Source organism: Meriones unguiculatus, chromosome X (assembly GCF_030254825.1).
Source record: "Meriones unguiculatus strain TT.TT164.6M chromosome X, Bangor_MerUng_6.1, whole genome shotgun sequence".
NCBI lineage: Eukaryota > Metazoa > Chordata > Mammalia > Rodentia > Muridae > Meriones > Meriones unguiculatus.
The window spans coordinates 148,929,935-149,074,113 of record NC_083369.1 but is presented as its reverse complement, the minus strand read 5'-3'; the positions used below and the strand labels follow the sequence as shown (position 1 = coordinate 149,074,113).

The 144,179-nt window shown below is 39.7% G+C and overlaps 2 protein-coding genes and 1 non-coding gene across 3 annotated transcripts; 2 read left to right on the top strand and 1 right to left on the bottom strand.

The window, feature by feature from the left end:
- Positions 1 to 5,977: 5,977 nt before the first annotated feature.
- On the bottom strand, positions 5,978 to 15,080 carry LOC132649970 (mortality factor 4-like protein 2). The gene is made up of 3 exons (XM_060374744.1): positions 15,005 to 15,080; positions 6,793 to 6,881; positions 5,978 to 6,691 (listed from the first exon to the last, which is right to left on the bottom strand). The coding sequence occupies exons 1-3, from the start codon at positions 15,078 to 15,080 to the stop codon at positions 5,978 to 5,980; spliced, it is 879 nt and encodes a 292-aa protein (XP_060230727.1).
- A 16,869-nt stretch (positions 15,081 to 31,949) lies between these two features.
- On the top strand, positions 31,950 to 143,790 carry LOC110543819 (ran-binding protein 9-like). The gene is given in 17 exon segments (XM_060374743.1): positions 31,950 to 31,995; positions 32,086 to 32,200; positions 68,560 to 68,815; positions 68,867 to 69,076; positions 69,112 to 69,188; positions 69,190 to 69,332; positions 85,901 to 86,012; positions 89,116 to 89,168; positions 90,310 to 90,477; positions 94,034 to 94,056; positions 99,222 to 99,406; positions 101,592 to 101,704; positions 103,356 to 103,464; positions 105,902 to 106,092; positions 116,857 to 117,008; positions 124,418 to 124,529; positions 143,660 to 143,790. Coding segments are annotated over 17 exon segments (2,196 nt in total).
- Positions 98,569 to 98,677, top strand: LOC132650182 (U6 spliceosomal RNA). Its single transcript, XR_009588574.1, has one exon. It is a non-coding gene; the product is annotated as a U6 spliceosomal RNA (small nuclear RNA).
- Positions 143,791 to 144,179: the final 389 nt, after the last annotated feature.

The following is a 144,179-nucleotide window of genomic DNA, read 5'->3' as shown; positions in this document are numbered from 1 at the left end:
CAGCATTGTCTACAGAGGGATTTCAAGGACAGCCAGATAACTCTGGGAGAATGAGAGAGAGAGAGAGAGAGAGAGAGAGAGAGAGAGAGAGAGAGAGAGAGAGAGAGAAACAGAGACAGAGTCAGAGACAGAGAGACAGCGAAAGAGACTTCGAAAGAAATGGCATGGGGAGCCATTTGAACACATAAATCCAAGCAGTCTGAGGAGACAAAAACTCTTGAGCCTGGGATGCAGAAGGAATGCCATCTCAATAATACCTAGAGTGCTGAATAGGTGCTGAGGCTTACAAATGAATTATGCAAAGACAAAGACAAAAGACCTACTACTATAGTAATGTTCTTTATGTGGTAGCAGTTAAAATGCCCAGCACAATAATGATATTCTGGTATTCGGGAAATATTGAATCAAGCATCATATTCTATTCATAATTATTCATGAGTTAGCAAAAGCATGAAACATGGATAATGAAATTCTCTTGCTTTGAGATTTTCCTGGCTCACCTGTCCTAACACAGGTTAGATCAAGGAGAGACTCCCTAAGATTGTGTGCATTAGTCAATGCTGACAATTTGAGTCATCTACAGCACTAAGAGATTCAATACTCCAAAGAGGGTAAGAGTCTAATTTCCTTTAGCAGTTACAGCAAATATTTAAGCCAGTAGATGACTAAATTTCCAAACAAGAAAAAGAAAATAAAGAAATGACAAGAAAAGAAGAGAAGAGAAAAGAAAAGAAAATAAAAGAAAAGAAAAGAAGAAAAGAAAAGAAAAGAAAAGAAAACAAAAGAAAAGAAAATTAAAGAAAAGCAATGATTCCTTTGACCTGGAACAATTTGGGACACTGATATTTTATTACCTACTCCTTGAATAAGGACACCTACAATGATTTCATCAAGGCTAAAACTGTATTCGTCATTTTAAAAAATGGCCCAGTGGAAGGGCAATGAAAAAAGGAACACTACTACTCAGTTTCCCTCTCCTCACCAGTGTAGCACTGGTAAAGAGCAACAACGTGCTGCCCCATCGGACTGCATTCAGCCCCAGCCTCTAAAAGGTATCTATCTCCAGAGCAGGGTGCGGGTTTCCCTCAAAATTAAACATTCACAGGCAACATGATTCTAACGGAAATGAAGAGTGCTGCCTTGCTCGACCTCCTTAATCTCTCTTGTAGGTTTCAGATGGCAACAGAAAACGAGACACCTGTGGGGAGAAGCTAAGGGCCCGTGGGAAAAACTATGGTTTAGAGCAACCAGGACCCTTTCTGGAGCAGCATCCTGTCTGGGGGATTGCCAGCCCCATCTGCAACATGAGAAACAGTGCTGACAGACTGTTTCCTCCAAGCATCAATGGCTATTAGCATTGCTTGCTTTCAAGACACAGTCTAGCTATGTAGCTCTGGCTGGACTGGCAACCCATGGCAGTCCTCCTGCCTCGGTAGAGTGCATGAGATCCCATACCCAGGTGCAGTACTATTAAAAGTTAATGGGATAGGTCAAGACTATTCACAATAAAAACCTTTTTTAATAGTCCTAACACACTCCTACGTCAATCTCTTAACAGACTGTCGCCATAGGGTATGAAAGAAATCGTCACCACCCTTATCCTCCAAAAGCAAACACTCCAGAAATGGTGGTCGAACATGGCAGAACTCACACCTCAAAATAAATAAATAAATAAATAAATAGATAGATAGATAGATAGATAAATAAATAAATATATACATACATAATAAAGAGACAAATAAAGCAATAACGATATACATAAACTGTAGCCATGGTGGACATTTGGCTAGGTTTTTCGAGAAGCAGTAAACAGTGAGTCCAGAAGAGCACAGAAGGCTCAGAGAGGGGTCTCGATGGAAAGAGACAGGAGGAGGATTATCGCCCTACCAATAACACAGGGCCCTGAATACCACCTTGCTTGGCTCAGAAAGCTTTGTAGGCCTGTTTCCTCAAACCTTAGTCTCAGGCTTCCAGCAAAAATGACTCACAACGCTGTGGTGTGTGAGAACGAATTAGGCCTATGACTGATTTGGAGGAAGGTTTAGGCTGGGAGAACAAGCAGGTGGTGAGCACATCTCAGCACTCCGCTTCTGAGGCACCCAGGGCTCCGGACTGAAAGGCAGGTTCACTGCTACCCCCACTGGCCAGGCCTAGGGCACAGGGCTCTCCAACCACCCCCCGGGCTGCCCTCCCAGCCTCCCTGCCAGCATCAAAAGACTCTGCTCACGGCCAACCAGGCAGCTGGCATGTTCTTCCAGGGATGCTCCGCCAGAGTCCTGACCCTGCCCTATGCAGCCCCCCCCCCCTCCTCCACCAAAACATGACTCCTGTCATTCACTGGCCCGCCCGGGGCAGCGGGTGACCAAGGCACCCAACGGGAACTTTGGCCCCCGGCACCTCCAGATTTTGGCCCGCCGCCCTGGCGGGCTGCCCAGGTGGCTGAGCCCCACAGCAGAAGCAGCCCTACACTGACCAGTTGGTGCAGCTCCTTGCGCTGCCCACTGGGTACGGATCAGCACCGAGAGGGCAGCCAGCAGAAGGGGTAGGGGTCTGGCATCCTAGTAACCAAGGACAGCAAAGAGCCCGCCCCTGACTGAGGTCTTGTCCAATCAGCAGCCTCTCCTCCAGAAGAACAAAAGAATTCTTCCCGCCGATTCGTCAGCTTTCCAGTCAGGCAGCGCGTGCTCTTCCAGCACCTGTCCAGAATGCTTGGTGCAGGTGACTGTGACGAAACACTTGGCACATGCGAACCATTCCCAGCTTTGCCCCATGCTGAAGCTTTTGCTCCTAGCATCATGGCAAACTTGAGCATCCCACCTTGGGATTCTCACCCGAGCAACCCTTTCTGTTTTGAGCTGGCAGCACTTGTCCTCTCGCTCACACTTTGGAAATGTCAACGGTATGGTATTTGATTTCTTGCCAGCCTCTGTGCTTGGGGTCGACACAAGTTCTCTGGTGAGGACACTGAGCCGCAGAAGTGTGGCTGAACCAAGGTCACACAGACTTAGGACTTGGTGCTGATAAGGTCCTCACCTCTTCTTGCTCCAGGATTAAGGAGGGTTTTCTAAGCACCGCCCAACAGTGCCTCTCCCCAGTCCAGAGGCACAGCCTTCTGGCCTATGTCTTAACTTTTTCCTTCCTATTCCCCACGTTGATTTTGCATAGATTTAAATCTGCCTGCGGCCCAAATCTCAGCACATAGTGGCCCCATTTTGCACCAAGCACCAGAGCATCCCTTAAATTCCGAAGATACTTATCTTTTGCCCTAGGATATCAGGACTTGACTCCAAGGAAAACTAGAGTTCCCTGAATATGGCTATCCCTTCTTCTCCCTAGTAGGCCCCTAACCCTGGGCTTGGCCTCACGATTAGGATACCAAGGGCATCACAGCACCTGGCCCAACACCAAAATATCCGGACAAACGCTGAGAACATTGAGCTTAAGCTTCTCGGAGGCTTGCTTGCTCTCTCTATCTCTATAAGATGAGGATGAACAAGAGGCAGATTTAAGAAGCTCGTGGAGTAAGCCAAGCTACTCAAGAGAAATCATCCAAAAGCTACTCTCAGGCCGCTGAGCCTGAAGCTTCTAACACTCTTGTCTTGAATGGAAATCCCATCAGGAGGTGATTCAGTGGAAATGAGCACTTGCTGTCCTTGCAGACAACTTGGGGCCGGTTCTCAACTCCCACAGCTGAGCAGCTCTCAGCAACCTGAAATTCCAGTTTCATGGGATTCAACACCCTTTTCTGGCCATCATATATACCAACACACACGAGGCATATATGCCCACAGGCACACATGTACATATAAACATATTTTTTTATTTATTTTTTTACCGTGTTCTTCCTGGGCAGAGCTTAGTAGTACACACCTCCAATCTCTTGAGGGGAAGAGGAAAGCCAATCTCTAAGTCTGAGGTCTAAACAGTGAATTACATGCCAACAAGGACTGCATAATCAGACCTCATCTCTAAAATAATAAAGACCAGAGGGGTGTTTGTTGTTGTTGTTGTTGTTGTTGATATTGGTTTTGGTTTGTTTGTTTGTTTGTTTCCATAGAGGATATTTATAATTCTTCCTATTCCCGGGTCTTGTTACTAACTCCACAATGGAGATTGTCCAATTCTCTGATTGGGTTCCTGCTCACCAATTTGACAAAAGGGGGATGATTAAATTAACTTGGAGATCCCAAGCATGGTGGTGCATGCCTCTAATCCCAGCACTCTGGCAGGAAGTGACAGTTGGATCTCTGTGCGTTCAGGTCCAGCCTGGTCTACAAACCGAGCACAGCAGGTCAGTGCTACATGGAGAAAAGCAAAGAAACAAAGAAACAAAGAAGCCAATATTGGTCTAGAGAGTGCTCTGTGCTTAATACCCTTCCAGAGGCCCAAGGAGGAAGTCCCAGCATTCACTGGCTTGCAACTGTATCTAAAGTTCCATTGAAGTTAACACCCTATTCCTACCTCTGTGGTTGCCAGGCTTGCATGTGGTGGACAGACATACATTCAGGAAAACATCCATATATATTACAGTGAATAAATAAACATACAAATAAGGCAAATACCAAACTGATTGTGGTTGTCAACATTTAAAATCCTAACAGGTAAGTGAATGAAGAAAACAAGATCAAGAGTTTGATGTCTACCTGGATTACAAAACAAGTTGGTGAGCTTCCTAGGCTGCCCAGTAACAGTGTCAAAAACAAAACAGGGCAGGGAAAATGGCTCATGGAATAAGCATGCTTGCCACACTAACATAACTACAAAGGTGGATCCCTATAACCAATGCAGACAGGACTCAGAGGTTAAGTTCCTTAGTTCAAACCCCAGCAACCACATGGGGGCTCATGACCCTCGAGAATGAGATCTTCTGGTGTGCAGCTGCCCTCTACGGGTGTACAGGTGTACATGTATTCAGAATATTGAATACATAATAGAGAAATAAATCTTTCAAAAATAAAAAAAATACAAGGAGGAGGGAGGAAGTTGTTCCCTGACTCCAGCACACTCTGTGACATGGGTTTATATGTGCATGTACAGAATGCACACACACACACACACACACACACACACACACACACAACCGGAAAAAAACAAAACAAACCAAAACAAAAACGCAGAAAAAAAAAAGCTGTTTGGTTGCTTATGGGCTATAATACTTTTGCGGTGCAAAGAGACTGGAGTATTCACCAGAAAACTAAATGTTTGCAAGATGTTTTGAAAAGCTGGGGAAAATTTGGACTGGACTGTGGAGATAAGTAATGGAGGTAGAGGGAATGATTCTTCATTCATGTTTATTAATTTATTCATTTATTGCCTTGAAACTTAGAAACAATTTCATTTAAGGCCTAAAGTACATTTCTAATATATCAACTTTTGAGAAAACTGTGTCTACAGAATAACGCACTGCTTCTGTCAAGTTAGAAAATACATTAGATTCAAATACAGAAACCTGATAAAAAATCTCCATCTTTCAAAACTTTGAGCAATGATAGAATTAATGCCGAAGGATCAATAAATGTGGATTTGAAGTGGATGGTCGGTTTCAGTCTAAAAGTATAAACAAAAAAAAAAAAAAAGAGGAGCACAAATTCATGGGTTTTGACATATATACATTTAAGTTGAACCTTTGGCACTAGGAACCAGGGCATCTCACCATGTAGCATTAACACATGTTCGAAAAAGGTGTAGTGTGAAATGGGATAGAACCGCCAGTATTAAAGCAATATTGTCAACTAGGCAATAAAATGTTCTTCTAAATTTCTTCTTTCTCTTATTACTGCATACACTGGTAGCAAGTTTAAAATGAGGAAAGCAGTCAGGAGGTAGTCTTTTTATTTCTTCTTACAAGAGAACAGGAAACAAACTTAACATTGGCCCTGTTTTCCATTGACAGTTTTAAAGAACGTCAATTCTACACTGAAAGGACTAAACAAAAGAGTTTACAGGCATCAGACACTAACGATTTGTCAGTAGACCTTCACAGGGCTTTGAGGTGATACTCAGCAGAAGCCACTTTGTAATCACTGGCAGTAAACAGCGAAGCAGAATTCTTTGCCAGATACTTAAGGAAATCATGCAAATAGCCCAGCAGTAATGGAAGGCTATGCTCATCGAAGGGTGTATTGGCCAACACTGCCCTCTTCTCACCAAGGGGCTTATAGGCCAACATTGCGCCGATTCTCACATATAATCTCAGTAGGTGTGGTGCCCCATAGATGTGTGACACTGGCACATCAGGGTGAGCCAGCAGGATCTCAGCATACTGGGGCCTTTCAAACTCGTAGAGCAGCTGAGTGCCCAGCATCACATTGAAATACTTTTTTATCCCCCCCACAACTTCATCAACTGCATACTCCTTATTATCAGCCCTTCCGTGTGACTTCGTACAATTGGCATACTCCTCAAGAATGGCATCTACATTCTCTTTAGCAGGGAGTTGGAACAACAGGTTCTGCCTAGTGACCAAGTCCCAGTCCTCCACCAGCCATGGTTTTAATTCTTCAGGAATCTTCACTTCCACTTCCACATCCACTCTCTTCTTCAACGCCTCCTCACTCTCCACAGTGGCAACAGCTCGTGCCCTTTTCTTCCGTGGGGGCTGGGGCATTTTGCTGCTGCTGCCACCATCTCCATTGCCAGGAGTCTTCTGCTTGCTCTTGCTTGTCTTCCGCACAGAACCAGAAGGGGCCTTCTCAGCAGAGCGACCCCCCCATCTTCCTGGAAGGGCTGGTTCAAGACTCTTTGGCAGGGAAACAGCAGACTCCTTTCCTGAGGCAGCTCTTCTCATCTGACTTCTCTGCATGTTGCTTCGAATTGCTTTCTTAGAGTTGTCTTCTTCAGCAGATTGTTGTCCACAAGTGTGAGAAGCCTGCTTTCCGGAACTCATTCAACCCTGTTTTTAGTGCCAACTACACTCTTCTTTCTTTCCCTTCCAAGGATTCCTAGCAATTTCCAAGGCAGAGTCTTACAGTTCTCCTAGGATGGTCTGGAAAGACGAAGTGGGAATACAACCCCCTATTCTGCAGGCAGGAATGCTAACAGGTTCTGCAACCGGGTTCAGATCTCCAGATCCTTTACTGTACAGCAAAGTTAGCTTTTCTGATGATGACCTGAAAGGAGAATGCAGTTCTTTGCCGCACTGGACGTGTGATCACTGCTGCTCCTCCAACCTTAAACAAGGGAAACGTCATGTGATTCAGCTAGTGAGAAAAACCAGGGAGCAAAATGCATACGGAATGCTGAGCAAGCTATTCTGTTGCTGAGTTTGAAGGATAAAACCTGAAGAGTTGGGCTGAGGCTAGCAACAACCTTTTGGATGCCACGTTAGGACATCAGATCTAATTCTACAATCCCGTGGGCTGTTTTCTTTTACCTTGAGGCATGCTTTCTCTTTGAATGTACTGGAGACCTGGCTGTCCTGGACTTTGCTTTGTACACCAGGGTGGCCTCAAACTCACAGAGATCTGCCTGCCTCTGTCTGTGTAAATTTTTGACCAGTGTCAATTCCTTACCATTTATGATCCCAACTTTTTATTAAGAGTTGAAAGGTTCAAAGGCAGACCATGACTTGAATCCCAGCACTTGAGAGGCAAAGACAGGTAGATCTCTGATTTTGAAGCCAGCATTGTCTACAGAGGGATTTCAAGGACAGCCAGATAACTCTGGAGAATCTCAGAGACAGACAGAAAGAGTGAGACAGACAGACAGACACACACACACACACACACACAGAGGGAGAGAGAGAGAGAGAGAGAGAGAGAGAGAGAGAGAGAGAGAGAGAGAGAGAGAAAGGGCAAGTTGATCCACTTGAACACATAAATCCAAGTATTCTGAGGAGACAGAAACTCTTGAGCCTTGGATGCAGAAGTAATGCCATCTCAATAATACCTAGAGTGCTGAATAAGTGCTGAAGCTTACAAATGAATTATACAAAGACAAGGACAATAGACCTACTACTATAGTAATGCTCTTCATGTTGTAGCAGTTAAAATACCCAGCACAAAAATGATGTTATGGTATTAGGCTAAGTACTGAATAAAGCATCATACCTTATTCATAAATATGCATGAGCTTGCAAAAGCATTAAACATGGATAATGAAATTCTCCTGCTTTCAGATTTTCCTGGATCTCCTGTCCTAACATGGGTTAGATCAAGGAGAGACTCCCTAAGATTGTATGTATTAGTCAGTGAGGACAACTTCTGTCATCTGCATCACTAAAAGATTCAACACCCAAAAAGAGGGTAAGAGTCTAACTTACTTTAGCAGATACAGCAAAAATTTAGGCCAGTGGATGAATTAATTTATAAGCAAGAAAAAGAAAAGAAAAGCAATGGAAACTTGACCTGGAACTCTTTTGTTTCACTAATATTTTATTACCTCTTCCTTTAATAACTACCCCAAAAAGCTTTATTTCATCAAGGCTAAAACTGTATTCATCATTTCAAAAATGTCCCCACGGAAGGGCAATGAAAAAAGGAACACTACTGTTCAGTTTCCCTCTCCTCACCAGTGTAGCACTGGCAAAGAGCAACAACCTGCTGCCCCCTCAGACTTCATTCAGCCATAGCCTCTCAAATGTATCTATCTCCAGAGCAGTGTGTGGGTTTCCCTCAAAATTAAACATTCACAGGCGACTGGATCCTAATGGAAATGAAGAGTACTGCCTTCCTCATTAATCTCTCTTATAGGTTTCTTATGGCGACAGAAAACAAGACACCTGTGGGGAGAAGCTATCGGCCCGTGGGAAAAACTATGGTTTAGAGCAACCAGGACCCTTTCTGGAGCAGCATCCTCTTTGCCAGCTCCATCTCCAAATACCCTAACTTTGACATTCCCTATGTTTGCGTGTGAGGGTAAGTGCTGCCAGCTCAAAAGAGAAAGGGTTGCTTTGGTGAGAAAAGTGAGGACTACAGTAAGTTAGACTCTTACCTCATTTGGGTTATTGAATCTCTTAGTGAAATAGTTTTATCAAGTTGTCAGTGTTTCCTAATGCATACAATCTTAGGGAGTCTCTCCTTTATCTAACCCTATGTTAGGACAGCTGTCCCAGGGAAATCTGAGTACAGGAGGTTTTTATTATATATGTTTAATGCTTTTACTTGCTCAAGAATATTTATGAATAGGAAATGATGTTTGATTCAGTAGATACCTGAATATAATGACATCATTTTTGTGCTGGGTATTTTAATTGTCACACCATAAAGAGCATTATTATAGTAGTAGTCCTTCTCTGTTTGTCTTTGCATAATTCATTTGTAAGCTTCGGCACTCTTTCAGCAGTCTAGGGTTTTTGAGATACCATTCTTTGTATATCCCAGACTCTAGAGTTGCCTTTCACTCTTAATGACCTTTTCTAGTTTATACATTTGCCTGCAAATTTTATGATTTCCCTGTTTTTAATAGCTGACTAATATTCCGCTGTGCAAATATACCACAATTTCTGTATCCATTTTTCAGTTCTGGGACATTTAGGTTTTTTTCCAGATTCTGCATACTATGAATAAAGCTGCTATAAACATAGTTGACCAAATTTCTTTATTGTATGTTTGAGCATCTATCAGGTGTATTCCTAGGAGAGGTATAGCTGTATCTTGAGGAAGCACTATTCCTATTGTCTGTGAAAGGGCCATATTGATTTCCAAAGTGGTTGTACAACTTACACTCACAGCAGCAATGTAGGTGGGTTCCCCTTTCTCCACATCCTCTCCTGCATGTATTGTCACTTGAGTTTTTGGTCTTAGCCATTCTGATGGAATCTCAGAGTTGTATTGATTTGCATTTCTCTGATGAATAAGGATGCTGAGCATTTCTTTCAGTGTTTCTCTGCCATTCTATACTCCTTTTTGAGAATTCTCTGTTTAGCTCTGTACTGCATTTTTAAGTGGGTTATTTGGTTTGTTGGTGCTTAATTTCTTGAGTTCTTTATATATTCAGGATATTAGCCCTATGTCAGCTGTAAGGTTAGTGAAGATGTTTTCCCAGTCTGGAGGTTGTCATTCTGTTTTGTTGACCATGCCCTTTGCTTTACAGAAGGCAAGGTATATACTCACTTATAAGTGAATATTAGCCATATAAAATAGGACAACTATACTAAAATCTACAGACCTAAAGAAGTTAAACAGCAAGGAGGAACCTAGGGAAGATGCTTAATTCTCATTCAGAAGTGAAAAGAGGGTAGGTGCTGGAAGAAGTGATAGAAGAGAGGGAACAGGACTGGAGCCTAAAAGACTCCAACCAGTAGGTGATCAGAGCAGATACAGAGACTCACAGCCAAACTTTGGAAAGAGCACAGGGAGTCTTATGTAAGCATGGGGGATATTAAAGGATCCAGAGGTGGCAGGAGCCACACAAGGAGACCAACAAAGCCAAAAATGAAAACAAAATAAAGGGCCCAGGTGGAACTGCAGAGACTTATGCATCAAGGAAAGACTATAAAAAGGACCCTCTGCTCATATGTAGCCCATAGGCAGCTCAGACTCCATGTGGGTTCCCTAGTGAGAGAAGAAGAGACAGTCTTTGCCATGAACTCAGCTGCCTTTTCCTTGATCACTTCTCTCTGGTGGGGTAACCTAGCTAGCCCACAGAGGAAGAGGATCCAAGCAGTCCTAATGGAACCTGATATGCTTGGGTCAGACTGTAGGGGAGAAGGACTTCCTTTATTATTGGACTAGCGAAAGGGATAGGGGAGGTAAATGGAGGGGGGGTGGAACTGGGAGGAGATGAGAGAGCTGGCTACAACTGGGATACAAAGTGTGTAAATTGTAAATAATAATAATAATAAAAACAAATTTGACATAGAAAAAGAGTTGTCTGTCTCCTCAGAGTGCTTGAATTTAAGTGTTTACCTGGTTCAGCTTTCTCTCTCTCTCTCTCTCTCTCTCTCTCTCTCTCTCTCTCTCTCTCTCTCTCTCTCCATACTCCCCTCACTGTCATGGAACTTATTCTGTAGACGAGGCCAGCCTCAAATCAGAGATCTACCTGATCTCCGGGTCATTTTAGGAAATCTGTTATCTAAAACATGGTTGGCTGAGACTGAGGCAGTTCATTCGGTAGAGGCTTTTGCCACCAAGCTTCTTGACTCTGCTTCCATCCCCAGGACCGACATGGTGCAAGATCTGACTCTTGCAAGTGTAAGACCTGGAGTCTCATTGCTCAGGAGCTCAGGATCGCACCCTTCCCAGGAACTCTCACAGACCACAACGCGATATAAAAGCAAGAAGTTTTATTGCTATTGCGATAGGGTCGCCCCTCCAAGGATAGGAGACGACACCGAACATGCAAAGCAGAGGGTTTTTATACCTGAAAATCAGATCACTTTTGCTCTATAGTTTACAGCTGGTTGTAGATAGTTTACAGCTGGTTGTTTCTCAGAACAGTTCACCCCTTCAAGAGCTCTCTGCACCCGGTTTCAATTCAAATAATCACAGTTGTTTTTCTCATTCCCAGGTGGTCCCTCATTCCCCCCTTTTCTTTTTGTCTCTAGTTTAAACCCTTAAATTGTGGATTGTCCATGATGAGTTTCAGTTGTAGTGGGTTGCTGGAGGCTTGGACTTTACAGGTGTCTGCAGGTTGATGAAGAGCAGGCTTGACATGTGACGCGTGGATCCAATCTATGATGCCCTCTACTTTGACGGCAGTTGGGGTGGTGAGCAGGATGTAATAAGGACCCTTCCACCAAGGTTCCAGATTCTGGCTGTAGTGTCATAGCACATATAACAGATCTCCAACCTGGAACTGATGGGGAACCTCCAAGGACCCATGTGCATAGGCACTGCCAACCTTGCTCCATATTTCTTTCTGAATAAGCTGCAGTCCTTTCAGCCTGACAACAATTCAGAGTTACCACTAGTTATGTCAAGGGGGTCCCCAAGAAGAGTCATGGGAGCAGGAACACCATAGAGTAGTTTGAAGGGACCCAGGCCCAGTAAGGAGGGAGTATTTCTGACTCTAAAAAGGGCCAAGGTAAAGAGCACCACCCAGTCACCGCCAGTCTCCATGGTCAATTTGGTGAGAGTCACTTTTAGAGTTCTATTTATTCTTTCTACCTGTCTTGAACTTTGGGGTCTATAAGCACAGTGTAATTTCCAATTGATCCCCAGAAACCTGGCCACCTCCTGACTTACCTGAGCATCGAAGGCTGGCCCATTGTCTGACACAATTAATTTTGGAATAGGGAACCCAGGAAAAATGTCTTCCAGAATGTTTTTGGTTACAACCAGAGCGGTTTCTTTCTTTGTGGGAAAAGCTTCCACCCATCCGTCTGACAGGGTTCACACTCCCAAGTAACTCTCTCAGCCAGGGTGGTGAGATTCTTTTCTGTGGTAGAATGATCTTACCTTTGGAGTTAATCCATGCCCCCATATCGGTGTCAAATATCCCCTGTTTTTGCCATATTCACTTTAAATCACTTTCTGAGTAGTTCAGTCGTTCTTCTCTGGGCAGCTCAGCGGTCAGTACCACTGGGACAGAGTTTCCTCTAGCAGCTGCTTTAGCCTCCTGATCGGCCATGTTATTCCCCTTTGCTGCCCTGGAAGTTCCCTTCTGATGTCCCAGGCAATGAATAATGCTTACCTTGGCAGGCAGCAACAAGGCATTGAGCAAAGCCAGAATCTCAAGTCCTTTCACCATCACTTTTCCTCTGTTAGAACCTGCAAACCAATCATGCTCTAGGAGCTGGATTTCTGGATCTGGCAATAAGGTGGCAGGGTTTAGCCCTGTCACCAGGGCAAAGGTGACTCTATCATCATTCAAGAGTAAAGCCTGGCAATGTGTCATGCGGGCATTCGTGAGCCAGTGATCAGGTGGCTGCCTTATGACACTCTCAAGGGCATGAGGAGCATAGATGCTGAGGTCCTGTCCCAGAGTCAGTTTGTCTGCATCTTTTACTAGTGCTGCCACTGCTGCTACTATCCGTAGGCAGATTGGCCATCCTGCCACTGAATCAAGCTTTTTGGATAGATAGGCTACTGGTCTCTTCCAGGATCCAATTTTCTGTGTTAGCAACCCTTTGGCCATTCCTCGATTCTCAGCCACACAGAGATGGAAGGGTTTGGTCACATCAGGGAATCCCAATGCTGGGGCCGACATTAAGGCTTGTTATCAAATGCAGCTTGTTCATCCTTTCCCCAGATGAAATAGTTAGGGCATACAGAGGGGCTGGCATCTCGGCAAATCCCAGAATCCACAGCCGGGAAAACCCCACTGTCCTAAAAATTCCCTCAGTTGTTTAGTAGTCCAAAGAGGGGGAATATGAAATAACGTCTCTTTTCTAGCCTTCTATAGCCATCTCTTTTCCTATCAATATATATCCCAGATAACTGACCTATTTCCTGCAGAGATGGGCCTTTTTCACCTATGCTCTGTAGCCAAGCTCACCCAGCTCTTGTAACAGCCGGTCGGTGGCTTCAAGGTAGGTTTCTTTACAATCTGCAGCTAATAGAATGTCATCCACATATTGGAGAAGAGTTACCTGGGGATTGGTGGCCCGGAAGTGCGCCAGGTCCAGGTGTAGGGCTTCATCAAATATGGTAGGGGAATTTTTAAACCCTTGAGGAAGTCGAGTCCATGTAAGCTGGCCCAAGACCACTGAGTCCGGGTCTTTCCATTCAAAAGCGAAAATGTCTTGGGTAGTAGGGCTGAGTTGGAGACAACCAAAAAATGTGTCCCTAAGGTCCAGGACCACATACCAAACCCTGTCAAGGGGAAGGGAACTCATCAGGTTATACAGGTTGGGCATGGTAGGGTGTAAGTCTATGACCTGTTTGTAAACTTCTCTCAAGTCCTGTACGGGTTGATAGTCATTGCTCCCAGGCTTCCAACCTGGCAGCAATGGAGTATTCCAGGTGGATTGGCACCTTCTGAGAACCCCTAGGTCAAGGAGCTGCTGTATGTGAGGGCAGATCCTGTCACGGGCTTCCTTAGACATTGGATATTGTCGCACTGCAAATGGGGTAGCCTGAGGTTTCAGCTCTATCTGAACTGGGGGCTGTTTCTCTGCTTTTCCTAGGCCAGCTGTTTCAGCCCATGCCCTGGGATGTCTCTCTTGCCACCAGTCAATGTCTTTTTCTGGACTTACCACCTTTTCAAACAGGCAGTATTCATCTTCCAGTTGAATTGTCAGCATGTGAATGGGATCCCCTTTATTGTCTGTCACCTGTAGGCCATCTGGTCTAAAATGAATAGTTAGGATATCTCGCCCTAACAGTGGGTACAGGCACAGGCACTCGGGGACATCAAAGAATTAGTGGGATACCCGGCCCACTCCAAGGTCCCCCATTCTTCGGGTAGTCCATGAATATTGTTTAGATCCAATGGCTCCTTGTACCCAAGATTTTTTCTCTTTTTTAGCTCCAAAATCTTGTAACAGAACAGAATGCTGGGTGCCAGTGTCTACCAAGAAGTGGACTGGCTTCCCCTCTACTTTAAGGATTACCCTGGGCTTGGGGAGGGGAGCCCAACTCTGTTCCCCCTAGTTGCTCTCATTGCCCAGGGTTAGGACCCGGGTCTCCAGGGCATGAGCGTTCTGTTTTTCTGCCTTTTTCTTCCTTTTGGGACAATCCTTGACCCAGTGTCCTTTCTCCTTGCAACAGGCACACTGATCTTTAGACAGAGGGCCCCTCCAATTGCTAGGAACTCTCTCCCTATCATTATGACTCTCCTGTACTATGGTGGCGAGGATCTTAGTCAACTTTCTGTCTTGCCTCTTATCCCTTTCTCTTTCTCTCACTTCCTGCTCTTTCTGCTTTCTTTCTTCTTTCTCTTCTTCCATCTCCTGGCTATAGAAAACTTTTTCTGCTACCTGCACTAAATCCTTCAACCACTTGTCCTGTAAAGCTTCTGTTTTCTGGAATATCTCTGGTGACTGGTCTATAAAGGTTATAGTCACCATTGCCCTATGCTCATCTGAGGTAGGGTCATAGGGCATAAACCGATGGTATGCCTCCATCAGCCATTCAAGAAAGGCTGCGGGAGATTCATCCAGCCCCTGAAATGTCTCTCTTACCTTCATCAAATTGGTGGGCTTTCGAGCGGCCCCATGGAGACCCGCCATTAGAATCTGGCGGTAGACCCTCAGGCATTCCCTACCTCTGGGTATGTTGTAATCTCAGTTGGGGCAGGTGAGGGGAAAGCCATCATCAATTTCATTAGGGAGGTTGGAAAGCCTCCTGTCCATTCTCGGCACATTGTTTCTGACCTCAAGGAGAACCCACCCCCATTCCTCGGTAGTCAGGAGGGCCTGCAAAAGTTGCTGGCAATCATCCCAAGTGGGCTGGTGTGGGAATAGGACAGATAAAACAAATCAGTTAGAGCTTGAGGATTTTCAGAAAAGGGGGGAGTTATGGGCCTTCCCGTTATAGAGATCAGCTGATGAGAAAGGCCAGTACTGAAGGGGTTGATTTCCATCGTCATCAGGGGGCTCATAGGTTCGCAAAGGAAGGGCCGTGGAGCCTGGCTGAGCTGCTCGGCTACTCCACATTCCTGCCCATGGGCCAATTTTCCTTCTGGAATCTGGTGGCGACTGTAGTGTTGCCAAGGGACTGCTGGCGGCACTTTTGCTTTCAAAATCTGGTGGTGATTGCACTGGTGCTGAGGGACTGGAGGCACCCTCCTGCAGACCTGCTGGGGGATTAGTGGGGAAAAGAGCTGGTGGGTATGGAGGCAGAAGTTCAAAAAGAAGGAGATCTGTATCTAGAGTGGCAAGTATCTTCTCCTTGACTGCACAGATGGCTGTCAGGGAAGTCTCTGTGGGAAGAATAAAGGGGCACAACCAAGGATGTGGGTGACGAACTGGATCCTCCCAAGTCAGAATATAGGTAACCTGATCAGGGTGGCCTTCTAGAGTCTGGAGGGTCTTAATCTTGACAGCAAGGATCTTGCCAAGGTGAAAGGTGCCCTCCGGTGGCCATCCAACCTGAAAAATAGGCCATTTTGAGGAGCAGAGAGTTTGCCATTTCCCCCTTTTAGCTTCAACTGAAAGGTTATGTGCCCTATATCTCACCTCCGAGAAATGATCAAGGGTGAGGGATAAGGGTGTAGTCACAGTCTGTCCCATAATAAAGTCGTCCATCAAGAAAATCAAAGAAGCAACAATGATAGAGACAAAGAAAAGAAGACAGGCAATTAGACAAGGATGCCCCTGCAGCTGGTACCACAGAATTCAGTTGGAGAGGCTGCCTCACGGTGGCCATCTCCTACATATGGGAGGAGGACCATCATGGACCTAGCCTCCCCAGATGGAATCTGGTGCCTCCTCCAGTTCCCAGTCAAGCGATATTCTGACACGTCTGTCTATCACAAAGACTGATCAGACGACCAAAAATGTCCAGATAGGCGCCTAAACAGATACAACCAGAAATCAGACTAACCTGTTCCGAGCTCGATCTCGGAGCCCAGTCTGATGAGGGTTGGGGAAGGGGCATGCTGTTTCCTGGCCAAAGGCCCCAAAATGTAAGACCTGTAGTTTCACTGCTCAGGAGCTCAGGATGGCACTCTTCCCAGGAACTCTCACAGACCACAACTCGATACAAAACCAAGAGGTTTTATTGCTATTGCGATAGGGTCGCCCCTCCAAAGATAGGAGACGACCTCGAACATGCAAAGCACAGGGCTTTTATACCTGAAAATCAGATCACTTTTGCTCTATAGTTTACAGCTGGTTGTTTCTCAGAACAGTTCACCCCTTCAAGAGTTCTCTGCACCTGGCTTCAATTCAAATAATCACAGTTGTTTTTCTCATTCCCAGGTGGCCCCTCATTCCCAGGTGGTCCCTCACAAGTTGTCCTCTAATGTCCACCACAGTGCTGTAGCATATGTGCTCACACACATGTGTACACACACAAAAACATAATTTCAAAATTGTTCAAAACTTAATATGATTTCAGTAAAATGTTTAAATATGTATTTAACGCTAAATGAGAAAAAAATAAATTGTGATGTCACTTTTAGTATTTTTTTACATAAACAGAATATTTTGTTTGTTTTTTGAGACAGGTTCTCACCCTGTAACCCAGTTAACTTAAAACTCACTATGTAGCCCAGACTAGCCTTCAAGTCATGGCAGTCCTTTCTGCAGAACGGAGACAAGTGGGGGAATGGGATAAAGAGCATGCGAGTCTAATTCATGTTGAATATGAACAAAGTCCATGATACATACATATGAAAATGTCACAGTGAAACCCACCATTTTGTACGATGCTAAAAAAGTACCCAAAGATACCACCCTTGCAAGAACTAGCTATGATGTGAGAATTTCTAGGGTGCCATTGTTCCTTTAGATGAAATGGTGAATTATAGATATTTTTTAGGGAGTGGAGACTTTGTAGTTGTTGTCTTCAGTTCTCATTTGTGTTTATTTTTTGTTTTAAAATAAAGTTTCACATACTGAGATTGTCTTTGAACTTGTGCAGCCTCCACATGTTCTGGAAGTGTTAGAATGCAAAAGTCCCAAGGGCCACTTTTAACCACTGGCAAACACTCTACAAAAGTGTTTTCCCCACAACTAAACATTAGATTTCATCTTCTAGAAGCTGTTACTTGGCTCTGATTCCCCAGTCTCCTGTATAAAGACAGAGAGAGAAGTGAAGCTCTTTGGAGACACAGTTTCTGTACACAAGTTTAGGACACCCTCAGAATGTCCAACAGCTTTTCTATTCTATAAAAGATAAATATTGTACTGAGAAACATTTGAATAATATAAGGCTTTAATCAAGCATTGTGCAAACGTCTGGCATTGCTTCTTTCTGTTCTGAAGAACATGTGTCCCCACTTGTCATTATTTTCTGATATTTACTGGCGTCTGATGGCCTTTCTTTGTTTCTTAAGGATTATCTGCTTTCTAACTCTTTTTTGAGAGTTTCTTAAAAGTTAAAATAAATAAGTATATGTTGTATTTCCTTTGTCTTAGTGTTTGAAAAAATGCTAGCTTGATCTGAGTTCAGAGAGCACCTGCCTCTTGGGTCCCATGGATAAGAAACTGCACAAGGACACACAGTTAGAAATAGAGTTTTTTTATTAAGAAAGAAATGGCAATCCTGAGAGTAAATGGGTTAGTGGGCTGAGGGAAAATTCCCCCAAAGCACTAGGCCACAAGGCACATGACCAATCAAAGGACATTTACATAGCAACTGTTGGCCTCTTATACCTTTGAATATAATGTACTTTCCTGTTTCGTGCTCTGTGAGCTAAGAGGAAGAAGGGGGTACAGGCTTTCCTTGCTTACTGGTCCCCTCTCTATGTTAATCTTGATGTTGATTTTCCCAGTCTCTTGCTGCAAACCTCTCTACAGGTTAAAGTGGCTGATCTCATGGGCTACCTCCTGTTTAGGCCTCTGTTGATTTGTATATGTAGTTCTGGGGATTGAACCCAGGACTATGTGCATGCCAGGCAAGCACTTTACCATCTGAGCTATAACCCCAACCATTTCTTACAGTTTTTTTTTAATTGCAGAAGAATTGGACAAATATTCCCAGAGGTATTCAATTTAGAAAATAATAGAGAAAGGGTGTAGCTGATATTTAGAATTATTTAGGAAACATATGGAGAGAAAGAGGAATTCCTGCCTCTTAGGTAAGAATATAATAGTGGGCAGTTAATTGGGGGTTAATGCACATTCTCATCTTTTTCCCCTTAGTGATGATATTAGGAAAGTTGAATGGATATATTTAAGAATGTATCATGAGGTGAGCATGGTGGCACCTGCCAATAATCCCAGCACCCAGGAAAACTAGGCAGGAGGATTGTGAGTTCTAGGTCAGCCTGGGCTATGAAGGGAGACCTCGTCTCAAAAAAGAAAAAAAAAATAATACTCCTAAAGTTAAGATCCAGTGTTTTAGCATTTGTCAAGCACGATGTGCATTTATTTCCCAGCACATGAGAATAATAATCACAAAGTTTAATAAACAAAAAACATTAGCAGTGAATTTCCTTACTTTTACATCATAGGATTGAAAATTTTACTTACTTGCATCTATTTTCAGAAAGCATTTAAACAGTGAGCATTGGGATAGAAATGTTTCACAAATGGCCTTTCTTTGTAGCATAGCCTAGCCACACTGAGCTGGTAACACATAAAAACTACTCTAGCGTTTTCCTGGAGCTGAGCTATCATTTGCTCCACTAGAACCAAGATACTACTTCATGATTCTTGCAAAGGAATTTGCTTTTAATGTGTCTTGGAAGACTTAATTATCAGAAAAAAGTTATTCTAACAAAATTAGTGTAGGCTCTGTACACAGGTGTATCTTTTAAGCCTGGATTCTACTTTGCACTTTCAAGCCAGAGTTAAATGTATTTTCAAGCACTGGTGTAGTATGTCATAAATTTGGTACCTATTATAGGTCTCTTATTAGGCTGCTAGAAATTCAAGAGGTTATTAGCGTATCAGGTACTTAAAAGTGTTCAATCCTTTCTTAGAGAACTGAAAAAAATTGAATTAAAAGTAAACACTTCACAAGAGGTTAAGGAAATCAACAACTGAACGACTGAAATTAAACAGTTTATATATATATGTATATATATTATATATATATATGTACACACATACATACATATACTTACGTATAAATATATATATATATATGAGTTAAGAATAGCTGGATATACACTATTTTGTTGTTATAAGACAATTACATTACATTTGAGTATTTGTGTTTCGTAAAATGAACAACATACCTGAAAACAATACAGAGCCAAGTATTGTGGTTCCAATGATTTCCATATCCAACCCCATGTCCAGTGTCTCATTTTAAATGCAGTCTCAGTTTCCATGGATTATTACATTTGAAGAAATTAAATAGATGGGGAAATCTGCTAGAGAAAACCAGAAATATTGGTTTTGAGAAGGGAATTTTGGAATTTAAAAATATTGCCCACTTTACCGATAAGAATGTTTTACCTACAATCAAAGGTAGGTTTCCTCTATTCTGTTGGGAGAACAAGCAGCAAGTGCCAAGGATTAGAATTTGCAGAGAAGCTTCTCTTCTTCTGTTGCAGGTTCTTCTAGTGTGAGAATGCTTGGCTGTGGCCCAGGAGGGAGGAGCAGCAGAATTAATGTTTTCTTCTCCATCATTTCTTTCCCAGCATAGCCCTGAGGTTCTCTTTTTTTCTCTTCCCATCCTTCCCTTCTAACCATTGCTTGTCTGTCTAGTTCCTGTTATAGAAGCTGTGTCCTCTGCCCCTCCATTGCTGCTGCAGAGCATTAATGCAAACACGGGCTCCACAGTGCATGGCTGCATTGTGACAGTAATGCTTGCCCTGCATGTCACTGTTTGCCTTCTTTTCCCAGAGGAACAGTGGAACCAGCACAGATGGGCAGGATCCTGAAGCAAAGGGTACTTCTGTGTACTGAGCATTCCAAACCCACCAGAGCCGCGCCCCCCCATGGGAAGTGCAGTAAGTGGTAATCTGCAGCAGTGCAGTTGTTTCTTCTTAGTATATTCACAGACAGCCTTCAGCGGGAGTCCAGGAGTGGGGCAGTGTTTGTGAGTTACAGGCTCTGAGGCCAACAAAAGTTTCCCTGTGTTCAAAAGTGGTGGCAGCTTCTCATATTTTGGGTTTCTTTTTCTCTGCTCTTCTAGAATCCTACGATCCCTAGTCAGAAGCTCCAAAACAGCCAGCGAACAATGGAACTGCTGTCTGCATGCCAAGGCCCACCCAGGAACGTTGACGATGGCAAAGTGCAGATACCAGTTCTGGGACACACAGCCAGTACCCAAACTGAGTAAGCTAATACACTCAAAATTAGCACAAAATCTATTATCTGCCTTTTAAAGTATATATACTAATCAGGGACATTGCTTTTCTTTAACACTGATTGTAACCTAATTGTTATTTGTTACTACAGTATCCAATTTTCCTTTATTTGAAATGTGTATTATATATTATACTTTCCGGTCAAACTTTTCATATGTGTATGTGTGTAATATAACAAATTGTATAGTAGAAAGTATGATATACATGATATGTAACTATGCACTATATTTTACTGTCTGATTAATATAGATAGAATATATGTCATATATATCAGACATATATTTTACCAAAGAGAAATGAGTTTTTCTTCTCTTTACTCTTCACTTCTGAGCTTCATGAAGTCGTTTTCCCTGTATATTGTATTTTTAAAACCTTTTTATTCTTAATGGATGCAAATGATTGTTTTGCTTACATGAATATATGTGATCCATATGCATGTTTGCTGTCCGCAGAGGCCAGATGAAGTTAATGGATTTCCTGAAAATGTAATTAAAATAAGGATTGAGGGGCCTGGAGAGATGGCTCAGCAGTTTAGAGCACCGGCTGCTCTTCCAAAGATCCTGAGTTCAGTTCGCAACAACCACATGGTGGCTCACAACCATCAATAATGCACTCTGATGCCCTCTTCTGGCATGCAGGTGCACATGCAGATAGAGCACTTATACATTAAAAAAATAATTTTGAGGTACCATGTGGGTTCTAAGAACCAAACTTGTGTCCTCTGCAAGAATAGCAAGTGCTCTTAACCACTGAGCCATTACCCTAGCAACCCCCTCCACTTCCACTACATTATTTTTTTAGCATCTCTCATGCCTCAGGCATTCTAAAGTAACTAGAAAAACTCTTCTATACTATCTCACTAAGTGGATAATTGTATACTTCTTATCAGGATTCTGAACACACTATACTGTTGTATCAATTTCATATCATTCAGGAGTTAAGGAGCCCTTTAGAATTAAAGGCCTTTGTGGGCTCTGTTCATGTAAAGAAATATAACAGGGTGGGGGGGCCCAAGATGGCGGCGCCGGGAGAACAACACTCTCCTTGAAGCAACCAGGAGACTGAACTCTGGGCCCTAAAACTACAGCTATTGTGTTTCCCAGGAGAGAGGAGGCTCCCACAGCGTGGGAATAGGCCGGGTCCACTCTCTGGCCACACATCCAGAACCCAGAAGAGATCCCAGGTAACATGGGCATTGGGTCTCCAGGCAGGAGCTACACGCCTGCATGTCCCTATCACTTTGCCAGGCTGATTGGTGGGCACAAGGATGCCAGAGACTGGGAGTCCCAGTAGCAAGAAAACCCCACAGGGAAGGAAAATTGCGAGACTGGTTACTGGTCACCCAGTCTTTCCCTAGAAGGTCTCGCTGACCATGGGTACCCACTGCCATCACAATTGAGCTTCAGCTGCACTTGGAGAGCAACTGCGCGCCCAGCTCAAGATCCCTACTCCCTCTTCAGAGGAGTCAAGAGGTGTCCAGCAGAATCTGCCACAGACCACATTGTCTGTACCCCAACCCGAGATTGGGGCTGAGAAAACCCAATCCTTTCGGGCACTGCCCCAAACACCACCATAACCCTGCCATGGCGGAGCAGAAGGATAAAGAGGCTCACAGTGGCTTCACAGTGCAGGGACCACAGTGCTGCTGGCTGCTCCTAGCAAACAAACTTCATCTTGGGATCTGGGACTGTGGTCATTCAACAGGTCCTGAGATTCTACTGGGTCCAGCGCAATAAGGTCTAGCACCAAGTCCTATCACTGGCGCCCCCCCCCGACCCCTGGCAGAGAAACCCCGGTGCAGGATCAGACTGAGGAGTCTGGCACTCCCCTGAGAGCACCGACATAAGCTTGCCCTAGCGGAGGGGAAGGTCAGAGGGGAAGGACAGAGAGGCAGCCTGCCACAGGACACAGCACCCCTCTCCAGCTCACCCAGCGGCCCCTAGCAGAGAAGCCCAAGCTCTGGATCTGAGGACAATCAACCCTACCTGGTACTCTCTTGGGATCAGCAAACATAGGTTCTTCTGCTAGGCTGCTTCTGGCAGAGAGATCTGGGCCCAGGATCTGGGATTGAGAACACTCAACCTAACTCTGTCCCGCGCTACCCCGGGACCAGTCAACATAACCCCTCCTGGCAGAGGGAAAGAACAGAGAGGCACCACACAGGAAAGGTGGCACCGAGTCCTGCGGCCACAGGGTCACAGAGCTGACTGTTAGCCTACCCAAGCATTTTTTCACAGCAGGACCAAATCAGAGAGTAGAGATCAAGGGGAACCCCTGTGCATTCCAAGTGGTCCTGCGAGAGGGTGAGTGAGCCTTCTAGGGAGAGTTCGCCCCAGACCCAGAGCCTCTCCACAGAAGCAACCAGATGAGATCCCTGCCACCCACACCCCTAGTGTGGGCATCATAGGTTTCTTGGGATAGCGACCCCAACGTTGAAGCCTCTACCTTGTGGGTCCACCAGTGCAATCCAGGCAAACAATTCCTGGATCTCAGACAGAACTGCCTGCAGGCCTGCAGGCCCTGCAATAGTAAAAGAATCCACGCATGCACAATGCACCTGCTAAAAGCTCATGTGAATAGCAAATAGCGCCAGCATCACATTCCTTACTTAGGCAAAACTGAAACCACAACGCATACCCCCAAATCACTGAACCTCTCTCATCTTTCTTAAAAAACAGTCCAGAAAACAGAAAGAGATGATCATAGCCCGAACTACAAACTCGAGGAACAAACAGTGAGGGTTATAAATAACCAGATGGCTAGAGGTAGACATAAGAACACTCCCAACAAAAATCAGGACATAATGACCTCACCAGCAATACCACAAAACAATGGACACTTCAATTCACTCGATATACAAGAAAACATCCTGAAAACTATGTTTCTCCAGCTATTAGAGGCCCATAAAGATGAAATGAACAAAGCCCTCAGAGAAATAGCCAAAGAAATCGAGATGAACCAAGAGGAAACAAATCGAGCTCTCAGAGAAATGACAACAAAAACTGAGGCAAACAAAGAAGAAATGCACAAAGCTCTCAAAGAAATGTCCACACAAATGAAGGCAAATAAAAAAGAAATAAACAAAGCTCTCATAGAAATACAGGCAATTATATCCAAAGAAGTAGAGGCACAATTAGTGATACATAGAGAGGAAATGGACAAAAAAATAAAAGCTGTCATTGAAAAGCAGGACTCCACATTCAAACAGATGAAAGAAATGGTGCAAAACATGAAAACAGAATTAGAATCAATAAAGAAAACACAAATAGAGAAAAAACAGGAGCTGGAGAACATAGAGAAAAAATCGGGAACTACAAAGGTAAGCACCACCAACAGAATACAAGAGATGGAAGAAAGAATCTCAGGAGCCAAAGATACACTTGCAGAAATTGACACCTCTCTCAAAGAAAAAAACAAAATCAGAAAAGTTCCAAACACAAAACATCCAAGAAAACAACGACACCATGAAAAGACAAAATCTAAGAATAATAGGAGTAGGAGAAAAAGAAGACAACAGTCTTAAAGGTCTGGAAAATATTTTCAAGAAAATTATAGAAGAAATCTTTCCCAACTTAAAGAAGGAGATGGCCATAAGCATAGAAGAGGCTTACAGAACACCAAGTAGACTAGACCAGAAAAAAAATTCTTCATGTCACATCATAGTTAAAACACTGAACCTACAGATCAAAGAAAAAATTCTAAAAGCAACAAGGGAAAAAGGCCAAGTAACATGTGAAGGTAGACCTATCAGAATCACACCAGATTTCTCAACAGAAACTATGAAAGCCAGAAGGGCCTGGACAGAAATCATACAGTCCTTAAGGGACCACAGATTCCAACCCAGACTACTATACCCAGGAAAACTTTCAATCAACATAGACAGAGAATTAAAATATACAATGGCAAAACCAAATTTAAACAATATCTACATAGTAACCCAGCTCTACAGAAGTTACTAGAAGGGAAACTCCAAAACAAAGAAAACAACTACATCTAAAGAAATAGAGGAAATAGATAACTACACAACAAAAAAAAATCAAAAGAATACAAGCAATGAAACTCAGTGATACCACCAACCCCACATCAAAAGTACATAACAATTGTTGGTCACTAGTATCTATCAACATCAACGAACTCAGCTCCTCAATAAAAAGACACAGACTAACAGAATGGTTGCGGAAACAGGATCCAACATTCTGTTTCATCCAAGAGACACACCTATGCAACAAAGATAAACATTACCTCAGAGTAAAGGGCTGGAAAAATGTTTTTCAAGTAAATGGTTCCAGAAAACAAGCTGGATTAGCCATCCTAATATCTAATAAAATAGACTTTCAACCCAAGTTAATAAAAAAAGATAAGGAGGGCCACTATATTCTCATCAAAGGAAAAATCCACCAAGGGGACATCACAATTTTGAATATCTATGCCCCAAATACACGAGCACCTACAATCGTAAATGAAACAATATTAAAGCTTAAATCACACATTGATCCTAATACCTTCAAAGTGGGAGACTTCAACACTCCACTCTCACCAAGGGCCAGATCAACTAGACAGAAAACAAATAGGGAAATAAAAATATTACAGAGTCCCTAAATAAAATGGACCTAATAGACTAGACATCTACAGATCTTTTCATCCAAAATCAAGAGTATACCTTATTTTTAGCACCGCATGGAACCTTCTCCAAAATAGACCATATAGTTGGTCATAAAGCAAGCCTCAACATATACAAAAAGATTGAAATAATCCCTTGTATACTATCTGACCACCATGGACTAAAGCTGGACCTCAACAACAACAGTAATCACAAAAAGCCGACAGACACATGGAAACTGAACAACTTGTTCCTCAATGACAGCTGGGTTAAGGAAGAAATAAAGAAATAAATTAAAGACGTCCTAGAATTCAATGAAAAGGAAGGAACAACATACCCAAATTTATGGGACACATTGAAAGCAATGCTCAGAGGAATATTTATAGCACTAAGTGCCTGCAAGAAGAAAGTCGTAACATCACATACAAACAACTTAATGGCCCAACTGAAAACCCTAGGAAAAAAAAAAAAAGAAGAAGAAGAAGCAGATACACCCAAGAGGAGCAGACGGCTGAAAATAATCAAACTCAGGGCTGAAATCAATCAATTAGAAACAAATAAAACTATTCAAAGAATCAATGAAACAAAAACCTGGTTCTTGGAGAAAATCAACAAGATAGACAAACCCTTAGCTAAACTAACTAAAAAGCAGAGAGAATCTATCCAAATCAGCAAAATCAGAAATGAAAAGGGTGACATAACTACAGACACTGAGGAAATTCAAACAATCATCAGGTCATACTACAAAAGCCTATATGCCACAAAATTTGAAAACCTAACTGAAATGGACAATTTTCTTGACAGATTACATCTTCCAACATTAAGTCAAGATCAGGTAGAAAGACTGAATAGCCCTATATTCCCTAAGGAAATTGAAGCAGTCATTAAAAGTCTCCGCTCCAAAAAAAAGCCCTGGGCCAGATGGTTTCACCACATAATTCTATCAGACCTTCAAAGAAGTGCTAACACCAATTCTCCTCAAATATTCCACAAAATAGAAACAGAAGGGACATTACCAAACTCATTCTATGAAGCGACAGTCACCCTGATACCTAAACCACACAAAGACCCAACAAAAAAAAGAGAACTTCAGACCTATCTCTCTTAAGAACAGTAACATAAAAATACTCAATAAAAAGCTTGCAAACTGAATCAAAGAACACATCAAAAATATCATCCGCCATGACCAATTAGGCTTCATCCCAGGCATGCAAGGGTGGTTCAACATATGGAAATCCATCAATGTAATCCACCACATAAACAAACTGAAGGAGAAAAACCACATGATTATCTCCTTAGATGCTGAAAAAGCATTTGACAAAGTCCAACACCCATTCATGTTTAAAGTCTTGGAGAGATCAGGGATACAAGGCACATATCTAAACATAGTAAAGGCAATATACAGCAAGCCTATAGCCAACATCAAACTCAATGGAGAGAAATTTAAATCAATTCCACTGAAATCAGGGACAAGACAAGGCTGCCCACTCTCTCCATACCTCTTCAACATAGTACTTGAAGTCCTAGCCAGAGCAATAAGACAACTAAAGGAGATCAAGGGGATACAAATCAGAAAGGAAGAGGCCAAAGTGTCACTATTTGCTGATGATATGATAGTATACTAGAGCGACCCCAAAAATTCAAACAGAGAACTCCTACAGCTGATAAACACCTTCATCAAAGTGGCAGGATACAAAATCAAGTAAAAAAATTCAGAAGCCCTGCTGTATGCCAAAGATAAAAGGGCTGAGATAGAAATTAGGGAAACAACACCCTTCACAATAGCCACAAATAACATAAAGTACCTTGGGGTGACACTAACCAAGCAAGTGAAAGACCTGTTTGAGAAAAACTTCAAGTCTCCAAAGAAACTGAAGAAGATATCAGAAGATGGAAAGATCTCCCATGCTCATGATTTGGTAGGATTAATATTGTGAAAATGGCCATCCTTCCAAAAGCAATCTACAGATTCAATGACATTCCTATCAAAATACCAACTCAATTCTTTACAGACCTTGAAAAAAAGATTCTCAGCTTCATATGGAGAAACAAAAACAAAAACAAAAACAAAAAAAAAACCCGAATCTCCAAAACAATCTTGTAGAACAACAGATAATCTGGAGGTATCTTCATCCTTGATCTCAAGTTGTACTACAGAGCAATAGTAATAAATCTACATGGTATTGGCATAAAAATAGAAAGGAGGATCAATGGAACCGAATAGAAGACCCAGAAATAAACTCACACACCTATGAATACTCGATTTTTGACAAAGAAGCCAAAACCATTCAATGGAAAAAAGACAGCACCTTCAACAAACGGTGCTGGTCCAACTAGATGTCTACATGCAGAAAAATGAAAATAGATCCATATTTATCACCCTGCACATAACTAAAGTCCAAGTGGATCAATGACCTCAACATAAAACCAGATACTCTAAATCTGTTAGAAGAAAAATTGGGGAACAGCCTAGAACTCATTGGCACAGGAGACAACTTCCTGAACAGAACACCAACAGCAAAGGCTTTAAGAGCAACAATCAATCAATGGGACATCAACAAACTGAAAAGCTTCTGTAAAGCAAAGGTCACCATCATCAAAACAAAATGCCTGCCTACAGATTGGGAAAGAATCTTCACTAACCCTTTATCTGACAGAGGACTAATATCCAGTATATACAAAGAACTAAAGAAGCTGAAAAGCAGCAAACCAAGCAATCCAATTAAAAATTGGGAAACAGAGCTAAACAGAGAATTCTCGACAGAGGAATATTGAATGGCAGAGAAACACTTAAAGAAATGCTCAACCTCATTAGCCATCAGGGAAATGCAAATCAAAACCACCCTGAGATTTCACCTTACACCCATCAGAATGGCCAAGATGAAAAACTCAAGTGACAATACATGCTGGAGAGGTTGTGGAGAAAGGGGAACCCTCCTCCACTGCTGGTGGGAATGTAAACTGGTACAACCACTCTGGAAATCTATCTGGCACTTTCTACGACAATTAGGAATAGTGCTTCCTCAAGACCCAGTTATACCACTGCCCAAACTTTGCTCAAGTACACAAAAGGGATACTTGCTCAACCATGTTTATAGCAGCTTTATTTGTAATAGCCAGAACCTGGAAACAACCCATATGTCCATCAACGGAGGAATGGGTACAGAAATTGTGGTATTTTTACACAATGGAATACTACTCAGCAATCAAAAAGGAGAAATCATGAAATTTGCAGGCAAATGGTGGGATCTAGAAAAGATCATTCTGAGTGAAATATCCCAGAAGGAGAAAGACAAACACGGTATATACTCACTTATATAGACCTATAACATATGATAAGCATAATGAAATCTATACACCTAAAAAAGATAATCAAGAGAGTGGACATGGAGATGATCAATCCTCTTTTAGAAAGATAGATGGGATGTGCATTGCACGTATGACAGGAGTCTACTGAGCGCATCTGAAAGACTCTAACTAGCAGTGTTTTCAAAGTAGATACAAACACTCATGACCAAACCTTTGGCAGAGTACAGGGACTCATATGTAAAAGGGGAGTTAGTATGATGAGGAAATGATAGGAGCTCCACAAGGACCAAATATATCTTGGCGCAGGGTCTTTTCTGAGACTGACATTCAACCAAGGACCATGTATGGATATAATCTCGAACCTCTGCTCAGACGTAGCATGTGGTAGCTCAGTAACCAATTGGTTTCCCATAGTGAGGGAACAAAGACTATTTCTAACAGGAACTCAATGCCTGGCTCTTTAACCTCCTCACTCCCCAAGGGAAGAGCAGTCCTGTTAGTCCACAGAGGAGGGCTTTGCAGCCATTCCTGAAGATACCTGATAAAACAGGATCAGATGAATGGGGAGGAGGTCCCCCCCCATCAGTGGACTTTGAAAGGGGCACGGTGGAGATGAGGGAGAGAGGGAGGGACTGGGAGGGAATGAGGGATCGGGACACGGCTGGGATACAGAGTTAATAAAATGTAACTGATAAGAAAAAAATAAAATAAAATAAAAAAGAAATATAACAGGGCCTTGTTCCTAGAACCAGGCTTGCTCCATCAAATCTCATTTAAGACTTTCCCAAGTTAACTTGCTATAAACATGGGTATTTCTTTTTTTCCAATAGATGATTTACTTTTCATGAAAGTGTTCAAATTACATGACAATATAAATGCCTCACTTTCACTTCGAACTTGTGTCTACTTACATTTTGATAATTTGTTTCCAACAGCATAGAAGGGGTCATTTGCCACATAAGAATCTAAGCAACCCAGGTACATACAGATTATGCATTTTGTCATTATAACTCCAAGATTAATGTTTTCTTAGTGTTGAAGTATCAGTCATATATTTTCCTTTTTTTTTTTTCTCTTCCTACACATGTTCACCCAAACAACTTGATAAGAGTAAGAATCTAAATATGGGAGAAAGGAAGAATAGCGGGAGTTAGTTAGAAAGGAAGAATAGAGGTCAGGAGAATATGTCAGTGGTAAAGCTTTCTTAGAACTTGTGAAACCCTGGATTCATCCCTTGTGTGGGGGGTGGGGAATGTGCTCTTTGTCTTTCAAATTCTATGAATGTGTCTGGTAATGGAGGAATATTTCTTAGAATGAGTTTACAAAGGCTTTAATGACACTGGGTTAAAAGTACTCATTTAACTCAAAGAATATAGATTTGCTGATTTTGAAGAACTAGGTTTAGCTGAATGTGCTTCAACAAGATACTTTCTTGCCCTCCAGAGAAGAAACCAAACCTCAGGGCTCCTTTTGGAAAAGATTCTTGGGGCTCATCCTGCTTTTCCCTTTGCCCTAAATCTTCACAAGGTTCTCAGAATGCTAGAACTTAGTGAACGTCAGTTCATTCAGAGACCGTATCTGGTGATGAGAGCATGTTGTTGGGGAAAGGTTAGCCTGGCAGAATACATATAGAAAGCTTCCCTAGTTCCATCTATTAGGGAGGTTGCACATTCCCAGCCAAACATACTCAGCTGTTTCACATTGCCTCATGAGCTCATAAGTGCCAAGTGTTAAACAGGCTTCATGGGGACACTGTAATGGAATGCCATGTGGGATTCCTGGAGGAAATGTGAGGAGTTGATGCAAGTTGTCCACTTTGTATAGAAGGAGTCTGTGACCAGACTTACTGGACGCTAAGGATCCTTACTCAGCAGATAATAAAGGGCAGACAAAGCACAGGGCACAGGTCAACAAATGATAGAATGTGATATAGAGGTAGAAGGGATATATGAGGTAGCCACACAGAGTAGAAAGCTCATATCTTTTTCACAGGAAAAAGCATTAGTTGTTGAAAGATTCTGTAAAAAAAAGTGGCTCATGACTCCTGAGAAATTCCAAGGGTCTGATATGTTGATGACCAGAGGACAACCATCAGCAAAATAGAATGTCCTGAACTAGAAAAACCCTAAATTGAAATGCTAGAACACTGGGAATAAGGAATGTGACAGGTGTGAGGAGTTGGAGGGCAGGCTAGAGCCACAGGGAAACCTCTGCATTTTATTCCACTTACAAGATATCTAATGTGGAGAATAAATTGGAAAAGAGGACTTGAGGGCTGGACCAATTCCTCAGTTTATAGAGTTCTTGCCTTTACAAACAAAGCCTTAGGTTTTATTTTCAGCACCTCATCTGTCAGACATGGTACATGTCCATAATCCTAGCACTCAAGAAATACAGATAGGATCAGAAGTTGAATGTCATAATGGGCTACATAACAAGTTCAAGGACATCCTGCCATACACAAGATACTAGTCCCCCAAAAAGAGTGGTGAAACTCAGAAGTTACTAGAGTTGGACTATAGTACAGACTGCATGGCAAAGTTAAGATGGGGAGAAATAATCAGTTTAGAAATTTGTTTTAGGTTTTGGTGGTAGGCGGAGTCAATGGTCGCTATGGCCTCCATACCCTCAGTTTGTGGAAGTGAAATAAAAAAGGGAGAGACCCCCATTTCTAAAGCTGTTCTATCAAGGCTGCATCACTTACAGTGGTGGTGGTAGTGTACTGTAACCCAGGGCAGAGGCTGAGAAATATTTGTCATTTTATGTCATTAGTGACATACAGTTCTGCCTGTGCTTTAACTGGTATGATAACAGTCCAAAGGAATCCACAATAATAACGTGTTAATTATTAGTATATATAATTCTTAATCATCCTATTTAGGTAATGCTATTGTTGTATAGTAAAGCATGTATTATTATAGTTGCTATTACATTTACTATTATTAATATTGAATGTATCCTTTCATGTCTGTTGCTGAGCTTTTTGGATTGTCAGACTACTGGAAACTGTAAGATCCTCTCTTTTTCTTTCTCTTTTTCTTTAGATGAAATCATAACACTTCATGGTGCAATTGAACCAGACAAAGACATTTTCCACCAGGAACCGTATTCTACACCACAAGGTTTTATGTGGGACACTTTAGATAGACTTCAGTCCTGCTGAAGTGGTAAGACTTTAATTCAATATCTGCATTCACACAGATTGTACTAGCACCTTACACATGACACTTATTTTGGCTTTAGCTGAAGGAGTTGTACACATTGCTGAATGAGAATTACGTGGAAGACGATGACAATATGTTCTGCCTTGACTATTCGCCTGAGTTTCTCTTGTGGTATGTCTGTCTGAATTGTTGACTCAGAAGGTATTGTTTTGTTCCTGTGTTCTTGGATACTAACTGATGTGTTTTTCCCTTCTACCTCAGGGCTCTGCGTCCCCGAGGCTGGCTTCAGCACTGGCACTGTGGAGTCCGGTTGTCTTCAAATAAAAATTAGTAGGTTTCATAAGGCCATCCCAGAAAATATCCAAATTTATGACAGGTATGGATTAAAGCCTGTGTGTGTGTGTGTGTGTGTGTGTGTGTGTGTGTGTGTGTGCACGCGCGCGCGCCTGTGTGTGTGCGCGCGCGCGCCTGTGTGTGTGCGCACACACACCCTCAAAATTATAATTAAACCAGGTTTTTAAAAAAATTTCTACAGTGCACAGCTGGGGTGACAGAGCTTGGTGAAAGTGCTTGCTGTGTAAACATAAGAAGCCATATCAAAAGCCAGGTACTATGATACATACCCATAGTCCTTGAATTAGGGGAGCAGAGACAGGAGGGTCGGGAATGCCAAGGGCTTCCCGATTGGTCAGATTACTTACCCAAATCAGCAAGCTGCAGGTTCTGCACTCAATACTATCCTAAAAAAATGCCACCAGCCACTGAGGAAGATACTAGATGTTAACTTTTGGTATTGCTGGGTTGTGATATGTAGTAAAATTCTGACTCCAAATACCAAAGTCAGGACATGTTGTAGCTCAGTTGCAGAGTCCCTGCTTAGCATGTGTGAGACTTTGGGTTCCCCAGCACCAACACAAGTAAGTAAATTAATGATTAGTAAGATTGTTGGAAAGCACTTTTTAGGACTGCTTTGTACACTGGTGCTGTAAACTTGAAAACTCCTAACAGTTAGATTTATTTAGTTTTTTTTTTTTTTTTTTTTTTTTTTTTTTTTTTTTTTTTTTTTAGTAACAAATAGTGTTGGACCAGAGATCAGAGGACAGTGCTCTTTGTCTATACCCCCATCTGTCCTACTATACTTCACTACACTTTCCCTTCCATGTGGTGGACAGACTTACATTCAGGAAAAACATCCATGTATATTAGAGTGAATAAAGAAATAAATAGATAGATTAATTAGGCAAACACAAAACTGATTGCAGTTGTCAGCATTTAAAATCCTAGCACTAAAGTGACTGAAGGAAACAAGACCAAGAGTTTGATGTCTACCTGGATTACAAAACAAGTTGGTGACTTTCCTAGGCTACACAGTAATAGTGTCAAAAACAAAACAAGACAGGCCAAATGATAAAAGTGCTTGCCGCACCAACATGACTACAAAGGTGTATCCCTCAAACCGATGCAGACAGGACTCAGAGGTTAAGTTCCTGATTTCAAATCCCAGCACCCACATGGGGGCTCATGACCATCTAGAATGAGATCTTCTGGTGTGCAGGTGCCCTCTACCGGTATACACATGTATATACAGACAGAATAATGTATACATAATGAATAAATAAATCTTTTCTTTTTTTAATTTATTTGACATTTTATTCTTTTTATTAATTACACTTTATTCACTTTGTACTCCCTCATAAATCCCTCCTTCCTCCCCTCCTCATCTCACCTTTTCTTCCTTTTCTTCCTGCATGCCCATCCCCAAGTCCACTGATAGGGGAGATCCCCCTCTCCTTCCTTCTGATCCTAGTCTATCAGATCACATCAAGAGTGGCTGCATTGTCATCTTCTGTGGCCTGGTAAGGCTTCTCCCCCTTAGGGGGAGATGATCAAATAAATCTTTAAAAAGGAAAAAAAATTACATGGAGGGAGACACAGTTTCTGACATGGGTTTACATGTGCATATACACAAGTGTATGTACACACAGAAAGAGAAAAAAACTAACAAACAAATAAAAGACAAAAAAATTATGACCAGTGTAAATTGCCTAACATCTGTGATCTCATGATGTTATTAACAGTTTAAAAGTGCTAAGGTAACTCTTGACTTGAATCCCAACACATGGTAGGCAAAGACAGGTAGATCTCTGATTTTGAAACCAGCATCGTCTAAGAAGGAGTTCCAGGATAGCCAGGGGCCTGGAGAGAGAGAGAGAGAGAGAGAGAGAGAGAGAGAGAGAGAGAGAAGAGAGAGGACTTAGAAAGAAAGGGCAAGCTGAGCCATGTGAACACATAAATCCAAGCATTTTGAGGAGACAAAACTCTTGAGCCTGGGATGCAGAAGAAATGCCATCTCAATAATACCTACAGTGCTGAATAGGTGCTGAAGCTTACAAATGAGTTATGCAAAGACAAAGACAAAAGACCTACTACTATAATAATGCTCTTTATGTTGTAGCAGTTAAAATATCCATCACAAAAATGATGTTCTGGTATTCAGGTAAGTATTGAATCAAGCATCATACTCTATTCATAAATATTCATGAGCTAGCAAAAGCATGAAACATGGATAATGAAATTTTCTTGCTTTCTGATTTTCCTTCTACTCCTGTCCTAACATGGGTTAGATCAAGGAGAGAATCCCTAAGATTGTATGCATTAGTCAATGCTGACCACTTCAGTCATCTACATCACTAAGAGATTCAATACCCCAAAGAGGGTAAGAGTCTAACTTGCTTTAGCAGAAACAGCAAAAATTTAAGCCAGTGGATGACTTAATTTCCACACAAACAAAAAGAAAAGCAATGGGAGCTTGACCTGGAACAGTTTTGAGACACTAATATTTTATTATCTCCACCTTTAATAACTGCCCAAAAAACTTTATTTCATCAAGGCCAAAACTGTATTCATCATTTCAAAAATGGCCCCGTGGAAGGGCAATGTAAAAAGGAACACTACTATTCAGTTTCCCTCTCCTCACAAGTGTAGCACTGGCAAAGAGCAACAATCTGCTGCCCCCTAGGACTGCATTCAGCCCCAGCCCCTCAAAGGTATCTATCTCCAGAGCACGGTGCGGGTTTCCCTCAAAATTAAACATTCACAGGCAACATGATTCTAATGGAAATGAAGTGTACTGCCTTGCTTGACCTCCTTCATCTCTCTTGTAGGTTTAATATTAAGGCAAAATACAAGACAACTGTACCAAGAAGCTAAGTGCCTATTGGGAAAAAATATAGTTTAGAGCAGCCAGGATCCTTTCTGGAGCTGCATCCTCTTTGAGAGATTGCCAGCCCCAACTCCAATGTAAGAAACAGGATGGACAGGGTGTTTTCACCAAGCATCAACAGCATTTACAACTGTTTTTGTTTCAAGACATGATATTGTTATGTAGTTCTGGCTAGACTGGCAACCAATGGCAATCTCCCTGCCTCAATAGAGTGCATGAGCTCCCACTACCGGTTTCAGTTCTGTTAAAACGTAATGGAATAGTTCAAGACTCTTCACAATATTTTTTTTCAAACATCTTAACATACTCCTATATCTCTCTCTTAACCAACTGTCAAAATTATTCATCACCACTCTTATCCTCCTAAATCACATGTTCCAGAAGGGGTGGTTGAACACCATAGATCTTACACCTAAAAAAAATTTAAAATTTAAATAAAACCGGCAGCCATTGTGGACATTTAACTAGGTTTCTAAAGAAGCAGTAAAAAGTGTGTCCAGAAAAGCATGGAAGTCTCAGAGTGTTCTCCATGGAAACAGACAGATGGATTATCCCCCCCCAACAAAACAAAACAAAAAATACAGCGCATAAGATCCCTACCTGCTTTGCTCAGAAGGTATTTTTGGCTTGTTTGGTCAAATCTTATTCTCAAGAGTCCTGAAAAAATTAATCACAAGGGTGTGGAATTTAAGATCAACTTATGCCTCTGATTTGGAGTAAGGTTTTGGCTGGGAGAACAAGCAGGCAGAAACCACATCTTAGCCCTCTGACTGTGAGGGACCTAGGGATTCAGACTAAAAGGAAGGTTCACCGCTCCCCCACTGGCCAGTTGTCCCTACAGGGCTCTTTGACCTCCACCTGGGCTGCCCTCCCAACCCACTTGACAGCATCTGGAAGACTCTGTTCTAGGCCAAATGGGAAGCTGGAATGGTGTTCCAGTGATGCTCTGAGGAAGTCTTTACCTGCCCTATGCAAGCTTGCTACAACCCTGCTCCTACAGCCCTCCTTGCCATGGGTGTTAGGTAGGTCTGACATGACCCTTGGGCTAGTCAAACAGGGTCTACCTGAAAGAGAGAGTGGGAATGATAGGGGCAGAGACGTGAAGAATGGAGTAGATACAGGTGTCTGATCAATGCTGTTTACTAAACATTCAAGCAGATTTTAAAACAAAAGACCACAGGCAATTTTCTCAAGGTAACATATCTGCTTCACTTGGTTAAGCATCCTAGGATTCACTCAAGGTTACATAAAGTTTGCTCTCTGGTTCCCAGGGTTATATGGAGTTTGTTATCTAGGTCTCAGGAGCAGAGCAACCAAGGTCAGCTTCTTGGAAGCTGCCAAGATCAGTCTCTGAAACTGAACGTTAGATTAGACCCATGTCTGCCAAGGCCAGGAGGCAAAACTCCATTTACCAGACTTCTTCAGTTTCCTCTTCTTTGTATTATGGGAAGTCTGTCTTAGGTCAGTGAAATGTGCTTTTTTCTTACCTGTCATCAAGGTGTTGGATGTAATTTTCACAAGTCTCTGTCTTAGGTTGGAAAAAAAAAAAGTTTCACTCTTATCCATTCTTAAATTACCACTATATCAAAGGAGGTTGGGGTTGTTAGAGATCTTCAATTTAAATGTATGCAACTGCACTTGCATACATTGAAGTTGATGAAGAAGAGCTATAACACCCAAGGAAGGCAGGCACAGGTCAACGAACTCATACCCGCTATGCCCGCAAGTGTCAGTCCCCACTTAAGCACAGAATCAATGGATGGAAAGCGCCTCCTGAGGCTAGTAAATATATCCAAAGCTATATTGGCCAATTCCAATCTAGGTCCCTTGGCAGATTCTATATCATGGATCTTATTTCTTATAGTTATCATGTCCAATGAGACAATTTTGTTAGACCAGAGACCAGCAAGTTGATTCTGAACCCCGAATCCAATTAAATTCTGTCTCATCATATTCAAAAGGCTTAACACAAACCCATTTAAACACTACATGGCATCTTAACTTATTTAATTCTTTTAAGCTATATACCTCTTCTCCTAGTGAATTAATTGCAGAGGCTAAAGCATCTAGCTTCTGATTTATCTTATCATCAATATCTACTTGAGCATGTAAAACTTCTGAAACATTCTGTGCCGAATTTTCCACATAAGAAGTAGTTTGTATTGATTGTGACAAGGCAGCCACAGATGCTGGAGCAGAGGCAATGAGTATAATGAAGGCAATTACTCCTGCCACAATCAATCTTGTTTCAAACCTTTTAACTATCATCAGTTTTTCTAACTCCTCAAAAGTAACATCACTCCTCTCATTATAACAAGAATCAGAAACCCTAACAGGAATCATAACAAAAATAGGTTCCTTAACAACTAATACTGAAAGAGCTTCATTATCAGTACTAACACAATTAGTAAGACTGCAATTTACACATTTGATTGACTAGGTATTATTGTTCTTAAAGTGTTTTACTACAATATCTCCAATTAGCAGTAAACAAGGAGGATTAACACATGCCGAAACATAAGTATGCTTGATTAATTTAGCAAAGCTACTTGCATTCCCAAGAAGAATGCATATATTTTCCAAGGCAGCCCCCAGTTTTCACACATAGGTTTGCCAATTTTTATTTGATGTCCTCCAAAGTCCAGCAATAACAGCGTTTTCTAAAACAAGGGAATTTTGACTGCCCTTTTCAGAAGCCAAGTTCGTCATATCAAGTTCATGATAGACCAGTTCATAAATGTAAATGCAGGATCATTGTTCCAAGAGTAGACAGTGGGTGTTTCTCTGATGCATCTTGTCCAGGGAACCATAGGTAGAGGACAAGTGCATTGATCCCCTTTCTCACAGAGTGGGTAATTCATTGGAGATGTAAGACTGTCATTCTTAACTCCAGCAGGGAGGGACAATATTATCCCTTGAATGTTCCACTTTGCCTGATTGGAAAGGGAGGCTTGAGCTGCCACCTCAACTTTAGAGTATTGGGTGTGCTGACCTGTGACCTGGACAGGGAAGTATGGTAAGAAGTCCTCTCACAGGTAAAGCAAAGAGGATGACCTCTTCCTATTTCTGAAAAGTTAAGAGTCTGTTTTACTTGCGTTCCTTCAAAAGCAGGAAAACCCAGCAGCCAAGTGTTGTTGACATAAACAACGACTTCTGGATCATCCCAGGAAACTGGATGTAAGAAAGGTGGATCAGGAACGTATGTCCAATAAACACTCACCTTACCAGAGGGGTCTTCCTTAATATCATTATCATTTTCAGGAGAAAGTTCCTCATCCACTTATTGCACCAGGTGTTCCGGTAGACTTCAAGCCACATTATTTTCCTGTGACAAAACACAGACAGATCCTTGTCCCCATATGAGCACAGGGTTCGGTCCATGTCATTGATTTGGTAAAGGATCCCTCCAGTTTACTTTAGCAAAAGTTATCTTTGTTTCTCTATGCTAAAATCTATCTGCTGCGGATTTACCATGCTTTTCCAAATTAAAAAAAAAAATTCAGAATGAAAAGAACATGATTGAGATGGTTCTTAGGTGTGTAGGGGAGTACCTGCCTCCCCCTCCCCATTTTTTGCAAATAAATCTAATTGTTTGGTGGGCACGCTCTACCATGCCTTGTCCTTGAGGATTGTAAGGTATTCTAGATATATGAGAAAGTTAAAATTCCTGACAAAATCTTTTAAAAGATTTGCTAGTATATCTTGTTCTATTATCTGTTTTAAATTGCTTAGGAGCTCACAGAACATTAAAAGCTTGCAGACAATGAGCAATAACTTTTTTTTGCCACATCTCCTGGTTAAGGAGTGGCAAAAATAAATCTAGAATAGGTATCTATGCAAACATGTAGATATTTAAATTTTCCAAATTCAGGAACACGAGTAATATGCATTTGCCAAAGTTGATTTGGAAACAATCCTTTAGGATTGACTTCTAAATGAGGAAGAGGCTGAAACTGAGGACAAGTACTGCAAGCCTTGACTATACTATGATCCTGTTCCTTAGTCAACCCATATTTAAGTCTCAAGGTTTGACTATTGAGATGATGCATATTATGGGCCTCCTGGGCTCTTTCCAATTGTGAATAATAAACTTTGGTGGCTTTATCTGCCAATGCATTTCCTTGAGACAGGGGTCCTGAAAAATCAGAATGAGCCCTCTTATAAGAAAGGGAAATGTTCTTTCTTGTACCAAGTTTCAAATTTGTAAAAATAAAGCTTCAGTAGGAAAAGATGTCTGAATTTGACCTGCAGTCTCTAACCTAGGGAAAAACCAAGCAATATATGCACTGTCTGTAAAACCATTTTAAAGACTGCTTATTAAAACTTTGAAAATCAGCCAGTACTGCAAACAGCTTTGTTATTTGCACAAATGTGCTAGATACTGTAAAAGGTATTGTTTTCCCTTCATAAGTATAGGCAACAATACCAGATGATTAACCATGGGTAAACACTGTTAAGTCATCAACAATTCGATTAACTTTTGTTTTGAATGGAAAAACTATCGGTTGCACCTTTAAAAATTAAATTAACTTGTTTCCTGGGTAATTTTTTTTTTTTAATTTTCCCAAATAATTGCCACAAGCAAGGGGCCAGTCATCTTTATGAGCCTACAGACATTCCTATTTTATCTTATAATGAGGCTGATAAATAATATCAGGCTCTTTTTAAAAATAGTTTTTACCTTTCAATCTTCTTAAATATATCAATTTAGCCACAGCAGAATAATATGGATAAATAATCTTAAAAGAAGAAGGCAAATATACCCCCGTAAGGTGCCTCTTGCCAAAACAATGATGTAGGAGTGAATTAGGTACAACAAATTAAATATTCAAGGGTTTTCATAGACTAAATAAGTAACAAATTGATCATCTATGGCCTGTTGAACAATATCTAAAGCACACATCAGGTGTTATAGCTCTGGGAGTTGTTGGAGAGGTATCTCCTTTTAAAACATCAAATATAGTTTTAATCACTCCAGTAGTAAGTCTTAAATAGAGCCTAAGCCAATTGATATCACCTAACAGTTTTTGAAAATCATTTAATGTACTTAAATTGTCTATCCTAATCTGAAATTTTTGATGTGGAATTTGAGTTGGACATAATTTAAATCCCAAATAAGAATATGAGTCAATTTTTTTGCACTTTCTCAGAAGCTATTTGCAAACCATGATTTTGTAAACTTTCTTGCATATGGGCATAACCAAATAATACTTGAGATCCATCTGTATCAGCAATCAAATTATCATCCATATAATGGATAATATACATTTGTGGCCATTTTTCTCTAACCGTTTTTTAAATCTTGGGCCACAAAGTTTTGACACAAGGTGGGGCTACTGGTCATCCCCCGAGGCAAGACAGGCCAGTGATATCTTTGCATGGGTTTTTTAAAGTTTACTGAAGGCACACTAAAAGCAAATCTATGACAATCCTTAGGATGAAGAGGAATAGTAAAGAAACAGTCTTTAAGATCTATTATTATTTTAAATATCCCTTTCGGAATAACTACAGGTGAAGGCAACCCTGGTTGCAAAGCTCCGATAAGCTCCATAGTTTCATTAACTTTTCTTAAATCTTGGAACAATCTCCATTTTCCCAATTTCTTTTTGATGAAAAAAATAAGAGTATTCCAGGAGGAAGTTGACTCAACTATATGTCCATCAACCAGTTGCTCCTGCACAAGCAAGTGAACAGCTTGTATTTTTTCAGAGGTTAAAAGTCACTGATCCACCCATAGAGGATCATCAGATTTCCAGTTAATTCCATCCGCATGGGGTGCAGGTTGTTCAGTGACCCACATTAAAAATACCTTAGCCCTTTAGTTCTATTTTTCCCTTGTGCCAGGTTGGACTCTACTCTGAGATTTAACTGAGGTCTATCTCTAGTAATAGGTTGCACCCGAAAAGCACCTGAAAAGCCAAAACTTTCGATGCATCTGGCAGGAGCAAAAGCTTTATTTTGCAAATTAGGCATATGAATTAGAACTATTTGTGCTATTCTTTGATCATTCTGGATCACAGTGATTCCTCTAGGTGAACTTACCATAACTTTAAATTCTCTAGGATAATCATTATAATTCCAGGAAAAACTTGCAAATCTTTCATGGTGCTACTACTCCTCCCTATAACTAATCCCATCATTCATTTAGGCAAGGGGCCAAACAATCTGGTAGGTAGGTCTTGAACTCCCATATCAGGGCTTAGCACTGTGTAGGTGGAGAACTGAGGTCCAATACTGCTCTACCTGGGGTTGCTCTGACAAATTGTAAAATGGGTTTGTGGGGGGTTGAGGAACAAACTTCATGGCCTCATAAATATTTTTTTGCTGGGTCTGGGCGCTTGGGATTGGTCCCTTATCCCATTTCCCTGCTTTTCAGGCAAGGGCTGTCCCTTAACATCTGTCCGAGATTAACATTATTTGCCCAATGCTTCCCTCTCTTACATCTAGGACATAGGCCAGGAGTTGGTGCATTTTTTAAAAATTTGGTCCCTTGACCCTTATTATGGCAATCTCTTTTAAAATGTCCCATCTTTCCACAAGAAAAAAACATCTTTTTTCTCTCTTTTGCTGAGCAAGCATAGAAGTCACAGTAGTTTCCTGGCATGGCTGCTGCCATTGCAAGGCCTTGGGTATAAGATGGCCCAATATCAGCACAAAGTTTAATATAACCAGTTACATCTGCCTTAGCTTGATAGAGTCTGATAGCTGCATTGTAGGCTGGATTAGCATTCTCAAAAGCTAACTGCTACACAAAAGGACGTCCACTCCAAGGATCTCCAAAAATTCTTCCTGCAGCTCTCAATCGTCTGTCCACAAATTCTTGAAAAGGCTCATCTGGTCCCTGTCTAATGTTGGAAAGACTAGTACTGAGATCTCCCTTAGCAGGTAATTTATTCCAGGCCATTTTTTTTTTGCTGCACAACCTTTGCATATACAGATGGAGGATAGTCAAGCTGACTACCATTTCCTTCATAGGGTCCTTCCCCAGCTATCATATTACAATCCCATTCATGGTTTCCTGCTTGCACATTTAGCAAGGCTGTGTGTTTTATCACATCAGTAAAATCTGACTTCCATAATAAACAATAACCTCCACTGAGGCACGCCCTACAGAGCATTTTCCAGTCTGCTGCAGTAAGATCTGTCTCCATAATGGAGTCTACCATGGCTGTAGTAAATGGAGCATTAGGACCATATTGAGCACATGTAAATTTAACTCCTTTATTTGTTTAAATTCAATTGGAGAATATTGACAAACCCTGTTTCCCTGAGCATCTATCACCTCTACCACAGGAAAAGCCAACTCAAAATCTTCTCCAGAATCTCTAGCTTTAGAAATGGCCTTCTCCAAGAGTGAAAACCCTTCTTGGGCTACATTAAAATCAGCATTATTTCTTTTTTGTAATTTTAACTTCTCCAATTTCTTCAATGGCTGAACTTGTTCCCTTTCTAATTGGACCTTCTCTAGGAGAACAGTAATATCTTGCTGCAGTGATCCCGTACCACCTGCACATGTAGCAGGAAAAGCCATGGGAGCAGAGGGCGCAGGAGGCCAGTCTGAATTATGAGACTTGGCAGCTTCTTCCTCTGACTCTGTCTCATCCTCAGGATCGAATTCATCTCCTAAATCATTTTTTTCCTCTCAAATTACATAAACTTGTTTGTGTTTCTGCATGAACATTTTAAATAACCTTATAAGTACATTTTTTTCTGCCTGTTTGGCAGCTCTAATTTCCCTGAGTAACTCTTCAGCCTGTGAGATTAAATTCTTCATTTTTTTCACTCTCATGCCAGGGACGCTGAGCATCTCTAAGTAAAGTCCATGAAGAAAAGGACAATTATTAGTATAATAATCCTTCAATCTTCTCCCTACGTTCGCCCAAGTTTCCAGATGAATGGTACATTCATCTGGAAACCAGGGCAAACTTCATTTACAAAGTGTAGTAATTTTCAACAGATTCAGATGTTATCCCATTTCCTCAACATTTTAGCATTTACTTTAAAGTCCTCATAAACAACTCCCTGCTATTTCTCTGCCCCATGAGATGAATGGTTGTCATGAAACACTTTTACTTTGGCATCCGGAGCTCCAAAATCCAGCGTTCCTCATATTGTCCCTCGTTTTCAAGGTCCTCTCAGGGCACTACCTGACCCATCCCTCGGGCTAGTTGAGCAGGGTCTACCTGAAAGAGAGAGTAGGAACAATAGGGGCAAAGACATGAAGAATGGAGCCAAGACAAGATTCTGATCAAGACTTCATTTACTAAACATTCAAGCAGCTCTTTTAAAGCAGAAGACCACAAACAATTTTCTAAAGGAACAGCTCATCTGCTTCACCTGGCAAAGTATCCACGGATTCAGTCAAAGTTACATAAAGTTTGCTATCTGGTTCCCAGGGTTGTACATAGTTTGTTGTCTAGTTTTCAGGAGCAGAGTAACCCGCTGGAAAGGCTGCCAAGGTCAGCTTCTCAGAAGTCGCCAATGTCAGTCTCTGAGAAACTGAACTTAGACCAATGTTGGCCAAAGTCAGGAGGCAAAACACTATTTCCCAGACTCCTTCATGGGTCTTTTTGCCTGAATCCTGTCACTCACTGGCTTGTCCTGAGCAGCAGGTGCCCAACGCTCCCCATAGGAACTACGGCCCTCACCCCTCCAGATTTCAACATGCCTCCCCAACAGGCAGCAGAATTGGCTGGGCCCCACCGCAGTAGCAACCTTGCACTGGCTGATTTGTTCATCTCCTTGCACTGCCCCGAGGGCACAGATTAACAACAAGAAAGGAGCCTGCAGAGGGGTCAGGGGCCAGGCATGATTGTAAACAAGGACAGCAAAGAACCTGCCACTGACTGAGGTCATGTCCAGTCCACAGCCTGTCCTCCCAAATCCTGAAGGAATTCTTCCCACTGATTCATCAGCCGTCCTGTCAGTGAGAGCATGTTGTCCTAACCTGTGCAGAATGCCTGGGGCAAGTGACTGTGATGAAAGAATTGACACATGTACACCATTCTGAGATTTGACTGTTGTGGAGCTTTTGCTCCTAACAACTGGCAGGGTAGAGCGCCCTCCCTCAGTTTTCTCACCTGAGCAACACTTTCTATTTTGAGCTGGCAGCACTCGTCCTCTTGCACACACTTCAGGAATGTCAACAGTACAGTATTTGTTTTTTGTCTACCTCTGTGCTTGGGGTTGAAACTGAGGCTCAGAAGAGAGACCTAACCAACTTCACACAGACTTATGATTCGGCACTGATAAGGTCATCACCTCTTCTCGCTCCAGGATTAAAGAGGGATTTCTAACCGCCTCCCAACAGTGCCTCTCAGCAGTCCAGAGGCACAGCATTCTGGCCTACCTCTTAAATTTTGCCTCCCATTTCCCAATGTTTATTTTGCATAGACTTCAATCTGTATGTGGCCCAATTTTCACAGAGTGGCCCCTTTTTGCCCTAGACCGCCAGAGTATCCCTTAAATTCCTAAGACAGTATCTTTTGCCCTATACTATCATGACTTGACTCCAAGGAAAACTAGAGTTCCCTGAATATGGCTATCCCTTCCTCTTCCTAGTAGGCCCCTACCCCTGGGCTTGGCCTCATGATTAGGATACCAAGGGCATCACAGCACCTGGCCCAACACCAAAATAACCCGACTAGCTCTGAGAACTTTGAGCTCTAGATTCTCAGAGACTTGGTTGCTCTCTCTATAAGATGAGGATGGGCAGAGGCTTTCAGAGGCCCTCTGTAGTAGGTTCCTAGGTTGTTTCCTGTTTTCTTCTTCTTCTGATGTCCATCCTCATTGCCTTTCCGGATGGGGATTGGACATTTTAGTTAGGGTCCTCTCTCTTGCTTAGTTTCTTTAGATGCACAGGTTTTAGTGGGTTTGTCCTATGTTGTATGTCTATATGAGTGAGTATATACCATGTGTGTCTTTTTGCTTCTGGGACAACTCACTCAGGATGATCCTTTCCAGATCCCACCATTTACCTGCGAATTTCATGATTTCCTTATTTTTCATTGCTGAGTAATATTCCATTGTGTAGATGTACCACAATTTCTGCATCCATTCTTCAGTTGAGGGGCATCTAGGGTTGTTTCCAGCTTCTGGCTATTAGAAATAAAGCTGCTACAAACATGGTTGAGCAAATGTCCTTTTTGTGTACTTGAGCCTCTTTTGGATATATGCCCAGTAGTGGTATGGTATCAAAGCAGATGCTGAGCCTGATGGGCAACTGTTGGGCAGAGTGAATGGAATTTTAGGTAAGAACTGGGAAATAGTAAGAGCTGGAGAGGACAGGGTCTCCACAAGGAGAGCAACAGAACAAGAAAATTTGAACACAGGGAACTTCCCAGAGACTCATACTCCAACCAAGGACTATTCATGGAGATAACCCAGAACCCCTGCACAGATGTAGCCCAGGGCAGTTCAGAGTCCAATTGGGTTACATAGTAATGTGAAGAGGGACTGCCTCTGACATAATCTGATTGGCCTGCTCTTTGATCACCTCCCTCTGGGGGGGAGCAGCCTTACCAGGCCATAGTAGAGGACAATGCAGCCACTTTTGATGTGAACTGACAGAATAAGATCAGAAAGGAGAGGAGAACCTCCCCTATTAGTGGACTTGGGGAGTGGCATGCAAGCAGAGGGAGGAGGGAGGGTGGGATTGGGAGGGGAGGAGGGAGGGGCTTATGGGGGGATGCAGAATGAATAAAGTGTAATTGATGAAAATTTTAAAAAAAGGGAAAAAAACAATCACTGAGGCTTGAGTGAAGAAACTCCAAGGATTCTAATAAATACAGAAGAAATGAGAAAAAAAAAAAAGATGAGGATGAACAAGAGGCAGATTTAAGAAGCTCGTGGAGTAAGCCAAGTTACTCAAGAAAAATCATCCATAAGCTACTCTCAGGCTGCTGAGCCTGAAGCTTCTAACACTCTTGTCTTGAATGGAAATCCCCTTAGGAGGTGATGGGGTGATTAAGAGCACTTGCTGAAGGCACTTAGCGCTATGAACTTTCATCTTAGCACTGCTTTCATTGTGTCCCACAAGTTTGGGTATGTTGTGTCTTCATTTTCATTGAGTTCTAGGAAGATTTTAATTTCTTTCTTTATTTCTTCCCTGACACAGCTGTCATTTAGTAGCAAGTTGTTCAGTTTCCATGTATGTGTAGGCTTTTTGCTATTTCTGTTGTTACTGAGGTCCAGCTTTATTCCATGGTGATCTGACAGGATACAAGGGATTATTTCAATCTTCCTGTATTTGTTGAGGCTTTCTTTGTGACCAACTATGTGGTCTATTTTGGAGAAGGTTCCATGAGGTGCTGAGAAGAAGGTAAATTCTTTTGTGTTTGGGTGTAAGGTTCTGTAAATGTCTGTTAGGTCCATTTGATTCATGACCTCTGTTAGAGATATTTTTTAAATCTTGTGAGTGTAGTATGTATGTGTATATGTATTGCTATAGTTGGTTTTAATGTCAACTTGTCACAAATTAGAAGTGTCCTGATTGTCCTGTTTGATGTGAGAAGACCCAGCCGGATGTGAGCATGGCAGAAGGGAGAACATCTTGCCTTTTCCTCCCATGGCCTTCCCTCTTGCTACTGAGCAAATCTGACCTCTTGCTGTTGCTGTTGTTCCCTTTGCTGATACCAGAACCAGCATTCCCAAGCTTCCTTTGTGGACTAGGCACCAACAGGCTTCCAGGAAAGCTCCTGGCTCCTGGCACCAAATTGAAACTGTTAAAGCATCCCCAGCCTTATAGAGTATGTAACTACCAGCAAAAAAAAAAAAAAAAATAGCACTTGCTGTCCTTGCAGACAACTTGAGGTCTGTTCTCAGCACCCCCAGCTGAGCAGCTCACAGCAACCTGAAACTCCAGTTTCAGGGGATTCAACACCCTTTTCTGGCCACCATATACACCAGTAAACACTCGGCATTTATGCACACAGACACACACGTACATGTAAACATACTTTTTTTAACGTGTTCTTCCTGGGCAGAGCATAGTAGTACACACCTCCAATCTCTTGAGGGGAAGAGGAAAGCCAGTCTCTAAGTCTGAGGTCTAAACAGTGAATTCCAAGCCAGCGAGGACTGCATAATCATCCCTCATCTCTAAAATAATAAAGACCAGAGGAGTCTTTTATTTTTCCATAGAGGACATTCATATTCTTCCTAGTCCTGGGTCCTATTACTGGCTTCATAATGTAGATTGTCCAATTCTCTCATAGGGTTCTGGCTCACCAATTTGACAAAAAGGGGAAGATTAAAATAACTTGAAGATGCCAAGCAGGGTGGTACATGCCTCTAATCCCAACACTCTGGGAGGCAGTGACAGTTCGATCTCTGTGAGTTCAAGACCAGCCTGTTCTAAAATTCAAGGCCAGGACTTCCAGGGCTACATATAGAAACACTCTATCTAAACACAAACAAAGAAATAAGGAAGCCAATATTGTTCTGGAGAGTGTTCCATGCTTACTGCTCTTCCAGAGGAACCTGGTTTGATTTCCCGCACACAATGGTTTTCAACTGTATCTACAGTTCCAGAAAAGCTAACACCCTCTTCCTACCTATGTGGTTGCCAAACTTGCATGTGGTGGACAGACATACATTCAGCTAAAACAGCCATATGGGTTACAGTGAAGAAATAAATATATAAATAAAGCAAATGCCAAACTGATTGTGGTTGTCATCATTTAGAACCAGAACACTGAAGTAAATTAAGAAAAAAAAATTAAGAATTTGATGTCAACCTGAATTACAAAACAAGTTCCTGGCTTTCCCCGGGGTCCGAGGATTGTTCAATGTTCCTGAATAAACTGCATTGAAAAAAAAAATAAAAAATAAAATAAAAAAAAAACAGCTTATTTAAGGATAAAAGAGCCCGTGGACAGAAATGAAATGTAAATCTTGCACAAATGAGCAAACAATTACATGTGGTCGCTCTGGTTAGAGTATTAGTCATATGTAATGGAAAAAAGAAATCCCATTGTTTGTAAATAAATTCTCATGTAATCTTAAAAAAAAAAAAAACAAGTTCCTGACTTTCCTAGGCTTTCCTGACTTTCCTAGTAATAGTGTCAAACAAAACAGGGTAGGAAAAAAATGGCTCATGGGATAAGAGTGCTTGTCTCACTACTATGACTACAATGGTGGACCCCTAAAACCGATGGTGCAGGGGCTGCAGAGATGGTGCAGAGGTTCAATTCCTGAGTTCAATTGCCAGCAACCCCAGGGGACTCGTGACAATCTAAAATGAGATCTTCTGGTGTGCAGGTGCCTTCTACTGGTGCATCGTTTTACATGAAGTCAGAACAATATGTACATCTTAAATAAATCTTTAAAATTAAATAAAAAAAAAAAAAACATGGCAGGAGAGGAAGTTGTGCCCTGACTCTGGCATACTCTCTAACATGTGTTTATATGTTCATGTATGCAAGTATTTGTAAACACACACCTGAAAAAAAAAAACATAGAGCTAATCCTATTCTGTTGCTTGAGGGCTATAATACATTTGCAGATCAAAAAGAGTGTAATATTCTCCAAGAAACTAAATGTTTGAAAAGATCTCTTAAAGAGCTGTGGAGAACTTAGCTTAGACTCAGGAGATAATCAATGAAGGTAAAGGAACAGGATCTTTAACTGGGACAAAGATCATTGCATTCAGCTAACAAGACTAACTAGGGAACAAAATGCATATGAAATGCTGAGCAAGCTATTCTGTTACTGAGTTCTAAGGATAAAACCTGAAGAGGTGAGCTGAGGCTAGAAAATACCTTCTGGATGCCATAGTAGGACATCATATCTCATTCTATAATTTTAATGGGTATTATTTGTTTTCCTTGAGACAGGGTTTCTCTTTGAATGTATTGTAGCTCTCACTGTCCTGGAATTTTCTTTGTAGACCAGGGTGGCATCAAACTCACAGAGATCTGCCTTACTCTGTCTGTTTAAATTTCTGACCAGTGTAAATTACCCACCATCTGTGCTGTCCAGTTTTTATTAAAAGTTTAAAAGTACTAAGGGCGATCACAAATTTAATCCTAGCAATTAGGAAGCAAAGACCAATATATCTCTGATTTTGAAGCCAGCATGGTGTATAGAGGGAAATCGAGGACAACCAGGGAGCTGTGGAGAGTCTCTGAGAGAGAAAGAGAGGGAGCAGCTTAGAAAGAAAGGGCAAGCTGGACTAGATGAACACATGAATTCCGAGGACTCTGAGGAGAGGGGCAACTTTTGAGCCTGGGATACACAAGGAATGACATCTCAAAAAAACCTAGAGTGCTGAATAAGTGCTGAAGTTTAAAAATGAACTATGCAAAGATAAAGACAGAAGGCCTACTACTATAATAATGCTCTTTATGTTGTAGCAATTAAAATACCCAGCACAAAAATGATGTTATGGTATTTGCGTAACTGTCGAATATATATTCACAAGCTAGTAAAAGCATTAAAAAATAGATAATGAAGTTCTCCTGCTTTCAGATTTTCCTGGGACTCCTATCCTAACATAAGGTAAAACAAGGAGAGACTTCCTAAGATTGTATGCATTACTCAATGCTGACAACTCGATTTATCTATATCACTAAAAGATTTAACACCCAAAATGAGGTGAGAGTCTAAATTATATCAGCAGAGACAGCAAAATCTGATGATCCCTGTGGATGATTTAATTTCCAAACAATAAAAAAAGAAAAGCAATGGGAGCTTGACCTGGAACAATTTTGAGACAGTAATATATTATTATCTCCCCCAAAACTTTATTTCATCAAGGTGAAAATTAAATTTATCCTTTCCAAAAAAAAAAAAGGCCCCGTGGAAAGGCAATGAAAAATAGGAACACTACTACTCAAGTTCCCTCTCCTCACAAGTGTAGCACTGACAAAGAGCAACATCCTGCTGCCCCCTCGGACTGAATTCAGCCCCAGCCTCTCAAAGGTATCTATCTCCAGAGCAGGTTGCGGGTTTCCCTCAAAATTAAACATTCACAGGCAACATGATTCTAATGGAAATGAAGTGTACTGCCTTGCTTGACCTCCTTAATCTGTCTTGTAGGTTTCAGATGGTGACAGAACAAAAGACACCTGTGTGGAGAAGCTAAGGGTCTGTGGGGAAAAATATGGTTTAAAGCAGCCAGGACCCTTTCTAGAACTGCTCTGTGAGATTGCCAGACCCACCTCCAAAGTAAGAAACTGGGCAGAGAAGCTGTTTTCACCAAGCATCAATAGCTTTAACACTGGTTTTATTTCAAGACATAGTCTTGCTTTGTAGCTCTGGACAGTCTGGGAACCCATGGCTATTCTCCTGCCTCAGTAAAGTGCATGAGCTCCCATGCCCAGTTACAGTTCTGTTAAAAGTTAATGGGATGGTTCAAGACTATTCACAATAAAACTATTTTTAATAATTTTTACATACTCTTACATCTATCTCTTAACAGACGGTCGCCTTAGGGGATCAGATATATCATCACCACCCCTATCCTCCTAAAGCACATGCTCCAGAAATGGTGGTCGAACACCACAGAACTTACACATCAAAAACAAAACAAAACGTAACAAAAAAATGGAAAAACAAAATAAAAGAAATGACAATAAAAACCCCTGTCATTTTGGATATTTAACTAGGTTTTCCAAGAAGCAGTGAACAGTGTGTCCTAAAGAGCATGGAAGGCTCCTAGGGGTCTTCTTAGAAAAGGGCAGGTGGAGGCGCATAGCCTTACCAATAATATGGGACACTGATACCACCTTGCTTGGCTCATAAGATATTTGGGGACTGTTTCATCTAATTTTAGTCTCAAGCAGCCTGGAAAAATTAATCACAAGAGTGTGGTATCTAAGAGTGACCCACATCTATGATTTAGAAGAACTTTATGGCCAGGAGAACAGGAAAGCAGGGACCACACCTCAGCACTCCAGGTCTGAGGCACCCAGGGATTCTGGCTGAAAGGCAGGTTCATTGCTACCCAGCCTGCATCATCATATGCCATGGCAGAGAAAGAATGGCAACTCCATGGCAGTGGGATCATGGGTTAGTTACATGTTTACCTCTCAGTAGACAAAGAAACACAGACTATACACCTCATCTGCACCCCATGCTAAAAATTCATCTGCTCCAGCAAGGGCCTACTCTCCAAATGTTTCACAACTTCCCATTATAGTGACACTGACTGTAGACTAAGTGTTCAAACATGAGCCTGTGAGGGACACTTTACCTCTAAATATTCACTCTCCTCCCATAAATCCTCTCAGGCAGATGTTGTGGCCCTGTGTCTGGATCCCTTATTGTTTCAAGAGCTCACATAGTGATAAGTAAATGTTGGCTAAGAATATATTTGGGCCTCCCACAGCTACCTAGTACCAACCTCACATCCCATTAAATGTACCAAGATACATGCATGTTCCAATATAAACATCATTTAGTGGTGGAAATAGTTCCGAATGGGCTTCCTGATGTTGTTTGGAAATGAAATATGATGCCTATCTCCATCTACAATTACTAAGTCCTCAGGCCTTGTATATACCTCAGGGCTATGAGGGAAAGTTCCTTAAAAATTGTTTTCAAATGTGACAACTGTTACAATGTCACTTCAATTAGTATATGGTTGACAGTGCATTCTTTTCTGCTTATACTTAAACATTTACTTGATTTTGTAATTATTTTTAATATTTTGGGCATAATTCTCTCTGGAATAGAAAAGGTTGTGGGTCTTCAGTTCTTTCCTATGGTGACTAAAAATTTATTCACACACATACACACACACCTACATTCACATACAAATATGCATACAAAAATTACACATATACACACATACATATACATATTTACATACATATATGCACATTCACACATACATACATGCATATATATATATATATATATATATATATATATATATACATTTACATACACTCATACATGAACACACAGTCAAAAATACACAGAAGCACCTTGAGTTTTTCTGGATTTGGTTTTGTTCTATTTTGTGTCTGGGAGTGACCTTGATCTAGTTTGTTTTCCATTGCTGTAATAAAATACCATAACCAAATGCAATATGGGGAGGAAAAGTTTTCTTTCATGTTAAAGCTTACAGTTTGCTGTGAAAGGAAGTCAGGGCAGGAATCCAAGGAGGAACTTGGCAACAGAAACTGAAGTGAGGCCACGGAGGAAATGCTGCATCCTTGCTTACTCAACCTGCTTTCTTATATACCCCATGTCCACCTGACCAGGGTTGGCATCTCCAACAATGGGCTGGACCTTTCCACATCAATCATTAATCAAGAGAATGACCCCAACAGACATGTTCACAGGCCAATCTTATGGAGACATTTTTCAACTAAGGTTCTCTTTTGACCCAGCTTGTGCCAAGTTGACAACAAGTGAACCATCACAGACCCCCAAATGTAAGCATGCTAGAAAAGCATGGTCCTCTTGGCGTACAACCAAAACCTTTATCTGTGTTATCAGACTTATCACCTTCCATGTAAACATGTTAGTCTTTGCAGTACATATGATCATAATATGTGAGAGAACAACATACAAGAATACATATCTACTTAGCTCATGGCTTCAGAGAGTTTTGTCCCTGGCCTGGGCTCTTGATACTAGGCTATGGCCACAAAAACATGTGCAAGAGTCTGTTCACCTTCTGGAGTCATAAAGCAGAGAGACAGAGGGAAAATCTGAGGCCAATTCCAAGACTCACCTTAGTGATTGACTCCCCACAACAGTCCACCACCTAAATCTTGGCCCCTCTATCCAGATCTTATTTTAACCTTTATATTTTTCAAAGCTTAAGATGACGTATAGTGTGTGTGTGTGTGGGGGGGGGGGGGTGGGTGGGTGGTGTGTGAGGGTGGGATGTGTGTTGGGGGTGTGAGTAGGTATGATTTTGTTTTGGAAGTCAGAGGACCACTGACAGGTATCAGTTCTCTCCTTCCACCATGTGAAATCTGAGGATTGAACTCAGGTTGTCAGGCTGGGTAACAAGTACATCCACCAGATGTGTTATCTCACAGGACCACGCATTGCAAATTTTAAACAGTCCCCCAAAATAGCATTTCCATCTAGGAACCTCACAATCAAGACCCAAGCTAAAGGGGAACAGTTGCCACTGAAATTTAACTCCATATTTTCTGTATTTCTCTGACAATCATGGATCTTGAAGATCCATTATGACCTTACTCCTGTTTTTCCACCCAATCTGAAGTGTGTCAGTAGAATCCCTTCATGAAACAAACAATAAAAGACAACTATGTGCAGATGTGACCTGAAAAAAAAAAAATACCAAGTATGGTAACAATTTATGTCTAGACAGACTTTAAAGTTTCAATGCTAAGCGAAACATGAAGCAAAGAAAACTCCAGGATGCATGTTTTTAATGTACCTGAGAACATTTATGTTATGGCACTGTATAGTAGAAGCATATAATAAGAAACAGATTTGCTAGTTTTGCTCCTCCCAAGAGACAGGAACAAATGCTAATAACTAAGAATTGTAATGATTACAAAATGACCAGTTTCCTGGGTTCTCATCTCCCTTGGCCTTTCCTCTAGCCCTTGTCTCAGGGAGGCAAGTCTCAGAATAGGCCAAGTTAAGGATTTAGAATAAATAGTGTGAATTAAGTCCATGGCAGTGATAACACTGACAGACACCATGGCAATTGGGAGAGGGTCATCCAGAAGAAGCAGGTGTACAGGGAAGGGGAGAGGGAGAGGGAGAGCAGTGTGTGGTTTTCTGTGTGGTGAAACAGTGGTAATAGGATAAAGAGGCAGCAGCCATCTTGTGAGCAGAACTAAACAGTGTCAGCAGTGAGGCTTGAGCTTTGTGAACCTTACCTACTTCTGCCCTCACTACAGCTGGGTGTTGTCATCATACAGGTAAACTTCTGCAGCCAGAGCCTACTCTTGACTCACTGCCCTGCCTGTCAAGGGAGTCAAATTCCTGTGTGTAGCATTAAGCTAGATTACCACTGTCTTTGTACTGGTTCCCTTTGTAGCTTTCCAAAGGAAGAATGTGATTATAATCATTATTTACCAAATCCTTTTATTCTCATGGGAAATGGGGCACTTCTATCATACTCTTCAAATTAATTTCCTTGTTTTCTTGGAGTCCTGCTATGGAGTGGGGGATCTTTTTGAATTTGCAATCCTCCTGTCTTAGTCTTCTACATGCTGGGACTACAAGTAAACACCACCATGCTAGGCTCAATTTCATTCATCTTGTCATTTATTGAAATATTTATGTGAGGGCAGTACTCCCTCAGGTCAAGACCTTATCCATTAATGTTATTAAACACATCAACAGTGCTTCTTCTGTGCCAGGCGTGGGCTTGCCTGACCTGTGTAGGACAGGTCATTTAATTAATTAATCCTCTTCTCCATTCAGAAATGGAACCTACAGACACTCAGTTGGGGATGGTGTCCTCAAATGCACAGAGTTCTTTTGTTTGGGTGTGGTTGTGGGAGGTATGTGTGTGTGTGTAAGCACATATGCCACAATACACAAAGTTTTGAGGTCGGAGTTGATCCTCACCATTATTGAAGCTTACCCAGGCTGGGACCTTCCAGGCAGGAGCCCAAAGTTTATAGATGAGTGAGTTGAAACTAAACTCAGGTCCTCATACTTGACACAGCAAGTATGAGCCATCTCCCCAGTTCTAGATGTGTAAGATTTTCAGACATAAGTGTTGATGCTGCCTGTACCTTCTTAACATACCCGTTATACAGATGGAGAGACTGAGGCAGAAAAGGCGTCAGAGAAACTCTCTTAATTAAGGGTTTTAATTAATAACATTTTAACAACTATATAGTAGGTTATAAAGTTTGATTTTAAAAGATGAAACCTAATTAGTTGAGCTCATCTGCAAGGGTGGGTGTTTCAGGAGTGGGATAGAATGTATAACACTTTGAAAAGTGTATGAATTATAGAATTGTTTCTGGGAAATTCATTCCAGCACACTAAACTAGATTCCAATTAGTTAAATACTTCCAGATTGACTCTGAAAAGGCACTGTCATGTTCTTAATAAATGTTGAGGTCTCACTTAGAATAGAGAACAATCATGTATTAAAATCCTTAAAATTAAAAAGAGCTGGTTTTGTTTAGGTTGTCAAGTGTCTGACTATTTATTTAACAAGTTGTCTTAGTCAGGGTTTCTATTGCTGTGGAGGGACACCGTGACCACTGCAACTCTCATAAAGGAGAGTATTTAATTGGGGCTGGTTTACAGTTCAGAGGTTTAGTCCATTGTCATCATGGTGGGAAGCAGGAGAGCATCCATGCAAACATGGTGTTGGAGAAGGAGCTGAGAGTCCTACATCTGAATCCAAACATAGCATGAAGAAAAAAAAAAAAAAAGAAAGGCACTGGGCATAGCTTGAGCTTCTGAGACCTCAAAACTCACCCCCAGTGACATGCTCCCTCCAACAAGGCCACACCTCCTAATAATGCCACTCCCTAGGCATTCAAATACATGAATCTCTGGGGACCACCAATGAAGCTGTGGACTATGGGTTAGCTTGGAAATTTGTTTGCTAAACAGTTTCTTCAGAGATGCCAGCACATTCCGAATGAGTATAAGACAATTTAGAGTTGAATTCAACTCACCAAGGTTTGATTGTCCTATAAAAGGTAATATCATGAAAGTTTTTGGCAGAAGCTACAAAATTAAAATTTTTGGTAGAATTCAAGTTCAGGATAACACAGACTATAAACTTAATTTTGGCCTAATATGCCTGGCCTCTAGGGCCTATTCTTAAATATCACAAAAATAAATGATAAGGTTAATAGGCAAATCTAGTCTATATCTAATTTAATACAGATGCTCTTGGGTCTTATTTCTATAATTTACTGTTTATTTTTCATCTAATTGTATTCTGGCCTCCATGCATGCAAATGTAGCAAGTGCATGTCCACATACACAGAGACATTTATTTCTTACTTATTTTGCAGAAAAAGAAACTTTTAACAGCATGTGTATTTGACAGCTCCTGCCTGTTGTTGTCCAGTCTCTTTTTCTGCAGTGCTGGGGATTGAACCCTAGGTCTTACAAAAAATATGCATCTGTGAAAGTGAACCACCAGCCTGAGCTATTGCCCCAACACTCCAGTCTTGTTTACAATGGTGGGCCACCTTCATCCCTGGGTTTGATAGCTTTCATGGGGTGTTGGAAAGCAAACAATAGACCAGGAAAACCCGCACAAACTGTTCTCTCTAGAGGTCAACCCTGTGCCTGGCACCAGAATACATTGCTATAAGTACTTCAAGGGAACAAAAGAACTCAGGACCAAGCACAGCAAAGCCTCAACCCAGAGAATAAAAGTAAGTATAGAAGTTTGCTATTCCCTGGGAACCTAACTAGACAAATGCTTGGATGTGTACACACCTGTGTCCAATTTTTTTATAGAACAAGGCTCAGATGATCTATTTAACAAACAATGACAACTACCTTTACATTTGATAGGGTAAAATTCCCTAAAAATGGCTTCAAAGATAGGATTTAAAAATTCCCTTCCCCTCTTCTCTATATGAGGTATCTTTTGTCTCCTCTGGTTTTTGCCAGAAGGAAAGAGCACTGTGTACATTTTCTCATCACCCCACTGTGCATGCTAGAGCTCAGGATCATGTTCACAGCTCGCATGTTGTGCTGGCGTCCTGCATGCGTTCCTCCTTGCTTCCATCCTTATAGGAACAGAGCTCAGCAGAGTGGAGCCACAACTGTTATGCTGGCAGCAGGTGATGGATGCAATGAGGTTGGGGATTGACTGTGTGATGTGACAAGTCTGGCATATCTGGCACTTTGTTTTACCCAATGTAGTTAGAGACAAGCAACAACAGCACTGGGCTCCTTGGTGACTCAGGCAAACAGGACACAGATCCAGGACATCTATAATTGGTTGGCATTTTCAGCTCTGGGAATTCAGAACCTTAAGACCACCTACTGGTGACCCAATGGCAAGCCCTGCCTCACACAGGTGTTTTAGTTATCCTGTGAGGTATTTATAAGCACTCTGATTTGCGATTTCATGCCCATCCGTTTGTTATTATTCTCTACCTGGCATTGTTCACTCTCTTACAGTGCTTGTCTGGGGTATTTGCTTTTGCAATTTCTGTTCAAGAAGATGCCTTAGCCACATTGGTAGAGCTTCAGCACTTATTAAACAGGAGAGCACTTCCTCCCCCAAAGCAAAGAGTCATTTGTTTGCACCACAACAAAAAGAAGCTGAATGCTTGTTCAGCATACTCAGGAAACATTAAGTCCATTTGATTTGTACATATTGAGTCAGTACAGAGTGAGACAAGCCACGGAAGCACAGACAGACTGATACTTGGCCGACAGAGTTGAGTTGAACAAGGCATACAAACCTCAAAACCAAACATGGTAGGGTTAGGTTGAAGAGTACAGGCATAGGCTGGCTGTCTGAGTTTGCTTTCTGTTGCTGTGAATAAAAAAAAAAAAAAAAAAAAAAAAAAAAATGACCAAAATCTGTTTGGTGGAGGAAAGGGTTATCTGGCTTACACTTCTGTGTTATAGTCCAGCCTTGAGGGAAGTCAATGGAGGATGCAGAAGGCAGGAACTGAAGCAGAGACCACAGAAGAATACTGCTTACTGGTCCACAAGTCAGCTGAGGTTCAATCACCTTTCTTATACAGATCCAACTTCTCTAGCCTGAGGAACATGGTAAAGGCCCACAGTGGACTATGCCATCCTACATCAACTAGAAATCAAGAAAAATGCCCCACAGATATGCCCACAGGCCAACCTGATGGCAATTCCTCGGTTGAAAATTCCTCTTGTTAGGTGTGTGAATTGAGAGCCAAGATGAGCCATCACACACAGTTATGGACTTGGGGTCCTTTTTAAATATGGATTTTAAAAGCTCCTTCCAGATGAAAATGTGAACATTATTTGCTGGGTGTATCTCCCTCATATGAGTTGGAAGAATCATGAAATTCCAAGTATGTTCAGTAAACTTTGTGTCTCTTTTCATTTCTCTCTCAGATATTTCTCTAGCAATTGTACTCTTTGAGATGAAATTAGTTATTAGCCACAGATTTAAAAAAAAATATTTTCAGTAGGAGGCAGGTATCCCTTTGAAGTTCCCGTTGCTCTGAGCAGTGCCCACCTGAGGGCTTCTGGGAATACTGGTTGCCAGTGATTCCTTAGCCACCCATGCAGAATGTTGTTCCACCATGGGAGTGATACGGCTTGCAGCTAATAAGTAAGTAGTACAGGTTATAAGGGTTTGGGCTCTTACTCAGGGGGAGGAGACAATTATGTGATGTGTATGTGCTCATGATCTCCCTAGGGGAGGCTGGAGGCAGACTTCCTGAGTGTTTATCAAGGCCTAGCGACACTCCTCCCCACACCTCACTCTCCTGCTTCCTTTCCCTTCAGATGAATTTGGGAGATCTCCCTCAACCTCTTCTATCAGACACCCTGTGGCAGACTCTGGTGTTCTAGAAAGCTGGCCTGGAACACCTGGCAGCACAAGACAAGATCATGATGACGTTGGGTTTGTAAGTGGGTAGGTGTAGTGTGAGGCTTCTAATGGTTCAGATGTAACAAAGATCTTCAGCAGCCACCGTGACCTTCTAATGGTATCCTGAAAGATCCTTTACAGCTTTTGAGCTTCTGTTGGTAGGGCATCCCAGCTCACATCTCAACCCGAAAATTAATTTTGTCACTAGCCCAGATAATCATTATACCTGTCTCTTTAGTGAAATGTGGAGGAGTTGAGAGGAAGCAAAGGACGGAGGAAAGGAGGGAGGGAAAGAGGGAGGGAGAGAGAGAGAAAGAGAGAGAGAGAATATTATGAAAACAAGTAAGAAAACTTGAGATTTGCTTTATCAAGCTATATAATTTATGTGGCTCATTGTGCTCTGTGTCTTAAAGAAAAGTACATTGAAATTAAAACCATTACATTACACATCTTTTCTTTTTTTTTTTAAAGTTAAGGTTTCTCTGTGTAACCCTGGCTTTCCCAAAACTCACTCTGTAGACTCGATTCACTGTCCTCTTTCTCCTGAATACTGGGATTAGAGATGAGTGCCACCATTTCCTGGCTAAAAGCATTACAATTCTGATGGGGGAAATGTGCCTATTATTTCACTTTGCCTTCTACAACACATAGAATACTTAAAGTTCTCACAATTTTGTGCACCCCCTCCTGAACCTACACAACATGTGGTGTACCTGTTGAGTACACAACAAGTTTTCATAGCGGTTTTCTATTCCCAAATTTATAGATTACTGTAATGGAAGCCTTCACTACTATAGTAAAAAAGGCTGGACTTTCCAAATCAAGATGTCACAGAGTTGTACTCACTCCAGCTCCAAAGACAGAAACTATTCTTTGCCTCCTCTGGGTTGGGTGGCTAGAGCATTTATTAGCTATGGTCAGGTCTCTGTCTGCATCACCTTGCTATGACCTTTCTTTCTCTGTGTAAGTGGTGGCTTAAATGGGAGTGGCTGCCACAGGCCTATGTGTTTGAATGCTTGTTCTGAAATTAGTGGAACTGTTTTAGGTAGGATTAGGAGTAGCCTTGCTGGAGTAGGTGTTTCACTGGCAGGGGGCAGGGAGTTGGAGGGGTGATTTGGGACTTTAAATGCTAATGTCATTCCCAGTTATCTCTCTGTGCTTCCTGATCATGGATTAGATGTAAACCCTCAGCTACTGCTCCAGGATCATATGTGCCTGCTTTCTTCCATGCTCCATACCATAATGGTCTAATCCTCTGGATCTGTGAGCTGACGTTAAATGCTTTCTTTTTTACAGGTTGCCTGGTCATGTAGTTTTACTGCAGTAATAAAAAAGTGACTAGGACAATGTATATCTTCTATTTTCTGTCTCAGATTTCCTTCTGACTCAGTTACAACAACATCTGCCATGGGATTTAGAGTCCACAGGACAATCCAGTGTTATCCTTGTCCTTTCTTCCTTGCTTCCACCTTCCTTCCTTCCTTCCTTCCTTCCTTCCTTCCTTCCTTCCTCCCTCCCTCCCTCCCTCCCTCCTTCCCTCCCTCCCTCCCTCCCTCCCTCCTTCCCTCCCTCCCCCCTCCCTCCCTCCCTCCCTCCCTCCCTCCCTCCCTCCCTCCTTCCTTCCTTCCTTCCTTCCTTCCTTCCTTCCTTTCTTCCATTTCCTTCTTTTTTTTCCTGGAGACAAGGTTTCTCTGTGTATCCGTGGTTGTCCTGGACTCTATTTGCAGACCAGGCTGGCCTCAATCTCCACCTGCCTCTGACTCCCCCAATGATTGTCCTCTTTCAAGAGGACATCCACCAAGACAAGCACATCCACCAGGCTCCTTGACATAGGTTCTCAGCCTTGGCTATGGATATTTTTTGGGGGACACTTCAAAGGGTGTCACCAAATGCCAGTGTGACTTTGTACCAGACTGCACCCTTCACATTGAGTGAATGTTGTATGGTGGCATAGGACTCACTGAAACTTTGGTTTCTCATGAACCTCAAAGCTCTGTGTGGAGCAAATTTACCTATAGTTACTATCACCTATAATTTTACCTATAGGTAAAATGTATTACCTATAGTGAGCTTCCATGTGCACTATGGTAAAGGGTGTATGTGAGGGACTATTGGCAGCCAGTACCAGCAAGTGCTGCAGACCTTTAAATAGTTGATGTGTATTTCTAAGTTAGATACTTGTAGCTGAAGCAGGAAAATGACTGAAGTTCTCTAAAATGTTTTATCATTTTAAAGATACAGATATTTTAGCATCTTTGAAATACAAAGGTTCAGAAAGTCGCACAGATTGGTGTACATACTTCTCCTTGTGGATCTTTGAAGGTGCTTAAAGGAATCAAACAAAAAATGTTAAAAGCTTACCAAGCATAATTAGGCATAATTAAAGAAATGATTTCTAAAGTGGTTTCACTAAATCATTTCAAATAGTTCTATTTCAAGCACAGATTATCCCCCTAGGGTCTATGATTGTAGCCCAGTGGTAGAACATGTACCAGGCCTTGAGTTCAATTTTTAGTGGACTCCAATCTGTGTGCAACCTAGCATTGCGTGTTTCATCCAATTGTTTCTGAAGAGTTGATGAAAAACATGCAGTCCACTTTTACGGCCAACCCACAGTGTGTAGGCAAGTTACAGCCCCATGATATTTGACACTTTGGAGAGCTATTTATCATTAACCAAAAGGACTATCATTTTCTACTCTGTTTCCAATACATTGCCTACTTTTGGCTCCTAAGGTCCCTTTCCTGTGTCATTATTCCTACTCTATGCCTTTGGCTGCTTGCACAAGGGAGCATCCACTTAACTATAGCACCTTCAGGTATGGTAGATGCCTTTCCCCGGGGCTCAGAGATTTTTCTGGTTCAACCCTCCTCATCTAGAATTTCACCATGAACTCAACCATTGATTCAGAAGCACTACTGGACAAGATGAAATTTTTCTGAACCTTTTCTGTTGCTGTTCCCATAGAATGCATTCGGCATGTCAGCAGCTATCAACAAGAAGGACATAGACATCAGTGTGGAAAATAGGATATTCCTTTTCCCAATTAAGAGAAAACCACAGGAATTTGGAAAGAAAAAAAAAAGTTAAGAGGGAACTCAAAAGAAGGTTGAGACTGTATTAACTTGTCAAATAATTATTAATGAAGATCATCCCATCCAAAATTGCGATTTTTTTTTTGTCCCAGATCACCAAGAAAAGATGAATGAAACATGCAGTTTCCTTTCAAATAACTGGTTTTCCACGTGGATTTTGTTTCATGAATGCTGCATTGTGTAATCATTTCTTTAAAAAATCCTGATATATGGGGGCTGGAGAGATGGCTCAGAGGTTAAGAGCACTGTCTGCTCTTCCAGAGGTCCTGAGTTCAATTCCCAGCAACCACATGGTGGCTCACAACCATCTATAATAAGATCTGGTGTCCTCTACTGTCATGCAGATGTACATGCAAATAGAGTACTCATATGTAAAATAAAGAAATAAATCTAAAAAAGAAAATCCTGATATGAAGCAGCACATTTGTATTGTCCCATGTGACTCAGCAGGCCCTTTTTGCCCTGAACATTGGACTTCAAATCATTGTACTTTTGTGTGTGGCAATCACCAGCAGTGCCACCTCTGTGTTCTGTCCAAGATAACATGTTTATTCAGAGTCAGAACCCTTCCTTTTCAGACCTTGGTCTATCTGCCCCTGTACTAGAATCATGTGTTTCTAAGGAGCAGCAGTTGGCTCTCAGTCCTTGTTTCTAAGAACCTGGTGCCCTGACCAACATCAATATTGCCTGTAATTCCTATTTCTTCTCTTCCTTACTCCCATAGCCAACAAAGCATTCTATATGTATAAAGGTTGATTAATAAACACAAACTAAAAACTAACCCCAGCTTGGACCTCTTCTTTCTGGAGTTCACTACCCTGGGATAACTATGGGCATTTATTTTTATTTGTCACAGGCTAGCTGCAGAAGTATCCAAAACCTGTTTAGGTGTCGCAAGAGGTCATCCAGTATAGGGATGCCATATATGTTGTGGGTAACAAACTGAACTTCTTGGCATCTGGAAATGTACTCCCAGTGACCTGGTCTTATATAGAGCAGGTACCACTAACCATATCTTGTATTGTCCACCTTGTTGTATATTTTTGGAAAAAAAAAAGTATTATTGTCACACAATCACGTCCATTTGTTTATATGTTGTCAATGACTAACTTCATTGACAATGGTGAAGTTGAGACGTTTCAATGGATACATATGGCCCACATGACTGAACATGCCAAGTACATAGTTTATTGCAAAAGAGCTTTGTCAGCCTCTGGTTTAGAATCTTTATGTGATAATGTTGGAACAAGTGCAATCTCCTGGAGTCAAAGGAACCTGAACTTGTCACAAATGTCAAATTCTGTTGTAAATGGCCATGTCACATTCTCTCTGTATGAATGTGAGCTGGCTTAGAAGTTTGCTTTTAATAGACATTATGGCAAATTGACAATGTGTCATCTCACCCTAGGTTTTGTCTTAGTGCTGTTGTCTTCTGGATTTGCACACTTTTTTTTTCTTTTCTTTTATTTTATTTTTTTTATCAGTTACATTTTATTAACTCTGTATCCCAGCCGTGTCCTGATCCCTCATTCCCTCCCAGTCCCTCCCTCCCTCCCTCCCTCATCTCCACCGTGCCCCTTTCCAAGTCCACTGATGGAGGGGACCTCCTCCCCATTCATCTGATCCTGTTTTATCAGGTATCTTCAGGACTGGCTACACTTTGATAAAATCTGCTGCCATTTTGAAGAGGCCCACTCTGACAGCCACCTCTGGCCAATAGCTAATAATGATGTGGGGTCCTTATCATTCCTGTGGAAAGAAATCCTGCGAGTGACGACATCTGTAATCTTAGCAGCAGATCCTTTCCTAAGTCAAGTCTTAAGATGACAAACAGCCACAGTGGACACACTTTGAATGCCCGAGATAAGGTCATTCAAGCACAGGACACAGAGAAGGTGTGGTGGTTTGAATGAGAATGGCTCCCATAGGTTCGTATCTTTGAATACATAACTGGTCTCCAGTTAGTGGAATTGTTTGAAAAGTATTAGGTGGCTCCTTATTAGAGGAATATATCTCTAGTGTTGGGATTTTAGGCATCAAAAACTCACAGCAGACCCAATCTCTCTCTTTTGTTCTCTCTGTCTCTCCCACTCTCTAGCTCTCTGGCTCTCTGCCTGCACCTTTCAGATCAAGTTGTGAGCTCTCTGTTACTTCTCCATCACAAAGTCTGTCTGCTGTCATGCTTCCTGTCATGTTAATCATGGACTAACTCTTTAAAACTATGAGTAAGCCTCTAATTAAATGCATTCTTTTACACAAGTCACCTTAGACATGTGTTTCTTTCTAGCAACAGAACAGTTACTAATTCAGAAGAAACTTGCTCCACAGATATGTTTAATGATAAATCTTAATTCACTGAGTTTTGGGGATGTTTGCTATGCAGCAACTGATTAAGTAATGCATACCCTAAACCCATATTATAGATCTTGGCACACAGTTTGTGACAGTTTTCACAAATATAATATAGAAGGATATATCATGGACATACATGAAGCTGGCCAGTGTCTGAACTTCTTTCCTGGTATTGAAGACCATCTATGTCAAGGGTCCCTTTCCCAGCAGGAAAGTGTCTTCTCTACTACACCATGTCTGGCCATAGTGAGAAAAGAAGGTGTCAGACACTTAATAGATACTTTCTGGAGGATGGACTCTGAGGTGTCCATCCACTGCAGGGCTATCCTGAGTAGAAGGCATCAGTCAGCTGACATCCCTATAACACTGTTTAAGCAGTCAGTCTCTGTCTATCAGCCATTGCTGCCATGGCCATGGATATATGCGTGCCAATTTTTGAATGTGGATGAATGGTGTGGAGCTCAGAAGTTAGAGAGCAGAGGGACTGCCATGACGGTGGCATTTGTGAGAGATATCTATTTCTTCCAGAAAAATAGTAAAATCTTGATGTTTCCTTCAATGGATTTGAAGAGGCTTGGAGCCCATGTGTACCATCTTGGCTATCAACTTGTCGATCATGATGTCCATGAAACTCTTTGCTATTTTAGGATAAATGAAAGTTTTATTGTTCTTTAAATTCAGTTCCATCATGTAAGTGTGTTTTGAGATGAAGAATTCAGACCATAGAATAGAGTTAGGGAGATTTTTTTATTATTATTAAAGAACACTGTAATTAGGTTTAGTGTGGGTTTTTTAAGGTGGAAATTAATAGGAATGACTACTGGTTTGGGTCAGGTGCTTTGGCTAAAGGAGTTTTCCAGTGACCCATCATACTCTTCTAAAACAAAATCACTAGTTCTCTATTTAGTCAAACACTCCATGCTTATTTGGCCCAATAATTGCCACTATAGTATCCCAGAAAGCCAACACAATATCAGAATCTGTATCATGTAGGTTACATGAGTGAGTCCCTATTTTTGCTGGCCTTGGAAAGGATAAGCTAATGAAAAGGAAGTGGTGGAAACAGAATAGCAATGATTTGTGTGGTCAGAGAGCAACACATGGCAAATTGTGCCAAATGAGAAGACTCTACTGAGAACTGCAAAGTAAGAAGTCCCTCTCCCATCTTAAAAATAAACAAAAAAAAAAACCTCTGTTGACCTCAGTAAATATTCCCATGTTAAAAAAGGGCATAATTTTTGCTACCTAACAAAGCAGCCTACCTTGAGAAATAATAAGCTCATAAAATGTTTATATATCTCCAGAAGCCCTTCCTAAATGCACAAGCAATCCAGTTTCCTGCTCTTTAATGATCTGCCAGTCTACATTGTCATTTTTTTTTCAATGCAGTTTATTCAGGAACCTTGAACAATCTTCTGACCCTGGGGAAAGCCAGGCCACTTTAAATAGCCTCTGGATAGCCATCCTCAGCATGCCACGTGGGCAATGCAGATAGGTCCACATACATGGAAGCAAGCCAGATCCTCGGCCTTAGCCAAATGTGGAGTTGTCAGTGACAGAGAGCACTCACCATCGGGAAGGTGGAAGACAGAAACCAGCTCCATCTTTCAGGCGTGGCATTACGCAGCTCTCTACAGTTCCCCCTTTTTGTTTTGGACGCATCAGGCAAGAGTAGAGGTCTGATCTCTGATATTAGAAATAAATTGGGACTTTGTACTGATGTTCATTTAGGTGTCATCCACCCAAAGAGCATCAGACCCGACTGATACCTTTTTCTCAGAGGCGGGACGTGGGGCATCAACCCGCATGCAATCAGACATGCTCTTCTCTGGGTCCAAAGCAGCTGACCCTGAGTTGCAGTGCTTAGCCTCGCATCCTGAGTGTAACATTTTGGCTTTTTATGGTAGCCAACCATGCTTGGGGAGACTGTCCTGCTTCAATGGCTGTAAAGGCCTGAATGGTCATGGCTGCATTACGCTGTTGTGAGACTCTAATCTTGCATATATACCACCGGCAAACCAAGGAGACCAACACCAGAAGCCCTGCTAACGCTCACATGCCCGCCCATTCCTTCAGATTATTCATGGCTGCAGCAATCCATGATGATAATCCTGTGGCTAGTCCTGCGTCCACTCTGATTTTGTTTTAGAAGAGTATGATGGGTCACTGGAAAACTCCCTTAGCCAAAGCACCTGACCCAAATCAGTAGTCATTCCTATTAATTTACATCTTAAAAAACCCACACTAAACCTAATTACAGTGTTCTTTAATAGTAATAAAAAAAATCTCCCTAACTCTAGTCTATGGTCTGAATTCTTCATCTCAAAACACACTTACATGATGGAACTGAATTTAAAGAACAATAAAACTTTCATTTATCCTAAAATAGCAAAGTGTTCCATGGACATCATGATCGACAAGTTGATAGCCAAGATGGAACACATGGGCTCCAAGCCTCTTCAAATCCATTGAAGGAAACATCAAGATTTTACTATTTTTCTGGAAGAAATAGATATCTCTCACAAATGCCACCGTCATGGCAGTCCCTCTGCTCTCTAACTTCTGAGCTCCACACCATTCATCCACATTCAAAAATTGGCAAGCATATATCCATGGCCATGGCAGCAATGGCTGATAGACAGAGACTGACTGCTTAAACAGTGTTATAGGGATGTCAGCTGCCCACAAGGCTGCCCACTCTCTCCATATCTCTTCAACATAGTTCTGGAAGTCCTTGCTAGAGCAATAAGACAGTTGAAGGAGATCAAGGGGATACAAATTGGAAAGGAAGAAGTCAAATTATCACTATTTGCAGATGATATGATAGTATATGTGAGTGACCCCAAAAACTCTACCAGGGAACTCCTACTGCTGATAAACACCTTCAGCAAAGTGGCCGGATACAAAATTAACTCAAAAAAATCAGTAGCCCTCCTGTATACAAAAGACAAAAGGGCTGAGAAAGAAATTAGGGAAACAACACCCTTCACAATAGCCACAAATGACATAAGGTACCTCGGAGTAACCCTAACCAAGGAAGTCAAAGACTTGTATGAAAAAAATATCAAATCTCTGAAGAAAGAACTAGAAGATATGAGAAGATGGAAAGATCTCCCATGCTCATGGCTTGGTAGGATTAACATAGTAAAAATGGCCATCTTACCAAAAGCAATCTACAGATTCAATGCAATGCCCATCAAATTACCAACACAATTCTTTACAGACCTGGAAAGAAAAATTCTCAACTTCATATGGAATAACAAGAAACCCAGAATTGTAAAACAATCCTCTACAATAAAAGATCTTCCGGAGGTATCTCCATCCCTGATCTTAAGTTGTACTATAGAGCAACAGTTTTAAAAACTGCATGGTACTGGCATAGAAACAGAATGGTGGATCAATGGAACCGAACAGAGGACACAGAAATAAACTCACACACTTATGGACACCTGATATTTGACAAAGACGACAAAACCATACAATGGAAAAAAGATAGCATCTTCAACAAATGATGCTGGTCCAACTGGATGTCTACATGTAGAAAAATGAAAATAGATCCATACTTATCACCCTGCACAAAACTGAAGTCCAAATGGATCAAAGACCTCAACATAAAACCAGACACATTAAATCGGCTTGAAATAAAAGTGGGGAATACCCTAGAACTCATTGGTACAGGGGAAAGCTTCCTGAACAGAACTCCAACAGCACAGGCTCTAAGAGCAACAATCAATAAATGAGACTTCATGAAACTGAAAAGCTTCTGCAAAGCAAATGACACCATCATCAAAACAAAGCGACCTCCTACATATTGGGAAAGAATCTTCACCAACCCTTTATCTGACAGAGGACTCATATCATAAAGAACTAAAGAAACTGAAAAACAGCAAACCAAGTAACCCACTTAAAAAATGGGGAACAGAGCTAAACAGAGAATTCTCTGTAGAGGAATACCGAATGGTAGAGAAGCACTTAAAGAAATGCTCAACCTCACTAGCCATTAGGGAAATGCAAATCAAAACAACCCTGAGATTTCACCTTACAGCCATGAGAATGGCCAAGATCAAAAACTCAAGTGACAACACATGCTGAAGAGGTTGTGGAAAAAGAGGAACCCTTCTCCACTGCTGGTGGGAATGTAAACTGGTACATTGTCATTCTTAACGTGGCTTTTTTTCCTCATGAAGTTCACAGGGACTCCCTCATTAATTAATTAATTAATTGATTAATGAGAGAGTAACTGTTTTAAGAGAGACACTTCTCCTTCAGAAATGATTTCCTGCGGCCCTTTATGGACCCCCTAGGGAATCCCTGGCTAAGCTCCCTGTGGCCCAGCAGGGCTCAATTTCTCTCCCTGGGTGCAAAGCAGGCTCGCTGAGTCTGAGGGAATGGCTCAAGGAGAGAAGCAGAGCTTTGCCTGCACCAGGGAGCCCTAGGCCGCCAAGCAGCCAGAAGGAGGGCTCACCATGCTCCCGCCAGGCGCCACCCCCCTCGCCTGGTTCTGCCAGTGAAGGGTCTCCACAGCCTGCCTGCCCACCGGAAACAGACGGGAGAGCAGCGCCCCTCGCAGGCTCTCTGCTTCTTTTCCCCACCTCACCCAGGCCGGCCCGCCAGCTCCATTTGGCGTCCCACCACTCTGGGTCAAACTGCCACCAGCGCCTGGCTGAGGCTTCCTCGCGCCCCCAGCCCACCCAGAGAAGGTCTCCTCAACCTCTGCGCTCCGACTTCCGGGACGCACACACTAGGCGTCAGAGTGACAGCGCCTCAGGGCGTCACAGTGACAGCGACCAGGGAAGCACAGTGACAGCGCCTCCGGGCGTCACCGTGACAGCGACCAGGGAAGCACAGGAGGAAGCGGTGACTAGTGGAGGAGCCACTCTCTGAGTCTCTGCAGGGATGTCTGAGCAGTGTCTGCCTCCAGCTGACAATGGGGCCTCTGGCTCCGGAGACGCCCTGCCCGCGCCCATGGCCGCCAGCATTGACTCCTCCCAGGCTGGTTCACCTGGTGGAGGCTTAGGGACTGAGGTGGCCTCCATGCTGCCCCACCCTCCGCTACCCATGCTGCCCCAGGCCACCGCCTCAGCGGCCAATGCCACCAGTGCTCCACCTGGCCTAGACGTGTCCCTGGCTGGGCCGCAGGCATTCCGGGCTAGGCCGCAATCTTTCCAGGCTCGGCCACAGGCATTCAGGTCCCGGCCCTGGAGACTTCGAGTAGTGACGCCGCCTCTTTCTGAGCAGGAGCTACAGCAGCGTTTGAAGAGCCTCTACCCAGCCGTGGATGAGCACAAGACTCCACTGCCCAGGTCCTGGAGCCTGAAGGACAAGTTCAGCTACATTGGCATCTCACAGAACAACCTGCGGGTGTACTACAAAGGTATGGGATTCCAGGTCTCACTTAGAGATCAGACAGTGCTGTGTGAGGCTCTGGGCTAGGGAAGGAGCTGGGCTTCCTAGGCCTAGAGCAGGATGCTTTGAGGGAATCCAGGATGACAGGACACATTGCCCCTTCCTCTTTCGCTGACATAAATCTATTGGCCAGATTTGGATTATATTGTTCTCCAGGTAGAGAAGGTCAGGTTATCTCCTCTTATGCAGTGGTGGTGGGAGACAGGATTCTGAGGTACATCCCCAATCTTCCTAGGTTAACACAAATCTTTAAGCAATTGTATTGTATAGAAATTATAAATGTCAGAGTCAGGGTTGAATTGTACCTAAGATTAATTACTTTCATCAAGTTTACTTGTGTGGAATGGGTAAAACCCAGTGCAGTGCTATCAGTTTGGAAACACATCCTGGTTATTCTGACTCTAAAGCAGAGGAGTGTTTACATTCTAAGCAGGCTCCTTTTGTTTGCCTCTAAAGGAAGGGACTTCAGATGACACGTATGTAGAGTTTATAAAACTTTTGACAAGATTCTGAAAGTATTAACAACTGGGGTTTGAGAAGAATCTTGAAAAAATCAGCTACTGTTTAATGAATATAGCAACAGAAATCTACTGAATGATTTGGTTGTAAAGAATCTACACAAACATGGGCCTTATTGAACATTCTTTCTTATTGCGTAGATCCAAAAAAGTACTTACTATTTCAAACATTATATTCCTTAATCTAAGTGGCTGAAAATTTCCAAATTCCAAAGTACTTTTTTCCCTTTTAGTTAGGACATTTTGTTGATTTTCTTGTGTATTATTACTTAATTCTGTTTTTAAATGTGTGTGAACAGTAAGTGTTATGCTATGAAGTGTTTAGTTCTGTTTTATTTGCCAGAATGCTTCTGTTAGATTAGAAAACACTTCATATTAAGTCGTTTATGGTATAAATAAAAAGCATTTAAAGGCATAGACTCTGTAGGGGAGATTATTGAACAAAGAATCCCAGCTTTCCTGAGTCCCAGTATTCCCTAGTGGTACTAGGTATGTTAGGAGAGAGGGCCTCAGTGCCTTCTGAGTGCTGTGGGAGTTGAGCTGGATGGTCAGAAAGGAAATTTCCATGGTAGCTTAAGACTCAGGATTGTGGCTTATTTGACATTATAACATTCCTTCATTGGTTGTATTTACTTCCTTTATGTAAAATTAATCATCTAGACCAGAGACAAATGCATGCTTTTGTGGTTGGGGTTTGAATGTTATAATATTGTTGTCACAGTTATTTTTCCTGTTGTCCTTTCTATAACTTTCTGTTGTGTAACATTGATGTTCACTTTTTGGAAACATCGTTGTTTCATAATCATGAACCATTAGTTCTGGAAGAACAGATTTGTTGTTGTCATCCTTTTCACCGGTTTTTATCTTTTTTGTCTCTCCGTTTCTGCATGTTCCAAGACAGTGTCTCTCTTCCAAACCTTCATGGAGTCTTACTATTTTAAAGTCTGTGTCTTTTCTGGTGTTACTGATTTTTTTTTTTTTTTTTTTTTTTTTTTTTTGTCTTCTGAGAGGACACCAAACACAATGGGTAATTTTAACTCAATAGCAAAAATGAATTGTTGTAGGTAGTGATTAATAAAACATAAAAGTCATACCTAAGAGTAGATGTTTTATGTAATGTATCCTTGTGCTGCATTGCTTTTTTAACGTGAAAATTTTCCTTTGCATTTTTCTGTATTACAAAAATTGTAAAAGATTCATCAAAGTCGATTTCCAAGAATGATGATCTTGACTTCTTTTAGTCTGCACACATCCCATGTTTAACATTTTATTCTACATTGGAATTGCTGATCCAGTATCTTAAGAGATCTGAAGGTATCATATTAACAATGACAGATACCTAGATAAAAAATGGATTGAATTGCAGGACAGTTATGGTGTATATGGATCAGTGTATGTAATTTTTTTTTCATGTAGCTGTTTGCATTTTTGTGGGTGTTTGCTCCTATCAGTTTGACATGGTACAGATGTGGAGCTCAGAGTACAAATTTGAGAGTGGGTTCTCTCTTTATTCCATGTGAATCCTAGGGATTTAATTCAGGTCATCAGGCTTGTTGGCAGGTGTCCTTACCCACTGAGCAATTTTGCTGGTTTTATGTTAAAATTTTGAGTTTTATTTTTTTATTTTTTTATTTAACAAGCTATTATTGAAACACTAAAGACTGGCCCTCTTATTTAAAAAATTGTCAGTTGATTAATTTCTAAAGTGACAGGTTTAGACTTGATTATAAAAACTTTATTTTATTAAAGTTATATTACATAAACATTAAATGTGTTTATTAAATGAACATTAAAGAAACATTTAATGAATATGACATTGGGTTCATTTAGCATGAATGCTTCAATTACAGATAGTGTCTTTCTCTCCAGAATGCGCATGCACACACACTAACAGGACTCTTTAAATAGACAGAAACAGATCTGACATAATTAGATATGAGAAGTGAGAGCACCTGAAGGTTATATTTTTGCAGTTTTGTGTATGTCAGCAATGACTAACAATTTTGTGGGGTTAAAGAGATGGCTCAACTGTTAAGAGCACTTCTTGAGCTTGCAGAGGACTTGGGTTTAATTCCTAGCACCACCATGGTGGCTTAAACCATCCATAGCTACAGTTCCCAGGAATCTAATGCCCTCTTCTGATCTTTTTGGGCACCAGGAACACATACATGCATGCAGGCAAAATACTTCTACACATAAATTAATTAAAAAAATTAAAAGAATAATTTTGCTGTTTCCAAATTTTATGATCTCTGCTTTATTCATAATACCTCATTTCATTTGTGTTGATTTATTTTCTCATTACTGAAAGACAGTTGCCATCAAAGGTATTTCTCATTAAGGGAAAAGGTAACTGAAATTCAGTAATGCATCAGAAAATTTGGGACACTTTGGTAGTCCTGCCTTGAAGTGTTTAAGACAGATGACAGAGAACTGGTCCTTGGCAGCCTGAGGAAGTGATAAAATGGTGAAGTGCACCTTTTAACTGAAGCATCTTTATTCCTTTTATGTTTGGGTGTCGGGTAGGCATGCCTGAGTGTATGTGCCCTGGTGTCCAGAAGAGGGCATTGGATCCCCTGGAGCTGGAGTTACTAGCAGTTGTGACCCAGCCGGTGTCTGTGCCAAGAACCAAACTCAGGTCCTGGGAGAGCTTCAAGCTTTCTTGAATTGCAGAGCCGTCTCCCCAAGTCCCAGCAGTTACTAGTCTGTCTGTAAGCCTTACTAAATATAATTGCTGGAAATTTTTGTACTATTTTCCTTATTATATATTTTAATGTAATAAGGAATGTACATGCAGGCTTGTGTGTTATTGTGTGTTATGGTCATGTTCATGTGGAGGTCAGAGGACAACTTCAAATGTTGGTTCTCTTTCCATTTTGTAGGTCCTGTGACATTGGCTTTAGGTCATTCGTGGCACTCCTATTTACTGAGCCATTTCAGTGACTTAAAAGTATATTTGTTAAGTCTGATCAAATATCTTAACAAATGTTTGCTTACAAGGACAGAGGATTATAAGGGTGCTAAGAAGGTGGCTTAGTGGGTAACGTGTTTTCTCTACAAGCATGAGGACCAGATTTCAGATCCCGACAACTCCCAAGAAAGCAGGTTGTGTGTTTCAGTGTACATGTGAAACTACTGGCAATGTGTGTATATTGGGGGGATGGGCTTGCCAAATGAGCACAGGTATGTCTTAGGGAGTTGTCAGCTAGAGAAGAGCCAGTTCCAGTTCAGTGAGAGACCATAAAATAAGAGGAAAAAGTGATTGAGGAACAAAACTCATTTACTGTGCATACACACACACACAATTATGTAATATATAAGGGTAATTTAAGAGATCTTTAAAAACAAGGAATTCATACTGGGTGTGGTGGTAGGTAGTTGTAATCTCAGGATGAGTGGGAGGCTGAAGACAGTTTTATTATGCCAGCCTGGCTTTCATTCTAAGATCTTGTATCAAAACAAAAAACAAACAAAAAAAATCAAATGAATTAAAAGCAAACTGAGTTTTCTCTTGGATCTCTTTGCTAAAATTGTGATAAATTTGCTTGGATGGAACTTAATAATTATTCTCAGAAAAAAAATCTACCTAGCAATAAAACTTGAGCAGTTTGCTTTGGGCCAGAAAATTCTGTTAACTATGTAAGCCTTGTTTACTCAACTCATTCATTCTTTCATGTAAGGTTTCTCTGTATGTTTACTTAGTACCAGTTTCTGGGCTTAAAGTTGTTTAAAATACTGTCTTTGACTGCACAGAGTTCAAAGAAAATAAAATGCAGTAGGGAGTGAAATGTTAGAAGGATATTGTGGAAGATAGGAGCCTCTAACTCAGGCTGGCCCTGAAAGGATTGCAGTGTTCCTCATACTTCCTAATGTTGTGGTGATGCCAACTATAAAATTATTTTTGTTGCTACTTCATAACTATAATTTTGCTACTGATATGAATCCCAGTGTAAACATGTGGTTTCTGATGGATTTAGGGGACCCCTGTGAAGGAGTCATTTGACATGACCCCCCAAAGATCCACGACCCACATTTTAGAATGGCTGCTGTTTCTTAGAAAAGTTACTTTCAGTAGTCAAGTTTAAGAGATGAGAACAAGGTCTAAGGCAGGGAGTAGGAAAGTCAAAAGCATGGAATAGACAGATATTCTAAGTGTTTACATCTGTAAGCATTTATTAAGCTTAGACTTTATTCTGTAGGAGAATCATCAAGAGGTTTCAAAAATGAAGTGCCTGGATTATATTTTAATTTAAGACCACACACTGATTGAAAGATAGATTCAAGTGTATAAGGAAGAAAGGCCAATGCTTTAAAGACTGTAAATTGGAGAGTTGGAAGGGATAGACAAATGTATGTGTATGTGTATACACACACACACATACACACACACACAATTTTTTAAAGGCAACACTGAGATATGATGAATAATGAGTGAAATCAAGAAGTATTGGCTTCCTAGCCCTCTTGATTTCTTAAAGTAAACCTTTAATCAAATGATTTTGAAGATGTTATCACTGAATTAAAATGTCCTTGAGGATAATTGAAAATGGGAATCTTTTGTTTGTTTCTGAAACAGGATCTTACAATGTAGCCTTGGCTGGCCTGGAAGTTGCTATATAGATGAGGCTGGCCTTGAACTTAGAGTTCCACCTGCCTCTCAGCATTCTGAATGGTGTGATTAAGGGTGTGGCCACCATGCCAGATCCTAGAAATGGGAATCTTATGGGAATCTTACTATGAGATTTTCACGGAAATCAGGAGATGCTGAAGGAAAAGAGCCTTACAGAAGTTGCTGAGTAAGCTTTCTGAAATCAAGGGTTTTTAAGTCATCTCAGCCATGGAAATTCACAAATTTTTTTAGCTGAGATTTTGGATCTTTGTTCCATGACTGTTATATCTTTCTTTCCTATTTGAAGCACTGGGGACATATGATGTCTGCTGAGCTACTACACAGTTTATTGGCTAGAGCTTTACATGGGTGGTTACTATGTGAGTTAGTATTCTTTGTACTGGGTGCTAACATGTTGGATTAGTTACTTTTCTTCCCACTGTAACAAAATAACTTTCAGAAGCAACATGGGGGAGAATTGATTTATTTCTGTTCATTCTTTTGAGAGGGTACATAGTCCTCCATAGTGCGGAAAGCATGATGGGCTTTATGGTGGCAAAAGGATTCTGCGGCTGTTTCCTTTGTTGCTATGGATCAAGAAATAGAGAGTACCTCTGCTCCACCCTCAGACACTCACTTATTCCAGCCCAATGGATGTTAACTGTTAAAGGTTCCAACAGTCTTCCTTGGTAGATCTTACATCGAGGGACCAATTCCAAAGATCTGCCTGTGGAGGACAGTTCACACTCAAAACCATAACACCTGTGTTGGCTTAGATTGGACCATGGGTAGTAAAAAATGCAGAGTATTGTGGCACCACACAGTCTGAGCTCTGCTTTCTTCATTAGGGACAATGTGAGGCACAACCTCCTCAAAAGGATTTGTAAGTCATCTGGGAAGAGAGGTTTCTGTTAGCACTGTTTTAGGACTTACCTTGAGGAGATAGTTGAACCAACAGTGTTTTAGTGTATGGAGGGAGAGAGCTGTGGCTGAAGCAGAACACTTTCTTCATCATTAACAGGCAGATGGAGGCCCAAGAAGAAGCTGTTTTGAAGTACCTGAGTGGAAAGGAGAGTAGTGTTATGGGACCTAAGCAGTGGAAATTAGAAAGGAGAAAGAGGCCACTTATACAATGGGTAGTGTAGTTTCTAGTGGACTAGGCCTGGAAATATTATCACTGGTTTTACAGTAAGACCATTGTAGCCTTAGGGATAGCAGTTTGTATTTCATGATGGAAACCAAACCCAGCTGACAGGAGTTGAAAGAATAAGTGGAGTGTTCAAGTAAAGAGGATGTGGAGGAGAGGGCATGATTGAAGAACATAGAAAGATTTCTTTAGAAGGTTAAGGGAAAAACATCTTTGTTTTTAACAACCAATATCTGGTTACATTTTAGCTGAGAGAGAGCTTGATTCTGATGTCATCAGGGTAGATGAAAATCCCACATAATCAAGACTTTTGAAAGTACTATGACTACAATTGTATCAGTTCTACATTACTTCATTTAATTTGTGGGTAAAACTGGATGATATTTAACTTGGTTTGAGAGTATGATTTTAGTTCAAGGTATGGTAATTTGTTACTCAATACCAACCTTAGTAGAGTACTGAAAGTGACAATGGTTTATCACACACAGGCACAGAAGTTGTGAGGAAAGTGTGCACATTGGGGGATAGAGGTGAAATTAAAGAAAAAATGGCTTAAGATTCTTAGTTTGAATGAATGCTGATCAGGTAAAGACCAGTAGGAGTGTTTGCAGAGGAGAGGAGAGGAGAAATAGACCATGGAAGGCAGGCTGGTGTACACATGGATCACTTTGGAGTGGCAGAGTGGAGAAGTGACTCTGACTACATCTAATGGCCTCCCATTTTCTTCACAAAATAGGCTCACCAAATTTAAAATGCTTAATGTTAAGGAAGATGTATATGAGCCTTTTAGAACAATTGAAACAGGTTCACTGAAGATTTTTGAACATAACATAGGTGGCACTGAGAAAGCCAGGTATTGAGTTCATGGCAGTGATTTTTTCCACATTATTAGACTTTCACCAGAGGCGGACTGAGTGGGTAGTAGCACGGAAAGAAGACGGTGATACTGATGAAAGTCTATGGCCCTGCCTTTGCTGGTAGGGGTGGTGGAAGGATAGGCTTATGAAGGAAATCAAGGGCTTTTGAGGCCTTTTAAGAGATTCTCAGGTAAGCTTGTGCTGGAAGATGAGAAAAATTCCAAGGAAAGATTCATAGAGTTAAATAAACTTTAAAAGTAAATCTTCAGATAGTGTGTTGTAATAGAAGACAACAGGCATTTCTGTTGCAATGTCACAAATGTATTGTGGAGAAAACCCTTTTTTCCATACAACTGTGCTTTAGAAATAATAGGACTCTGGGAGGGTGAGGCTAGGGTAATTACTTAGGAATTTGGAACTTTGTAACAACACAGAAATCACAATTCTAATGACCTACAAGCTTAGGTCTGTCCCCACTGGTGCTTGTGATAGAGTTACATGTGTCTGACTCTGCAGACTTAGATTCTTCTTGAAGGTGTGCTCTTGACACCTACTTCATTGAAATGAAAAGCCTCTTTAAAAACAAACTCCAAACTCCCAAACAGGAAATAGAATGTTAGAATGGCTAAATTATAAACATAGCCTATGAGTGTGCCAGTTGTTGGTATGGCTACCTAACAATAAAACAACAAATTATTGTTAGGGGGGATGCAAAATGATATAGCCACTTTGGAAATCATTTTGCAATACTAACAAAGAAGACTATATATATGTTTACCCTACTTCCCAGCAACATTGTACCCAAATATTTACCTAGTTTATGTTAGTACTTAAATCTTCTCTGCTTATCAATGTTTGTAGCAAATTTACTGATGATCTTTAGAGTTGTGGCAACCTATTTATATATCAGTAATTGGTGATGGATGGGATCAAGAGACCTAAGAAGTTTGATGTAAGGGGATATGATCAATGGCTAATGAGGTGAGCCATCAGTTCATGCAGACATGTATGAATTTGAACTCTATATTCCTAAGTGAAGGCAACCTGTCTAAAAGGACTAAGTAGAAAGGGTACAAAGAGTAGAGGCAGTGAAAAAGAGTTGTTGTCCAAGGAAAGGGATGAAAGAGACTGATCATGGAGGCAATGAAAACATCTTGTGTGGTTGTGGTACTGTAGTTGTGGATACACGGTATTTTGTCTTAGGCAAACCATAGAACTTTATAATACCAAGAATCATAAAGAACACAAACTAAAAAATCATTTAGGAGACAGGCAAAAACTCCAGGATAGAATGCTGAATGTGATTTCATTTGTTTTTAAGTAGAATTTCAATGCATTCTGGGTAAATGGCTTACTGCTGTGCTATAGTCCTAGCATGATTTAAGTTTTTGAGACAGAGTCTATATAAGTTGCCCATATAGTCCTTAATTTTGCAAGCTGCCTCCTTCAGTTCCCTGAGTAGTTGGGTTACAGGCCAACACCACCAGGCCCAGCTTCAAAAAATTTATCTAGGCACTTTGCACTCTTTCTCATTTTCTTTCTTCCTCTCCGCTCACCTCTATCCTTTGTTTATCCTGATAGGTCTGCAACTCTCAAACTGAGTTGCAACCACCTTAGGGGTGAAATGACCCTTTCCCCAGGCTCACCTATTAAATATCCTGTATATCACATATTTACATTATGATTTTTAACTGTAGCAGAAATATGGTTATGAAGTAGCAATGAAATAATTTTATGGTTGGAGTTCACAACAACGTGAGGATCTTTGTTAAAGGGTCTCAGCATTAGGAAGTTTGAGAACCACTGTGATAGGGCCTCCAGGCTGTCCTTGAACTCACTATGTATATATGAGTGAGTATATACCGTGTGTGTCTTTTTACTTCTGGGACAACTCACTCTGAATGATCCTTTCCAGGTCCCACCATTTACCTGCAAATTTCATGATTTCCTTATTTTTCATTGCTGAGTAATACTCCATTGTATAGATGTACCACAATTTCTGCATCCATTCTTCAGGTGAGGGGCATCTGGCTGTTTCCAGCTTCTGGCTATTACAAATAAAGCTGCTACAAACATGGTTGAGCAAATATCCTTTTTGTGTACTTGAGCTCTTTTGGATATATGCCTAGGAGTGGTATGGCTGGATCTTGAGGGAAGCGCTATTCCTAGTTGTCTGAGAAAGCTCCAGAATGATTTCCCGAGTGGTTGTACAACTTTACATTCCCACCAGCAGTGGAGAAGGGTTCCTCTTTCTCCACAACCTCTTCAGCATGTGTTGTCACTTGAGTCCTTGATCTTGGCCATTCTGATGGGTGTAAGGTGAAAACTCAGGGTTGTTTTGATTTGCATTTCCCTAATGGCTAATGAGGTTGAACATTACTTTAAATGCTTCTCTGCCATTCGATATTCCTCTACAGAGAGTTCTCTGTTTAGCTCTGTTCCCCATTTTTAAGTGGATTACTTGGTTTGCTGCTTTTCAGCTTGTTTAGTTCTTTATATATTTACTGGATATGAGTCCTCTGTCAGATAAAGGGTTGGTGAAGATTCTTTCCCAATCTGTAGGCAGTCGTTTTGTTTTGATGACGGTGTTCATTGCTTTACAGAAGCTTTTCAGTTTCATGAGGTCCCATTTATTGATTGTTGCTCTCAGAGCCTGTGCTGTTGGTGTTCTGTTCAGGAAGTTTTCTCCTGTACCAATGAGTTCTAGGGTATTCCCCACTTTTTTTTTTCTAGCCGATTTATAGTGTCTGGTTTTATGTTTAGGTGTTTTATCCACTTGGACTTCAGTTTTGTGCAGAGTGATAAGTATGGATCTATTGTCATTTTTCTACATGTAGACATCCAGTTGGACCATCACCATTTGTTGAAGATGCTATCTTTTTTCCATTGTACGGTTTTGGCATCTTTGTCAAAAATCAGGTGTCCATAAGCGTGTGGGTTTATTTCTGGGTCTTCTGTTCGGTTCCATTGATCCACCATTCTGTTTCTATGAATGTACCATGCAGTTTTTATAACTGTTGCTCTATAGTACAGCTTGAAATCAGGGATGGAGATACCTCCAGAAGATCTTTTATTGTAGAGGATTGTTTTAGCAATTCTGGGTTTCTTGTTATTCCATACGAAGTTGAGAATGTTTCTTTCCAGGTCTGTAAAGAATTGTGTTCGCAATTTGATGGGTATTGCATTAAATCTGTAGATTGCTTTTGGTACGATGGCCATTTTTACTATGTTAATCCTGCCAAGCCATGAGCACAGTCTGTAGGACCTGAAAAATCATCAGAAAAAAAATGATGCTATATAACCTGTGTTACAAATGTTGAATGAGAAAATTCCATGCAAGAACAGCTCGCACTTTCAGAATTTGTGCACCTTACAACATTCATTCCCTTTTTTTCTGCCTTCAAGTAGATAAAATAAATGGGGATAGATGTGGCATGATTCCAAGAATTCTCAGTGTCCTGAAATCGTGCATTTGGGGTCAGACCTCTTGCTAGAGCAGGATTCTTGAGTTTAATTTGCAGCAATTATTTTGGCTTGGAATACTCATTCAAATCAGTAGGTTTCTAAAATGGACATGGTTTATTTCACTTTGTTTCCTCAGTTGTGAAATGAGGCTACAGTCGTTGGGTTGTTTTGAATAATAAATAATTTATTAATTGCAGTTCCCTTAAAACTGGGCTTTTCCTGTAGTACTAGATATGTTTGGCTGTTATTTCTTAATTATATCTTGAGATCACTCATAGAAGTTGTGGTTAGTATCAGAAACCTTACTATTTGTTGTTGGGATAAAATTTGTGGTAAATTAAAATAAGTTTTGGTCACTGCCAAAATTTACTCTTTGTTATAAAAACCCAATAATAAAGCAGTTGATTTAGAATTCCAATTAAAAAATCAGTCAAGATTTTCCTTGTTCTTGTCCTATTCCCACTAACTTCCTTTCTTTTCCTACTGATCTCTTTCTTTGACCCTCTCCCAGTGAGTTTGTGTGTGTGTGTGTGTGTGTGTGTGTCTAAGCTAGTGAGTTTCTTTAGGGTTGCTTCCACAGCATGGGTGATGGTTGAAACAGGAGCAAGAACATCTTATCAGTGCCAATGTCCCTGAAGAAAATGTCTCTCCCTTACCTTATAACCATTAACTACTGATCTGAAGATCCTTTACATGAATCACAATGTTGACAGATCCAAGCTTGTGCAGATAATCCTATTTGCTGAGAGTTCAAGAGTGCTTTTGCTCTGCCATGCTTGGATGACAGCATTCCACAGTACTCCACACCTTCCTCTAGCTCTCAACATTCTCTCTACATCTCTTCTGTGATGTTCCCTGAACCTTGGAGAAGGTAGTATAGATTTCCATTTAGGGTTGAGCATTCAGAGGTCACTTATTCTCCATACTTGACTAGTAGCTGCCACTCACTGTAGAAAGAAGCTTCTTTGACCAAAGCTAACAACAGCACTAGTCTTTGGGTATAAACGCAAACACCTAGAAGCCACTCTGCATGCACATCAAGGTCCATTTAGCAAAACAACAGAAGTAGCTTCCCATTAGAACCTATGACCACCAGAAGCCATGGCTCTTGGTCAGGTTTATAGAATCAGATGTGAGTGGACCTTAAATACAATCAAAGTGTGGTTGATCATGCCACTATTTAATTCACCGTTAGGTACAACTTGTTTGGGGGTCAAGAGTACACCAACACACAGTATGCACAGTTGAGGAAGACTCTTGATCACTGCTCTTCCCCAGTAGCCAGCAATCTTTTGTTACTATGAACAATAGCTATCAGGGAGGAAGTTTCCAGCTCAGCTCCAGCTTGGGGTCTCTATGTACTATGATTAAAGTGTGTCTTTGTCAATAGGGTCTAAACATTCTCATTCTGGTGAACAACCAAAAGCAATGGCAAATAGCATGTATTGTTTTGGGAACCAACAGATCATAGGAATAGGCAAAACTATGACTGTCTAATTTTTAATACATGAATTTTCCATGCTCGGTTAACCTAACTATTTGAATAGTTTACTGAAAATCTATTTCACTGTTACTATAATTCAATAAATGTCTGCTTATTAAGTGGTTATTGTGGATATAGACTTTGGGGAGACAGATAGCTCAACAGGTAAAGTGTATACTACACAAGCATGAGGGGTTAAGTTTGAACCTCGGGGCACATATTTAAAAAACTTACTGCATAGATGGTGGCATGCACGTGTAATTCCTGTCTTAGGAAAACAAAGATTGACACATCCCTGGCAACCATTTTATCCTACTCTGTTGAATTCCAAGCTGGTGATAGTCCTCCCTCTTCCTTCTCAACAAAGTTGATGGTACCTCCTGAATAATGCCTGTGATGATCTCTGGTCTCCATATGCATGCACACATCCTCTCATATGCATCCCACAAACACACAAACATACACATGTTTGGAATATTTGTACAGTTATTTTTTTTTCTTGCTGCTCAGCTTGTCATATATCTGTTACCTACAGATGTTTTAATTATTGGGCTGTGGAGGGGCCATCTGCATTTTGCTGCTTCCAGTTTTGTCTTACTAGCTGACTTCATTAGCTCTCTGTGGTCTTAGGGCTGAGTCTTACTTTTGCCTTTATCAAAAAGTTTACATGGTGGACTAGTGAAATGGCTCATTGCAAGTCTGATAAGCTGAGTTCAGTCCTTAGAACCCACAGTGGAAGGAGTAAACTGAGTCATGGGTGTTGTCGTCTAACCTCCACATGTGTGTTGTGGAACATATATATTCAGCTTTTTGTTGTTGCTTTTCTTTTATGTGCATTGGTATTTTCCCTGCATGTATGTCTGTGTGATGTTGTCAGATCTCAGATTAGCAGATAGTTGTGAGCTGCCATGTGGGTGATTGGAATTGAACACTAGTTTTGCTACAATTGTCATTGCTCTAAACTGCTGAGCCATCTCTCCAACCCTCATACTTGGCTTCTTATACATACAATTATCAAAACATACAGAAATAAGAAAATTTATTCTCAGGTTAATACAAAGGAAAAGAGGTGTATTTAGCTTTGCTTTGATCTCTGTTGCCAACACCACCAGGGTAAAAAAGGAGTAGCTGAGCTGAATCCCACTAAGTTCATTCAGTTCCTTTGGGGCCAGGGAACATGTGCTAATTGGCATTGCAAATATAAATATAACTTTTTAAATAATAAGGTGGATATTAATAATTTGGTAACATGAATGCTAAGAGACATACATCATTTCTGTGTATTGTGTGTCATAAATTCTAATCTTTTACTTGTAAACAGCCTTTAGTTTTAGAATAAACATGGTGAATTTGAGATGGAGAACTCCACTATCAATCGAAAGATGGTAAATGAAAGTTTTGTATTTAATGACGTATCTACCAAAGAATCTGGATAGCGGTGGAGAGTATTTCTCTAAGAGTCCCTCTGAGGGAGTGGAGATTTCACTCACATTCTGAGTATTTGTCATGGGCTTTTGCCAAATTCTGTCTGTCTATTCTTTTGTAGTTTTTATTGTTTTGTTTTAATTTTATATTTTGGTTTTTATTTAGCTATATATGAGTGTGCCTTCTGTGTAGGTCTCTGAGTGTGAGGCCTCGTGTCATCTCAAGGGCATGTGCTCCTCACTACTGAGCCACTTCTCTAGCTGCTACATTTGTAATCGTATACACATTTTTCATGTGTCCATTTTATTTTATTTTCATTTATTTTTCGTTTTGTTTTTTTGGATACGTTTTTTTCCTTGTAGATCTGGCTATCCTGGAACTCACTCTGTAGGTCAGGCTGGCCTCAAACTCACAGGGATCCACCAGCCTCTGCATACCTGAGTGCTTTGATTACAGGCATGCACCACTGTGCCAGGCTTCAAGTGCTCACTTTTACTCCAGTACCTTTCAGGATAATTTAAATCTTGAGGAAAGAGTTAGGAATTGATAAATAAAGTAAGATGATTTGAAGGAAAACTTTGGGTTTAGAGTTGAGGAATGGTAAGCTTAGAAAGTTTAAAAGCCTTATTCATTAGATGCTCTATATTATTAACATTAGCATTGTGTTATCTCATTTCTTAAGAGAAAAATATGGAGCTGTACTTTTCAATAGACTGTTATTGACTCAAGAATTGTGGATCAAGCTGGGCATGGTGCCACGTGCCTGTAATCCCAGCACAGGAGGTGGCAGTGGAAAGTGGATCTCTGAGCTCGAGGCCAGCCTGGTCTACAAAGTGAATCCAGGACAGCCAAGGCTCCAAAGAGAAACCCTGTCTCAAAAAAATGGAACCAAACAAACAAAAATAATTGTGGATTAGTCTTTATTCATAAATGATAAAAATATATCAAATAACAGAATTCTGAATTACTGATGAGATTCACCAAATAATGTAGTTTATTTGAAATTATGGTATCATACAAATGTCTCCAGTTTTAAAAAGTGGTCCATTTCGCAAAAGAATGTATAAGAATGTTACAAATTAAACACAGATTTATATCTGATAAAATTAAGATCATTTTCTCATGTTCTTCCAATCCAGAATAACTGAAAATTATAGCCTTAAATTTCTCTAGTTTGGGAACTGGAGAGATAATTCAGTAGTTCTTGCAGAGGATTTGGGTTTGATTCCCATATTCCACATGGCAACCTCAGAATACCCTATAATAACTGCAGTTCCAAGGTATCCAACATGGTTTTCTGGCCTTTGGGCAGCAGGTACACAGGTGGTATACATACATGCAGACATACAAATCTTAAAAATAATATTACATATATGCAAATTTCTTCAATTCAAAGTTAATTTTCTAATTATGTACAAGTTTTTCAAAATTAAAATTTGAGGTAAGTTAAAGTAATTTGCTGCTGAAATTTTTATATATACTTAAAAACTTTTTACATGTTATATATTTGGGGCCTGTCATATTTCTTTACAGTTTACAAATGTGCTTGAGTATGTGAAAAAGTCTTTTAAGGCTTGAGGTATTTTTCTCATAAGATGTAATGGTTGAAATTGCCTTGTTTTGGTTACTGAAGAGTCAAGAAGCCAATGAGAGAGGAAACTATGCTTCTTAAATTGGAAAAAAAATGTAATTATCCATAAAGTCTGTATAATTTCTGCCTGTGTGCATTTCTTCTTTAATTTTTTTTTTTTTTTTTTTTAGTAATTACACTTTATTCACTTTGTATCCCCCTTGTAGCTTCCTCCCTCCTCCCCTCCCATCCCTCCCTATAGCCACTCCTGGTGAGACCTAATAGATTAGGATCAGAAGGAAATAAAAGAAGACCTCTCCTATGAATGGACTTGGGGAGCAGCATGCGTGAAGAAAATCTTTTTTAAAAATTTTTAAAAGGAACAATAAGGGTCATTGCCCATACTCATTGTGTTCAGATTCTGAAATTTTTATTATTAATTACAGTTTATTCATTTTATATTCAAGTTGTAGTCTTCTCCCTCATCCCTTACCAATCCCACACTCCCTCTATCATATCTTCCCATAACCCCCCTCTCTGCCCCCGCCGCCAAGTCCACTGATAGAGAAGGTCCTCCTCCCCTACTATCTGAATCTAGCCTACCAGGACTCAAGACCATCTCCGATGTCTTCCTCTGTGTCCTGGTAAGGCTGCTCCGGATCTAGCCTCTGAGTTCATGTCAGAGACAGTCCCTGTTTCCACTGTTCCAAGTAGGGCACCCACTTGAAAACTGAGATGCCATTGGTTACATCTGTGCGGGGGTTCTAGATTATCCCCATGGCTGGTCCTCGGGTGGAGTGTCAGTCTCAAAAAAGACCCCTTGACCAGATTTTTTGGTTCTGTTGCTTTCCTTGTGGAGTTCCTGTCCTCTTCAGATCTTTCTCTCTCCCCTAACTTTCATAAGATTCCCTGCACTCTTCCCAAATTTAGACTATGAGTCACGGGTTCTGCTTTGATATCCTGCTGGGTCAAGTCAGAGGTCCTCTTTGTTAAGCTCTTGCTCTGTTCCCTATTTTTTCCCTTCCCAATTTCTATCCTGTTGGTATTTCTGAGTGAAGAGTGATCATCTATCCTAGGATCCTCCTTCTTGATTAGCTACTGAACTAAATTTCTTGAAAACTTTTTCTTTAGACAAGAGTTTTCTGTGTAGCCCTGGCTTTCCTGGAACTTCCTCTGTAGATCAGGTTGTCCTCTAACTCACAGAGATCTGCCTGCCTCTGTCTCCCAGTGTAGGGATTAAAGGCTTGTGCCACCACAGCCTGGCTGGATTCTGAACTCTTAATACAACCAAGTGATAGTGTGAAGAGTTTTTTGTCTAGCTGCAGCTATTTTGAATATTGAATTCATTGTAATAATAATTTTTTGTCACTTCTTCAGTTACTGGAAATGATAAGAACAGAATTGTTTATGATTTTCACTTGAAAATCTCATTTGTCCTTTGTTTTTCTCATTTAACATGTAGATGACTGGAAAACTCCCAACATTGCAGCATCTGTTCAAGCTGCTCATCCCATACCAACAGCCTGTGGGATTTATTATTTTGAAGTAAATATTGTCAGTAAGGGAAGAGACAGGTAAGTGTAAATTTTGGTTGCCATAACCATTTTTTATTCCTGGATAATTATATTTGAAATGATTCATAAATGTATATGATATAATTGGAAAGTTGTAATCTTGAAGATGTTGGTTTTGGAAAATTAGGCTCTAAATGTTACAGTACAACAGATTGGTTCTTTTAAGTACTAGCTGAAATAAAGCTTGAGCTCATGGTTGTAACAGTCTTTCTAGCAGGGTCATTATTAAAACTGAGAGTTGAGGTTTAATCAAGAGAGTGTCTCAGTTGTTTTTTTGTTTTTTTGTTTTTTTTTCTGAATTCTGCTGAGAAGCTGGTTCTTCTAAAACTTGCTTAGTCAAAGCCGGTATGTGGCTTGTAGGTATCTTTGAGGGCTTGGGGTTCAGGATTTGAGGTATGACTTGGAAGGTGGATTGCTTCTAAGTTCTTGATTCAAAGCTTCCTAGGAGGTTAGTATGTGGTATGAAAGCTTCAGAATAAAACTCTGGTTGATTGTTGAACCAACTTTGGTTTATTGCTCAGTCTAATAATTGATGTGCTGTGATATGTATGCACATCAGAATCACTTATGGGACTATTAAAGTAAGTTTTGGAACTTAACCAAAATATTCTCAATCAGAATTTTCAGTAGTCAACTTTGGTAATGGTGTAGGCATTTTTAGAAAGGCCTATGAGGAATTTGGTGCATATCCTATCAAAGATTCCAGCTTCTGGCTATTACAAATAAGGCTGCTACAAACATGGTTGAGCAAATGTCCTTATTGTGTACTTGAGCCCCTTTTGGGTATATGCCTAGGAGTGCATGGAGATAACCTAAGACCCCTGCACAGATGTTACCCATGGCAGTTCAATATCCAAATGGGTTTCATTGTAATAGGAACAGGGACTGCCTCTGACATGAACTGATTGGCCTGCTCTTTAAGTTCCTCCCACTGAAGGGGAAGCAAAATTACCAGGCCACAGAAGACAATGCAGCCACTCCTGATGAGACCTAATTCAATAGGATCAGAAGGAAGAAAAAGAAGACCTCCCCTATCAGTGGACTTGGGGAGCTGCATGCATGCAGAAGGGTGGAGGAAGGGAGGGATTGGGACAGGAGGAAGGAGGGAACCACAGGGGGGATACAAAGTGAATAAAGTGTAATTAATAAAAAAAAAAGACAAAAAAGACTGAGTTGAGAAAACAACAGCCTTGTTCTGCTCCTGTTTTTAGTGGAAATACTTTCATGTCTTCCCTATTTAATATAATGTTGGCTATAGGCTTATCATATATATTGTTTACTGTGTTATATTCCAAGAGTCTTCAAGACTTTTGTCATGAAACACTTTCAAAAACATTTTTGTGTTTTTTGTGGATTCCCACGTGATTTATATCCTTGTCAATTTATATAATTTTAAGTGTTTATTATAACTAACTATCCCTTTGTCTCTGGAATTAAGTCAACTTGATCATGCTGAATCTTTGGTGATTTTTCAAATTTAGTTTCCAGATGTTTTACTTGTTGTTTGTTTGCTTAAACTTTGTTGCATTGCTTACTGTTCTCTTGCTGTGAAGAGACATCATGACAAAGGCAATCCTTATACAAGAAAGCATTTGCATACAGTTTGAGAAGTTGGTCCATTGTTATCACAGCAAAGAGTATGGTGGCTCCTATTGTGCTGGAGAAGTAGCTGAGAGCTATATATCCTGATCTGCAAGCAGGCAGGTAGAATGAAAATCTAGGCCTGGCATGGGGCTTTGAAATCTCAAAGCTCTCTGCCAATGGCACACTTCTTTCATCAAATCTATGCTTCCAAATCCTTCTAATACTTTCAAACTGTTTCACTCCATGTTGACAAAGCGTTCAAATGTATGTGCCTATGGTGGCCATTCTTCTTCAAAATATCACATATGTCCATCAGAGAGATTTGTCATTAATTTTGATTATAATGTCTTTATCTGGTCTTAGTATCAAAATTAATATTGGCTTTATAAAAATAATTTGGTAGTGTCTGTCTCTTCCTATTTTACCAAAGACAGTCAATCTATTTGGACTTGGACTTTGATTAGTTGGGTATTCCTCATTTTTTTTCTTGTTTTGTTTTGTTTTTGGACTAAAGTTGTGACATTTATTTAGAGGTGTGGTGTGTGATGGTCAGAGTATAGTTTGTGGAGAGTTAGGTCTTTGTTCCACTATGTAAGTTCCATACCATTATCTCTTGAGCCATCTCAGTGGCTGTGGGAGATTTTTTTTCTTTTTAATTGCTGTTTTTTATCTCACTGATTGTTATAGATCTATTTGAAGTATTCATCTCCTTTTGGTTTAATTTTGGTAGGCCATATATATGTAGAAATTATTTCATTTTTAAGATGTTTTAATTCAGTACATTGTATATAATATTTTAAAGGTATACCTTTAAAATTTTCCTAAGTAACTACATTGATGTATGTTTTACAGGCTTCCTTTTCATCTCTGATTATTTAAATTGGTCCCATTTTCTTTGGCTTAGTTTGACCAAGGGTTTGTTGTTCTTAATCTTTTCAAAGAACTAACTTGGTGTTATTAATATTATGTATTGTCATTATTTGTTTCTGTTTTATTAATTTTTGCCCTGGAATTGTTTCTTTCCAACTACTGATGGTAGGTTTTTTTGCTTTTGTTTTTTTTTTTTTTTTTTTATTTTCAGAGCCTTGAGGTATATCGTGAGGTTATTTGATATCTCTCAGATTTCCTTTCATTGTCATGTAGAATATAGTATTGGTATTTTGTGTATATGGAAGTCAGAGGAAGTCTTGTGAAAGGCAAATTTCTCCTTCCACTACTTGGATCCAGAACATTGAAATCAGATTATTAGGCTTGCCTGTGAGTGCCTTCTTATCCACTGAGACATCTCTCTACCTTTTACCAGTGTTTTAATATATTTATGAGTTATTACTATAGTTTACTGGAAATCTAGGTTTTATTGGTGGTTAATAGCCCTCTTTGTTGCTACAGAATACACTGTAATAACTTTTCTGTTGCTCACTTAGGAGCCGCAGTTTGGACTTGGTTCTGATTATGTTTTAGTGATTTGTCCATATCTGTCTGTAATGACTTGCATTTCCTTTCTTTTGTTCTCCAACAGCTACATGGCAGTTGGTCTTTCTGCTCAAAGTGTGAACATGAATATACTACCAGGTACACATTCAAGTGAATTACAGTATTGTTAGAGCCTGACATTTAGGACTGTCATTTCTGCTTAAACGTTTCAAGTAATTGAAATAGCTGAAAGATAACTTCTTAAATTTTGATCACTCTTAAATATTATGAATTCTGGGTGGAATTTGAGTGGATTTTAATGTGTTGAAATTTCATGCTCCTCTTTAGAACATATATACCATAATACCTATGCTTTGTTTTCCTGTTTGTTTTATCTTTTTTAATTTTACATACTTTTACCAGCCACTTGAAACATTTTAAAATCACTCTTTCTGTTGCCACCAGTCACATCTCAACCTTTAACCCATTTTAGTTGTGTGACCTTGTGAGACTATGGACAAATGACACAAGTGTGCTCAGGAGTGTGTGAATGATGTGGAATACTATGCAGGAACCAGACAGCCGAAGAAATTGATTCTATTTCCTGATGTTAAAAATCAGTACTAGAAGAAAATTTTTATGTAGAATTAAAACTGACCTATGCAGAACTCCAGGAAATATATTTTGACGGGAACATATCAAGACAGTGCCACTGCCATCTAATTTTTTTCTTGTATACCTTGCTGTTCTTTCATTGGGCATTTTTGCTAAAAGTTATGAGGGTTTAATAGGGGTTTAATTATGATATTTAAGAATGTATGTAGTTGAGTGTAAAAAAACATTAAAAATTATTAGACAGTTGTATTACATATGGATCACAGTCTTGAGAAATTTGTGTTGACTGAAAATTATAATCTATTTTCATTAAAGTATGTGTGTGTTATTCAAATTAAAGCAAAATTTCTTTGCTATATTAGCTAAAGAAGTAATGCATGTATAAACATGTAGTGCATGACTGCAGTGTTTATGTTCATATTCCTGGAAGGAATTCTGTCTCTTCAGTACTTTTTTTAAAATATGTGTTCTAGGTGGTGAGTTTGTTTTCCTTAATGTTGTAGACAGCATTTTAATGCTTAAATCACTCCATAGTATAGTTGTTGAGACTATAGATATATATTTGTAGATTTTCATTTGTATATTATATGTTGTGCTCTTCTGGCTTGTCCTACAATGTTAGTGAGTAAATGATTTCTGAGGAGCCTTGTTCTTCATTGTAAATATACTGAACCTATCTCTCCAGGTTGGGATAAAGATTCATATTGTTACCATGGGGATGATGGACATGTATATTGTTCTTCTGGACCTGGACAACCTTATGGACCAACTTTTACAACTGGTGATGTCATTGGCTGTTGTGTTAATATTATCAACAATACCTGCTTTTACACGAAGAATGGAGATAGTTTAGGTACTGAGATGATGTATTGAAACAAAATGCCAAATTCTGTAATTTACTAATGCATGATGTTTGTGTTTATCATGTGATTCTGTTTATCTGTCTGTGTGTATGTTAAAGAAGTGATACATTTTGTATCCTGTGAAGGCTATCTTAGGTACAGAACTATTACCAGAATACTAGTAATACTAAAAGTTCTAACCAGTACTGAGCCATTTAGTCTAGTGATAGAAATGCTAAGTTTGGCTTGGTGGAAAGAACTTTACTAGTTATTCAATTCTCTAATACAACTTAAAAATCTGATCTACAAATAGTGTGGGGAACAGTTAAAAGAAATGGGTGGTCCAGTACTTGTAGTAAAAGAACAGGATGGACATACTTTACAGTTAGACCTGCTGATGGTGATTGCTGAAGGATGATGTCTGAGAAAAGTCTGTGTCCAAGGATAGAATAAATAACAGAAATGAAAGACATGTGGGCTAAAATACACTAACAACACAAAGACACAGTGTAAGTAAATGAGAAGTTAAGGCTTTAGTTCAACCTGCATATGTTCATTAGTTAGCTTTGTGCATAGTTGTTATTGTAGGTTTTTTCTTTTTTAAAAAAGATGCATTTTTATTTTATTTGTCTGTACAAATGGACGTGTTTGTGTGAATGTATGTCATGTATTTGTGGGTGCTAGAAGAGGCCAGAAAAAGGTGTCGGATCTCCTGAAGCTGGAGTTACTGGTGGTTTGAGCTGAGCTACACAGTGTAGGTGCTGGTAACTGAATTTGAGTCTTCTGGAAGAGTAGGCGGCATTCTTCGCTGCTGATCCATCTCTCTAGCCCACTTTTATTTTTAAATTGTAAGCAGTATAAAAGGTAGTAAGACTAATGTTTTTAAAACCTCACATTTTTACTTTTGTGGAAATTATATGCTCATAGCAGATTATTTCTAATAGGCTCAAGTGAATAGAAGCAAAAATTAAATAACAAATAACCTTAGAGGGCAGAAACTGTTTACTTCTGAGTCGTGTTTGGAAAGTTAGACTGCAAGCAGTCTGCTGATCTATGTAATGGAATTTTGTAAATGGCATTGTTTGTGCTTCATTGCGTAGAAGAAAATTCTAAGTTTCAGTTTACATTGCAGCAGGTGTCTGTAGTGCTTAAGCACAGTCCAGATGTAACATCTTTGGATTTTTGTCAGGCTTAATATTTTCACTTAGATTTTTTTTTTTTAATTCAAAAACTCTTCCCTTTTATGTGAAGTAAAGTGTTACAGGCCTTCCAAAAAAAAGTCTTATTCTCATCTGCGTATCCTGTTAATGATCCAATATAGATTATATTGAAAGTAGTTAGCTGATACTAGTCTTTGTATTGGCTGCTTAAAATGTTTAAGATCTTAAACTTTAAACTCAAGGGAAGTCTGCTTCCAGGTATGAGAGCTCAAAATGTACAAAATAATACATTGTTAAAAATCCATGATTAGCCTTTCTAACACTAATTTTTCAAACATTTCAGAGAAGAAATTTTATTTTGGTAGATGGGAAGATAACAGGTGATGGGATTTTTTTCCTATTAAATTTTAACAAATATTTAAATCAACACTTTTCATTGAGTAAGAAAGGTGTTTCAAAAGATAAGATGCTTAAGAAAAGGACACCTAATGATGGAATTACATTCTCATTTTCTGTAAATTTGAAATATTTAATGGAATTAATAATCTAGTAAATATTGAGCATGTAGGTAGTATAATAGTGGTCAGCCAGAGTCCTTCAGTCTTGAATGGGTTTGACTTTTGGCTTCTTTGTCATGTGACCATGTGATCAGTTACTCACTGAAGAGTAACTGTAACACTTGCCCCAGTAAGTCATCAGAGAAAGCCAACATGGTAACTTGAAAATTTACAGATGTTAGTTCCTCTAGGCTGGGTGACAGGTCTGCATAGATCATCCTGGTTAGCAGAAGCTCTCACTGTGAACAGGGTTTCTATAGGAGTGACAGCTGAAGCTCCTTTGGAACACAGCCACATTTACAGTTTTTCTATGGCTGTTTTCCTGGGCCGGTGGCAGATTAAAATGGTGCTTACAGAGACTCTGTTACCAGAAAAGCAGGAAGTATTAGCTTGTTGTCCCACTGCAGGACACGTCTTCATGCTTTTTGTCTAGACTCTAGAATCTAGAAGATAAAATTCTACTCAGCTGCTATTCTTGCCTCTTCCCATGGGCATGTATATAGGGATATTTTTATAATAAGGATGGCAGAGTTTTGTTTTTCTCTCAAGCAGTTTTCAAAATTGTACAGATACTCAGTATAAAAAATGGAGAGGGTTTCATTTGGAAAAATAAAAGGGGCATTGAAGTATAGAACAAACTAACTTGAAATTTTAATAATTTTTATCAGACATCATTTGTTACCTGAAAAAGATCATTTCAGAAAACTTCTTGGCAAGTCAGGAAATAGAAAAAATGAAGACTGAATAGTTTTACCAGTTTTGTTATTAGGTAGATTTTTGTGGCCTGAGCCACAGGTTGTGTTGCTTATATGACATGTCAAAATTGTTGATCTCTAGAGCTAATCTGTTTTTTTTTTATTAGAGCTCTTGACAAAGACCAAAATCTTTAGTAATTACTGCCAAGAATTTTTGTTAAAACAATATAAATTTAGACTGACTTATTATAAATGCATATCTTAGTGAAAAATATTAATCTACAATACAAAAAATGTTCGATATGGCATAGTCATGTCTTGTTAAAATGGTCTCTTATTTTTCTCATGTTTTTCTTTTTGTATTATTTAATTTCCTGACAATTTTGAATAAATTTTAATATTTGGCTGCGAATAAATGAAACTAAATATAGTTAGAATATTTTGTATGGAATTACAAAAGGAAAACACTTGGCTTTGCTTTCCTTTTCAAAGATGAACACACTTTATTGATTATTAAATCATAAGAACAGATTTACCAACCAGAAAGCATTATTTTTACATTGAAAATATATCACAAATCAAATATTTCTTATCGGAACATGCTTAGGACTGAAAAACATTTAAGATTTGGATTATAGGATATATGTGTGTACAGACACACACATAAAATATATATGTATATATACATACACAGAAAATTTGTATGTATATATGTGTGTATATAAGCACACATACACACACACACACATACACACACAAATAAACACACATATACACAGAATGAGATACCTCCAGCATGGAACCAAGTGTAAACAGGAAATTCATTCAGGTTCCATATATGCCTTACACACACAACATGTGTTCTCACTTAAATAGTTCTGAAGGCTTTTTTTTTCTTAACATCACTTAAAACTCTAGAGTTAATGCCATTATCCCAGAAGTAAAATGAATCTGTGACCAGGACTGACAATCACTACTAAGAAGGCATTCATGCAGGCAGACATTAGTGTCCTTGACGAAATTAGGCTTTTCTTCCCCTTTTCTTCTTTTTCTGTCCTCTTTGCTTTAGTTAGATATTCAGCTTTTTACTATTACTATTACTTGCCTTTGGAAAAAAAAAGCCACTAATGCTTTTTTTTTTTTTTTCCTTTTCAGGTGTTGCTTTCATACACTTAACGGTAAGACATAATTTTTTGAAACATGACTTTCAATTTTAACTTAAAAAAGTACAGAAACTAGAACTAGACATGGGGAGCAGTTTCACTCATCCTAAGTGCATGTACAGTGTGTCATGTTGACAGCACAAAGGAGATTACCTGAAGTAACCTTTCTTCTTGTTTGTGGATTGGACTTACAGCCTCCCTTGTAATAATAACTCTTCTACACTGAGCTTTGCCCAGAACCCTAAAATACTCCTGTTACTATGTGTTCATTTAGAGTATGTTTCCTGGTTATGCTTGAGAGTTTCAGCAAAGGGTTGTACAGTTGTAACTCTTCATTCTCCTAAGTGGTGTTTGAGACCTGCTGTGTGAGGTCCTGTGCTTTTTGCATCATTTGGCAACCAGTAAAGATTTCTGGAGTTGGGTTGTGAGATCAGTGTCTAAGTTAAGGAAATTAAAGAATAAGAACATGAAAATAGTGAATTGTAGTATTTCAAAGGAGTTTATGTACTTTGGATCGAAATAGGGCAAGCTAAAGCAAGGCATAGTTGTAAAAGCTGCCCACTTTCCTCAGGGTGGGACTTGAGCTGAGACTTTTGACAGAGTCAGTCAGTGCCTAGGTAGAGTATTTCAGACAGCAGGGAGAAAAGTGGTCAGGCAGAATCCAAGTCTAGATTTGGGGGCTAAAGTGATGACTGTTCAATTAAGAATATAATTGTTCTTCCAAAGAACAATTGAGTTCACATTCTCAGAACCCAAGTGAGAAAGCTCATAACTACCAGTAACTCTAGCTCCAGCGATCTGACATCCTCTTCTGGCCTCGGAAATCTTGTGTTCATATACATTCATATAAATATGTATGTATATGTATATATATATATATATATATATATATATATATATATATATATCTTTTTAAAAAGAAAGAGGGCTTGGCTTTAAGATGGCAGGCCTTAGGAACGGGTTGGTAGTAGAGACGGAATTGTTCAATTATAAGCAGATAAACAAAGATTTTTTTGTTTGCTTATTGTCTTATGTCTGAGGTTCAAACTGCAGATTCTTGTGCATGGTGGGTAAAAGTGTTAGTACTGAGCTACATCCTAGCACTTTTTTTTAAAGACAGGATCTCTCCATTTTGCTCTATCTGCCCTTCAACTATTTGAATGTTCAAGCAATTCTTTTGCCATAGCTTTCCAGGTAGCCTCCACCCCAGGATTAGTTGGAAAATTTTGAGGAACTGGGTGAATAATTTATTTTGGTGTAAGAGTCAAATATGGTCACACTCAGAGTTGGTTTGCGAACTGGAATTAAGGATAATTGTCTGCTCTAAATTTGGGGCCATTTGCATTTAGATGTCAACTGCATGTGTCCAAAATGCAAGTGTTGTGTGTTAACACAGAAGAGAAGTAGATGGATTTCTAGGACATGGTAAGTGTAGGAGAAAATAGGGAACTATCAAAGTAAAACTGAGAAGCAATCAGTGAGCTGAGGAAAACAGTTAATACTGAAAGCCAGGTGAAGATAGGAATCAACGGAAGGAGTTCCATTACTTATTTTCTGTTACAACATCATTACCAAAGATGCCTTTTGGAAGAATTTGTTTTGACTTGTGGTTCTACAGGACAAGAGTATGCGGGGAAACATGTCAGCAGACATAATGGCAGGAACAAGAGGCTGAGAGATCACATCTTCCCAAACATGAACCAGAGAGAACATGGGAGGGAAGAGATTTTGAGTGCTCAAAGCTTATCCCCACTGACACTTAATCCTAATCTTCTCTAAAGAGTATCACCAACTGGGGAATAAGTGTTGAAATGCTCAAGCTTGTGGGGGACATTGTTCATACAAACAGCCACAGAAATCATTAACTGCATTAGTGCTGTGATGGATCCTGTGATGTGGGAGCCCACAACTGACCATTGCATTTAGTAGAGTAGAGGTTCCTGGTGACAATGACAAGGAAGTTTTAGCAGAGTGGAGAAAGGCTGTTAGGAATGAACTCAATAGAGATAGGAAGAGACTATTGATGACTTTGGAGAACCTTATAATGGGAAGTGGGGGTGTGGGGCAATAACTGGTGGTGAAAAGGGGGTGAGTAGAAAAAGATCAGGAAGTTATATTTAGTAGAATATCTAATGCTGTTGAATGATTCACTAGGAAACAAATAAACAAGTTGATAAACTCTAGAGAGGAAAAGTACTATAGTGATTATATGTTTCAATAAGCAAGTGTGTGAGTGAAAGGAATTAGCATTTGAATAGAGCATTTTTGGTTGTGACCAGCAGGTTAGCAGAGTATGCAGTTTTAAATACATTCTTTTGTATGGGAGGGTATGCACAAGTTTTGAGAGTGGCATTAACACACATGCTGAGGCCATAGGAGAAAAATGTCAGGAGTCTTTCTCTAGTGCTCTTTCTGAACCTGAAGCTTGCTGGTTTCCAGCCAGTGAGCTTCTGCAGTCCACTGGCCTCTGCCCCTGACACTGAGGTTGCATGTGCACACAACCATGTTCAGCTTTTACATACGTGCTGGAGCTTGAACTCAGTTTCTCCTGCCTTCATAGAAAGCTCTCTTACCCACTGAGCTATCATTTACACCCTGCAGGTAAATTCTATTAGGTAAAATGATGGCATCCTTCATTGCAGAATCTTTCACAAAAAGACTCCCAAGATTCACTTGTAAGTGCTACAGGTTTTTTTTGTTTTGTTTTGTTTTGTTTTGTTTTGTTTCTTGCTGCGGTTTTGCTTGTTGATGCTTAAGCATGTTAAAGTTCATCATTGGGTGGGCTGTGCTGCAGTGATTCTCAGTGCCTCTTCATTGGTCAGTGCAATAGAGATCATTCGTCAAAGGCATACCTGATTTTAGGCACTGTATGTTTTTTGTCAGCTTCTAGTGGTTTTCTGTGCCAGTTTGATGTTGTGTCATAGACTCCCTCCCAATTATTGTAAAACAATGGCAACTTTGTTGTTACTGAGCAAGGTAGAAATGGTAGTAGTTCTTACAGGTTTCCTTCCATAGTATTTGTAGGGATCGAAAGTCTTGTGTGACTTCTGTATGCTGCACTTTTCTACTGCAAGGAAATGGGAAAACTAGTCTTTCCCGTAAAGGGATTGCTTAGAAAATGTATGTTCCTTATCTGTGGTTTTGTTTGAGTTAATTGGAACATTGAATCCTCAAGGAGTATATTTGCAAAAACCTTAATTTTCCTTGACTGTATGCTCTGAAAACCTAACATATTTTTTTGTACTTGGAGACAATGTCTTACTCTGTTGCTCCAGCTGTTCTGTAACCTGTGGTGATATTTTCCCTGCCTCTTTAAGTGTTTCTCCTAGACCTGATATTTTGTTATTTGTTTTGTTTTTGTTTGTTTGGCTTTTCTGGTTTTTGAGACAGGGTTTCTTTGTGTAGCCTTGGCTATCCTGAAGCTCTCGATGTAGAATAGGCTGCCCTGTTCCATGCATTCATTGTCTTTGGTTTCTTATATGTTTTTGTTTTAAAAGTATCTAATAATGCTGTGATGGTTATAATGAAAAGTTTGCCATGCTAGAAGTAAAGAGACAGCTTTTTCCCTTTTTTTCATAACGTCATTAACAATCTGTGTGCTTGTGGTTTGAGTCTCAGGTCTCCAGTTTTCTAACTGGTGAAAGGAGAAGACGGTATTGAATGTCTGACCTGCTTTGCATTTAAATTTGTTAATATGTTAGGTGTGCTCCTTATTAAGAGTTTAAGGTAGGCATGATGGATCATACCTGTAATCTTAAAACTTGGGAGGCTGAGACAGAAGAATCCCAATGAGTTTAAGGACACATAAAGTATGACATACATAAGCATAACCTTCCCACCAAAAAGAAGTACTACTTTTTCTTATCACGTAACGTAAAAATCTCATAGGTCTATGTCTTTCTTTTGATGAACTATTTTGTTTATGATTTGTGTTGCTTGTTGAACAGTTATTTTTAAATATACCCCCAATTTGCTTTAAATATCTACATACACACTATCTTTTTAAACTTTACCATGTTTTACAGTAAAATTACCTGTTGCATCTACAAATAAAGGTAAAGAAACAAGGCACAAATCAAAACACTAAAAGTGTGGGAGGATTTGGTGTCACAGGAATAAAGATGAAACTTGCACTTTTGTTGGTAGCCTGTGTTCTATCTTTGCTTGTTAGTAGTAGAGCAACCCTGTCTAACTACTGGTTCTCAGTTTGCACATCTGTGTAATGGCAGCAAGAACCTCACAAGAGATTCTAAGGAGTGGGCCTGGCATTTAGTGAACATTCAGTATGTGATCTCTCTCTCTCTCTCTCTCTCTCTCTCTCTCTCTCTCTCTCTCTCTCTCTCAGTGCAGCAGTTGATTACTAATCGAAAAATACTTATTTGACGCTATTTGTTTTTACATTTGAACTTTTTTCCACTTTAATATCTTACAATGTATTTGAATGTATTTCAGTTTGTATACTCAGATATGTCTCTTCTTCTTCTTTTGAAATGATATATTTGAGGTTTAATTTTTGCATTAAGAATCCCCATAGTGTGCTGCCAAGGTGAGAACTAAAAGTGGAATGAAACAGAGATGATTAGCATGGCCTCTGTGCAAGGATGACCTGCAAATTCATGAAGTGTTCTATAGGTTTACAAACGAAGAAAGAAAGTCCCTACAGTGATACGGTGTCTTACTTAAAGCAAGTTTTTATGACTGTCTCTATAAAAGCAGGCCTTACAAATGTGCTGGTAATGATTTTAATAAATTGTAGGTGGTGCTCTCTGTGAACTAGCTGTAATGTGCATTTTTATAATGTGTACCTTGTATAAATACTAAGATAAACTTGAGCCATATGTTAATTTTAAAGCTTTGTAACTGTTACATGACATTAATAGCACAGGTTAGATATTCATGTGTTAGAAATAAAGAGCCACATGGATTATTCAACAGGGTCCTGGAATCATTTATGTGAGTATCTTAGTTGCTTACATTTTCTTAATTATTTGACTGAAGAAAATAATATTTTTTTTCATCCAACACATAATGTATCTTTTTAGTTGTTATCCCCTAATATTTTGATTGAGATTTTAAAATATTTGTGAAGTAAATTTATGGTTCTATTTTTACATTGCAAAGATAATGAAGTCTTTAATGGTATAATCAATATATTTTTAAATAAATATGTTGTTTTACAGCCAAATTTGTATCCTACTGTGTGGCTTGTGACACCAGGAGAAGTGGCTGATGGCAACTTTGGGCAACATCCTTTTGTCTTTGGTGTAGAAGACTACATGCGAGAATGGAGAACCAAAATACAGGCCCAGATAGACCAGTTTCCTATTGAGGATAGGAAAGGAGAGTGGCAGGCCATGATACAAAAGTAAGAGCAAGGAATTTTTAATATACAGATTTAAACACTTAGTGTTTAAAAGACAAACCATTCTTTTTGCATTCAAAGATGTAAATCCAGGAGTCAAATTTAAATCCTAATTGTGTGTGCTATTGATAATATTTTAATCTCAAAAAGTAATTCACCAGTTGAAAAAAATAGTGTTGATTTAAACACATACAGAATTGCATTTGTCTGATTTATCTGAATGGAAGAAATAAGTGACACTTGATTGTAAAAGTAGTTTAACTCATTTGTCATCTTTAATAATATGACTCAGTGTGAAGGCTGTAAGTTATGCAGTCAAACTTCTAATAATGTTGACAAAAATGATACGTAGACAGGTGAACTAGAGCTTATGTTTTGGGTTCTGTGATTTAGGGACGTGGCTTTGAACATCTTCCTCAGCTGTAGTTCAAATACAGGAGTAAAATCGATGGTGGTTTGGTGCTCACTCTCCATGTAGAGAAGTAAGAGAGTATAGCAAGAATGTGCATACACCATCACCCAGAGCTCAGTGGTTTGGTTTCTTTGTCTGGAAGAGTGTTAGCAACATGTCTTTAATGTCTGAAATGAGCCACTTTCTACTTTGTACTTAGCATTTTAGTTCTTTAAAACTGTATTTTTTTCCTGTCCAAGAATTTACCCGTAGGCTTCTACACAGAAGAATTCAAAAATTAAATGTAAAAAACTTGGGCAGGAAAGATAGCACCACCACGATGGCAGAAAGGTGGGTTTTCACCGGAGTTCTATTCCTGTGACCCACATACTGGAAGGAATGACCAGCTCCTACAAAGTTGTCCTCTGACCTCAACATTGTTCCAGTGTGTGTGTTTGTGTACATGCATACTCACACTAAATAAATAAATAAATGCAATTTTAAAAATAAAAAAAAAATCTTTATTAACTATTTTTACTGCTATTTCTTATATGAGTTACCATTAGACACTTAGGATAAGATAAAGAGAATTAACACCAAGGAGCAATGACTCTTGAGTTAGCCCAAGTGCAGCAGAAATACTTTGACTTCATTAGTAATAATGGAGGTTGGCCAGCAGCAGAGAAGAAAGTAAGTGCTAAATCTGTTATTAGGAAAAGCTTTTCAGTAGCTTTATATGTTTGTTTTATTTTATAGAATTTCATAAGGAACAGTAAGAAATTTGAAATCCTATGACAGTCAACCTCTTTAGACAATATTTATGTCAAAAGTCTAAAAGACAGTGCCTGGATATCACTAGTATTAAATGATTAGTGGTAAAAGATTGATGTAGGATATATATATATATATATATATATATATATATATATATATATATATACCATTAACTTTAAAATGATTCTGATTTTATAATCTAGGCCAAGAAAATATCCAAGACCTTCAAATATATCATCAGTGTGCAATGGTCTTGAAAGTGTATTTATAGTTGCTTTAAAGTTTCTTCAGCTTAAGTTTTTAAGAAAACCTTTTTGGGTATTGTTTAGAGAAGATAATGTTTGGAGATAAATGAGTTTTGATTAATATTGTTGGATTACCAGTTTTGCTAACTATATCTTAGATGCTTACTGGCTTTTAAAAGAAAGCTTGTTGTCCTAGATGTATCACTGTCTGTAAGTGTTACACAATTTATTTCCTGCTTAAAACCACAAAATTGATTTCATTGTTTAATTGTTCCCTTGTGCATTTTGTTCCTGGAATTTTTTTCTGGGCTCACCTCATTGTGTCTCTTCAAACTTTAAGATCTCATCTCATTTGACTGCTGAGCTCAGAAAGTAGTTGGAACTCCAGTATTAATCACTTATCTCAAAATAACTGTTTTACATAGGGCTAACATGTTATTAGTTCATCTATAATTAAGGTGAGGTCTAAATTATGGTTAGTGAGATTGAAAAATAAAGACTTTGAATAAAGAACAAGGGTTTAATAAGGATCCAAGAATTAAATTTAAAAAAAAGAGATGATTTTAATGCCTTTGTTCTTATTTTAAATTGTCTTTTGGACTATCCATAACTAGAAAAAAATGTTACTTTCAACTTATTTTAAAGTTGAAGGTCAAAGAGCCTGGCTTCAAAGAAATAGATTTATTTTGTAATATCAGATTAGACTTGTTAACAGAGATTGTAGCCTGAAGCATGTATTCTCCTGACTAAAAGATGCGTTTCTTCTCTTTCTCTTAAGACTGGTTTCATCTTATTTAGTCCACCACGGGTACTGTGCCACAGCACAGGCCTTTGCCAGATCTACAGACCAGACTGTTCTAGAAGAATTTGCTTCCATTAAGAATAGACAAAGTAAGAACACTGTGGTGCATGGCAAATACTTGTTTTTAAAAATAAGTTTGCTTGCATTAGCTTTTACAAAACTTATATTTTTATTAAAAGTTTGTCCAACCTATTGTTTAAAAGTGGATGCATCCAAACTCATTTTCATTGACTTTTTCAGTAGTTGTTTTTTGTGAGTGTTTTGGCTTGTGGTGGGGGTGGGAGATCTTGTGTCTCAGTCAAGGTCTCCTGTAGGTCAGGCTGACCTTGAGACTCATGCTACACTTTTAACAGTTTTGAAAATTGGTTTTAAAAATTCACACCAGATTTTTAATGTAGAAATAAATTTGTAGACCTTTAAAAAGAAATATCTCTATCACATTTCCATTGGAAAAATTGCTGTCTTGTGGGTTGGGATTAAAGTCCTTGATGAGCCCAACTCTCTGATTTGGTGTTAGCACCTGGTGGGTGGAGGATGCGGCAGGAAAACCTTGAGTTTTAAGAAATAAGAAGTGCTCAATTCAAAGAAAGTTTCTTTTGTTGTTTGGTGCCACTCTGGATGAGATAGTGGAGATAGCATATGAAATAATTTTTCTTCGAAAGAAATTTAATATCTTCTAATTACTGCCTAAATTGAAGGTAGTGTATTGGTCATAAGTATTTATTGCTTAAGGCACTGTGCTGGACAGTGCTGCTACTGTTTCCATCCGGGCAAGGCAGGCTGACAACATCTGTAAGTTAGACTTTCTAAAGCCACTGCTGTTAGCTCATCAGAGTAGACCATATATGATGGGCATTTCCTGAGTAGAAAAATGAAAACAGTTTACAAGTAAGACCATGATGGCTGAGAGAATCTTCTGCTAGTTAAGATGGCTAAAGTAATGCCAATTGCACCATGCTATAGGTATGCTGGTCTTTCTCACTTCCTTCATACACCATCACACAGAGGAGGTCACTTACCCAAGGATGTTACTTTAAGAAAGCTCTGACATTTTCAAAGGCTGTTGTTCTAGTCCCAAGACAGAAGGTCGTATAGACATTTTAAGTGTTATTCCTTTATATCCGTCTTTTTTTTTATTTTATTTTTTTTATCAGTTACATTTTATTAACTCTGTATCCCAGCCGTGTCCCAATCCCTCATTCCCTCCCTGTCCCTCCCTCCCTCCCTCCCTCATCTCCACCGTGCCCCTTTCCAAGTCCACTGATGGGGAGGACCTCCTCCCCATTCATCTGATCCTGTTTTATCAGGTATATCCGTCTTTTTTAAAATTTTTATATTAATTACACTTTATTCATTTTGTATCCCCCATAGGCCCCTCCCTCCTCCCCTCCCGATCCCACCCTCCCTCCTCTTTCTGCATGCATGCCACTCCCCAATTCCACTGATAGGGGAGGTTCTCCTCTCCTTTCTGGTCTTTTTAAGTCTTACTGTTTGTAAATATACTGTTCAGTAGATGTTTTCCCGATAATTCTTACATATTTATTCATGAAATTTTAAAGCAGTCTTGAAAAATAGTTATGTTTTCTAATTTTTAACATATTTGGTATTTTCTAATCTAACCTTTAAAATTTTAGAAAAAGAGAGTTTAATTATTTCAGAGGGTTTCAATTATTTTCTGGGGTGATTGAAGGTTGCCTCTGCTCTTATAGAGATAATATTTTTGCTTTCTTTTCTTACTAGGAATTCAGCAGTTGGTGTTAGCAGGACGAATGGGAGAAGCCATAGAAATAACACAACTGTTATACCCAAGTTTATTTGAAAAAAATCCCAATCTCCTGTTCACATTAAAGTAAGTTTTAGTAAAATGTCATTTTAAGTAATTAAAATTATCTTCAATGTTTGTAGTTTTGATTTTTGTTTTGCCTTGTTTCAGATATTTATACATAATTTTATATTACAGCACATTTAAGTTTTTAAAAACACATGGAGATGAGGATATGTACCTCAGTGGCAGAGCAGATGCTTAGCATGTGTGAAAAAAAAAAACATAAGGAACTTCATGTTAAGGTCTCTAATCACATGATACTTTTGTTGGCTTTTATCATATCATCTCTCTTAATGTGTGAATGCCATACTTAGAAGGCAGGAATCTCAAATTTATCCTAAAAGGTACTTGGAGTAACTTTGGTGGACCTATGAAGAGTTATAGTAAGATATACATAAAATGTACTTTTTTACCCATTCTTGTGTTCTTACACACTCAAGTACACTTAGTGTTTTTGTGTATCACTGGAGCATATTCATCTTCTTAGCTTGCCCACTAAACACTAGCTTCTCCTTTGCTCACTTCCTCAGAGCCCTCATACTGTGTGTCACTTAGTGTAATATCCCTAACTGTCACCTATATTGTAGCACCTCCTGGAGTTTCCCTTAATTTTGAAGGCTGAAGATGATCCCATCATGTGGCTGCACTGCCTGTCATTTGTTCTTCAGTCTGATGGTGGGTGCTGGGGTTGCCCTGTCTCTCTGCTATTATGAATAATTCTGCTGTGAACAAAGCTGTGTGAGTGTGTGCTTAAGTCCTGCCTTTCAATTCTTCCATTATTTACCTAAAAGTGGAGTTGTTGGCTTATTGCTGTGCTTACCATTGTGAGGACTCCTTGCATCCTCCTTGGTACATCCTTCTTTACTTCTAGCAGAGTATAAGGTTTCCAGTCTTTTCACATCATTGTCAACACTTATTTTCTGTTTTAGGATATAGACATCCTGATTAGGCACTTAAAAACTGGATCTTATTCTTATGAATACCTTTAATCCAGCTGTCATAAAACTTAGTGGATCCCTGAGACTTGAAGGCCAATCTTGTCTGTACATAACAAGTTTGAGGCCTGCCATGGCTGCAGATTAAGACCCAAGAGAGAGAGAGAGAGAGAGAGAGAGAGAGAGAGAGAGAGAGAGAATCAGATGTTGCTGAGATTAGGATCTCAATCTTCTAAGCCTAAGTAAGTCTTTGCACATCAAATATCAATCATTTTGCCTAACAGCAAAAACCAACTGAGGCCCACTTTGGCTAAGAGCTTAGTAATTCAACCTGGGATGGAAAGACTGGTATAAGATTTTGCTTTGAAATATCAGTCTCAGAAAAGAACCCTGTGCCCAGACATTTTGGTTTTGTTGCTCTTCCTGTGGAGCTCCTGTCCTCTTCATGTCTTGCTATCTCCCCCTTCCTTCCTAAGATTTCCTGCACTCTGCCCAAAGTTTGTTTGAGTCTCAGTATCTCCTTTGATACATTGCTGGGCAGAGTCTTTCAGAGGTCCTTTGTGTTAGGCTCCTATCCTGTTTCCTATTATCTCCTTCTTCCATTGTCCTTCCTGTTTGCCTTTCTGAGTGAGGATTGATCATCTTACCCAGGATCCTACTTCTAGCTTAACTTCTTTAAGTGTACATATTTTTGTAGGTTTATCCTATATGATAAGTCTAATAGCCATTTATAAGTGAGTATAAACCATGTGTGTCTTTCTGTTTCTGGGATACCTCACTCAGGGTGATCTTTACTAGTCCCGACCATTTCCCTGAAGATTTCATGATTTCCTTGTTTTTAATTGCTGAGTAGTATTCCAAAGTGGGTAAATGCACCACAGTTTCTCTATCCATTCCTCCGTTGAGGGACATCTGGGTTGTTTCCAGGTTCTGGTTATTACAAATAAAGCTGATACTCCAACCAAGGACCATTCATGGATATAACCTAGAACTCCTGCCTAGATGTAGCCCATGGCAGCTCAGTATAAAAGTAGGTACCCTAGTAAGGGAGACAGTGACTGTCTCTGACATGAACTCAGTAGATAGCTCTTTGACTGCCTCCCGCTGATGGAGGAGCAGCTTTGCCAGGCCACAGAGGAGGACAATGCAGGCAGTTCTGATGAGACCTGATAAGTTAAGGTCAGATGGAAGGAGAGGAGGACACCCTATTCGTGTCTTTGTGACTTTGTGAAGGGCATAGGAGTATATGAGGGAGGGAGGGTAGGATTGGAAGCAGATGAAAGAGTGAGCTACAGCTGGGATAATAAGTGAATAAACTGTAAATAATATAAAAAATAAAAATTAAAAAATAAAAACAATTGTGCTGTGTTCCTCTCCAGGTACGTGTGTTTCTAAAATCTCACCTACTTGGTAAGATAGCAAGTAAAATACCAATTTTAATTTATAAATTAAGCTAATTTTAACTTTAATATAGCTATGTACAGATTTGATGACTCTACCTAAGTAACCTTTCTTTTTTCTTTCAGAGTACGTCAGTTTATAGAAATGGTGAATGGTACAGATAGTGAAGTACGGTGTTTGGAACGCCAAAGTCCAAAATCTCAAGACAGTTATCCTGTCAGTCCTAGGCCTTTTAGTAGTCCAAGCATGAGTTCCAGCCACGGAATGAGTGTCCACAGTTTAGCTTCAGGTAAAAGCAGTACTTCGCATTTTTCTGGTGAGATACTATTTTTTTTTACACTTTTAGTCTTCCTTATATTATTTTGAGGTTTTTTAAATCTAGATAGTTTGCATTTTTAATTGTGTAGGTACAATCTATGAAAATACAGATTCATCTGATATCAGTACCAGGAAGTCTCTTAAGAAACTGAGACTATAAACAGAGCTTTGTAATCAGTGTCATTATTCAAAATTAGTTGTCACTAAAATCATTGACAATATTGAGAAAATAATAATGTAGTTAATGAAGTTTGAATTTTAGTGTGATCTGGCTAATCTGTCAAGCCTAGCTGTCTTCCTGTCTCTCTTGGCTCATTTTTAAGCATTTTTTCTTTCTTTTTTTTTTTTCAAGTTTATTTTCTTTCCTGACTCCTTTTCAGCTTACTTAGTTCTCACACTATGAAACTTGGTGTTCTCTTAATTCAAATTATCTTTACTGGATTTTTTGCCATAACTTCTATAACTCTTTTTCTAATCCTCCCCAGTTTTCTTTCTTTTCATCATTTTTATTCTGTTTCCCACATGTACACTTCACTTTGTGTACTTAATTTTATCTTTGTTGTTGTTTAATTCATCACTCTATTTTTGTATCAGTAGATTAAACAAATAGTATTTCTACAGGTAATGTCTTGAAGATGTTAAGATGTATCAACAAGTCCAACAAATATTGACATCGCTAAGTGCAATTTTAATCCTTATTAAAGATGAGTTCCATAATAATTTAATGCAATAAGCTAAATATATACACAGCCTGCATATCCTGAACTGCAGGAGTGGTTTGTATAGTCACATATTATTTTATTTAAGTATACATTTCCACAATGAAAGTACTTAACATTATGTCAATAAAACACTACCCCAAATACTTGTATTATCATTCTTGCTGAAAACATTTATTTCTAGAATGCTTAATGACATTAAAGAAGATGAGTTCCACTAAATGTTCACCAAAGGTTTTTAATCAAAAAGCTTTTCAACATGAAAGTACTAACAAAAAACTTTTAGTTCCATTATGAAAAAATAAAAGAAAACACTTGTCTTTTGAAAAGATTATTAAAACAAGGGTCTATTAAGAGAGCTAAACATTCTTATTAAAATTTGGTTCATTAAACAAACTAGTTACTATATTTAATGACTTCTCATGCCACTATTTTTCTAAAACCTTCAGATACATAGAGAACAAGTCTCAACTGTGATAAAGTCAAAGGACATTTAGATTTTACCTATTATGAACCTACGTTATATAGCTTCCAATGCACAAATCTAACTAAAGCATTAACCCTACTTTACAATTTTCATATGGAACCATACGGTTTGCAGTACTTTAACCTGGTTTTATTCATTATACCCCAGGAAGCAGTTCAGATATGTCCAGATAAGGCAGGCTGTTAAAAGCTCAGTTAGGAATCTAAAACCGAAGACCTCTTCCATTCCATGCCTATCAGGACATTACTGTAGAAAAACATAGTTATAACATATGGTTTCACAGAAAATAACCATAATTTTAGAAATTATTAATGTTGCCATGATCCATACTTGGCTTGGCCAAAAGCTTTTCTAGCCCATTGAATTCTTCATTCCTATTAAGTCCACAGCTCTAGCAAACTTCCTTCTGCACTTTTAAGAACACAGTCCCTTAAAGCTTGCACTTGACCTTATCTTCCAATTGACACTGTCTTGTGGGTCATTTTCAGTGATGAACTCTGAAGCTCTCCAATAATATCCTCTGATTCTGTTTCAATGTGTAAAGATTCTGGTCATTCCTAAAGCCATACACATACAACTCTGCTTCTTGGAAGGAAGAAAAGTCAGTCTTTTACCTGTCTCCATTCTGCTCCAACAGTTTCTTTCTTTTTCTCTTCATCTGCCAGCCAGCCAGCTTGTCAGCCTGCCAAGCCTGTTTTTAACTTTATAAAGATCTGATAATTTTACTCCCCAACAGGTGCCACCTCTATTCTTTCCTACAGTCAGTTGCACTGCTTTACCTCAGGCTTTTTGGTGCACTGTCCCATATGGTGGACACGAAACTTGCATGTATGTATCCTTAGTAGCAAGATATTTTTCTTGAATATTAGAGTCAGTGTGTTCATAGGTAAAGTGGTTAATTATAACATACCACATAATGACATTTCTATCAGAGATAAACTGTACAAAGTGACCACATGTTGTCTTGTAGAGCAGAAAACCCTCACAATATCACATGGAATTATTTTTTGTAATCTCTGTGTCAAAGAATATAAATAGGTACATACCATTGCATATTTTGATTTCTTATTTTACAAAAAGATATATTTTCATATTAATATATGGGTGTTTTGGCTATATGTATGTATACTTGTGTACCACATGTGTGCATTTTCAGGAGAGGCCAGAGATAGTATTGGGGCCCCAGGATCTGTGAGGCACCATGTGGGTGCTGGGAATTGAGCCCAAGTCTTCGGTAAGAGCAGCTAGAGCCCTTAATTGCTGAGCCATTTATCCAGCCCCATAATATGGTTTCTTATAGCATGTAATATAGTAATATGCCTTTCAGATTTATAGCCTAGGAGGCATAGGTTATCCCACATTGCCTAGAGAGGCTGGACCATCATGGCATTTCTAAGAATACTCAATGATGTTAGCAATACAGTGAAATGATTAGCCCAGTTCTTACAATTTGTCTTTGTGTTAAACACTGCAGTGCCCTCACACAGTGATTGTGAGGATTAAATGAGATCTGTAATTAAACTGAAAAAGTAATAGACTTGAAACTTAGAAATTATTTGTTGGAATCCAGTGCATTATTAATTTCTTTGTATTTTGAGTCTGAAAGGTAATCACTGGATTTGTTTAAGGGACAGACTGTTCTTCCCTGCTGATCCTCTGTATCTAGAGACACGTAAACATGCTGGGAAGGGGGAAGAGTCATAGAGCCAGACTTACCTGGATTTGAAACCTGAAACTGCCATTTACTAGCTGCTTGACCTCAGACAGAATACTTCAGGACTCTGTGCCTCAGTTTTTCATCTGTAAAATGGGTAGAATAAATCTCCTTGTTTATGGTGAAGAGCAGATGAGTTCATCTCTGAAAAGGTATATCAAGTACTTTGTTAATGTTTGCCATTTTTATCATCATGAATGCTGTTACTAGTACTGATTTTTATTGGTACACTGTTGTTAGTTATTAAGGCTTAGTCAACATGTACAGTATTAATTGTTCTAAGGGTAATATTGCCCTTAAAAGTGTAATTCTTTTTTTTTTTCTTCATCAGTAAGATAAAATATCATTTATGTTTCTATTGGGGTCTTAGTATACAAGAACATTTTATTCTGTCTAGGTTTTCTTCCCCTGCCTCCCATGTTGTTTCATATAGTTATAGGGAGATCCACTTAACTTTGTATGCAAACACTGAAAGGTTCTTGCCTCTTGTCTGCACACTGAATGTTGAATACCAGACTCCTGAGACTATAAATAGAGTATAGCTTTGAGCTACAAAGTTCCAAATAAGAAATTTGTGTCCGTGTTTAGAACCAGGCATGGTGCTACATGTCTGTAACCCCAGCCCTTGGGAGTCCAAGGCTAGCCTGACAAGACCTTGTCTCAAGAATGTACATATAGGAGGCTGATCCATGATGGTGACAAGCGCACACAGTTTCTGAGCAGAGGAGCTGAAGCACTGGAGTTGGTGAGTGGAAGGAAGACTGAAGCCAGGGAAGTGATAGTGAGGCTTTCTAAACAAGAGGGAACATCGAATGAGGTGAGAATGTTGGTCTTGGGTCACCTGCAGACTAGTTTGGGGAAAGAGAGAAATAATTATTTGATCTCCCTGCACTCCCCTCTTTCAGGCCTCCATCTTCCTCAGCACAGCTGGATCACTGAGATTCTCAACTCAAAGCTCACTGCCTGGGGACTGTGGTGGCAGAGGCATTGCTCCTGGCCCCTCAGCCGCTAATGCCAGCTGCACCTGCCTTGGAGTCCCAGATACTCAGCACCATTCACCCCGTGTCCCACATCTGCAAGGGACCATACCGACTCTGCAGGGTCTCCCAGCCACTGACTGTATGGTCTGCCCAAACCCTCAGTGTCAGATAATAGACTATATAGCCACCAAAGTCCAGCAGACCCGCTAAACAAGCTAGGCACACCAGGCACCGGGACTCACAGGTCTGTAGAGCACAATGGAGGGCACCTGGACTTCCCAGAAAGCATCTGGAACAGCATTCCAGTCTCCAGATGCAGATGGACTTCCTAACCAGGTGACTTCAGGAGCACTGAGCTGGCAGAGTACATCAGTCTTCCTTCATATGACTAAGCAGGGCCAAACCAGAGAGGAGAGAGCCCAGATACCATGTTCCTTGACAGTGTGACCTGCCCAAGAGTGAGTGTGCCCTTGAGTGTCTAAAGAGCCCCAGATCCAGAGTCCATCTAAACTAGCAGCTAGTCATCAGACCCCTCCCACCCACACACACTGTGGGAAACAGAAGGACTCTTGGGCCATCGAAGCCCCTGCACTGTGGGTCCAGCAGTGTAGTTAAGGCAGATAATTCTGTGAGCTCAGACAGCCAAGTAAGTACCAGGGGGATAGACCACTGAGGTATTCAGGGAATTTGCATAAGGAAATTGTGCTGTGACTACCACGATGTCCTGCTACAACTACAGTGCATGCACAAGTAACCCCTTAGAAGCCTACAAGGCAGAAACCCTCCCACACACTCAAAGATTCAACATTCTCCATCACTCTGTCCTTCATGGCACACTTCCACGAACATCCCCCACCCCAGCACCTGCATTTACCCTTCTACACCTGAGGACTTTCCTCCCACAGGTACAGCTGAAACACCAAATCACAAGCTGAGGCCACTGGACCCCTCTCAGCTTTCCGAAGAATTCCCCAGACTCTGGAAAGAGAGGGTACCAGTCTGAACTGCAGAATCCAGGAACAAAGAGGGAAGATTATGTATAAGCCAATAACCAGGGGTCAGCAAAAATACACATCCAGCATAAATCAGGACATCATGGCTTCACCAGCAACCCCCAAATTGATGGATACTCCAAATCATCAGAAGCACAGGAAAATGACTTTAAAGCTATGCTAACCCATTTATTTGAGGCCCATAAAGAGGAAAAAAAAATATCTCAGAGCAATAGCAATACAAATACAGACAGTTAAAGAGGAAATGAACAAATCTATCAAAGATTCGGCCAAACAAGTGGTGGCAAAGAAAGAGGAAATGAACAAAATTCTCAAAGAAACACAGGCAAATATAGCCAAACAAATAGAGGCACAAGTAGAGATACAATTAGTAGCATATAGAGAGGAAATGAACAACAACAAAAAAATAGATACCGTCATAGAGAGACATTCAAACAGATGAAGGAAATGGTGCAAAGCATGAAAACAGAATTAGAATCAATAAAGAAAATACAAACTGAGAAAACCCTGGAGCTGGAGAACTTAGAGAAAAGATCAGGAACCACAAAGGTAAGCATCACCAACAGAATACAAGAGATAAAAGAGAGAATCTCTGGTGCTGAAGATATACTCACAGAAATTAATATATGTCTCAAAGAAAATGTAAAATCAGAAATGTCTGAAACAGGATATATCCAAGAAATCAAGGACGCCATGAAAAGACAAAGTCTAAGAATAATAGGAATTGATGAAAAAGAAGATTCCAGGATCCAAGGTCCAAAAAATATCTTCAAGAAAATCATAGAAGAAAATTTTCCCAACTTAAAGAAAGAGATGTCCAGAAATATACATGAGGACTATAGAACACCAAATAGACTAGACCAGAAGAGAAACACCTCATGTCACATAATAGTCAACACATTAAATCTACAGAACAAAGGAATGATATTAAAAGCAGCAAGGGAAAAAGGCCAAGTAACATATAAAGGTAGATCTATCTGAAGGAAAACTCCAATCCAACGAAAATATCTATACCGAAGAAAACATAGCATACAGATAATATCCCAAAAAAATTAAAAGAAAAGGAGACAGGAATCACAGTGAGACTACCAACTCCACAATAAAAGGAACTAATATTCATTGGTCATTATTATCTATCAACATCAATGGACTCAACACTCCAATAAAAAGACACAGACTAACAGAATGGGTGCGGAAACAGGATCCAACATTCTGCTGCATCCAAGAAATGCACCTCTGCAACAAAGATAAACACTATCTCAGAGTCAAGGACTGGAAAAATGTCTTTCATGCAAACGGACCCAGAAAGCAAGCTGGGATAGCTATCCTAATATCTAATTAAATAAACTTTCAACCAAAATTAATCAAAAAAAGATGAGGAGGGGCACTACATTCTCATCAAAGGAAAAAAAAATCCACTCAAATGACATCACAATTCTGAACATCGGTGCCCCAAATACAAGAGTACTTACACTCATAAATGAAACATTATTAAAACTTAAATCACACATTGATCCCAACACCTTGATAGTGGGATACTTCAACACCCCAATTTCACCAAGTGACAGACCATCTAGACAGAAACCAAATAGGGAAATAAAGGCACTTATGAAGGTTAAATCAAATGGACCTAAAATATGTCTACAGAACTTTTCACCCAAATTCAAAAGATTATAACTTCTATTGAGCACCTCATGGAACTTTCTCCAAAATATCCCATATAGTTGGTCTCAAAGCAAGCCTCAACAGATACAAGAAGATTGAAATAATGCCCTGTATTCTATCTAACCACCATGGACTAAGGTTGGACTTCCACAACAATGGAATTAGCAAAAAGCCTACATGTACATGGAAATTGAATAACTTGCTGCTCAATGACAGCTTGGTTAAGGAAGAAATAAAGACAGAAATTAAAGACTTCCTAGAATTAATGAAAATGAAGGTAAAACATACCCTAATTTATGAGACACAATAAATGCAGTGCTCAGAGGAATGTTCATAGCCCTAAGTTCCTTCAAGAAGAAATTTGTCACATCTCATGCAGGCAACTTAGTGGCCCAACAGATATCCCTAGAAAAAAAAAGAATCAAATACACCCAAGAGGATCAGATGGCTGGAAATAATCAAACTCAGGGCTGAAATCAGTCAATGAGAAATAAATAAAACTATTCAAAACATCAAAGAAACCAACAGCTTGTTGTTTGAGAAAATCAACAAGATAGACAAAAATTTAACCAAACTAACTAAAAGGCAGAGAGAAAATAGCAAAATCAGAAATGAAAAGGGGGACATAACTACAGACACTGAGGAAATCCAAACAATCATAGTACAAAAGCCTACAATGCCACAAAATTTGAAAATCTAAAAGAAATGGACAAGTTTCTTGATAGATTCCATCTACCAAAGTCAAGTCAAGATCAGATAGAAAGATTGAATAGTCCTATATCCCCCAAGGAAATAGAAGCAGTCATCAACAGTCTCGCTTCCAAAAAAGCCCTGGGCCAGATGGATTCATTGCAGAATTCTAACAGACCTTAAAAAAAGTGTTAACTCCAATTCTCTTCAAACAATTCCACAATATAGAAACAGAAGGAACATTACCAAACTCATTCCATGAAGCCACATTCACCTTGATATCTACACCAAACCAAGACCAAACCAAAAAAGAGATCAGACCAATCTCTCTTATGAACATTGATGCAAAAATACTCAATAAAATACTTGCAAACTGAATCCAAGAACAGATCAAAGATATCATCCACCATCACCAAGTAGGCTTCATCCCAGGCATGCAAAGGTGTTTCTACATAAGGAAATCCATCAACGTAATCCACTACATAAACAAACTGAAGGAGAAATACCACAGGATCATCTCCTTAGATGCAGAAAAAGCATTTGACAAAATCCAACACCCATTCATGTTTAAAGTCTTGGAGAGATCTGAGACAAAAGGCACATACCTAAAAATACTAAAGGCAATATACAGCAAGCCTATAGCTGACATCAAACTCAATGGAGAGAAACTTAAATCAATCCCATTGAAATCAGGGACAAGGCAAGGTTTTCCTCTCATTCCATATCTCTTCAACATAGTGCTTGAATTCCTAGCTAAAGCAATAAGACAGCTATTGAGATCAAGGGGATATATACTGAAAAGGAAGAGGTCAAAGTGTTACTATTCTCAGATGATATGAGAGTACACATGAGTGACCCCAAAAATTCAACCAGAGAAATCCTTCAGAGGAAAAACACCTTCAAAAAAGTGGCTGGATACAAAATCATCTCAAAAAAAAAAAAAAAAAATAAGAAGCCCTCCTGTATACCAAAGACAAAAGGGCCAAGGAAGAAATCAGGAAAACAACACCCGTCACAATAGCCACTAATAACATAAAGTACCTTGGGGTGACTCTAACCAAGCAAGTGAAAGAACTGTTTGAAAAAAAAAAAAAAAACTTCAAGTCTCTGAAGAAAGAAATTAAAGAAGATATCAGAAGATGGAAAGATCTCCCATGGTCATTGTGAAAATGCCATCTTGCCAAAAACAATCTAGAGATTCAGTACAGTACCTATCAAAACACCAACACAATTCTTTACAGACCTTGAAAGAAAGATTCTCAGCTTCAAATGGAAAATCAAAAAACCCAGAATTTTCAAAACTATTCTTTAAAACAACAGATCATTTGGAGGTATCTCCATCCCTCATCTCAAGCTCTACTACACAGCACTAATAATAAAAACCACACGGTATTGGCATAGAAAGACAAAGGAGGATCAATGCAACAGAATAGAAGACCCAGAAATAAACCCACACATCTAGGAATACTTGATTTTTGACAAAAGAAACCAAAACAATTTAATGGGAAAAAAAGACATCATATTTAACAAATGGTACTGGTCCAACTGGATGTCTACATGCAGAAAAATGAAAATAGATTCATATTTATCACCCTGCACGAAACTAAAGACCAAGTAGATCAAAGACTTCAACATAAAACCAGGTACTCTAAATTGGTTAGAAGAAAAAGTGGGGAAGAGCCTAGAACTCATTGGCACAGGAGACAACATCCTGAACAGAACACCAACAGCACCAGATCTAAGAGCAACAATCAATAAATGAGACCTCATGAAACTGAAAACTTCTGTAAAGCAAAAGACACTATTGTCAGAACAAAAATGACAGCTTACAGACTGGGAAAGTATCTTCACCAACCCTATATCTCACAGAGGGCTGATATACAGAATATATAAAGAGCTAAAGAAGTTAAAAGGCAATAAATCAAGCAATCCGTTTAAAAATGGGGTATGGAGCGGAGGATTCTCTGTAAAGGAATATAGAATGGCAGAGAAATACTTAAAGAGATGCTCAACGTCCTTAGCCATCAGAGAGATGCAAATTAACCACACCATGAGATTTCACCTTACACCTATCAAAATGGCTAAAATAAAAAACCCAAGGGACAACACATGTTGGAGAGGCTGTGGAGAAAAGGGAACCATCCTCCATTGCTGGTGAGAATGTACCTGATACAACAACTTTCAAAATCAATCTGGCGCTTTATCAGACAATTAGGAAGAGCACTTCCTCAAGACCCGGCTATACCACTCCTAGGCATATATCCAAAAGATGTTCAAGTACACAACAAGGACATTTGTTCATCCATGTTTGTATAAGCTTTATTCATAATAGCCAGAACCTGGAAACAACCCAGATATCCCTCAATGGAGGAATGGATACAGAAATTGTGGTATGTTTACATAATGGAATACTACTCAGCAATTAAACACAAGGAACTCACGAAATTTGCAGGCAAATGGAGGGATCTAGAAAAAAATCATGCTGAGTGAGGTCTCCCAGAAGGAGAAAGACACACCTGGTATATACTCATTTATTTAGACCTATAAGATATGATAAACATAATGCAATCTATACACCTAAAGAGGATAAACAAGAAAGAGAACCCAGGGTAAGATGATCAATCCTCACTTAGAAAGACAAATGGGTTGGGCATTAGATGTAAGAGAAAAGTAACAGGACAGGAGCCTACCAGAGGGCCTCTGAAAGACTATATAGCAGTGTATCAAAGCAGATACTGTGACTCATAACCAAACCTTTGGCACAGTGCAGGAATAATATGAAAGAAGGGGGAGTTAATATGCCTTGGGGAGGACAGGATCTCCACAAGGACCTAATATTTCTGGGCACAGGGGTCTTATATGAAACTGTTTCTCCAATCAAGGTCCAGATATGGATATAACCTATAACCTCTGTTCACTTGTAGCCCATGGTAGCTCAGTATCCAAGTGGGGACCCTAATAAGGGGAACAGGGCTATTTCTGACATGAACTCAATGGTGGGCACTTTGATCTACCCACCCCTCAAGGGAGTAGCAGCCCTGCTAGACCACAGAGGAGGACTTTGCAGCCAGTCCAGAAGATACCTGATAAACCAGGGTCAGATGAAAGGGGAGGAGGTCCTCCCAATCAGTGGACTTGGAAAGTGGCAGGGAGGAGTTGAGGAAGGTGGGGTGGGATTGGGAGGGAATGAGTGGCAGGACACAGCAGGAATACAAATTTAATAAAATGTAACTTAAAAAATAAAAAGAATAGAATTTAAAAGAAGAGAATACATTCAGTAAAAGTAAAAAAAAAAGAATGTACATATATAGCTATATTTAGATGAACCACTAAAAAGTAGTTACTAAAGAATATACAAAATGTTAAATTAAAAAAAATAAAACTTGTATTCTCATTTTTTCCACTGTTTTCCCTTCAATAAGTAGTCAAACATGAGTGTTTTTGTTGTTGTTGTTTTAATGTTTGTTTGTTTGTTTGTTTGTTTTTGCTTACAGAAGCCGACTCCAGTCAGTTAAGACGTCAGCTGTGTGTAGGAAATCAGGCTGCCATAGAGAGAATAATTCACTTTGGCCGAAAGCTACAAGCCATGAGTGAGCAGCTGAGGAGAGAATTTGGCAAGAACACAGCAAACAAGAAAATGCTGAAGGTAAGAATGTTGTTTGCTTTCTGTGATAAAATACCTGGGATGTTGGTGGCTGTGTGTGTCTTCTTTTAGATCACCATTTTAGAGGATTCAGTCTGTTTCCACTTGCCTCCCTTGTTCCACGACCTGTGGTGAAAAAGAACCTCATTGCAGAGAACTCAGTAGAGCATAGCTGACAGGGAAAGGTGGGGCTAGGGACAACCAGACACTCTTCATGACCTGTTTCTATCAGGTAGGCTCCACCTTCTCCAGTTTCCTTTCTAATACTTCATTGATGAGGTTAGAGCCCTCATTGTCTCTAAACATGTTCTCTAGTCATGTTCCAGTGACATCAAATCTACATGGGGACCTCATCTTACACACATAAACTTTAGGGGAATATTTTACATTCAAACCATATATTGTTTTCCTTTGATCCTTACCAATATGTCAGAGGCACCAAGATACAGATTTGTTCAACATTGAGTAACAAGGTGGAAATTCTTGGGAATTTGTCCCTGAAATTTCCCCTTAGAACCTTGCCCATTTGTGAGTCAAAGCTCTTGATGGCATTAGGCAGCTCTGATCTAGAAGAACATTGGGTCACACACATGTACAGCCTAAATCCCTGCTGTGCTCCCTGTGACATAGCACACAATTGTAGTGTGCTGCTGAAACAAGAACCCTGAGATGTATTTTTTTTTTTTTTTTTTTTTTTTTTAGTAAACATTGTTTCAGGGTTGCAGCAAAGTCATTGGATTTTATGGGGATTATTAAAGGAATAGCTCCTCTTTCATGTCTAGAATTGTTAGAATACATTTTGAAGTGTCTTCTGGAAGATGTCCATGCTGGATGGTAAGAGGGATAAAATTTCACCAAACCAATAAGTGTATCACAGTCCCATGTGTTAGTTCAAGTTGGAGTGCTTTATTAAGCAAGATTGCATTTCATTGTATTGATTTTTGAGTCTTTAAATTTAAATTGTTACAGAAAGAGTGAACACCAAGATTACAGAGAACTATAAACTGTACTACACATCCGTGAATGTTAATATACTTAGGACACCCATTCTGAAACTGTGGGGCTTCACTTTGGACCTTACATTTTCACTATCAAACATATTTTAGTGCATTTGTCTACCACCATAAACAAACAAAAAGTCCATAATAGAAATATGTAGAAGTTAGGAAAATAGGTTGATATCCTCACTCACAATTCCTGTCTATGATCTGCATTCCGCCCACAGTCCTGCTGATTGTGGCCCTTGATGGGGCAGAGTGCCATGAGGAGCAGCACGTGGAAGAAGAGGCTTTCACTCTTGGAAGAGGAAAGCAAAGACATGGTCCCAGAGACCTACTACCTACAGCGAGGTCCCATCTCCCCAAGATTACAGGGTTTCCAACAAACAAAGATTTTCATTTAAATCGGTTACAACTATTGATACGTATGGTACTCCAAGTTAAAACTAAATTTCCCAAACTGGATATACTCATTTTAAAAGTTTCTGCCTGTGAAACAAAGCATTAAACTGGCAAGCCTATGTGAAACATTTTACACTCCAACACAACGAAGCCTAGAAAACAAAAGAAGACATAATTCATAGCCCTTCTGAGTAAAAATTTGATATTACAGGAAAGGGCAAATGACTGCTGGTTGTGTTCTGGACATGAACTGAGAATTTCATTATCAGTATTAACTCAATCCCATACCCTTGGTATAAAACCAGCAGCACTAGTAAATATCAACTTGCCCAGCAGCCTTTGTTAAAGTCATTATGCTTTATATTTCAGTAGCTGGGATAGGAAAAGGGTAGTCACCATACCACATCATTTGCTAACATAACAGTTGTGTTTCTGGTGCTAACCCTCAGAGATCAAGAGAAAGAAAGTTAAATTTCTTACAAGATATAAAGATACTTGTGTATCAGGCAAGTGGATGTCTACATTTGCCTTAGAGGATTTTCTGATGGCCAGATTGTGTCTTTACTTACTCTTCCATGTTAAATGTGTCTCTCCTGAGCATGTTGTAATCTACAGCACCTATAACTGGGGCTGCATAGCTCTTTAGAACTGTCTCTGCAGGGGTGTTATGAATGTGTAGGCTCTTTATTAGCTTTCTTTCAAGGTATATAAATAATACTGCATAGATAAAAGCTGAGGGCTGTTTTAGGAGAATGGTTCTTAATGTTTCTGATGTTCCAATCATTTTGAATTTTTAATAGAGGTTGAGAATTCAAATCAGTAGTTAGTTAAGTGCTTACCTGTACTGCAAGAGACTCTGGGTTTTACCTGAGCACTCCATCTTTCCCACCTCCCCAACAAACAAAAGTTTTTCAAGAGTTTTTATTTAAAGGAGTTACAACTATTGATATCTGTGGTACTCAAAGTTAAAACTAAATTTCCCAAACTGGAAATACTGATTTTAAAATCTATTGGCATTTTATGAAACAATAATCCCCACTTAAATGAGAAATAGCATTATTTTAATTTTGATGGGTCTCTAATGTTTACTATATTAACTAGATTCTCATACCTACTTCTACCTTGAGTCCATAAATCAGACATGTGTGTATCAGGTTATAGATATATGAAAGTGAAAAGGGGAAGGAAAACTTTAGTGATACTATGAACAGTTTTGACCTTGACCCTCCCCCTTGAAAAGAGCATAGGCCACATGTGTTCCTGGACCACACTATTGAAAATGTCTCATTTATGTCATATTTGGGAAAATGAAATGTCATCAGAATTTTAGGATTTATTTATATTCAGGTCATATGACTATATATAGTCAAAACTATGCTGAGTTGGAGGAAGGAATGTGATTTTCTGCCACCTTTGAATATTTAAGATTACAATCCCATCCTCTCATTCTGTCTTTGGCTCTCATTCAGCACAAAACTAAGGAAACATCATTATAAGACCATATCTCTGAGTTATTTCTTGACTACACTGAATTATGTGAAAACAGTTTATCTTCACCTAAAGATAATGGTTGGCTTTGATTTTGTGCCTCTGATTGTTAGCAGCTATGACTTTCAGAGACTTTAATATTCTGAGCTGCTTCCCTCTCATTTCCCCAAACTTACCTTGCTTCAGATACTGATGAGTGAGAACTAATTTACAAGAATTAAAAAGCATATGAGGAAAACAGAAATGTAGATGAGGTTTTGAAATTATTCCTCTTTATTCTACATTTGAGGATACATTTGATTATGCATTTCTTATTCTTTAGTGTTTGGGGATTTTAAGAACATTCAGATCTCATATGTAATTATTCATCACTTAATGAAATCTGTGAGACAGTTCTCTTCTTGTGCAAACATGATTATACCCTTAACACAGACTTAGATGGTACAGTTTACTGCACAGTGAGCTATATAATGGGGTGTATGTATTATGGCTAGAAGTGCTTTATACTTTGCTTATACTTCCTCACCAAAACCATAGTAGTACTGACAAGACAAATGCAATGGTGTCAATAGATAATAGAAACTGTCCAGCTCCATTATAATCTTAAGGGATCATCTTGAATGTGCAGACCATCAGTGACCTAGACATCTTTATGAAGAACAATTTTACACACAGAGAGAATGGTTTGGAGTCAAAGGTAAAATTTTGCTCAATTTTACAGAGTGTAATATTTCCCTTCATGTGCACCACCCTGAAGTAAATGCTTAGGGAGTTCCTGCAGCTGTGGTTGGCACAAAATGCCTCTGGACCCTTGTCTTTCCATGTCTCCCATCTTCTGTTTCTTGTCATCCTTCTTTTATGTTCTGTAGAGGCTTCTTTTCAGTAGCACCCACGGAAACTTCCTGGATTGGTTATTTTGCCAACCATTTCTTGAATGTCACCAGTGTCACTCTGATGAGCAGTCATGGTCTCTGATGACAGAGAAATAGAGAAAGCCAAGATTCACACTTTCTAAAACTGGTTCTTAATCTTAAGCAAAAATTGAGTAGTTGGAGACTGTACATTTTCACAGAAGTTGTCCCTATTGAGGCAGTCTTTTTCTTTAAAATGAAGCATAACCTGTAGTGGCACTGTATTTTCTACAGCGGTGTGTCTTATCTCCCATATGCATGTATTGCACCTACTTGACAGTTATAGTGGCACCTTTTTCCTTTTAAAACAGGGTTTCAATGTGAGGTCCTCCTCGTCTCTGAGCCTTCAAACTTCCTCAATCCACCTACCAAATGCACTATAGATGTGAGATGCCTTATATTATATGGTGTGTGTGAGTGTGTGTGTGTGTTTCTCCATGGCTGTGTGAATTGCTGTATTTTTGTGCATTGGTATTGTTGTGTTTTTGTACTACATTTATATGCATGCATCTTGTTCTCTTTAAAAATTTTCCACTGTGATAAATTTTAAAAATTACCAAGAAAGGCTGTGTAACTGTGGCTCGTGCTGCATGTTGAGGGACTCTATTCTTGAAACTTTAGACCAGTGAACTAGCTGTAGTTATGGATTGCGTGGGGAGGGGGAGACTAGGTCCTTAGTCCTGTCTTGGGGGTAACAATACACTTTTATAACAGGATATGTGCACAGTGTAGCAGCAGGGTAAAAACATTCATATTACTTTCCTGATGCCATTGGTCTTCCTTAACTTTGAGCCTTCTAGGTGTTTATGCTTGGGAGTTTGTTGTTGGTTTTCTTGCTTAGAACTTTATTCTGCTTCTAAGTCAGCAATTTTCAAACTGTGGTTGGCGACTCCTTTGCTGGTCACATATCAGATATCTTGCATATCCATATTTACATTAGAATTCATAACAGTAGCAAAATTACTGTAAAGAATTGGCAATTAAATCATTTTATGCTTGGGGTCACCACATGGGTTTAAAATTCACTGTGTTAGGAAGGTTGAAGTCCACTTAGCCATATTTTGCCATCTTCCTCCATGGGTCTTCTCAAGTAAAACCTAACCCCTGCCAGGTTTCTTTTTTTAAAGTCCCAGCCTCCCTTATGGAAAACATAAGTTTTCATCGTGTGGTTTTTAGAGTATTTTAGGATCTGGCTCCTCCTTGGTCATGTGCCTTTAAGTTTCTCTTAGTCTCAATGTGTGTGTTTCAGTTAGGTCAGTAGAAATATGCTAAAAACAATGATTAGGTTCTGGTCCTTGTTGTGTGTGCCCTGTCTAGCAGCTGTGCTCAGCAAAATAAGAGTAAAAATTTACTATTTATTAATGTGTCCATTGGTAATTCAGAGAGAAACTCTGTCTTATGGTACTATATGATCTTTTCTTCTCATCTCAAACTAAGATTCCTCAGATAAAATCTGTAGGATGGGGACACAAACTTCAGGTGAAAGCAGTTGAGGTGATCCATGAGTGCCTGGGATGTCTTTTAAAGTATTGGCCAACAATAATTTCTTACAGGTATTATTTCTAAATTTTAGCTATTAAGTAGTAAAGGGGGTTGAAATTTCTGACTTTTTGGTGGTGTCAGGATATAGCTCTATGCATAGTTTATATGTGATTCTATGCGCTAGTCACTCATTGGACATATTCTTAGTATCTTTTAGTACCTGCATGGTGGGGATGACACTTCATTAGATGGCCTTGGTTTTCAGGGTAAATTAGAGTTGATGAGAGGTTTATAAGTTAGCTCTGTGAGATATGAACTATTCTTCAGTCAATGAGCTGGAGGTGGAGCGTAGGATTAGGGAACAAAACCTCCACTGGACACAAATGCATGTTCAGTACCATTAGATGCAATTAATGCTGTCACACAGGTACATAGAGGCTTTCTTACACTCAACACTTTTGAGTAGTTATTGGTAACTCTTAATTGTATATTAAATTTCCTTGTTTCTAGAACTTTCGTTGTGATTAGGCAGTGTAACCTGAATGACATATTCAGTATTATAGGCCAATGGATGACTCATGTGTGTAGTTAGTGGCAGACTACTAACTTCAGGTTGTGTCACTGATTTTGTGGACAAAATGATCCTGACTACAATCAACCAGCAAGTATTCCTCTCTCCCTAAACCTGCTTTAACAAAGATATTCAGTAATGCTGGATAAGAGGAATAGAGTCTGCTTCAGCCACTTAATGTAGAATTTAAGAAATTGTAGCATTCATCGCTTTTAGAATGTTGTGGTGCTCAATCCGTAAGTTTAAAACCTTTGTGCCACCCTTTGTTTGTCTGTGTCTCCACTAGAAACTCATGTCCATTTTGCATTTATTCCTGTGTATATAGGTCTGTGGAATATTACTCTGGGTCAGGCTACTGACTTGGCAAACTAAAAAGAAGCATTGACATTGTCTTAGTTACTGTTCTATTGCTGTGAAGAGAAATCTTGTTCAAAGAAATTCTTACAAAAGAAATTAATTGGGACCTTGCCCTCAGTTTTAGAGGATAGTTCATGATCATCATAGTAAGTAGCAGACAGGCATGGTGCTGGAGTAGTAGCTGAGAACTTTATATCTTGATCACAGGCTGCAACATGCTTTATCACATGTGACTATTTACATAATATTGACAGTAAGCCCTGCCTTAATTTTAAGCAAATATGGGAAGTGTGCATGTATCGTTGAAAACCATCTCAAGTTTAGTAATAGAAAACATAAAGCCAGGATGGATCTTGTAGACTTCAGTATATTAGTTTCCAACTACCTTGAAGCAACTGCTCTTAGAAATTTAAAAACAACTAGGACATAGCTTTCTTTTCACACATTCTGTCTTACCATGAAAGCTCGCTCACAATAGTTTCAGATACTGGCTTCAATCCCAAGATGTATGACTTGCCAACTTTGTGGCCCATAACAAATATCATTCTGTCCCAAATGCCAGATTTGATTTGTGATTTTTGTGCCTACAGAATCACCCAAAATGTTTTTTTATAGGTCACTACACACAATCGTGTGAGAACTAATGAACATTAGCAATGTCCTGTGGTGGTTAGATGAGAAGGGGCCCCATAGCATCTGTTTGAATACTTGATAACAAGTTAGTGGAACTGCTTGGGGAGGGTTAGGTGTGGCCTTGTTGGAAGAGGTGATCACTGGGAGTGGACCCAGTGTCCAATGACATCACCTAGGTCTTGTGACATCATCCTGTTCCTGTGATATTATTTGGGTTCTACGTCATCACCTAGGACTTATGTAATCTCCTGGGCCATATGTTGTCACCTGAGTCCTATGATATAACCTTTGTCCTATGAATTCTCTTTCTTTTTCATCAATATTAGGCCATTCATTTCGAATTGGTTTTAATTTCCCCATTGTGCTTGTGTTATAGAAGTGGTGGGGTAATTGCAGAAATGACCAAGAAAACTGAAAGCCAGTTAGACTTTACTGCATTCTGAAATATAAAAATAGGTGCAAAGGTCTTAGTCACCTCCTGTTTTAAGACTGTATCTTAATCTTTCTTTCATCTTGGAGCCACTGTGACCCCAGCAGGTGAATTATCTGCACTGACATTGTTTTTAACAGGACGCATTCAGTTTACTAGCATATTCGGATCCTTGGAACAGTCCAGTTGGAAATCAACTTGACCCAATTCAGAGAGAACCCGTGTGCTCAGCTCTTAACAGTGCAATATTAGGTAAGTAGCTAAAGCAAGTCAAACTAGACTTCAGCTACATTATCAGCATTTGAGAGGATATTATATTAATATCTGTTTCAGAAAAAATAGGGACATAGCATTCTATTTTTTTTTCATTGATTCTTTTTTTATTAGTTACATTTTATTAACTTTGTATTCCAGCTGTATCCTGAACCTTTATTCCCTCCCAATCCCACCCTCCCTCCCTCAGCAACTCCCTGTCCTTTTCCAAGTACACGAATTGGGGAGGACCTCCTCCCCTTTTGTTTGGCCCTGTTTTATCAGGTAAATTCAAGATTTGCTGCAAAGTCCTCCTCTGTGGCCTAGAAGGACTGCTCCTCCCTTTGGGGGTGGGGAGGTCAAAGAGCCTGCCATTGTGTTCCTGTCAGAAATAGACCCTCTTCACCTTACTATGGGAAACCAATTGGTTATTGAGCTACCACGAGCTTTGTCTGAGCAAAGGTTCTAGGTTATATCCATACAAGGTCCTTGCTTGGAGAAAGAATTTCAGAAAAAAAATATGTGCCCAGATATATTTGGTCCTAGTGGGGCTCCTGTCCTTTCCACATCATACTACCCTTCTACCAAAGGTTTGGTTATGAGTCTTAGTATCTGTTTTGAAACGCTGCTAGGTAGAGTCTTTCAGATGCCTTTTGTGGTAGACTCCTGTCATAAGTCCAATGCACATACTATTTGTCTTTCTAAGTGAGGATTGATTATCTTACCCTGTGTCTGCTTTCTTGTTCATCTTCTTTAGGTGTATAGACTTCATCATGTTTATCATATCTTGTACGTCTATATAAGCTAGTATATACCATGTTTGTCTTTCTCCTTCTAAGATACTTCACTCAGAATGATCATTTCTATAACCCACCATTTGCCTGCAAATTTCATGATTTCCTCATTTTTGATTGCTGAGTAGTATTCCATTGTGTAAAAATACCACAATTTCTGTATCTATTCCTCCTTTGATGGACATCTGGGTTGTTTCCAGGTTCTGGCTATTACAAATAAAGTTGCTACAAACATGGTTGAGCAAATGTCCTTGTTGTGTACTTGAGCAAATTTTTGGCATATACCAAGCAGTGGTATCGCTGGGTCTTGAGGAATCAGTATTCCTAATTTTCTTAGTAAGCACCAGATTGACTTTCAAAGTGGTTGTACCAGTTTACATTCCCACCAGCTTACATCCCCTTTCTCCACAACCTCTCCAGCATGTGTTGTCACTTGAGTTTTTTCGTTTTGGCCATTCTGATGGGTGTAAAGTGAAATCTCAGGGTCATTTTGATTTGCATTTCCCTAATGGCTAATGAGGTTGAGCATTTCTTTAAGTGTTTCTCTGCCATTCGATATTCCCATATCGAGAATTCTCTGTTTAGCTCTGTTCCCCATTTTTTAATTGGATTGCTTGGTTTTAATTGGATTTGCTTTTCAGCTTCTTTAGTTCTTTGTATATACTGGATATTAGTCCTCTGTCAGATAAAGGGTTGGTGAAGGTTCTTTCCCAATCTGTAGGCATTCGTTTTTTTTTGATGATGGTGTCCTTTGCCTTACAGAAGCTTTTCAGCTTCATGAGGTCCTATTTATTGATTGTTGCTCTTAGAGCCTGTGCTGTTGGTGTTCTGTTCCGGAAGTTGTCTCCCGTGCCAATGAGTTCTAGGCTGTTCCCCACTTTTTTTTTTTCTAACCAATTTAGAGTATTTGATTTTATGTTGAGGTCTTTGATCCACTTGTACTTTAGTTTTGTGCAGGGTGATAAATATGGATCTATTTTCAATTTTCTCAAGTAGACATTCAGTTGGACCAGCACCATTTGTTGAAGATGCTGTCTTTTTTCTATTGAATGGTTTTGTCTGCTTTGTCAAAAGCCAAATATTCATAGGGGTGTGGGTTTATTTCTCGGTCTTCTATTTGTGTACATTGATCCTCCTTTCTGTTTCTATGCCAATACCATGCAGCTTTTATTACTATTGCTCTGTAGTGCAGCTACAGATTGGGGATGGAGATACCTCCAGATGATCTGTTGTTATACAGGATCATTTTGGAGATTCTGGGTTTTGTTTCTCCCTATGAAACTGAAAATCTTTTTTTCAAGTTCTGTAAAGAATTGAGTTGGTATTTTGATGGGAATTGCGTGGAATCTGTAGATTGCTTTTGGCAGTATGGCCATTTTCACAATGTTAATCCTACCAATCCATGAGCACGGAATGGTATCTTTCCATATTCTGATATCTTCTTCAATTGCTTTCTTCAGAGACCTGAAGTTTTTCTCAAACAAGTCTTTCACTTGCTTGGTTAGAGTCACACCAAGGTACTTTATGTTATTTGTGGTTATTGTGAAGGGTGTTGTTTCCCTAGTTTCTATCTTGGCCCTTTTGTCTTTGGTATACAGCAGGGCTTCTGATTTTTTTTTTTTTTTTGAGTTGATTTTGTATCCTGCCACTTTGCTGAAGGTGTTTATCAGCTGTAGGAGTTCTCTGGTTGAATTTTTGGGGTCGCTCTAGTATCCTATCATATCATCTGCAAATAGTGACACTTTGGCCTCTTTCTTTCCGATTTGTATCCCCTTGATCTCCTTTAGTTGTCTTATTGCTCTGGCTAGGACTTCAAGTACTATGTTGAAGAGATATGGAGAGAGTGGGCAGCCTTGTTTTGTCCCTGATTTCAGTGGGATTGGTTTATGTTTCTCTCCATTGAGTTTGATGTTGGCTATAGGTTTGTTGTATATTGCCTTTACTATGTTTAGGTATGTACCTTGTATCCATGATCTCTCCATGACTTTAAACATGAATGGGTGTTGGATTTTGTCAAATGCTTTTTCCGCATCTAAGGAGCTGATCATGTGGTTTTTCTCTTTCAGTTTGTTCATGTGGTGGATTATGTTGATGGATTTCTGTATGTTGAACCACCCTTGCATGCCTGGGATGAAGCCTACTTGGTCATGGTGGATGATATCTTTGATGTGTTCTTGGATTGAGTTTGCAAGTATTTTATTATTTTTGCATCAATGTTCATAAGAGAGATAGGTTTGAATTTTTCTTTTTTGTTGGGTCTTTTCGTGGTTTAGGTATCAAGGTGACTGTGGCTTCTTAGAATGAGTTTGGTAAAGTTCCTTCTGTTTCTATTTTGTGGAATAGTAAGGAGAGTATTGGAGTTATCACTTCTTTGAAGGTCTGGTAGAATTCTGTACTGAATCCATCTGGCCCAGGGCTTTTTTGGAAGGGAGTCAGTTGATGGCTACTTCTATTTACTTGGCAGATATAGGACTATTCAGTCTTTCTACCTGATCTTGACTTAATTTTGGTAACTGGATTCTATCAAGAAAATTGTCCATTTCTTTTAGATTTTTGAATTTTGTGGCATATAGCCTTTTGTAGTGCGACCTAATGATTGTTTGTATTTCCTCACTGTCTATAGTTATATCCCCTTTTCATTTCTGATTTTGCTGATTTGGATAGTTTCTCTCTGCCTTTTGTTAGTTTGGCTAAAGGTTTGTCTATCTTGTTGATTTTTTCAAAGAACCAGCTCTTGGTTTCATTGATTTTTGAATAGTTTTATTTGTTTCTAGTTGATTGATTTCTGCCCAGAGTTTGATTATTTCCAGCCGTCTGCTCCACCTGGGTGCATTTGCTTCTTTTCTCTCTAGGGCTTTCAGTTGGGCCATTAAGTTGCTTGTATGAGATATCACAAATTTCTTCTTGAAGGCACTTAGTGCTATGAATGTTTCTCTTAGCACTGCTTTCATTGTGTCACATAAATTAGGGTATGCTGTACCTTCATTTTCATTGAATTCTAGGAATTCATTAATTTCTTTCTTTATTTCTTCCTTAACCAAGCTATCATTGAGCAGCAAGTTGTTCAGTTTGCATGTCCTTGTAGGGTTTTTTCTAATTCCATTGTTGTTGATGTCCAGCGCTTCCATGGTGGTCAGACAGAATACAGGTGATTATTTCAATCTTCTTTTATCTGATGAGGCTTGCTTTGTGACCAACTATCTGGTCTATTTTGGAGAAGGTTCCATGAGGTTCTGAAAAGAAGGTATACTCTGTTGAGTTTGGGTGGAAAGTTCTGTAGATATCTGTTAGGTCCATTTGACTTAGGACCTTTGTAAGTGCCTTTATTTCTTATTATGTTTCTTTGTAGATGATCTGTCCCTTGGAGAAAGTGAGGTGTTGAAGTCTTCCACTATCAATGTGTTGGTATGAATGTGTGATTTAAGTTTTAGTAATGTTTCGTTCTTGAATGTAGGAGCTTTTGTATTTGGGGCATAGATGTTCAGAACTGTGATGTCCTCTTGGTGGATTTTTCCTTTGATGAGAATGTAGTGTCTCTCATCATCTTTTTTTGATTAATTTTGGTTGAAAGTTTATTTTATTAGATATTAGGAAAGCTACCCCAGCTTGCTTTCTGGGTCTGTTTACATGAAAGACATTTTCTCCAGCCCTTCACTCTGAGGTAGGGTTTATCTTTGTTGCAGAGCTGCATTTCTTGGATGCAGCAGAATGTTGGATCCTGTTTCCCCACCCATTCTGTTAGTCTGTGTCTTTTTATTGCAGAGTTGAGTCCATTGTTGTTGATAGATAATAGTGACCAATAAATGTTAGTTTCTTTTGTATTGGAGTCGGTGGTCATACTGTGTTTCATTGCTTGTTTTCTTTTCACTTTTGTTGGGATATTATCTGTATGCCATGTTTTCTTGGGTGAAGTTGTTTTCATTGGATTGGAGTTTTCCTTCTAGTATCTTCTGTAGGGCTGGCTTGCTGTGTAGATATTACATGAATTTAGTTTTGTCACGGAACATTTGTTTTCTCCATCTATGTTGATTGAAAGCTTTGCAGGGTATAGTAGCCTGGGTTGACATTTGTGATCTCTTAGAGTCTCCATGACACTTGCCCAGGCCCTTCTGGCTTTCATATATTCTGATTAGAAGTCTGGTGTGATTCTGATAGGTCTACCTTCATATGTTACTTGGCCTTTTTCCCTTGCTGCTTTTAGAATATTTTCTTTGTTCTGTAGATTTAATGTGTTGACTATTATGTGACATGATGTGTTTCCTTTCTGGTCTAGTCTATTTGGTGTTCTGTAGGCCTCTTGTATATTTATGGACATCTCTTTCTTTAAGTTGGGAAAATTTGCTTCTATGATTTTCTTGAAAATATATTCTGGATCTTGGTGCCTGGAGTCTTCTTTTTCATCAATTCCTATTATTCTTAGATTTTGTTGTTTGATGGCGTCTTTGATTTCTTGGGTATTTTGTGTTTGGGACTTTTCTGATTTTACATTTTCTTTGAGGGAAGTATCAATTTTTGCGATTGTATCTTCAGCTCCAGAGATTCTCTCGTCCATCTCTTGTATTCTGTTGGTGATGCTTACCTTTGTGGTTTCTCATCTTTTCTCTAAGTTCTCCAGCTCCAGGGTTTTCTCAGTTTGTATTTTCTTTATTGATTCTAATTCTGTTTTCATGCCTTGCACCATTTCCTTCATCTGTTTGAATGTGGATTCCTGTCTCTCTATGATGGTCTCTATTTTTTGTTGTTGTTGTTGTTGTTCATTTCCTCTCTATATGCTATTAATTGTATCTCTACTTGTGCCTCTATTTGTTTGGCTATATTTGCCTGTGTTTCTTTGAGAATTTTGTTCATTTCCTCTTTCTTTGCCTCCACTTGTTTGGCCAAATCTTTGATAGATTTGCTCATTTCCTCTTTAACTGACTGAATTTGCATGGTATTGTTCTGAGAGAGTTGTTTGTTTCCTCTTTATAAGCCTGAAATAATTGGGTAAGCATAGCTTTAAAGTCATTTTCCTGTGCTTCTGATGAATTGGAGTATCCATCATTTTGTGGGTTGCTGGTGAAGTCATGATGTCCTGATTCATGTTGGAAGTGTTCTTTCGCCTACCCCTGGCTATTGGCTTATCTGAAACCTTCCCTGTTTGATTTTGGGTTCTGCAATTCAGACTGTTACTGTCTCTCTCTGGCATCTGGAGAGTTCTTCAGGAAGCTTACATAGGTCCCTTGTTCTCAGCGTGTGCTGAGGACTAGCTGTACCTGTGGGAGAAAAGTATGCAGACCAAAACAGGGCAAATGCAGGTGTTTGTGTGTGTGTGTGTGTGTGTGTGTGTGTGTGTGTATGTGTGCGTGGAAGTGTGTCTCAAGGGACAGAGTGATAAATAATGTTGAACCCTTCAATGTGTGGGAGGGGCTCTGCACTATATATGTATCAGGCGCTAGTGATGGTCATGGTGTAATTTTTGTCATTAACTGCCTTAACTCCTCAATTGGACCCACAGAGCAGGGGCTTCAATGTCCCAAGTGACCCTCTGTTTCCGAAAGTGGGTATGTGGGTGGGAGGGGTTTGATGCCTGGCTTCTGTTTTAGAAGGACCCTGGATCAGAGGCTCTGTAGATTCTCAAGGATGCACTCACTCTCAGGCAGGTCACTTGGCAGGGATTGGTGTAGCCAGGCTCTCTGCTCTCTGGTTTGGCCCTGCTTTTTTGATGTGCTCTGCCAGCTCAGTGCTGCTGCCACTGCCAGGTTAGGAAGTCCCGCTGTAGCTGGAGACCGGGATGCCAATCCAGGTATTTTCTGGTATGACCTGGGGGCCCGCCATTGTACTCTCAAACCTGGGAGGCCCAGTGCCTGGTGTGCTTAGCTTATATGGCAGGTCTGCTTGGCTTTGGTGGGTATATAGCATAACATCTGTAACTGAGGGATTGGGCAGGCCATGCAGTCAGTGTCTGAGCGAGCCTATGGGAACAATATGTTTGGCTAGCAAACCCAGGATTCTGGGATGATGGTGCCACGGGTCTGGACCCACAGTGCAGGTGCCTTGATGTCCCAAGTGACCCTGTTTTTCCCACAGTGGGTATGTGGGTGGGAGGGGACCAATGTCTGGCTTCTATTTTAGAAGGGGTGTGGATCTGGGATATGGCATACTCACTCTCAAGGTGGTCACATCAGCAGGGATCGGGGTAACCAGGCTCTCTGTTCTCTGGTTTGGCCCTGGTTGGTCTTAAGCTCTAGGACTGATGTGCCCCGCCAGCTCAGTGCTGCTCCACACCAGGTTAGGAAGTCCTTCCGTAGCTGGAGATTGGGATGCCAGTCCAGATGCTTCCTGGGAAGTCCTGGGAGCTCTCCACTGTGCTCTCCAAGCTTGGGAGGCCCAGCGCCTGGTGTGCCTAGCTTATATGGTGTTTCTTCCTGGTTTTGGTGAGTATATAGCATATTCTCAGTCACTGTGGGATTGGACAAGCCATACAGTCAGTGGTTAGGTGAACCTGCAGAACCAGTAGGTGGCTAGCAGACTCGGGCACTGGGAGGATGGTGCCACTGCACAGGTCTGGGACTCCAAGACCAGTATTGCTGGCAGTTGCTGCTAAAGGGTTAGGAGCTCTGCCTTAGCCGATGCAGACCCCAGGCAGTTAGGGCCGAGCTAAGAATCTCTATGAGTCTGCCATGCCGAGGAGGGGGGAGTCCGATAGAGGGGAGTTCCAGGAGATTAAAGGATCGGTTCTCTCCTTCCCCAAACAAGTCCCCGGGTGACCAGAGACCAAAGTTCTCACCGCATGAGATGTTCCCTGTTGTTTAGAAAGCCTCACCTTAGTATTCCTTGTTTCAGAGGTCCTTCCACTCACCAACTCAGATGTTCAGCTCTTCCACAGCTCAGAAGCTGTGTGTGTTAGTGGCCATCTTGGCTCTGCAACCCCCCAAAGCATTCTATTTAAACGAAAGAAAATTTCCTCCATACCAAACAGATTACTCGAATTCTGATGGAATAAAAGTGGTAGATTCTGAAGTATATCTTGGAAAGTGCACATATGTAAGTACTTAATGAGTCTTCATTAGAATGAGGTATTCGGGTGGTCTTTGTGTTTGAATAAAAAAACCTACTATATGGGCACCTCAGTTGGGGACTGGGAGTAACAGGCATTTTTCTTTTAAATTCTTTCATCTACTTGGCCTGAGCTGTTCCTCCTGTATGGAAGAGGATATGGATATTGCCAGAAGATAGCCTTGTGTTTCTTCTAAGTACATGCCATTGCCACTGTGTTGTAGAAACACTGTGCTGTAGAAATCGAGTTAACATGTGATCTTGACTAGCTCAGGTAAGAAAGGTGACTTCATACTGAAAATACAGGAAGGTATGTCAGCAGCAATATTTAATAGGCAGAGCAAAACTTGGCTTGGCTGCTGTGGAAGGAAATTGCGCATATTTCTGAAGATTTTGGTAGTTGTTCCACAGGAAAATGAGGCTAGAAAGGGAGTGCTTGTTACTCAGTAATCTCAGCTAGAACCACCCTGATACCATTCTGAAACTTTAAATCAGGGTGTTAAAGGAAGTAAGAGTATCTGAGCTCACTATATTTGTAGCTTCTGTGCTTCAGACATAAGCAGTACCAACCCCTGGACTCAAACATTTCTGTTTAAATTAAATAGATCACTAAGGAGTGAGGCTTTGTCAGTGTGTATGGAAAGTAGAAATGAGAATCTGCTGTTTGCTTAGTTTTTGTTTCTATCATACTTCACCTCAGTGATATTAATTGTAATTATGTACTGAGCAAATACATTTATGCAAATTCCTAGGTAATATGAAATGTCACACAGTTCATGTGCACATAAAACTTAATCTCTGAGCTATTTTCTTCCAAGGAAATTCAGATCAAGTGTTATTTTACATCTGACTTTTGGAGTCTTAAATTTCCCAATAAAATGAGGCTCTAGACCAGTTCAGAAGTCTGTGGTGTTATTTGGCCCAGTGAAGCTTAGAAGCTTCCTTAGCCATGCATATTAAATAGTTTTGGAAATGTGACAGCACTGTCACATGAGTAGAGTGACTTAGATATTAGTACTTGTACTGAAGGCTAATAATATTCATTGTAACAATGTAGAGAAAGCCATGAGTGCTCATATTTATCCTTAATCTGATGATAGGGGTCAATGCTGCCATTTGGGAGGATGAATAGTGGCCTTTGTGTTAGTTTCTTAAACTAATATTTATGTGTAGAATGACATGAATTTGGCTCTTGAGCTGCATTTTCAGTGGCTATAGAATGTCATCCCATTGGTAAAAATAAGAAAACTTAATAATAGTGCTAACCTAGGGGTATGGCATCTCCACTGTAAAGTTTTTTTTTTTTTTTTTTTTTTTGAAACGGCTAGATTGCAGTGTGTCAAAACATCTGATTGCTATTTTAAGCAACAAACGTGAAGATTCTGAAGATGCTAATTTTCTTGTGTCAGTTTTTTTTTTCTTAAGATTTATTTGTTATGTATAAAGTATGTATGCCTGCCCACCAGAACAGTGCCCCAGATCTCATTATAGATGGTTGTCAGCCAGGATGTGGTTAATGGGGATTGAACTCAAGACCACTAGAAGAGCAGCCAGTGCTCTTAACCTCTGAGACATCTTTCTAGCCCTTGGGATAGTTTTTAATTTCTTTAGTTCTTCAAATCAAATGCTTAGGAGCATTAACCAAGATACATGTGTTAGGCTGGGTGAAGCAAGCATGCCTTTAATCCCAACACTAAGGGGGCCAATACAGTTAGGTCTCTGTGAGGGTGAAGCCAGTCTGTTTCACATAAACAATTGTCTGGCCAGACAGATTACAAAGTGAGACCTTGGGGTGGAGATTGGGGAGATAGAGGGGGGAAAGCCATGAATAATGTTTATACTTACATTAAAAGCAATCTAAACCATAACATCGGTTACTGCATGTTTTCTGCTACTCATAGGCAGACATGTATGTAATGAATAAAGGACTATTTATATTTCTTGTTTATATTTTGAAACATCATGTTTTTATTCGTAACATTGGTTTTAGATTTTAAAAACAGAAATGTTCTTTGTATTGTGCTCAAATGCTAGGATGTCTGGTCCGAAATGATACCTTTTCTTAATTGCACTCATTGCTCTAAAGACAAGAGAGTATTAGAGTACAAGTAAATTTATAGCTCTTTCCAGGATACATGATAGTGCATAAATGTATTATGAGTAATCTGAGATAATTATTGTAAGCACATTTGGTCTGATGTGTATATTCATATGATCAGAGCACACAATAGATAGCGTTGACACAGGCCTTGGCTTTGAAACTTAGACTAACAGTTTTTACTGCTGTGAGTTTCTATTACCTTACTCTTTCTTTCAGATCAGCCATTATCACAATAAATTGTGACCTTGATTCTGTTTTTAATTAATTACAGTTTATTCTCTTTGTATCCCACCTGTAGCTCCCTCCCTCTTCCCTTCCCAATTCTTCCCTCCCTCTTCACAGCCCATGCTCCTCCCCCAGTCCACTGATAGGGGAAATCTTCCTCCACTTCCATCTGATCCTAGTCTATCAGGTCTCATCAGGAGTGGGTGCATTGTCTTCCTCTGTGGCCCGGTAAAGCTGCACCCCCCTGAGGGGGAAGTGTTCAAAGAGCAAGTAAACCAGTTTATGTCACAGTCATAAACTGTTGCCATTGCTAGAGACCCCACTTGAACACTGAGTTGCCATGGGCTACATCTGTACAGGGGTTCTAGGATATCTCCATGAATGGTCCTTGGTTGGAGTATCAGTTTCAGAAAATACCCCTGTTGTCCAGGTTTGTTTATTTATTTATTTATTCATTTATTTATTTATTTATTCATGTTCTCCTTGTGGAGCTCCTGTCCCCTCCAGGTCTTTCTATCTCACCCTTCTTTCCTAAGATTTCATGCACTTTGCCCAAAGTTTGGCTATGATTCTCAGCATCTCCTTTGATACTCTTCAGGGTAGAGTCTTTCAGAGGCCCTCTGTGGTAGGATACTGTCTGTTTTACCCCTCTTCTGATGATCATCCTCATTGCCTTTCCAAATGAAGATTGAGCATCTTACCCATATTCTTGCTCCTTTATTAGTTTTTTTTTTTTTTTTTTTTTTTTTTTTTTTTTTTTTTTTTGGTGTACAGATTTTAGTTTGATTATCCTATAGTATATGTCTAATATTTACTTAGAGAGAGTATATACCTTGTGTGTCTTTCTGTTTCTGGGATACCTCACTCAGGATGATTTGTTCTAGGTCCCACTATTTACTACAATTTTATTGATTACCTTATTTTCAATTGCTGAGTAGCATTCCATTGTGTAAATAAATCACAATTTCTGTATCCATTCCTCAACTGAGGGGCATCTGGGTTGTTTCCAAATTGTGTCTATTATGAATGAAGCTGCTACAAACATGGTTGACCAATGTCTTTGTTGTATACTTGAGCATCTTTTAGATATATGCCTAGGAATGTTATAGCTGGATCTTGAGGTATCACTATTCCGAATTGTCTGAAAAAGCACCAGATTTATTTCGGAACTGGTTGTACAGGTTTATATTCCCACCAGAAAGGGAGAAGTGTCCTCCTTTCTCCATGTCTTCTCCAGCATGTATTGTCACTTAATTTTAGGTCTTAGCAAATTTGATAGGTGTAAGGGGAAATCTCAAGGTCGTTTTGATTTCCACTTCCCTGATGACTTAAGGATGTTGAACATTTCTTGAACTCTTTCTCTGCTATTTGCTATTCCTTTGTTGAGAATTCTCTTTTTAGCCCCATTTTTGAATAGGATTATTTGATTTGTTGCAGTTTAACTTCTTGAGTTTATTTTATATTCTGGATATTAGCCCTATGTCAGATACAGGGTTAGTGAAGACCTTTTCCCAATCGGTAGGCAGTCTTTTTTTTTTTTTTTTTTTTTTTTTTTTTTTTTTTTTTTTTTTTTTTTTTTTTTTTCTGAAAACAATGTTATTTGAATTACAGAAGCTCTTCAGTTTCATGAGGTCCCATTTATTTTTGATGTTAGAGCCTTTGCTGTTGGTGTTCTGTTTGGGAAGTTGTCTCATGTGCCAACGAGTTCAAGGCTCTTCCCACTTTTTCTTCTAACAGGTTTAGTGTGTCTGTTTTCATATTGAGGTCTTTGATCCACTTAGACTTTAGTTTTGTGCAAGGTGATATGTATGAATCTATTTCCATTTTCCTCCATGTAGACATCCAGTTAGGCTAGCACAATTTTTTGAAGATGATATTTTTCCATGGTATGTTTTTGTCTTTGTCAAAAATCAGATGTCCATAAGTATGTGGGTTTATTTCAAGGACATCTATTCTATTCCATTGATCCACCAGTTGGTTTCTATGCCAGTACCATTCAGTGTTTACTACTGTTGCTCTATAGTATAGCTTAGATCAGGGATGGAAATACCACCAAGAGATCTTTTATTGTACAGGACTGTTATTCCTGCTGAGCCATGAGTATGGGAGAGCTTTCCATCTTCTGATATCTTCTTCTATTTCTATGGAGACTGGAAATTTGATGCATACAAGTCTTTGACTTACCTGGTTAGAGTCACACCAAGGTACTTTATGTTATTAGTGGCTATTGTGAAGGGTTTTGTTTCCCTAATATCTATCTCAGACATTTTGACTTTTGGAAACAGAAGAGCTACTTTTTTTTTTTTTTTTTTTTTTTTTTTAGTTATTTTTGTATCCAGCCACTTTGCTGAAGGTGTTTATCAGCTGTAGCAGTTCCCTGGTAGAATTTTTGGGGTCACTGATGTATGTATCCTATCATCTGCAAATAGTGATATATTGATTTTTTCTTTCCAATTTGTATCCCTGTGATCTCTTTAATTGTCTTATAGCTATAGACAGGACTTCAAGAACTATGTTGAAGAGATATGTAGAGAGTGGGAAGTATTGCCTTGTCCCTGAATTCAGTGGGATTGATTTCAGTTTCTCTCCCTTTGTTTTGATGCTGTTATAGGCTTACTGTATATTGCCTTTACTGTGTTTAGGTAAGTGCCTTGTATCCCTGAACTCTCCAAAACATTAACCATGAATGGGTGCTGGATTCTATGTAATGGTTTCAGCATCTAAGGAGATTGTCCTTTTTTTCTGACTGTTTATATGGTGGATTACATTGATGGATTTCCATATTTTGAACCACCCTTGCATACCTGGGATGAAACCTCCTTGATCACAGTAGATGATATCTTGATGTGTTATTGTATTCAGTTTGTAAGTATTTTGTTGAGTATTTTTGCATCAATGTTCATAAGGGAGATTGGCCTGAAATTTTCTTTGTTGGATTTTTGTGAGGTTTAGGTACCAAAGTGACTGTGTCTTCATAGAATGTGTTTGGTAGTATTCCTTTTGTTTCTATTTTATAGAATAATTTAAAGAGTATTGGTGTTAGGTCTTCTTTGAAGGACTGGTAGAATTCTGCTCTGAAACCTTCTGCCCTGGGCTTTTTTTTTTTTTTTTTTTTTTTTTTTTTTGGATGGGAGACTTTTGATGATAGCTTCTATTTCCTTTGGGAATATAAGGCTATTTAATTAATTTACATGGTCTTGATTTGATTCAGCTTTGGCAAGTGGAATCGAACAAGAAAATTGTATATTTCATTTAGATGTTCAGATTTTGTGGCATATAAGCTTTTGACTTAAGACCTAATGATTATTTTGATTTCCTCAGTGTGTGTTGTTATGTCTCCCTTCTCATTTATGATTTCGTTGATTTGGATGGTGTCTCTCTGCCTTTTAGTTAGTTTGGCTAAGGGTTTGTCTATCTTGTGGATTTTCTCAAAGAACCAATTCTAGGTTTCATTGATTCTTTGAATTATTTTGTTTGTTTCTAATTTATTGATTTCAGCCTCAAGGTTGATTATTTCCAACCCTCTACTTCTCTTTGGTTTGACTTCTTCTTTTTCTTCTAGGGCTTTTAAGTGAGTCATCAATTTGCTTGGGAGAGATTTAGAATTTCTTCTTGAAAACACGTAGTTCTACTTCAAATTGCATTTGTTGTATCCCATAATTTGGGCTATGTTGTACTTTCATTTTCATTGAACTCTAGGAAGACTTTAATTTCTTTCTTTATTTCTTCCATGATCCAGCTGTCATTGAGTAGCGAGTTGTTTAATTTCCATGTGTGTATATGCTTTTTGCTATTTCTGTGGTTGAGGTCCAGCTTTAGTCCACGATGTTTAGATAGTATATAAGGTATAATTTCAATCTTCTTGTATCTGTTCAGGCTCACTTTGTGACTAACTATATAGTCTATTTTGGAGAAGGGTCCATGAGGTGCTGAGAAGTTAAATTCTTTTGTGTTTGGGTGAAGGGTTCTGCAGATGTCTGTTAGGCTCATTTGATTCCTGACCTTGGTTACAATCAGAGTTTCTTTGTTTATTTTTTGTTTTTTTTTTGTTGTTTTTTTTTTTTGACCTGTCCTTTGTTGTGAGTGAGGTGTTGAAGTTTCCCACTGTAAGACCTGGGGTCTCACAGCTCAGGAGTTCAATCACGCCCTTCCCAGAAACTCCCCCAGACCAAGACTCGTTGCAAAAGCAAGAGGTTTATTAACCATTGTACAACGGGGTCACCCTTGCTGGCCAGCAAAGAGTGGCACCGGGAGACAAAGGCCTTTAGGTTTTTAAAAGAAAAATTGTGGGAAATTTGAAGTTTTAGTTTTGGCAATTTAGGATTGGATGAGGAAGCTATAAAGTAAGATAATTGGTTAGTCTTAGGTGCTCAAGCTTGGCCAGTCCTGCCAAGTGTGGATGTAGCTGCACTTTAAGGTGGGGGTGGTTAGCTCATCCTTGAAGATTAGGGCTGCGGGCTCTTGGCCGGAGGTCAAAAGCTACTCAGAAGAAGTCTAGGTTCATTGCTAAGAAACGCTATCTCAAGGACAAGGGTCTGGTCCTTCTTTTGCTGAGTGAAGGTCATTGCTTGCTTGCCCCTTTTTTTATATCTGTCCTCAGAGATAGGGTCACATACCTTCACTCTCTGGAAAGGTACTAACAGGCTTTAGCTTAACCTGGACCTAAAACTCAAAACTATAGGCTTTAGAAGACATATAGGTTACAAAGTTAGTCTAACCCTTTCACCACTATTAATGTGTGTTCAACTATGTGTGGTTTCAATTTTATTAATGTTTCTTTTACAAATGAGGGTGCCCTTGTATTTACGGCATAGATGTTCAGGATTGTGATAACTTCCTGGTGGAATTTTCCTTTGATGAGATGAAATGTCTTTCCCCATCTCTTTTGATTATTTTTGTTTGAAAGTCAATTTTATTAGATATTAGCATGGCTACTCCTGCTTGCTTCTTGGGTTCATTTCCTTGGAAAACCATCTTTCAGCCCTTTCTTCTCAGGTAATGTCTATTTATCTTCTTAGGTATGTTTCTGGTATGCAACAGAATTTTGGTTCTTGTTTACACATCCATTTTGATGGTGTGTGTCTTTTTATTGGAGAATTGAGTCCATTGATGTTGAGAGAGATTAATGACCAGTGGCTGTTAGATCTTTTGATTTTGATATTGGCTGAGGTTGTTTGTTTGTGTGCTTGACTACTTTTAGTTTTGCTTTAGTAAGGTTATTTATTGCCTGTGTTTTCCTGAAAGAATTCCGTTTTCCTGGTTTGTATTTTTTTTTTCCTTCTCGTATCTTCTGTAATGCTGGATTTGTGGGTAGGTATTGTTGAAATTTGTTTTTGTTGTTGAATATCTTGTTTTATCTGTCTATGAGAACTGAGAGTTTTTCTGGATATAGTAGAATGTGCTGACATCTGTGTACTCTTAGGGTCTGCATTGTATCTGTCCAGGCCCTTCTGGCTTTCATAGTCGCTGTTGAGAATTCAGGTGTGATTCTGATGGGTTTGCCATTATATGTTACTTGGCCTTTTCCTCTTCTAGCATTTAGTATTTTTTCTTTGTTCTGTGTAATTATTGTTTTGATTATTATGTTGCAGGAGGATTTTCTTTTCTAGTCTAATTCATTAGGTGTTCTGTAGGTCTCTTGTATTCTTATAGGTCTCTCCTTTAAGTTGGGGAAATTTTCTTCTATGATTTTGTTGAAAATATTTTCTGGGCCTTGGAGATGGGAATCTTCTTTTTCCTCTATTCCTGATATTTTAGATTTAGTCTTTTCATATTGTCTTGGCTTTCTTGGATAGTTTGTGTCAGGGCATTTTTAGATTTATTATTTTCTTTGACAGATACATTGATTTCTTCCATTGTATCTTCCACACCTGAGATTCTTTCTTCCATCTCTTATAACTCTTGGTTATGCTTACCTCTGTATTTCTTGTTTTCTTTCCTAAGTTCTTCCTCTCCATGATTTCCTCCTTTTGTGTTTTCTTTAATTTTTCCAATTCTATCTTCAGAACTTGAGTTGTTTTGTTGATTTCCTTCAACTGTCTGACTGTTTAATTTCCTGTTTTTCCTTCAGTTCCTTCAGCTGTTTGTTTGAATCTTCCTCTGTTTCTTTTATTTCTTTTAGTGTATTAATAATTTCCTCTCTGAAAGCCACAAACTGTTTGGCTGCATCTTCCTGTAATTCTTTATGGATGGCCATAATCTGTTTGACTATATCTTCCTCTAATTCTTTACACATTTTATTTGTTTCCTCCATTAACCTCTTCATAAGCATATATGTAAGGTCATCTTCTTGAGTTTCACTTATGTTAAGGTTTCTAGGGCTACTTGCCCCTGTATAACTGGGTTCTGGGTATGCCATACTGCTCTGCATTATCTTGGTTGTGCTTTTATTCGGTCATTTACCCATATGGCTGACTAAGGTGTTGCCTGTTAATTTCTGGTGCCTGCTAGAATCTTGGGGTGGGTCAAATGCCCTTGATAGAGTTCTGAAGGAGGCCTCCTTAGCTTTTTGGTTATGGTCAACAGAATGGCAGTGCTTCTCAGAACTTGCCAAAGTTCACCACAGGCATATGGATCTGTGTGGTAACTGCTCTCCTCTCATCAGGAGAAGTCCTGGAGACACCTGCCCTGCGGCTGGGTTTTTTGCTCTGAATTTAGTGAGCTGCTTTTGCTGCCAGGGAGCCCTGCAGTTTTGTCAGTTTAACTAGGGATGACTGATTTCACCATGGAGCACTATCTGGGGACTGATCCAGTGGCTCTCAGGCTTCTGTAGGTCTAAGGTTGGAGCTTTGTGCACCAGGACTCTGGAAATAATCAGTGGCAGGTGAACATAAAGCTCATGCATGCAGCTGGAGGCTAGAACCTGAGGGAACCCAGAAACTTTTCTGGAGCTGTGTGTCCTTAGGTCAGATCTGATGTTTCCCTTGGCATGGGGTTTCTTCATGGCAGGGATACCCAGTCTGTGGTGGTTTGGGGTCCACAGTTCCATCTGGAGTGATGAGTTGAGCACCCAGGTGGAGTGGCTAAACTTTACTGGAGATTGGGTGCCTTGACACCTGCAGGAAACTGGGAACCTATCCTGAGAACTCTTTTGGGTGGTGGGGTGGGGGGTCGGCTGAGTGCACTGACCTCCCCAAAGAGAAACCCAATATCTGGTGCCCTGGGGCCCACAGTTCAATCTGGGATGGTAATCAGAGCACACAGACCTGTGGCTCTGTGATGGCAACCAAACACCCTCAAGGACCTGGAAACTCTTCTGTGGTTTAGCTGGGTGACCTGAACCTGATTGATTCCCACACTGTGCGGTTTTCTCTCACCTGGTAAACACAATCGCTGTTGTTTTAAGGTTCAGTTTTCTGTCACTGTTGCATCCTTTCTGTGCTGCTGGTCAGAAACAGCGTCCTCCAAGTGGTGCAATCTTAGATACACTTCAGGATCTTGTTTCTTAAAAGCCTCAAGATACTTAAAACAAGATGCTTCCTTTGGTCAAAGAGTATAATAATGAACCCAGTGCTCATTGAGCACAGTACTTCCTATGAACCATAAGCTTATCAAAACAACAACAAAAATGATTTTTTTTCCTTTCTGTTTGTCAGTAAATCAGTACTTCAATAAACATGACACTCAGACAATCTTTTTCTTTGGTGAGTGTGGGAGTTTCAAGATAGGGTTTCTGTGTGTCCTGGACTTGCTGGGTAGATCAGACTGGCCTTGAATTCAGATATTCGCCTTCCTTTTCCCAAATGCTAGGATTAAAGTCAAGAACCACCATGCTCCCGCTCCAGACCACATTTTATTAAACTGTGTTTTCTGCCAGGTCTGCTCCATGCTTTTTTTTACATTTATGCTTCATTCCTTCAGAATTGTTTTTCCTGCTATATTGGAAACTCTTTAAGCTTAGGCTATCAGTAACTGAGCTTAGGCTATAGCTAATCAGAGAGCTTGAGAGCCACTGTCTCTGGTTCTGCCCCTGTTAACATTGCCTGCAGAAGTATGGTTAGTTTCACTAACCTAATGTTTTTATAAAGTTTGGAACCATTTCCAGAGAGAAAATACTAGCTTCTTAGAGGAGACCTGTTACTCTAAGTTCATGTCTTTTTTATAGTCATTGCACATTTTATACCAGCACTCAGGAGGCAGAGGCTAGCAGATCCCAGATGCAGACCACCTGGTCTGTAGAGAGAGTCTCGATCAAAAACAAAATAAACCTACTTGTCTTAAGACTGTGATGTGTAACACCCAAGAATATTCTATTTATAAAATATCTGGACTAATGATCAGAGGTTAGCCTCTTCAAATCTAGGGTGGCTTTGCTCTGTACTCTCATAGGCCTTTCCTTGCTTCTGAATACCATTCACCAGCACAACTTAGAGGCAGCTCAACAGCCCTCACCAGACTTTATCTACAGGAGGTTGAGTATCATCACTGGAAATTTTGAATGAAAATCTGGTACTACCTTTTCTTGCTAATATCAGCTGATCTTGGCTAAGTATCAAGGTTGAGAGAGAAGTAAAATGTTTTGTACAAACCTTAAAAAGGATCTCTGAGTTTCAGACCAGAGAGGAATAAAAAGTGAATCCATGTATCAAAAGAATAAAAAAATAACATTCAGGAGTGGTAGTGCATGCCTGCCTTTAATCCTAGGGAGGCAGAGACAGGTGGATTGAGTTCAGGCCAGCCTGGTCTACAAAGCATGTCTAGGACAACCAAGGCTACATGGAGAAACCCTCTCTCTCAAAAAAAAAAAAAAAAAAAAAACAATGAATGAATGAGTCAATAAATAAAGTTTTAAGAAACCTTATTTCTGTAAGAATTTCGTAAGAATTTTCATAGAAATACCTATTTGTCTCATTATTCATGTGAAAGTTCAGATACTCACAGGTACTGATGTAGGAAATTTTGTATTTTGTGACTGAAAAATGGTTTTAAAAATAGTTGTTAATTGCTATTTCCATGTTCTAATCTTTTTTCCTTAGAAACTCACAATCTGCCAAGGCAAGCTCCCCTTGCTTTAGCAGTGGGACAGACCACACAGTGTCTAGAACTGATGGCTCGATCAGGAATTGGATCCTGTGCAGTTGCCACAGTGGAAGACTACCTACATTAGCTATGCACTTCAGGAGTTCACACTTACATTGTGGCAAGTAGTCAACGTGGAAGAAGACCAGCTCTGCTGAACTGAAATTTAGATTTTTTAAAATTATCCACTGGGGGCAGGTTTTGTAGCTTTATATTGGTTCCTGGTTTACAGCATGACACAAATGAATTTCTAACTTAGTTTTGGAGAAAATATTTTCCATCCTTTAACCTCTTAGTTGTCTAAGATATATTACTGAATTTCAGATGTTCAGATTTGTTATCTTAAATCCCTTAAATCAATTACCTAAAAGAAACTAAAAATCCTGCTTTCTTTGTTGGCGGGAGAAGGAGGGAAAGAAATGAATCAAGTTGTGTTTGTGTTAGCGTGTGGGTGATGTAAACTACAAGTTGGGAGCT

Coding starts and splice junctions, on each gene's coding strand:
- LOC132649970 (XM_060374744.1), bottom strand. CDS start 15,080: ATGCCTGAGGGTCTACCGCCAGATTCTAATGGCGGGTCTCCATGGGGC. Junction 6,882..15,004: donor AGCCCACCAATTTGATGAAG/GTAAGAGAGACA, acceptor GGGTTGAATGAG/TTCCGGAAAGCAGGCTTCTC. Junction 6,692..6,792: donor TCGAAGCAACATGCAGAGAA/GTCAGATGAGAA, acceptor CGCTCTGCTGAG/AAGGCCCCTTCTGGTTCTGT.